At 49.3% G+C, this 142716-nt stretch overlaps 1 protein-coding gene and 1 pseudogene across 2 annotated transcripts; both read left to right on the top strand.

Annotated features, from left to right (window-relative positions):
- The first annotated feature begins 34306 nt into the window (after window positions 1–34306).
- LOC122898874 lies at window positions 34307–35155 on the top strand (annotated as a pseudogene).
- A 3544-nt stretch (window positions 35156–38699) lies between these two features.
- PGBD5 (piggyBac transposable element derived 5) lies at window positions 38700–135167 on the top strand. Of its 2 annotated transcripts, none has more exons than XM_044239302.1 (7): window positions 38700–39018; window positions 101013–101440; window positions 110613–110747; window positions 126038–126218; window positions 128579–128776; window positions 133557–133662; window positions 134917–135167. In XM_044239302.1, exons 1-7 carry the CDS (start codon window positions 38700–38702, stop codon window positions 135110–135112), a joined length of 1563 nt encoding a protein of 520 aa, XP_044095237.1. In that variant the 3' UTR covers window positions 135113–135167. The 2 variants fall into 2 exon arrangements, with proteins under 2 accessions (XP_044095237.1, XP_044095239.1); XM_044239304.1 differs by lacking the exon at window positions 38700–39018 and adding an exon at window positions 84073–84104.
- The last annotated feature ends 7549 nt before the right edge of the window (window positions 135168–142716 follow it).

The following is a 142716-nucleotide window of genomic DNA, read 5'->3' as shown; positions in this document are numbered from 1 at the left end:
CTGACCATCTTCTATGTTATAAAGCTTCCTGCATCAAATTTAGAAGGAGGCATCACATACATATCGAACCACAACACAATTATTCTGGAGCACATAAACAATAGCAACTATAAAAACCTGGAGAAAACCATACATCCAGACATTAAAAAGACTTTTAAGCTGCTCATGGGTACAGAAAGAACTAAAATAGAAATGGGAAAATAATTGGATATAAAAAATAACAAAAATATTAGATATCAAACTTATGGGAAAGTCAAAACAGTACTCTGTTAGGTTAGGTATTAACATTATCTCTGTAATAATGAGGTAAGCACCCAACTTCACTTCAACAAAACAACAGAATTAATGCAGAGGAAGTAGAAGGATGGGACGATGAAGCAGATGGTGATGATAGAAGAAACAAAGTTGCCGTAGAAAGAGAAGGATCAACAAATCCAAAAATAGGTTCTTTAAAAAAGTTAAATGGATAGAAAATCATCTGTTGAAATTTATTAACAAAAACAGAGGACAGGGGCACCTTGGTGGTGCAGTGGGTTGAGCATCAGACTCTTGATTTCAGCCCAGTTGTGATGTCTGGGTCACAAGATCATGGCGTGCATCAGGCTCTGTGCTCAGCGTGGATCCTGCTTAGAATTTTCTATCTCCCTCTCCCTCTTCCTCTGCCCCTCCCCTCCACCTGTCTTCTCATTCTCTCTCTCTCAAACAAATAAATCTTGGAAAGGAAGGAAGGAAGGAAGGAACGAATGAACGAAAGAACAGAGAGAGAGGAAAGAAGGAAAGAAAGATGAATGGAAGGAAGGAAGATAGAAAGAAAGAAGAAGAAAGGACAGAGACCCCAGTGAATTCTACTGGAAAAGTAAACAAGAATACACATCTACTGAGACAAAATGGGTAAGAACATATGATACACACCTTTATACCAACACATTTTTAAAATAATGGATTGGGGATGCCTGGGTGGCTCAGATGGTTAAGCATCTGCCTTTGGCTCGTGTCATGATCCCAGGTTCTGGAATCAAGCCCTACATCTGGCTCCCAGCTCAGCGGGGAGTCTGCTTCTGCCTCTGCCTCTCCCTTTGCTTGTGCTTGCTCTGTCTCTCTAATGAATAAATTTTTAAAAAAAAAACTTAAAAAAATAATGGATTGGACAAATTCCTTTAAAATGCAGTTTATCAAGAAGACATAGAAAAGAGGAATAGTCTTAAAATGATTTAGGAGATTGACTCCATAATTTCAAAATATTGGCTCAAAAAAATATTGAGTCCCAGCAATTTTACCAGCAGTTTTACCAAACATTCAGGAAGAAATAAGTGCTAATACTGCCAGATAATATAAAGAAAAAAAGGGGAAAAAATCCCTAATTCACTTTTTGAGGTTGGTATGACTATGGTACCAAAAACCTGATAAGAACAATAGGAAAAATTAAAATTATAGGTTGATCTCACTTGTGAGTGTCAATGCAAAAAACCTCAGCAGAACAATGAAAGCCAGCAATACATAAAAAGATTAATGCATTGTGACCAAGAAGGTCTAGCCCGGAGACTGAAAGACAAATGAGGATCACAATGAGCTTTACACCTATCAGAATGGTTACAATGAAAAACTACAAGAAACAAGTGTTGAGAAGAGTCAGGATTAGAAAGGACCCCTTATGCACTGTTAGGAATAGAGATTGGTACAGCCACTGTGGGAGACAGCATGGAGGTTCCTCAAACAATTAAAAATAGAATCATCATATAATACAGTGATTCCACTGAACCTGGACTGGATCCTGACAGAAGAACCAAGCGACACTCGGAGACCTTGGAGGTTCAGAGGCTTATTTAATGCTGGCGGGCCCAGAGAAGAGTAGTCTCCCAAGGTGCTCTGAGCCGTGAGCACAAAGAGGGTACTTGATAAACTTTTAATGACGCATCTGTGTCACTCTTGCTCCAGAGGCAGGTGGGGCAGGAGGGAAAACCTGGAATGGTCCTGGGGCTGGGACTGGGATTCCCCTACTGGGTGGGTTGGCCACCTTAGAACACAGATTTCCCTTATCACCACCATTGGGTATTCACTCAAAGAAAATGAAAATGCTAATTGGAAAAGATATATGCACCCTTATACATGTTTATTGCATTATTTACAATAGCCAAGATCTGGAAGCAACCCACATGTCCATTGATGGATGAACGGTGAAAGATGATGTGGTATGTATACCATACAGAATATTACTCTGCCATAAAAAAGAATGAGATCTTGCCATTTGCGATGACATGGATGGATCTAGAGGGCATAATGCTGTGAATTAAGTCAGATGGAGAGAGACAAATGCCATATACTTTCACTTAAATGTCTAATTTGAGAAACAAAACAAATGAACAAGGAAAAAAGAGATGAACAAAAAGCAGGCTCTGCAAATACAGAGAACAAACTGGTGTTTCCAGAGGAGAGGTGGGGATGTGTGAGATAGATAAACGAGATTAAGAGTACACTAAACTGGGACGCCTGGGTGGCTCAGTTGGTTGGACGACTGCCTTCGGCTCAGGGCGTGATCCTGGAGTCCCGGGATCGAGTCCCACATCAGGCTCCCAGCTCCATGGGGAGTCTGCTTCGCTCTCTGACCTTCCCCTCGCTCATGCTCTCTCTCACTGTCTCTCTCTCTCAAATAAATAAATAAAATCTTTAAAAAAAAAAAAAAAGAGTACACTAAACTATGATGCGCGTGAGTAGCATGTAGAATTGTTGAATCGCTATATTGTACACCTGAAACTAATACAGCACTGAATATTAATTATCCTTGAATTTTTAAAAAGGCTGGTTTAACATTAGGAATGTGATTTAGGAAATTCACCACAGTAATAAAGGATTAAAAACCATATGATTATTTCCGTAGATGCAGAAGGTACATTTGATAAAACTTCACTTTTGATCATGACCAGATCTCTTAGCAAACTGTAATGAGGAAGGGACTTCCACAACCTAATGAAGGGCATTAAAAAATGTAAAACAAACATTATACTTAATGGGGTTGACTCAGAAGCCACTTGAAGTGACTCCCAGGGGCCCAAGTTTGGGACCGTTTGGACATTACTAAAAATAACACTAGCTCTGGATGTAAACACATCACCTAAATGTAAGCCCAGAAGTTATTCGTGACAAAAACAAACAAATCAACATATTAAAGATCTCTTCACAGGGGCGCCTTCGTGGCTCAGTCGATTAAGCGGCTGACTCTTGATTTCAGCTCAGTTCATGATCTCAGGGTCCTGCGATTCAGCCCCGTGTGGGCCTCTGTGCTCAACAGGGAGTCTGCTTGAAATTCTCCCTTGTCCTCTGCTCAACCCAAATGTGTTTTCCCTCTCTCTCTCACTTTATAAAATAAATAAATCTTTAAAAAAAAAAAAAACTCTTGATTGGCTGCCTTTAAATATAGTAGGAAACCGACTCCTTAGTCTGAAAAGTAGCAAATAGGAGTGCCTGGGAGGCTCAGTCTGTTAAGAGTCTGCCTTTGGCTCAGGTCATGATCCCAGAGTCCTGGGATCTGGTCCCGCATCCGGCTTCCCACTCAGTGGGGAGGGAGTCTATTCCCTCCTCCTTCCCACTCCCCCTGCCCCTGCTCATGCTCTCTCCCTGAAATAAATAAAATCCTTTTTTTGATGAAAATCACGAATTTACATTATCTTTTTTATATGGTATATTCCTCAGACCAACCAAATAGTTGATGTGAAAAGCTTTCCTTTATCACTGCTTATAAATAGAAGAATAATAAAATTAGAATATCATATATTTGGAAGCTGTAGTGATCATCAGTGGCTGTGAACATCACATAGACTCAGATAAGTCAGTACTATGTGTCTCGTGGTGGGTACAGCTCTCTGTGGAGTCATTCCTCCCACCCTGCCCCAAAATCAGAGTTGAACCAGAGCATGCCATTAGAGCTATCAAGTTACAGGAAACAGGGAGAGAAGAACATCCTGTCAGCATGGAGATGCAATTAGCAAAATCCCAAATGTAGCAAATCCTAAAGGCCAAACGATCTTGTTTCTTCAAGAAATAAAACTGTGAGAGAAAGCAGGGAGGAGAAAAAGGGTTTGGGCAGCAGCAGCCCCACGAATCCATCGTGTCCCGGATTTCTTCTCTCTCTCTCTCTGCTCCACTCTCCTGCAAGGGAGAGCTGCTTAGTCATGGTCACAAGACAGCTGCCAAACCTCCAGATAGAGCGTCCACAACCAGGGAGGAAGAATTCTGGAGCCTTTCTTTGATTTGGGACCGGCAGTCCTTTCCAGGGTCTGTCAACCGGGATTCAAGCAGAATTTGGTCTCCTGGAACCCCCAGCTGCAAGGGTGTTAGGGGAGATGACTGGTTTTAACTAGGTGAATTGGATCAAATAAAAGTGGGGTTAAGGAAGAGGTGGGGAGTGGATTCTGAGCAGCAGGTGGCCCCTTGCCTCTGACACAGACAGATTGGTGTTGTCCTAGAGACACTGGTTCATCTGTTGAGATTAGAGACATGGCTAGGGCCCAGATCACAGCTCACTGCTCAGAACAGAGGGACATTTCTGACTTGGGAGGGGTGTTCTTATTAATGCTAACCAGCCAGCATACAGTCCAATAACGTATATACCCACAAACTGGGCTCCTCTCTTCCCCCAGTCCTGACTTCTTTGCCCAAATGCCATAAACAAAATAATTGTCTTACAAACTCTACAAGTTTTGGGGCACCTGGGTGGCTCAGTTGGTTAGGCATCTGCCTTCAGCTCAGGTTGTGATCCCGGGGTCCTGGAATGGGGCCTCCCTTAGCAGGGCACCTGCTTCTCCCTCCCCCTCTGGCCCTCCTCCTTTATGTTCTCTCTCTCTTTCTCTCAAATAAATAAATAAATTTTATTTTTTAACTACAAGTTTTATTTCCTGCACTCTAGACGCTAATACCCATGATAGCCTATATGGGGGGCATTTTTCGTTTTTTAGATATGTCATATAAAAGAAGAATTGGATCATTTTTCTTTTTGACTTAACTATTTTCCCTCTCCTTCAATTGAATGCAGAGAATGATATAAAATCATATGATTAATGGATTGAGCCACCCCTCACCATCAAGTCTTGGAACCTATGGATATTACTAGTCAAATATCTATGCCAGAGAATTAAGCCAAAGCCAAGAAAGTTACTTCTCCCTGTCTCTTTCTACTTTCCTTCTATGCAGAGAAGGAAAGGAGATTTTTAAAAATTAACAAACTTTATTTTTTAGGGCATGTTACAATTTGCATTGTGTTCCCCCAGAAAGACATGTGGGAGTCAACTGTTCCTGTGAATGTGACCTTATTGGAAATAGAATTAAGATGAGGGCTTTAGAGTGGGCCCAAATCCAATGTGACTGGCATCCTTCCAAAAAAGGGAACTTGGGACCCAAACATCACATGCACAGAGAGAAGAGGATAGCGACCAGGGATGTGATGGTGGAGGCCGAGGTTAAATGGGGGCAGGTACAAGCTAGGAACACTAAGAATGGCTAGATTTCCAACAGGACTTCCCAGAAGCTAGGACAGGGCAAGGAAGGAGCCTACCCAGAGTTTTAGAGGGAGCACGGCCCTACCGACACCTTCATTTTGGACTTCCAGCCTCTAGAATCATGACACAATAAATTTCTGTCGCTTCAAGCCACCCAGGTTGTGGTCCTAGATACAACTGCCCTAAGAAACTAGTATCTGTGACAATTTTAGATTTACAGAAAAATAGATCAAGAAACAGAAGTTCCCATATATTTCCTCATAACATGCCCTCTGCCAACACAGGTTTCCCCTATTACTAACCTCCCAAGTTGGTGTGGTACATTTGTTACAACTGATGAGCCAATACTGATATATTATTATGAACTGAAATCCATTAGGGTTCACTCCCATGTACTACCTACCTTGGTTTGTTGGTTTGTTTGTTTTAAGATATTATTTATTCCTTTGACACAGAGAGAGAGATCACAAGCAAGCAGGGCAGCAGGCAGAGAGAAAGGGGGAAGCAGGCTCCCCACAGAGCAGAGAGCCCGATGTGGGACTCGATCCCAGGACCCTGAGACCATGACCTGAGACAAAGGCAGAGACTTAACCCACTGAGCCACCCAGGCGCCCCTGCCGTGGTTTTTGTTTTTGTTCGGACATAAGTTTTCAGCTTCGCTGGGTAGATACCAAGGACCACAATTGCTGGATCATATGGCAAGAGTATATTTTGTTTTGTGAGAAACTGCCAAGCCTTCTTCCAAAGTGGATATACAGTTTTGAATTCCTACCGGCGTGAATGGGAAATTCTGTCGATCCTCATCCGTGCCAGATCTTGGTATGGAGGTATGGAGAGGTATGTCATTGTTGTTCTAATTCACAATTGCCTGATGATCTGTGATGTGGAGCATCTTTTCATATGTATATTTGCCATCACTGTGAAGCCCAGGTCTTTCAACTCCAGATCTCCTGCTTATTTTTAAGTTGGGTTGTTTGTTTTCTTGTGGAGTTTGCATGTTTTGGATACCATTCTGTTTCAGATCTGTGTTTTGCAAATATTGTCTCCTGCTCTGTAGTTTGTCTTTCATTTGTTAAACAGTGTCTTTTGCAGAGCAGAAGCATTTTAATTTTAATGAAGCATAACTTATCAATTTTTTTTCACTGTGCTTTTGGATCTAATAAGCCATTGCCAACTCCAAGGCCACTATTCTCCTGTTATCTTTTGTGAGTTGAATAGTTTGCAGAAAAATAGAGGGAACTGTTAGGTCTAAGGTCACTTTTGAGTTCATTTCTGTGAAAAGTCTGAGATTGTGTCTCTATTCATTTACCTGCGTCAATGTTCCAGCAATTTTCATTTTCATCAAAATTATCCTTTCCTACTGGATTGTCTTTGTTCCTTTGTCAGAGATCAGTTGCCTTCATGTGGCTCTATTTCTGGGCTTTTTATTCTCATCCATGGGTCTGTTTGTCTATTCTTTGTCCAGTAAAGATAAAAATAAAAATAAAGAGTAAAAAATACTGTCTTGGTTGTTGTGCTTTATATGAAGTCTTAAAATCCTCCAGCTTTGCTCAATATTGTCTTGGCTATTCCGGGTCTTTGCTTTCCCATATCAAGTTGAAACTTTAGAGTTAGTTTGTCTGTATCCACGAAATAACTTGCTGGGATTTTGATTGGGATTATGTTGAATTTATTGATTCACTTGGGAAGAACTGATACCTTGACAGTGTTGAGTCCTTCCAAACCATGTGCATGGAGACTTTCTCCACTGATTTAGATCTTCTTTGATTTTCTTCATCAGATCTTTCTAGTTTTCCTCATATAGATCCTGTATATATTCTGTTAGATTCACACCTAAGTTGTGTGTGTGTGTGTGTGTGTGCATGCGTATATGTTAAGGAAAGAGGATTTTTTTAAAAAGTGTTTATAAAAGAAATAAAATTAGAAAACTTGGCAATTACAGAGAAGTAAAGTAAAAGAAGAACAATTAAGTTGCAATTCAAGGCATAATTCCAAATGCAAAATACCAAAGGAACAGAATATAGTTCTCTAAAAGGCATAAAGAAAACCCTGAAGTCTTCTTTAGTGAAACAGACATGCAAAAAGCAAGCTGAATGCCCAAGAACACAGTTCAGGGATGAAACCAGCTTTCTGCAGGTCAGAGAAAATTCCCCCTCATCTGGCAAGGCTCTTAGCAGCCCCTGCCTGTACCATGTCCTGAAGTCCGTCCCTGCAAGACAAGGAGAAGAGAGACAAAGTTACAGCAGGGCCCCACAGACCCCCAAATCTCTCTTCCACCGCTCAGAAAACCAAGTCAAGCCTCTGCAATATCACGTCTTCTGAGAGAGCCAGGCTGTCAGAGAGACTGGGGAAATGCCAGTCCCCGTCCAGAATCAGACATCTCCTCTCTCACGCGAGGATAACGAGGACAAAAGAGATATCATTTGTCAAATGTTGTTTTATCAAGTACAACTGCTATAAAATTTTCTCCCTAAAAGGAAGGAGTCTTTGTTGATAAGAAGCTGGGCGGCTGAGATTGGGCTCTGAGAGCAGGGCTTTCAGAAAGCGAGGAGACAGAGAGGACAACTTAACGGCTCTCGGGAAAAATGAACAGGAATTTTAGGGTGTGGGGAATGCTGAGAACAGAGAGGAGAAGAGAGAGAGGGAGGAAAACTCCCGAGGAGGGGCGCCTGGGTGACTCAGTGGGTTAAGCCTCTGCCTTCAGCTTGGGTCATGATCTCAGGGTCCTGCAGGGAGCCTGCTTCCTCCTCTCTCTCTCTCCGCCTGCCTCTCTGCCTACTTGTGATCTCTGTCTGTCAAATTAATAAATAAAATATTTTTTAAAAAACCCAAAAAAACACCCAAGGAGGACTGAGTAGTATGGTTTGGTGTCAGAAGGACTAGACTCCGGTATAGAATATCTGATTTCATGGTGTTTGGGGCCATTTCAAGGACTTCTGGGGGCTCTCACATAGACTGACCCCTTCCTCTCATCTTCCTATCCATGGGTGATTTCTGCTCTGCTTTATTGTATTTTGTGAAATGAAGATCTGGGGGTGGGGGTGGGGGCTGGAAATCAAGGAAAGCAGGGTGAATTCCACACTGGGTCAGCACGGAGAAGAGTGTTATAGGAGGGAAAACAAAGTGATCTCACAGCAACCATTCAAAGTCAACATGACCGCAAGAATACAAATTTCAGGGAATATGCAGACATCTTGGAGAAAAATAGGACATGAAGATCAAATGCTCAACTAGGTCATGTAAGAAAGAAAAAGGTCTCCTCTTTAAAACTGATGACAACAAACGTTAATTGACTGTTTCTCCTGACTCAGTTTTTGCGTCCAATTTACAAACATTATCTCCTTTGACCTTATAGCCCTATGAAGTTAGAGTTCTTATCATTGTCTTTATTTGCAAATAAGAAAATTGAGACTTATGGAAAGTAATAACTTGCCCAAGGGCACTCGGCAAGTGACCAAGCAGGGGGCCGAGCCCAGACAGCCCGACTCCAGAGCCCAAAGCTCACCTAGATGGTTTAAAGCTGTTTCTCTGGTCCATGGACAAGAATGACTCACAGCTAACTAAGAGGTCTTATGATTCACCTAAACTCTTCTTGTCAAGGTCACCAAATCACCTACTGACTGCAAAATCCAATGCACTGACTTCTGGGTCATAAAAGAAACAGAATCTAGTTTTTGCTTCCCACCCCCCCATGACAACAGCTAATGTGAATCCTGTCCCAGCCAGATACTGCTTCCTCCCTCCTTGAATCTTTATTTTTCTCTACACCACTCATCCGTATTTGACATTTCCTATTTAACTTCTTTGTGCACTGTGTTCTCCTCAACTAGCTGTCCCAACAACGGAGGCTTTTGTTCCATTTTATTAGTACTCAGTCAGTATTGGTTCAATTCTCCTTAGTATTTAACCAGGAATACAAAATTTTGGAGATGTGTGGGCAGTTCTTGGAAAAGTTAAACAAGCATCTACCTGATGTTCTAGCAATTCTACTCCTAAGCAGTTACCTAAAAGGAATGAAAATACAGATGTTCCCGTCCTCACCCCGCCCGTACCCAGCAGTCCTGTTATGAATACTCTGTGTTCCTAACAAATAAGTCAGACAGAGAAAGACAAATCCCAGATGTATGTGGGCTCAACAAACAGACCCAGACTCTTACAAAGAACAAGCTGGCGATTGCCAGGGAGACACAGAAGAGGGTTTGGGAGAAATAAAGAGGATTGAGAGGTACAAACTTTCTCTTAGAAAATGAATAAGTCACAGAGATGAAAAGTACAGCCTAGAGAACGTAGCCTATAATCCTGTCATAATGTGTGATGACAGAGGGTGACCACACTTACCACCGTGAGCACTGACTAATGTAGATGGTGGTCAAATCGCTCTGCGGTACCCTTGAAACTAATATAAAGTTGTCTGTTAATTATACTTCAGTAAAAAATAAATAAATAAATTAGAAAAAAAAAGTGTTCATAACAACCTTATTCCTAACAGCCAGAAACTGGGAACAACTTAAATGTCCATCAACAGCAGAAGGGATAAACTAGGGTACATCCTTTATATGAACTAGCACTCGGCAACGAAGAGAAACAAACCACTGATATAAAAAGAAATACGCAGGGCACCTGCGTGGCTCAGTCAGTTAAGTATCTGCCTTCAGCTCAGGTCATGATCTCAGGGTCCTGGGATCAAGCCCCACATTGGGCTCCCTGCTCCGAGAGGAGCCTGCTTCTCCCTCTCCCACTCCCCCTACTAATGTTCCCTCTCTCTCTCTCTCTCTCTGTCAAATAAATAAATACAGTCTTTAAAAAATAAAATAAAATAAATTATTAGTCAAAAAAGGTTTTTCTCCTCCTCCTGGAAAGCAGTGGGATCTGGTGAAATGGAATCCCAGTTACTAGCTGGGAGAGTTCTTAGCTTCTGTTCACACACAGCCAATATGAGGAACACAATGCTTGCCTGGCAGCATGCTTGTCGGGATGAAGTAAGACAAGGTATATACAGTACACTCTTTGTTTTAGTAACTGGCACAGAGTAAAAGCTCCAAAACTGTTAATCCCCTGCCTTGCTATTAGAAACAAAAGATAAGGGCCACCTGGTGGCTCAGTGGGTTAAGCCTCTGCCTTCTGCTCAGGTCATGGTCTCAGGGTCCCAGGATCAGCCTTGCATCAGCAGGGAGCCTCTCTCCCCACCCCCGCCTGCTGCTCTGCCTACTTGTCTCTCTCTGTGTCTCTGTGTCAAATAAATAGATGAAATCGTCAAAAAAAAAAAAAAAGAAAAGAAAAGATAAATCTTTGCCCTGATTACTGCGCTCCACCCAGTTCCAGGTTTTGGCTATCTTTTCTGAGCACTGGCCATTTTCTGAGCATGCCTCTGACTTTTTGGAAATTGAAAAATTCAGTCCATAAGACCACAAGTGCTTTTACCCTTGACACAAAGCAAAGCTGGGTCAAATGCAATCAATTTAGATAATGGCAAGGTTAAACGTCATTTCTGCAACGTACTTCCTAACCCTCAGATCTTCTTTTTCTTAAGGCAGTGAACGACAGAAGGGGCTCGTTGACAAAAGGCTTCCACAACTGTCATTTTGATTCTCAAAGTAAATGTCTACCAAACGTTATGAATTTGGTTGGTGCTGTTATTATCGTGGAGAATAAAAGTAATTATCAGTCGATTTTGCATTATTGACCGGTGTAACGATTTCTGTCTCTGTGAAGTCCTGCTCTGGGGATCCTGTGTGATCGTTACATCTTTGATGTGGCTCCCTTCCTCCGTGACAGTCAGGCCAGCAGGATGTCAGTTCTCAGTTGGGTGCCGAGAAAGGTTCCCCAACCCCACTCCTACGACAGGACCTGCAATGAGCTGCCTACAGGGCTCTGGGAGACTGGGGGTGGCAGACAGATCTGAGGACTTCAAGTTCACCTCTGAGACCCTGCAGAATCTATGAAGTAGGAGGACTTGTAACATTTCAGATTCTGGGATTCCCCCCCACAGGGCCAACCGGAGATATCCTGACAACCTGACTTCTGAGGACATATAAAAGTGGCCAAAACAGCTTCACCCTCCAAGACTGTGACCTTCTCTGCTTGGGGAAATCCCTGTCCATCTCCCAGAGGGTTTCTTTCCACCTGGAACTGCAACACTGTCTGCTTTATTTGCTCTCCACCATTAGACTTGATCAGAGGCCTGGAGCGGGTGCACACATCTGGAACCAGCGAGAAAGAGCTAATATCAAACCCCGCCCCTTCCCAGTTTTGACTGCTGGCGTCCCCTTCCACCTAAATCATCAGTCCCAAGGTGCATGGCCAGCCAGAGCTCCAAGATCTGCCTTCTACCTTACGGTTTTCCTTGTAGACTGGCATCACGGCACTTCATTAAAATAAGGAATAGAGACGTGGGACCCTACCCTCTTCCTGTCCCATCAGTGCCACATGGGGTGTTTTGTGGAGTAAGAAGGATATTACAAAGCCTCTGCGTCCCTGGGCAAGTTCCTCTTTCTGAGCCTGATTTCCTTTTCTATAAAGTGGGGATGCCACCTCACAGGGTCGTCCTGGGGATTGAAGGAAGAAAGAATAAAGTTCTAGCCAGTCAAAAGATGGAGGCTACTGAGTGTAATTAATTTTACAGCAACCTCCTAAAACCTTGTCTCTCCTTCTCATAATCCCAAAATCGTTTTTTCTCCAGGCTTCATGACTGCCTTGGGTATCTCTTGTTGGTCATCTGGTCCCCCTCGGGTTGTTTCGCCTGGATACTTCTGCACTCACTAGAACAGAGAGTCTCACCTTTTCTCAGATCTCCTCTCCCTTCCAAAGAGATGGAAAAGAGGGGTCCAAGAAGATAGGGCGCCTAGAAAATTCTTCTGCCATCCTGAAGAGTCTTTGTGTTCTGCTATGATTCAGTTTCTACTTATAAACAGCAACTACAGAACCACTCAGGACCCACCAGGTGAGCAGAGATGGGGGAACCAACAAATGCAAATTCATAAAATCTTTTGGTTTCATTTAACACAAATGTTCCCAGATAGTACATGTGAGGTGTTTCACGGTTTTCCACTTTGGGTCGCTGTTTTCTTAATCCTTAAGCAGGAGGAGCACTGCAGAATCACAACCTCTTCTTGCTGGACGGGTCCTAAGAGACCTGGTCTGGGGCACCCTGACCGAGGGCCATGGAAGGCCTTCAAGAGTGGGGGTGTGACTCTCTGACACTGCACCTTATTTTTAGGCATATGTGTGTTTTGGGGGAGAGTTTTGCCCCTTTCATGGCTTCTCAAGGATGCAATGTCTCAACCTCCTGATTTTACATACAAAGAGGCCAAGGCCGGTAGAGAACAGGTGGGGTGCTTCCAAGCTAATTTAAACCTGGTTGTGCCTAAAGGAAGGCTACGCTTAAGAGCCATGGAGGCTGCTTTATTGTTTCCCTGTATCTCTTCACCCCATCTGCCAGGTTGCCTCTCTTGGAATCTAGCATGCTTGCCCAGAATTTCCAAAGCCTCCTGCTACCCATTCCCTGTGCTGCGCTCTGGAGAGAGGGTTGCCAGAGTTACCAACAAACCGGCAGTAACAACCACAAAGGATGCCTCGTTAAATTTGAATTTCACATAAAGCACAAATAATGTCCTAGCACAAGTAGGTCCTGTATCTGAAACACACTTTTAACCAGGCAACCCTCTATGGAGATAACACAGCCACATAAGCCAGAGCCGTGACCTGTAGCACATTTAAGGAATGTTCTTGGGGCCCCTGGGTGGCTCAGTTGGTTAATCATCTGCCTTCAGCTCAGATCTTGATCTCAGGGTCCTGGGATCCAGCCCCGCATCGGGCTCCCTGCTCAGTGGAGAGTCTGTTTTTCCCTCTCCCATTCCCCCTGCTTGTGTTCCCTCTCTCCCTGTGTCTCTCTCTGTCAAGTAAATAAATAAAATCTTTTTTCAAAAAAGTTCTTCTATGATTGCTAACTAAAAATAGGGCCATCTGGGGGCAGAGACCAGGACCCCCCAAATTGCCCAAAAAGTCTGGAAGGAGTCCAAGGGAAGCTCAGAAATCCATGACCCAGGGGTAAATAGTATTTTCATAGGCCAAGTGTGGTGTGGGAAGCCTCTCTAAACTTAGGAAAGCTGAAACTAGGGGGGTCATAACAGTCCCCTCTTAACCTGAAGTCTGTGAGAGGTTTGGCAGGGGCTCCCCCACTCCTGGGAAGGAAAGCTGGCAGGGCTCACCCAGGATAGAAGGCTCCTAGGGACTCCCTAGGCACCCTGCAGGAAGTGAGGAGAATGTCCCTTCCGGAGGTAAAAAGCCGGAATTACTGAGTTACTGTTTCTCAATAATAATAATAATAATAATGATTATCAAAATAACACCAATCTATAGTAATTTTGCAAATTTCATTATTAAATATAAAACTATAGGACACGGAAGACTGAATCACAAATAATTAGAAGGCCAAGCTCTCCAGACTATAAAATAATTGCATCTGAACACTTGGCTTTCATGGTGACATTGTGACGCTGGTTCCGTGGCTCAGCCGTCCCAACGTCTTGCTTTCTGTAAAAATCGTTGCTAGGTCTGAGTGCCTTACTTGGGTATTTTAGGCCTCACGTCTTTGAAAAGAAGTTTGAATCCTGAGAAACGACATTGGCAAAGTTAAATATATCCTAAGAGCTACAGAAGTATGCCGAAAGGCGTCTGATAAGCTATAGTTGCAGATACATTAAAAGACGCTAGCAGATGACACACTGTATTTCAGAAAGTAGCCTGAGCCTTGTAGCTCCTCACAGGCTGATGGGACACCAGTGATATCACATTGCTTATACAGGTCCTGTTTCTTTTATAGATTATACTGTAAAGAACTACATGTTCATTATAGTTCTCAGATACATGGCACCTAAACCACTGAGATCATGATGCTGGGTATCTAACCTATTTATTTTTTAGTTGGAGAGAGAGAGCATGCGTGTGCAGGAGCGGGGCAGTGTGGGTGTTGGGGGTGGGCCAGAGGGAAAGGGACAAGCAGACCCCATGCTGAGCAGGGAGCAGGAGCTGGGACTCTATCTCAGCACCTTGAGATCATGACCTGAGCCAAAATCAAGAGTCAGATACCTAACTGACTGAGCCACCCAGGCACCCCTAAACTTGTCTTTGAAAGATGATACTGTTATATGCAATATTTTATTTTAAAAAGAGATTTTTGGCTAAGAAGACATCCAAATGAACAACAGACATATGAAAATATGTTCCACATCACTTGGCATCAGGGAAATACAAATCAAAACCACAAAGTGATACCACATCCCACTACTCAGAATGGCTAAAATTAACAAGTCAGGAAATGACAGGTGTTGGTGAGGATGCAGAGAAAAGGGAACCCTCTTACACTCTTGGTGGGAATGCAAGCTGGTGCAGCCATTCTGGAAAACAGTATGGAGGCTCCTCAAAAAGTTGAAAATAGAACTCTCCTATGACCCAGCAATTGCACTACTGGGTATTTACACCAAAGATACAAGTAATGATCCAGGGGGTGCCCACACCCCAATATTTACAGCAGTAATGTCCACAACAGCCAAACTATGGAAAGAGTCCAGACGTCCAATGACAAATGAATGGATAAAGAAGATATGGTGTACATAAAGAAGATGTGGATAAAGAAGATGTGGTATAAAGAAGACAGTGGAATATTGTGCAGCCATCTAAAACAGTATGAAATCTTGCCACTTGCAACGACATGGATGGAACTAGAGGGTATTATGCTAAGCAAGTAAGTCAATCAGAGAAAGGTAATGATCTCACTGATATGTAGAATTTAAGAATCAAAACAGAGGATCATAGGGGAAGAGAGGAAAAAATAAAACAAGATGAAACCAGAGAGGGAAACAAACCATAAGAGACCCTTAATCATAGGAAACAAACTGAGGGTTGCTGGGGAAGGGTGGGGAGTGGACGAATGTGGTGACTGGGTGATGGACCTTAAGGAGGGCATGTGATGTAATGAACAGTGCACAAGGGTTCCTATTTCTCCACATCCCCTCACCAACCCTTGCTGTTTCTTGTGTTGTTTATTTTAGCCATTTGGGCAGGTGTGAGATGACTTTTTTTTTTAAAGATTTTATTTATTTATCAGAGAGAGAGAGGGAGAGCAAGCGAGCACAGGCAGACAGAATGGCAGGCAGAGGTAGAGGGAGAAGCTGGCTCCCTGCCAAGCAAGGAGCCTGATGTGGGACTTGATCCCAGGACGCTGGGATTATGACCTGAGCCGAAGGCAGCTGTTTAACCAACTGAGCCACCCAGGCATCCCCTGAGATGACATTTTAATGTGCTTTTAATTCACATTTCCCTGAGGATGAGTGATGTTGAACATTTTTTCATGTGTCTGTTGGCCATCTGGATGCCTTCTTTGGAGAAATACCTGTTCATGTCTTCTGCCCATTTTTTATAATTTTTATTATTTTATTTTAAAATATAAAAATATTTTAATATTTGCTTTTGTGTGTATGTTGAGTTGTGTACATTCTTTACGTATTTTGGATACCATCCCTTTATCAGATAAGTGATTTGCAAATACCTTCTCCCTAGTAAGTTTTCTTTCAGATTTGCTGATCATTTCCTTTGCTGTGCAGAGCTCTTTATTTTGGCATAGTCCCAACAGTTTATTTTTGCTTTTACTTTCCTTGCCGCAGGAGACATAGAAAAATGTTGTTACAGCCAATGTCAGAAACATTATTGCTTGTGCTCTCTTTTAAGATTTTTGCTATTTCAGGTCTCACATTTAGGTCTTCAATCCATTTTGAGTTAATTTTTGTTGATGGTACGTAGCTGTCCAGTTTTCCCAACACCCGTTGTTGAAGAGATTCTTTTCCCTATTGCATACTCTTACCTCTTTTGTTGAAGATTGATTGACCATATAATCATGGGTTTATTTCTGGGCTCTCTATTCTATTGATCAGTGTGTCTATTTTCTACCAGCACCATCCTGTTTTGATTAGTACAGCTTTGTAATATAACCTGAAATCTGGAATTGTGATGTTTTTCTTTTTCAAGATCTCTTTAGCTATTCAGAGGCTTTTGTACTTTCATACAAATTTTAGAATTGTTTGTTGTTTTTGTTTTTTTTTTAAATTTTTTTTAAGATTTTTTATTTATTTAGTTGACAGAGAGAGATCACAAGTAAGCAGAGAGGCAGGCAGAGAGAGAGAGAGAGAGAGGAGGAAGCAGGCCCCCTGCTGAGCAGAGAGCCCGATGCGGGACTCGATCCCAGGACCCCGAGATCATGACCTGAGCCGAAGGCAGCAGCTTAACCCACTGAGCCACCCAGGCGCCCTAGAATTGTTTGTTGTTGATCTGTGAAAAATGTTGTGGGTATTTTGATAGGGAATGCATTAAATCTGTATATTGTTTTGGGTAGTATGGAAAATTTAACCATATTTGTTCTTCCAACCCCTGAGCATGGAATGTTTTTCCATTTGTGTGTGTTGTCTAAAAGTGGAATTTTTTAAAAAGTATAGCTTTTGCTGAAATCTAGAATTTTACTCATTAAACATTAAGAATTTCTAAAATAAAATTATGTAATTGAGTCTTAATGGCATGAGGTTATCAATTCAGCCTTTCAACTATGTATCCAATAAAATTTCAAATTTATGTTTGGGAAATGTGTTTTCAATACACTCCAACATTTCACTGATGTTGAAAATTGTTAGACAGTTTTTGGATAGTATACAAAATGCCTGTAGTTCAAACACCTTTTTTTCTGCATTATTTCTCACCAAGTTTAAAGAATGTGCAGAACCTGACATGAAGAGTGGGAGCCCAAGTAGAGTGAAAAGGGTGTTTCTCTGTCACCTCAGCCTGGCGTGGAGCCTCTGACCGGAGTGAGGTGAGGAGGGTACCCACATGGGGTAGGGTTGGAGAAGCAGCCCAGTGCTGGGAGTCAGAGCCAGTATGGGATAAAGAGGGAATCCCCACAGAGGGGAAGCCCAGCTGATCACCAGAGTCTGAGCAGGAGACTGTCTACATGAGTGGGGGCAGCACAGCACAAAGAATCTGAGCCAGTGTGAAGTGAGGTGGGATCTGGAGAAGGAGGTGCAAGTTTGGGTACATACACGGGAATTGGTCAAATTGTGTAAGTATATGAAGGATAACGGGAGCCAGGTTTCTTATATTTGGAGTAGTTACAAATATGGAAGGGGGGAAAGAGCTTGAATTAGACCTGTTTATTGGATTGGGATTGAAAATAATTGTATGAACTCAAGCCCAAAATATATAGATACATAAAAGTAAAGAGAGATGAAAATGTGTGTAAGTATGATCCCAAACACATGTGTGTGCCTATACACATACATATATATTTAATAGTGTTCACTAACTTGCTTGGAAACAATGACATCTCAATGGCAATGAGGACACCTAAGCATTCAGATCCTGGCTTCTAAATTCCCTTTTTCACTTAAAAGAACCAGAAGTTAACTGATTCTAGGGCTGGGTAGTAAAAGTACAAGATAAATTTGGAACGTCTTGTTATATTGAAGTGTTCAGAGAACTATGAGTACTTGTCAAAAGGACACAGAAGTCAGTTTGAAGGAGCCCCTACTGGTCAGACTCGAGACAACATAACCATCACAATAAATAATAATGATAACAGAATATAATCCATTAAAATAGGAAAATATATGCTCATACAAATATTAAAATAAATAAATCAAAAGTTGAATGAGAGATGGTATATTTAAACAGTGTTAAAATACCACCCCACTAAATACTTCCGAATTTTGGAAAGGAAAACTATAACTTCACAGTGAAGACTAGAACAGTCTGCCATAACCAGGTGATTAAAATTAACATCATCAATGATGGGAAAAACCAAATCCTATGCCACATAAGATGCAATGAGAAGAACATAGAGTCACTTCTGTGCTATTTCTGTCAAGAGACATAACCTGGATCTAATCAGGAGGAAACATCAGGCCAAACAAAACTGAGGAACATTCCAGAACAAACTGGCCTGTTATCTTCAAAGATGTCAGGTTTACAAAAGTCAAGAAATGACTGAAACTTCGAAATGACTGAAAGACCCTAAGACAGGAATGCATGCATCCTTCATGGGTTATTGGGGCAATTGCCAGAATGTGAAGGGGGTCTTTGGTTAAAATGATAGTTATATATTCACATACATTTCCTGATTTTGATGCTTGCACTGTGGTTATGTGGGAGAATAGTCTCATTTGTAGGAAATCTACAGTAACGTATGCAGGAGTGATAGAGCACTGAGGTTATTAATGAACTCTCAAATGGTTTAGAAAAATAAAGCTCCTCATTAGTTAAGTTTTTGATTGTTTCAAAATAAGAAAATAATAGTGTACAGAAGAAGGAATATAAAATGTCCTAAATACATTTTAAGTAAATGTCTTTTAGTTGATTCTGTTTTCTATGCACATTTGCAGCAGAGTTGTATTCTTGGCCCAAATTATCTTTTACTATATTTAGTATTTGTGTGTTGCATACTTTGTAAGTGTTTTGACTTAGAATCTGTAAACATGCAAAGTGATATGTAATAAAATTTTATAGTAATAAGTAAATACCACGTAATGTAATATGTATGTAACAGGTAGGTAATTTATACACAAACTAAATCCCCGTATCACTGAAAGTAACAGCTACAGTACAACTAGTGGACCATTTTGCAGAAGTTCCTAACTTACTTCTGTGTGATATTTTGTGGCTTATTAACAATCAATGAAAATTAGCTCTTAAAAATGTTGACACTACGAAAGCACATATAAATTGGAAACTCAAAATGCCATTCTGTTTTCAGCAAACAGAACTCAGAAGATATGATCAATAAATCAACTCCAAAAGATCAAATTTAGCTAGTCTCTAATATCAATGGTGTCTCATTTTTCATTTTAAGATACAATTGGTATAAGAATCAGAAAAGCAACTCTATCTGGAATCAGTTTACTTTATTTTTATTTTTGTTTGGGCAAAAAGGCCTTTCCCTTTATCCAAAATATTTGTGTTTCATAATCAAAGCAGAATGATGCATAGACATCTCCCATTTAACATTTGTTAATCCATCCTTGAAACTCAGATGCTCTGAATAACAACAAAAATAGTCTTTGCCCCATTACTTTCAGTGGGAAAATTTATTATATCCCAACAATTTACTAAGACATAACTAGAACAGAGGAAATGACTACACATAAGTAACAAACACATGAGGGGTTATAAGATGCTTACAACATTGTTTCCTGATCACCTAACAGTTAATATGCTTGCTCCTTATTCAACAGCTTGTAGACTTTGCATGCAATAGTACATCGACAATACAGCACCGCAAATAACAGACATCAACAAATGGATCTAATGGGGAAAATGCAGACAGAAGTTGCAATAAATTAAGGCCATTTCCTGCAATGCACTCACCAAAGTGCTACTCTCTTCGGAGTGGACAAAACTTAGGAAGTGGCCAAGGGGAGCTCTGCTTACACTTTACACTCTCAGCATTTATTCGTATAAATTTCTTTATAGGGCAGTATAGAGACATGAGGCCACATTGAAAAAACAAAGCTTGTCATCCTATGGCCTTGGGTCAAGAACAGAGATAGTGCTGCTCATGTCAATTTAAACCTCCAGTGGCCAAGGGTTTGATCTGATGCTCTTTCAAGTCTTCACCATAGCCTTTCTCAAGCTCAATGGCCAATAATCACAGGAGGAGATTTTAGGGCCCTCTCAAACTTCTGTTTTGCTATCTCTCCCCAGTCTGCTTCCTCTGCAAAATCACCACTTTGCCTGTGCATCTACCACCAATTAGAGCCTTTGGAATCAGCCACGAAATGCAGTGCTGATTCCTTCCATGACCACATATCGTTTGCAGGAAAACTCTTCATTAGGCCTTGCCAGTCAGAGTGATGGTTTCATCTGCAACCTGGACCAGGTTCGGGAATGTTCTACACATAAATGTGAGCAAATGTCTTCTATATTGAGAGACATGTACATTCTGTAAATGGGCTCTATTGAAAAACCAATACATAGGGTACACTTGTGTCCTGACCCTGCGGGAAGGAGGCACTTCATTTCCATCTTTCAGAAAATTGGTGTAACACATTGATTTTCGTAACAAAGAAAGCAGTTTTGTGTCCTCTATCAAAACACTGTCATAGTAAGCAACAAATTGCCTCTTTGGAGTCAACACATTATTAAGATATTTTCTAAATTTCAAAATAACAAAGAGAGAACGATGTCTGTAATGCTAAGGGCATCCCCTTAGTTGCGGGACATTGTGTCATGGACCACCTGAGCAATGACACATGGCGGCCGGTAGTCTGATTTGTACATCAATTCACCTGGCAACCCGTTAAAAGAAAGTCTTGCACATGACAAGCTTTCAATAAGACACTCACAAGATGGCCAGGAAGCCCCCTTCCCTGGCTTTTTCAGGTGTCCAGACATCTAGTCAACCTACCTCACCAACTCATCACCATGCTTACTGGAGTAAACCCATCTCTTCCTTCCCCCCTGGAGATGGGAGAAGAGCCGCTCCCACGTGTGTATGGAATTCTCATTCCCCCTCACTCTGTCCCCACATGGCGCTGTCCTCTCCACCCGGAAGTTCCTGGGTCAAATTACACGACTTGGACAATTTTGGGTCACTACAGCCTTTTGTTTTTCTCTCCACCTTAAGCCTTCTGGGTGACCAACAGCTCTCTAAAACTCATGTTGCTGCCATATGCTATGGTTCTGCTTCATCCTCCCAGTAAAGTTCAGTATTTTCCCCTAAAGTTTGGTTTATCAGTATTCTTAACTTGGAAGGAAGCTGCAAACACGGACTTTGATTTTTGGAGTGCTAATGGCTAAAAGAATTTTGTGATGATATCGATTTTAAGTGAAATCTATTTTTAAAGCTTTGGATTGGCAAGTCTGGGATGAGAAGTGTCTGGTCTCAGAGCTGTGCTTTCAGACTCGGATGGATGAATCTCAGATCAGTAGAGCAGGAACTGACAGCTCCTGTATTTTCTAATACTTACCATTAGGTCTTTAAAAAACCATTTCTAGGGCACCTGGGTGGCTCAGTTGGTTAGGCGTCTACCTCCAGCTCGGGTCACGATCCCAGGTCCTGGGATCAAGTCCCACTCTGGGCTTCCTGCTCCGTGGGAAGCCTGCTTCTTCCTCTGCCTTTGCCTCCCATCTCTTATGAATAAATAAAGAAAATCTTTACAAAATTAAAAAAAAAAACATTTCTATCTTCCCACTTTTAAAGATTAATTCTAGGAATTAATGCTACAAATCCAAGTGTCCTATCTCTTTCTTAAAAAGCCTTCTCCAGGGCACCTGGGTGTCTCAGTTGATTGAATGTCTGACTCAAGATTTTGGCTCAAGTCATGATCTCAGGGTCTCAGGGATTGAGCCCCAGTAAGGCCTCTGCACTCAGTGGGGAGTCTGCTTCTCTCCTTTTCCCTTTGCCCCACCCCCCTACTCACATGTGCACACATGTGTTGTCTCTCTCTCTCTCTCTCTCAATAAATAAATAAATCTTTAAAATGTCTTCTCCAAAGGGAGTTTGAGAAATAGTCCAGTAAGGGGCTGGAAGAAAATATTACAAGTTTTATTCATATTTCATGTCATCCATTTAACTGTTTAGCTTTTGCATGTCATTTATAATGTGCATAATAATTTAGCAGTGTAGTAGAGTCTATAATTTATCAAAAATTTGCTTAAATTGGTGGTATGTCTGCAAATATTTTTGTATGTGTTGTATATATTTTGTATTTATGTATTTATTTATTTTTGTGAAAGAGAGGTGCACAGTAATAAAAGGAGATCACTGCTCCAGGGACCCAGATATTTCCCCAAGTCCTGTATCCTTCCATTCCCTCTGGGCATCATTAGACCTCCTTTACCACCACATCTTGTCCCTAAAACATGCCCTTTGCAGCATCTAGTTTGAATCCTTAACTTGGGCCATCACTGCAGGCTGTACCAGGATGACCTTAGGGAAAAGGGTGGTGGGTCTCACGGGTTTGCTGTGTCACCCCCATGAACAGTCCTTTGTTCTAAACAGCTAGTGCAGCCCACATTTGCAGTCACAGACTCTGGCACCAGAGTGGGCGTAGATCCCAGCTGGCCCCTCAGTAGCAATATGGCTTTGGGAAAGTTGTGTGATTTCTGGCCCAGACTTAAGGCTCATCCATAACGTGGAGGAGAAGACAGTGTGACCCTCAGTGGGCTTTTGAAAGGATCACAAGATGGTTCGACTCAGGCGCTCCGAGGTACGCAGCACACAGTAGGCCCATAGTAGAACAAAAAGTTGTTCTATTGATCTTATAGTTACCATTACTCATATTAACACAACTGATCATTTGAGATGATTTTCAAGTGAAGTGTCTTTACCTGGATTTCGAAGATTAACCTGCTTCAAAATGAATTCTGCTCTACTGTGAAAAACGAGCTAACCAGCAGGTTTCTTCTGCGTCTTTTCTGAACTTTTTAGGATCCTCACTAGAGAAAGGTTCTAAAGGAAGGCAAAGTGCAGAAATACTCTTGCTTCAAAGGATGTGTAGGAAATGATTAATTTTGCCAAAAAACAGTGCCTTGAACATAAAAGATGTTCGACGAAGCTCACTGTAGACAGTGTATCTCCAGGATTCATAAGTTGAAAACCCAATGTCCAAAGGGACATAACTAGGAAATGGGGTCCTTGGGAGATGTTTAGGTCATGAGGGTGGAGTCCTCATGGGCGAGATTAGTGTCTCCATAAAAGAGACCCCACAGAGATCCCTCACCTCCTCCACCTTGGAGGTTACAGGGAGAAGATGGTCATCTGTGACCCAGGAAGTGGGCACTTGAACAGACACGGAATCTTCCAGGGTCTTGATCATAGACTTCCCAGCCTCCAGAACTGAGAGAAATGAGTATGTCTTTAAAGCACCTAGTTTATGGTGCTCTTGTTACATCAACCCAAACTAAGATAAAGCTTGTCTCTTATACTGAAAAATAACACAAATGTTAACAACAATTAAAAAAAGGAACATTGTGGCCAATGACATGTAATGAACATCATCTCTCCTCTACAGAGCCAAGAGCTTAATTAGTTTTGGGCAACTCAGTAGAGTATGATTAAACCAAAGAGCAGCAAGATGTCTAAATGCTCAAGTCCTCTGCCTCCTACTTTTCTGCCAAAACAAAAGAAAGGCTGGTTTTGGTTGCCACCAAGCAAAAACAGCCAAATTCCAAATCAGAAAGCTCGGGGGTTTAATTGTGGATGTATGGAATTACATAGAAGCTCTCTTCGATCATTCCAAAGGATGTTTCCCTCAAAGGTTGCAAATACATCTCAGCCTACCAACCATCTCAGGCCTACCACATACACACACACACACACACTATATATATATATATACACATTTAGCATTTTAAAATGTGTCTAAATTTCAGTTTCGGATCCAGTTTTGACTATTGTTATGGGCTTAGTTGGATGCCCCCAGATTCCTATGTTGACGTCCTAACACCCAGCATCTCAGAATGTGGCAGTATTCAGAGACAGGATTTTTAAAGAGGTGATAAAGGGAAAACGAGCTCACTGGGGGTGGGCACCAAGCCAACAGGACTGGTGTGCTTACAGGAAGAGGAGATTAGGACACAGACAATACACACTGAAGGATAATCATTTGAAGACAGAGTGGAGAACACAGCTATCTACAAGCCAAGGAGAGACATTTGAAGAATCGAACCCTACTGCCACCTTGATCTTGGACTTCCAGCGTCCAGAACTGTGAGAAAATAAATTGTATGTTGCCTAAGCCACCTGGCTGTTGATATTTTGTTTACAGCAGCCCATGACTCAGAAATTTGAGGACCTCCCCCCAGACTTTATCCTGAAGTTCAGTTTCAGCTTGAGGGGCTTGTGTGATACTACTGTATCAAGGAGGGAGGCTCCTGCCATTCCCCCCACTGGGTCATTGAGACACTGCACAGCTGTCCCCAGGGCTGGCTACATAATTTGCAAGCCCCACGCAAAATGAAGATATAGGGCCCTTTGGGTAAGAGCAGGGAGGAAGGGTTTGTTAAAGGTACTAAAATAGAAAGCTCATTTCCTCCATGGCCTCTCTTCTGAAGGGGCATGGCTACTGTTTTCTATTTGCATTTAATGTCATTCCAAGCAAATAAAAATTTTAAAATGTGATTATGGGCATGGTTTTTGCCATTCATCTTCGCAGGGTGCAATGTCAGTGTTAAATAATTCACGCAGGGACTCCACAGCTGGGGCACTCCCACGTGCCCTCTTCTTATCAGAACCGTGGAAATCCTGCACAAGACCAGCTCTGCCATCTTTACCTCACCTGGGGACTCACACCTGTTCCACCGACCCTGCCGCCCTTGGCTTCCTGATGAATAAGGAACTTGACAGGACCAGGAGCCGGGGGCTGCCTTTCTCTCCCTTCCCTCCTAAGTCACCACTTCCAAGGCTTGGCTAACACAGGGAGGTGACATGAGTGAGAAAGGACAAGACAGGGTTCTGGGCTGCTCACAAGAGGCCACCGCCTCCTGCCGGTGCTCAGAGCAAGCTCTGGTCTGTACGGAAGGCGAACTCTGGTTTACTCGGTCATAGATGTCATGTGGTCAGCGAGTCTCATTGACCACCACTCACGAGGTGTCCACTTCCATGCTGCGCTCACTGGGCAGGGCGAGCAGTACATGCAAATGAGGAGGCAAGGAACAGTGGATACCTACAGTGGACTGTCCCCTCCGCTCATGCACGTGCTCCACTGTCTCACCTGTTATGCCCCAATAACGGGTCCATGATTAAAGGAGCGAGATTGATACAAAGCGAAGGTCAAGCAAAGCTTTATTTCGCGCCAAGCATCAAGAATCAAACTGATGGGCCAGGGCCGCTCCTGTTACAGAGAGGGTGACCCCACTCTCCTTTACGCACTAGCTTTTAAGGGCCATGTGGTTGGGCCTGGCCACGCACAGGTAGCGAATGAAATTGTAACACACAGAGAAAGCTGCACAGTGATGCTAGGTGACCAATTGAATTACAATTTACCTTCTAGGAGACATTTGACCTAGGCTATCACCTTGGTTAGGATTGGTGCCCAAAAGACTCTCAAAGGCGGGGCCCATACTCCTTGGTAGCTAGGGAGACAGTATGCAACCCTCCACTGATCAGATGTCTTCACCTGGCCTGACCCACCCTTGTATCTGGGCTTTGTTACCTGAGGTTGATTTCCGGGACTTGTTTTTGAGTAAGTCCCATGGGGGAAGGGGAGCAGGGACAGCTTAAGAGTTAAACAACAAGGTTATTGTGTAACCTCAATGGAAGCCTCTGGCTAAAATATAAAAATATAAAATAGGTCCTTACACCACCCACTTCGCTCATAAAACACAAAGTCAAAAATAAAACTGAGCAATTCCCAGACAGTGAGAGAGAAGGGCACTGACTTCACCTTAGAGCCCTTCTGAGGGCGGTGCTTGGTGGGGGTGGGGAGTGGAGAATGGGACCTCCGAGGGTGTGGCTTTGAGGACAGGGCCCTTTGGGAAGGGGCTTTCTGGGGGAGGGGCCCTTCTGGGAACAAAGCCCTGGGTGGGAGCGTTCCCTCTGGGGGCAGGGCTGGGAGCAACCCCAGAAACCTGGCCCACAGAGAAGCTGGTCCTGTCTCTCCCTCCGCCCCCTTTCCCCAGGGACCCCTAGGCTTTGGAGACTAAAGTCAAAATTAAAGCCATATGTCTAAATGGTTCATACTGTGGTTGGGTAGTATTTTTAACATATCAATTGACTGGTTTTTCTCAGTATTTGTCAAACCTTTCCCAACTCAAGGCTTTCTCTTTAGCAGCAGCGCAAGGCTGGCCCTTCAGCTGGGTCAAGCTGTTTGGTGATTCTCTGTAAAAACCCACCCTCGTGCACTGCTCAGGAGGGCAGTGCTGCGTCCTAAATAATATAATCATAAATATATATCAAATATAAACAAAACCCACCCTCTTGCACTGCTCAGGAGGGCAGTGCTGCGTCCTAAATAATATAATCATAAATATATATCAAATATAAACAAAATAATATAAACATAAATATATATCAAATGTGTTTACAAATTATATGTATACATTCAATTCTATGTTTACATATATATGTATAAAATAAAAATAAAAATATTGCTTAAAATGCTGTTTTGCGGGGAACCTGGGTGGCTTAGTCCTTAAGCGTCTTCCTTCCACTCAGGTCATGATCTTAGGGTCTTGGGATTGAGGCCCACATTGGGCTCCCTGCTCAGCAGGAAGCCTGCTTCTCCCTCTCCCACTCCCCCTGCTTGTGTTCCTGCTCTGTCTCTCTGTCAAATAAATATTTTTTAAAAAAGAAATACTTTATTTAAAAAAAAATAAGTAAAACGCTATTTTGCCCTCTATCCTGGTAAGATGGAACACATTCCTAACAAGAGATCTTCCTTGACTCCATGATAAAAATTTAACATTGTCTTAATGAATCCTCACAACATCCGCTCCCCCCCCCCAACCCTTCTCAGATGTTACAATTAAGGTTCAGTGAAGTCCAAACACTGGGCCTGAGGTAATATACCCAGTATGTGGCCTCTTGCCATAGTGTAGCAGCCCAATTTGGGGGCGAGGGTGTTTGAGTGTCGTTGGCCAGGATGAAAAAGCTGAAAGATGAAAAGAAAGGTAGTCTTGCTTAGTCTTGCTTTTTGGCCCAAAAAAGAGGATTTAGAAAGAAAGAGACCTGTTGCCCAAAGGAGGAGGCACCCCACTGATCCCGGTGGGGGGGGCAGGAGTCAGAGCAGAAGGGAAACTCCCATCACCAAGGAGAATGGGCTTCTCCTTCATACAAAAGCATAGGCTCCCTGTCACCTGATATGTTTCTGTCCCATAGTCATCCCCCTGCGCCTGCCCCATAATAGCATTCTTTGGAAATGGCTGAGAGATGCATTCAACTTGCAGAATTATAGCAAATAAAGTAATCTTTGACCCATCCTGGGAGCTTCTGATTACTGGGAGGGGCTAAGCCATCCTAGAGCAAGCGCACTCATTTCAAGAACCAGTAAAATGACTCCAAGACTACCATAAGGGCTAGTGATCATGACTGGTCCAGAAATATTTTTGGGAGTCCCTTTTAACATCCCTCCCATCATTTCTTCTCATCTCCAAGGGAATGGTACTTAGGTATTCTGAAAGAAATATGCATGGCTAGTAAACTGTGTGTGACCTCTGCTGCCTAATTCATCCCTCACCAGCAATTAACACTGATGGTTTGAAGGATGGCTACTCTCCTGGCAGGGCAAGAGCTGAAGCAGAATGTATGGTGCGAGGCGGCTCTTCCCCCTGGATATAAATAATTAAACCCAGTAGCCACCCTTCCTGCCTGGCCACTGTCATTTAGGTATTGCTGATTATCCCTAAATGGGAATGAGATGGGGGCGGGGGTGGGGGAGGGAAGCAGGTGACGGTCAAAAAAGCTACAGTAGCTGCCACTGAGGGTCCAACCTGGCATTAGACTGAGCTCAAGTCCTGATTCCATCATATACGAGCTGTATGAACTTGGAAAACTGATTTCAACTCTCGAAGCATCTGCTTTGCCCCCCTTGGAATGAGAATAGTCAGTAGTACTGACTTCACAGGGCTTGTCAGGAGGATAAAATTAGATACTGTTCATTTAGCACGGTTCCTGGCCTATAGAAGGCACACATAAAAGTTGATTATCGTTTTTATGGACCTCCAACTTTAAGCCTTCTATAAAGAACCAAATGATATCTCTGAAAAATACCAACTGCCTACAAGGTTGTAGGGAAAGTGGTATCTATGTTGACCTGATTAGAAAAAAGTGGAAAATCTCTCTTGTTTAAGCCTTGTTGAAAATTTTCTAAACTCTGTCCGCTCTCCTGCTTTAGTAATTAGAACAAACGTTGGACACTCGTGGTTTTCTGATAATTGAGTTGCTCGTTGTAATGCAGGGCAATTCGACATTAGTGTTTATTAAAAAAATTACCGCAAATGAAGATAAATGGTGAGATGTGCAGTAAATTTGATGAAAATCCTGACGTGAGTGTTTCTTCTTGGGATTCTCTCTCTCTCTCTTTTTTCTCCTATGATCTGAGAGCAGATTACATTCTACTTGGATGATGGCTCAGGTCAAATGTGTAGTTTTGCAGGTGCCTAGCCTTTCACAGACAATCTTGGAAGAACCATCATTGTCTCTGTAAGAAAACGGAGGGAAAGATGTGATTTTAACACTCAGCCCACAACAGTTCAAAAATCTACCAATGTGAATTTAGAAACGCTGAGCAGGTCTGCCTTCTAGTAAGAAATATCTCTCCCATTTCCTTATAATACCTGAGTTTCTACCACTGAGCAATCTACTCTTTTGTGTAAAACAGCTGCCCAGGATTGTTTCTCCTTTAAACGCAAGTGAACTTTGGGGATGGCACTCAGATCCCTTTCTTTTACTGGATGACTGTGGAGCAGGGGTTGGGTGTGTTTCAAGAGGGAAAATATCCACAAGGGGACAGAAAAAGGACATAAATGTACAAAATCCCGTTTTCCAAGAATGTAAAAAGCTAACTTCCAGGGGAGCCTGGGTAGCTCAATTGTTAAGCATCTGCCCTTCGGCTCAGGTCATGATCCCAGGGGCCTGAGAATCCAGCACCGCGTTGGGCTCCCTTCTCAGCGAAAAAACCTGAGTCTCCCTCTCCCACTCCCCCTGCTTGTATTCCCTATCTCATTGTGTTTCTGTCAAATAAATAAATAAAATATTTTTTAAAAAAAAAAAAGCGCGAACTTCCAATATGTAATTTTTTCCTTTGCTCTAAATATCTCACAATGTTCACTTGTTGAAAGCAATTGATTGAAACCCTGGGAAGAAACGGTAGATTGAAGCACTCATCAGAGTTGTTTGTGCTGCTTTGCAGGGGTCTGGCTGCACTAAATTATTTCAAGAAGTATTAATTATCTAAGTCACTCAGAAGAAGCCATTTACCTATTTCATTTTCTGTGGTTCTTGATCCTTCCCCCAAATTCTCACAGGCCTCCGCAGCTGGCACAGAGTCCGCTCCCATAACTATAATCCCTGTCCCATACTCTCACCTCCATCATACATCATACAGACCTGATAAAACCCCACCTTGGTAAAAACCCAACCCTCTGTCCACCCTACGTCTGCCCCTGGCAGCTGAACGTGGTTGGAGAGAAAAGCAACGATGCTGGTGGCTTTCGCATTAAATTCTCAGCCACAAATCCAAGTATGTTTCTCTGACCAACAGAATCTCCACTCTTCTCATGAAATATTTTGACTATTTCACATCTTCTTTCCTCCAACCTGAAGCCAGGGCTTCTCAACACTGGCCACACTTTTGAATCACCTGGAAGCCTTTAAAACACAGGAGTGCCCACCTCCAGAGGATCTGATCTAATTGGTGTAGAACCAATTAGATTAATATCCAATTAGGGTCTGGATATAAGTGTGCTTTTAAAATTCTCCCAGTGATTCTAATGTACAGCCATTTTGTTCAGAGTGAGAACTGAACACCTTCCATCAGATACAGCTGATGACCGACCCTTTTGATGACTTCACTGAGAAAAGTAAATTGGGGGCACCTGGGTGGCTCCATGGGGTAAGCCTCTGCCTTCAGCTCAGGTCATGGTTGCAGGGTCTTGGGCTCTCACATCTGGCTCTCTGCTCAGCAGGGAGCCTGCTTCCCCCTCTCCCTCTGCCTGCCTCTCTGCCTACTTGTGATCTCTCTCTCTCTCTCTCTCTCTTTCTCTCTGTGTCAAATAAATAAATGAATAAAATTTTTTTAAAAAAGAAAGAAAAAACAAATTGGGTGGGTGTCTAGGTGGCTAAGTGGTTAAGCATGTGAATCTTGGCTCAGGTCATGAGCTCAGGGTTATGGAATCGAGCCCCTCGTCAGGCTCCATGCTCAGCGGGGAATCTGCTTGAGATTCTCTCCCTCTCCTTCTGTCTCTTCCCCCTGCATGTGTGTGCTCCTGCTCTCTCTCTCAAATAAATCTTGAAAAGAAAATCAAATCGGTAAGGAAAGAAGACCCACAGAATCCCACTAAGTTTATCTGGGTGGAACCCTTACTCCAATCCCTTCTGAGTGAGGACAAGTCCCTGCACTTGGGGTTTCTTCTCATTTCCCTGATCTCTGAGTATGAATGTGCTCCAGGACCCAGCCTCAGACTTCTCCTCTGTCTACACTGAGTCCTTGGTGACTGTCCCTCTTCTACCATCTATCTCCTGATGACTCCACATCTCCACCTCCAGTCCAGACCTGGATTTTTAACTTTCTTCCACTGCCTGCTTTCCAGATCTACCTAGATGAGTTAAACCCAACATGTTCAAAACCAAGCTCTTATTCTTCTCCAGCTCTGCTGGTCTTGCAATAGCTCAAACAGGAAACTGTAGAGTCATTCTTGATTCATCTCTTTCTTTCACTGCCCACGTTTAATTCTTTGGTAGAAGCTGTGGATTCTATCTTCAAAATATATTCTAAATCTGACCAGTTCTCCACACTTCAGTTACTCCCACTGTGGTCCAGAACACCGTCTTCTATAGCCTGAGTTATTGTAATAGTCTCCTATCTGGTCTTCTGGATTCCATCTTTGCTCTGTTCTAGTTTATTTTCCACTGAGCAGTTAAAGCAATCCGTTTAAGACAGAAGTCAGACCTTGTTATTTCTCTGCTCTAAGATCTCCAATGGCTCCCCACTTCACTCAATACAAAATTCAGTCTTACAAAATTTAACACTCAACTTCCTTCTCAATTCATCTCCTACCTCTTCACTCAGCTGTCTCTGCCTCCGCTCACCAGCCTCCTTAGTGTTTGACAGAGTAGAGCAAGTGCGTGCCTCCCTTGGGGGGTTGTACTTGTTTCCTCTTCTTAAATGTACCCGTCTTGTTCTCTGAATCCACTCAAGGATCTGCCAATATCTTCTTATCAGAGTAATCTCCCCTAAACGCACACACAGCCAGCACCAGCACCATCACAATCAACATAATTTCTGTCCCTCTCTACTTTTGACCTCTTATCAACAGCTGACATATTATATATTTATTTATTTACTGTCTGTTCTCTCTCTTCTATTTGAGTCTGGTGCCTTAGACCACTCGGCCATCCTGACACCCTCTCTCTTCTCTTTGAATGCATGTGCTATAAAAATGTTATTTGTGGGGTTTTTTTTCCTGATTTATTCTGTGTTCAGAAGAGGATTTGATACATAATACTCAGTACATAATTGTTGAATGAATGAATGAATGAATGAATCAATGGAAATATCAGGTTATCTCAATCCTAAGAAAGATTTCTCTCAATCATTTTCTATAGTATTGCCCTATTTCATTCTCTGCATCTCTGGGTTGATTAGTAGATAAAATCATCATGTAAAATCAGTTTGAGCAAGGTTGGATCCTTAAGCTTCTATGTCACCTAGGACTCCAAATGTCACAGTGTACCATGCACATTTGCCTCCAGCCTTCTCCCCCATATGTTGGTCATGGTTCAGGAGCTGTGGCATCGTTCAGCTTTCTTTTCCCCTCCCCTGTCTCAGTTCCAGGAGGTCCTCCTTGGCTTTGGGCCCCCTCCTTGTGAGTGATAAAGGCAATGTAGGGAGAGGCAGCAGCTGCCCTGACTCACCCCTGCTTTCTCCATTCATACTGATCCAGTAACGCATAGCCTGTGCAGTACAGGGCTGGCCAGTCTCTGCCACCTTAGGACCTTATTTTTGTTCCCTGCGGCAGCTTGGCCATTTGCAAAATCAGAAATTGTAAAAGTACAAACAGGAAACAATATGCCATATTTTATGGATTTTAAGATGCCCCTCCCCTCCCATTTTCTTTCACATCTCCAATGTCAGGAATTGTCTTATAGTTGGAGCTGAGCAGGTGGAAGTCCCTATAAAGTTACCACAGCCTGACCCTGTGCCATGTGGTTACTGCTCCTAGGGCACAACTGATCATCTACATCCTTGGCATGCCAAGCCACAGGCCTTTTGAGGACCATTTAAAGAAAGAAAATAAACTGGTTATTATATGAAAATCTCAGATAAGGAAAAAAAAAAAGAAAAGAAAAAAAAAAGAGAAACCCCACCAGCATCAAACCAAGCAGAACGGAGGGGTGGCAATTTGGATGACCTCAGAATACTTTTATAAGAAGTGCAGCATGCAAAACAATCTTGAGAAAGGAGAACAAAGCTAGAGGTATCAGTTTCTTGGATTTCAAGATATACTACAAAGCTATAGTAATCAAAACAGTAGGGTGCTGGGAGAAAATATACGCATAAGTCAATGGAAACAGCATAGAGAGCCCAGAAATAAATCCACAACTATATGGTCAATTAATCTTTGACAAAGAAGGCAAGAATATGTAACAGAAAAAAGTCTCCTCCAAAACAGTGTTGGGAAAACCGGAGAGCCATATGCAAAAGAATGAAGCTAGACCACATTCTTTTACCATACACGTAAAGAAACTCAAAACGGATCAAAGATCTAAATGTGAGATCTGAGGTGTGCCTGCCTGGCTCAGCCTATACAGCACACAACTCTTATTCTTGAGGCTGTGAGTTTAGGTCCCACATTCAGTGTAAAGCTTACTTAAAAAAAAATTAAATGAATAAATGAGAGACCTGAAACCATAAAACTCTTAAAAGACAATAGGAGGTAATCACTTGGAGATTGGTTTCAGCAACATTATTTGTGGATATGTCTGCTTAGGCAAAGGAAACAAGAACAAAAATAAACTATTAAGACTACAACAAAATAAAAAGCTTTTGCACAGTAAGGGAAACCAGCAACAAAACCAAAAGGGAACCTACAGAATGGGAGAAGATAATGGCGAATGATAAATATAATAAAGGATTAATAACCAAAATATGTAAAGAACACACACACACACACACAAAACCCCAAAAAACCAAAACCCGAACATATAATCCAACTGAAAAATGGGCAGAGGACTTAATAGACATTTTTCAAAAAAATACATACAGACATCCAATAGACATGTGAAAAGATGCTCAATATCACTCATCATCAGGAAAATAAAATCAAAACCACAGGGAGATCTATCACCTTATACTTGTCAGAATGGCTAGTATTAAAAAGACAAGAAAGAACAAGTGTTGGCCAGGATGTGGAGAAAAAGGAACCTCTGTACATTTTTAGTGGGAATGTAAATTGGTGCAACAACTGTGGAAAACAGTATGGAGGTTCCTCAAAAAATTAAAAATAGATTTACCATATGCTTCAGTAATTCTAGTACTTGGTATTTACCCAAAGGAAATAAAAACACTTGATTCAAAAAGATATATGCCCTCCTAGGTTTACTGCAGCATTATTTATAATAGCCAGGATATGGAAGCAGTCCAGGTGTTCATCAGTAGATGAATGGGTAAAGATATGGTGTATATAGATATATAATGGAATATTATCCAGTTATAAAAAAGAATGAGATCTTGCCATTTGTGACAACATGGCTGGATCTAGAGGGTATTAGGTTAAGAGAAGTAAGTCAGACCGAGAAAGGCAAATACCATATGATTTCACTTCCTTTTTTTTTTCCTTTTTTAAGATTTTATTTATTTATTTGAAAGAGAGAGAGAGAGAGATCACAAGTAGGCAGAGAGACTGGCAGAGAGGTGGGGGAAGCAGGCTCCCCACCAAGCAGAGAGCCCCATGTGGGGCTAGATCCCAGGAACCTGGTATCATGACCTGAGCCGAAGGCAGAGGCTTTAACCCACTAAGTCACCCAGGCGCTCCTGTAATTTCGCTTCTATATGGAATCTAAAAAAAGAAACAAGTGAACAGACAAAACAAAACAAAACAGTCTTTTCGTTCCTAGCGCAGCCATGGTGCGTGGTCCCAAGAAACATCTGAAGCGTGTAGCAGGTCTAAAGCATTGGATGCTGGATAAACTGACTGGTGTGTTCACTCCTCGCCCATCTACTGGTCCCCATAAGCTGAGAGAGTGTCTCCCTCTCATCATTTTCTTAAGGAACAGACTTAAGTATACCCTAACAGGAGGTGAAGTAAAGAAGATCTGTATGCAGCGTTTTATTAAGATTGATGGCAAGGTCCGAACTGATATAACATACCCTGCTGGTTTTATGGATGTCATCAGCATTGACAAGACCAGAGAGAATTTCTGTCTGATCTATGATACCAAGGGTCGCTTTGCTATTCATCGGATTACACTCGAGGAGGCCAAGTACAAGTTGTGCAAAGTGAGAAAGATCTTTGTGGGGACAAAAGGAATCCCCCATCTGGTGACTCATGATGCTCGCACCATCTGCTATCCTGATCCCATCATCAAGGTCAATGACACCATTCAGATTGATCTGGAAACCAGAAAGATTACTGATTTCATCAAGTGTGACACTGGTAATCTGTGTATGGTGACTGGGGAGTCACTTGGGAAGAATTGGTGTGATCACCAACAGTGAGAGACACCCTGGTTCGTTTGATGTGGTTCACGTGAAAGATGCCAATGGCAACAGCTTTGCCACCCGACTCTCCAACATTTGTGTTATTGGCAAAGGCAACAAACCATGGATTTCTCTTCCCCGTGGAAAGGGTATCCGCCTCACCATTGCTGAAGAGAGAGACAAGAGACTGGCATCCAAACAGAGCAGCGGGTAGAATGGTCCCTAGGTGACGTGATTGGAAGTCTTTATACCTAATTAAAGGTGATACAGCACAATTAAAAACAAAACAAAACAAAACAAAAAAACAGAAATAGACTCTTAAATACAAAGAACAAACTGGTGGTTATGGGAGGGAAGGTGGATGGGGGATGGGTAAAATAGGTGAAGGGGATTAAGAGATACAAATTTCCTGCTATAAGATAAATAAAATAATTTCCTGTTCTCATCTGGAGATGAAAAGTACAGCATTGGGAATACAGTCAATGATATTATAATAAGTTTATATGGTGACTGGTGATGATACACTTACTGTGGTGATCACTGAGTAATGTATAGAATTGTCAAATTACTGTGTTGTGCACCTGAAACTAATTTAACATTGAATGTCAGCTATATGTCTAATAATAATTTTTTAAGTGCAGCATGACAGAAGCTCTGGGTGGCTCAGAGGAACATATTGTGAGAAAAATCTGGGCACTGAAATCTCTCAGTTAGAAAGTAAATAAGAGTAGTGAGATTCTTAATGTGAGGTTTGGAAAAACGTTAACCAACAATTTTAACTTTTATTTTTATGTATGCATTAAGGCCATACGTGATAAAAATCTGTCTAAATACTTACCAAAGAGCTTTTTGAATACATTTCAATTAAAATATTAATGAAAAGAAAATATTGTATCATAGTTTGAATTGTAGCATTTTTTGTTTCTTATTAAACTATACCAGGAAAGGAGGCCAAGACTCAATGAAATATGGCTATTATCCCCAGTTTCACAAGAGCATGAACCTCTCTGGCTTAACAAAGCCTAAGGAATCTACTACAGAAATGGGATTGTTCTTACTACCCTGGAGCCTTTTGTGCAGACTATGAACCAAAAGCTCAATATTAATCTTAAAATTATTTAATTATATTACAAAGTTGTATTATTTGGAAGATGTGTTTAAATGACTCAAAGTTAAAAGATCTCAGTATAATGCTGGTTCTATAATTATCCTCCCAGACAACATTACTTGTAAAACTTAATGATGAAGAACCATAACCGTAGCATCGAGTAGGAGGTTGCCAAGCAGATGGGAAAGTTTTTTGGTTTTTGTTTTCCAATTGTTTCCTTCCCTTTCCTCCCCTCCTTTCACAAGGAGAATCAGCCACCTGTTTTTAAAAGGCTGAAGTATTTTTACTGTTCTTGGTCGGAAACATTTGTTTAAACAAAGTAACACTTGGTTGCTAAACCCTTGATTCTAAATGGACATAGCCATGTCATTTTTGTTGGGCCAGGATTTGGGTAACAATTTGATTTCCCAGTCTGTTTCTTTTGTGACCATATAATCCTCTCCCAGTGTTGCATGCTCTGTGAGCTACAAGCACCTGTGAGCTCATAAACACAAAGACTGTAAAGTTTCTTTGGGATTAGCACCATACAAATGCAAATTTGGGACAATGGAAGACTGTGTCCATCCTTGTAACTGTTACTGCTCTACTTCCTGCTTCCTCTGGGTAGCAAAGCAAGCCACTGTTTTTAAAATACACACTCACTTTAGCTGCTGACTTTTTCATTGGCTGCCTGGAGAAGAGGAGTTCTTGCCTATGTATTTCAGTGTTTTGATCCCTTTCAATTATTTTTTAAAATATACATCATTAAATTTTACAGAAGTATTACAGAATTCCTAATTGCAGAATTTGAATTTGAGCTACGCAGTCTTACTTTTCGTCTTCAATCTATGTGTCATTGACCTTTTTAAGTCTGATTACCTGTATGAACTCTCTTCAGAATCTTTCCCTGGTTAACACAGTATAGAGAAGTGGTGGAAACCAGTTCTTTTCTGTGACACAATTCTTCCAACGGAGTTGAAATGCTTTGCAAACAATTTCACGTATATCAGCCAATTCATATACAAAGCAATGTCATGTGAATCCCTTCCTTTTTATATATCATCTTTCAGGGATGTCAGGAATTCATGCTGGTGCAGAGACTCTGGTTTGGGAGGAGGAAACAGGGGCTTGCTAGGAGAGGGTGAGAACAGAAGCTGCTCACCTGCTGCTAGAACTGGCTGTAGCTGGTGGTCCCAACATCTTCATCCTTTATGCATCTGCATCCTTTATGCATGAAATAGCAATATGCCTTTCCCTTTCGTGTAATCCTTATTTAGTTAATACCCAGTAGGATTTGCAAGCCCTTCACATCTCTGTGGATTTATTTTATTTCAGAGTGCAAGTGACTTTATGGCCCAATTACCATCATTGTGACTTATTGCATTATTGTGGGAGGGAGAGAGGAGCAAGAAACAGCCTGATCATGTGTATCGTCATCAACGGAATGAGTGCCATGCACTCCTGGCCAAGGCAGAGGGATAGATGAAACCTTTCTGATCTATTGTTTATCAGAACACTGAAGCCTGGGTGATTGTGCTATATTTTAACAGACAAGTGTGTCAAATGTATGGGTGAAGATGTTACAGTAGTGGTGTTAGAGTAATTACTATTTGGAAGGTAATGAATTTGTTTGAGTTTAAAAGATGTCAAAGGTCAAAGACGGGAGGAATGACTAAGACCGGATGTTGCCCCCCCTCAAATTACAGGGGTATTGAAGCGAGACTGAGTTACCACCTGACCCCAGGAATGGACCGGCGAGGCGGGCTCCGTATTAGAGCAAGGCTCCCGGAAGCCAGATAGCCCTTGTGCTTGCAAGAGCTCGCGGCACAACCGGCTGTGGAGTACGGAAGCAGCAGCAGCCACAGCAGCCGCGGGAAGCGTGACCCTCGGGCCCGGCGCCTACCTGGAGTTTCCGCAGCGCCTGGTTCAGAACCACCGGGGCGGACAGTTCCCCGCCGCCGCCGGGCGCCGACTGCGAAAGGGGAGGGAGAGCGCGGGCTTCGCGCTTCGTGAGCCGGCTCGGGCGGCGGGAAGACCGGCTGCGTCCGCCCAACCCCCGACACCCACTCGGTTCCTCCCTTCCCCCTGCGGGGCCGCGCGGGGCCTGCGTGTGGCCGTCCCGGGCCGCACGTCCCCGCAGGCTAGGAAGCCACCGGCCGCCCTCCCCCTTGCCGCCGCCGCCGCCGCAGCCGCCGCTCTCCTCGCCCCGCCTGACCGAGGGAAGTGGGGCGTGCCCCGCGCCGGCCCCGCCCCGGCCTGCTCCCCATTGGCCGGCGGGCCGGAGGTGCGAGGAGGCGGGGTCCGCCTCTGGCAGCTCGCGCCCGGGAAGGTCGGCCGGGGAGCGCGGGGTGCCGCGGGAGGGCGCGCGGGGACGCGGCGGGCGCGGAGGAGACGCAGCGGCGGCGGTAGCGGCGGCGGTAGCGGCGGTAGCGGCGACGGTAGCGGCGGCGGTAGCGGCGGCGCCTGGGCCCGGCCGCAGCCCCTGCCTCCCGCCCGCGCGCCCTGCGTCCCGCCGCGGCCCGCAGCCTGCGGCGCCCGAGCTCCGAGGGCGCTTCCCCGGGCGCTGGGCCCGAGGCGGCCAAGACGGCGGGCCGGCCGGGCGCGGGGCGGCGGGCGCTGTGCTGCGGGCTACGCTGGTGGGGGGCGGCGGGCCGCGGCGCGGGCCCGGGGCCCGGCGCGTGCGGCTGGGAGGTGCTGTGGGGGGCGGGCGCGCGGGCGGCGGCCGGGGCCATGGCCGAGGGCGGCGGTGGCGCGCGGAGGAGGGCGCCGGCGCTGCTCGAGGCGGCCCGCGCACGCTACGAGAGCCTGCACATCTCGGACGACGTGTTCGGCGAGTCCGGCCCGGACAGCGGCGGGAACCCCTTCTACAGCACGTCAGCCGCCTCGCGCTCCTCCTCGGCCGCCTCCTCGGACGACGAACAGGAGCGCCCCGGCCCCCCTCCGCCTCCCGGCGCACCCGAAGCGCAGGAGTCCGACGAGGACGAGGCCAGCGCGGGTTGGAGTGCCACGCTGCGGGACCGCCCGCCCCCGCGCTTCGAGGACACCGGCGGTAAGGCGCGGCCTGCGGTGGCGGGGGCGGCCCGGGGAGGTGTGAGCGCGGGGCCGGGAGAACTCCAGACGCTCCGGGGGCCGGCTGCTCGAGGGCGGCTGTTCGGGTCAGCACACAGATGGGGCCGCAGCAGCGGGGATTTGAAGTGCGAGAATCAATCTGGTTGCGTAGTGGTGGTTGGTGGGGGCCGCTCCGACTTCCTCGTGGATGGAGAGGATGAGACGGAGGCCGGGGCCGGCACCCTGCCGCTGGCAAGGACCCAGATGGGGGCCTTCCCTCACTTGCTGGGAGTGTCCAACGCAGTCACACCTGTGGGGTTGCTCGTTAGGGGTGCGTTTGAGTTAGGTTCTAAAGCCTGATGTAGCTTGTGTGTGAGTGTGTGAGTGTGTGTGTGTGTTGCGGGTCGGGGGTGCGTAAATCGGTTTGTGTGGCTGGCCCCAGAGCAGCCTTACCCAGGTGCCAGGGGTGGGGCAGCTAGCCTTTGGTGGGAGGCCCAGTGTGAGCCAGGACGTCTTCACTGGCTCCTGTTTTCTCCAGTGAATCTGATCAACTTTGTCCATGCCTTTCAGGATCACTTGCTCAGAGCAGAGAAGAGTGAAAGGACAAGTTAGCAGCGTTAAGCTGTCTGCTCTCGCTCCGGAAGGCACTTGTGTGTTCTGCTTACCGACACGGTCATGGTCAAGCCCCTGATATCTGGAGGTCGCAGGCCTGCTAGCAGTTGTGGCTGCTTGAAGTCCTCCTTTACTGCCTTCTTTTTGGGAAGGTAGTTCTGAAACGTCTCTGCTTAGCCTGCAGAAGCTCTGCGGCCTCTGCCCTCTGGGAGAGGTGGAGACCAGCCAGCAGTCCCATCTGTCACCTAATGCTTTCGGTTCCTTGCTCAGCAGCCCACTGTAGCAGGCCCTTGTTTCTGTTTTCATGTGTGGAAGAGTGTGCAACCAGTGTTGTCGAGGACCAGGGAGTGGCCATACTGGACCCGATGCCGCTCTCCCTGTGGTTCTCCCTGATTGTTGTTCAACCATAGGAGGGCAGGTCCAAGGGAACCCTGGCTGGTGCCTGGGCTTGGATCTGGACCTTGTGCCCCAGCCTGCTGGTAGGCTGATTGGGTTGGCTGGACTCTCTCAGCAGGGAGTGGTCTGCAGACCTCCCACGGACAGGCTGCAGTGTGGACACCCTGAGCTATAGCTGGGCTCGTAGGGTCCGAGTCAACTGTGCCATGTTTTGGAATGGGTGAATTTAACATATTCTCATTTAGGCTTCAGTTCAGAGTTTGGGAATTTTCAAAGTCACAGCACACTGCATAATCCTTTTAAACCCCGTACAGTTCCCAGAATGTCATAGGGTTTCCAGCCCCAGATGGCTGTTTTCCATTCAATTAGCTCTTTAAGAATTGTACGTACCCGGAGCTCTGGTTTGGCAGACGTGATGCTGTGAGTGCTGTGATCCAGTTTTTGATCTTGGAACATGAGATACATGTCCTTTTGTTTCCCTCCCTCTCCGGGGAAAATAGGGGAATCGTGGTAGCTTAAGCCTGGTTATGACTAAGAGCCATGAGTGTTGGTGTGAGAAGGATGAACGCACCTAAATACATTTTCAAGCAATATTATGTTTCTCAGTAACCTATACTTGGGAGAAATTCTGCATCAGAGCAATTTAATCTAGCCACTGCGGCACTTAAATGGTCATGAAGTTCAGGATCATTCGTCATTTAGCATCAGGTTCAAATTCTGCTTCCTTCAGATGTGCACTGAGCTTACACCTGGACCCGAGAATCACAGGCAGGCAGGTGCTTTAACCAAAGACATTAGTGGTTATTGGATGGTATATATACCCAATTTTGTTTTCCGGTTTTGTGTGGAAGCTTGCTTTTAAAATCCAGCCCTAATGAACAATTTCCTTTTCTCCTTGAAACAGTCTTTCCCTGCGGGAAATTCGGGGTGGTGGCGGAAGGGTGAGGTGGATGGTTTATTAAGCATGAGTTCAGATGGCCTGGAACAATGGGATATGACTTATGGGCCCTGTAAATAGATGCCGGGCAGAGAAAACCCTTGTGCCCAGCGGTGGGGGGAGAGAGATGGACGGGTCTCTTAAGAGTGAGAGCTGCACCCTGGCCACTCTGAGAGCAGAGAGGCTCAGGCTCTGAGGTTTATTAAAGTGTCAAATATCACCCCACTTTCAAGGAAGGCAGCTTGGGCCCGTCTTCCATCTTTGTACCCTGGTTCGTTGACAGACATCAGCGGGTCGGTGGGGTAGGAAAAGGTGGCAAACAGGACGGTGGCATTTGGATCTGTGATCAACCCTCGTATAGGAAAATCCGTAGCAGAAATGGCTATTGCTGCTAGAAGCAGATGAGGAAAGCAAAGGACTTAGGGAACAGGTTTCCTGCCTGCCTTCTGCTGTAAAAGCGTGTGTGTGTGTGTGCGTGTGTGTGTGTAGATAAGTGAATGTGTATGTGTGCATCAGTGTCTTACACATAAATATGTATTGCTTGTGCTGGCTTAGGCTGGTTGGGGTTTTTGGTTTTGGTTTTAAATGAGAGATTACAGGTGCTGTCTGGGAGCCCCGCTGATGCCCTAGAGTCCCTGCGCCGGAGAGAGGCATCAGCACTGGGCACCCCTGAGCTTGGATCTGCATCTGGAGTGCACACAGTAGGGAGGCACCTGGTGCCCAGCCAAGGGGAGGAGGGCAGGGTGTTTCTGTGGTTCAGGTTGAGACTCGTCCACGAGCGGCTTTTCTAGTCTTCCAGTCTTCCCAGACTCTTCCTTCTGTTGTGTCCACCACGCATTTAGCTTCCTGGATCAGGTGCTCCAGAAGTGCAGCCAGCAGATAGGAGTGGAGGTACCCTCACCCTCTCCCCCTTCCCTCTCCTCCCTGGGTTCTGGTTGTGCCTGGAGATATGGGCCCCGTTGAGGTGATTTAAATACAAAGACCATGCTTGCCTGACTGCCTCTTAAACCCTGTTTGAAGGGAGGGTCAGCCTGGAAGCTGGAGATGCGTGCGTGCTGGGACCCCAGGGTCCAGGACCTTCTCCTGATCAGACTTACAGTTCTCCCTCTAAAATAACCCCCTCAAGCTGTCAGCCTTGCCTGCCCACTATGTAAATAACAGACACAGCAGGCGGGCTCACTCCTTGGAAGCAGCACGAATTCAGGACCCGCTGCTTTCCAGGCTTCTGCCCTTTCCATTTCTCATTCAGAGCAGTCTTGTGACTCGTTCCCTCGGAGGAGGCAAAGGAACAGGCAGATTCCCAGATGCTCAGGGGCTCCTGTGTGTTTGGCTTTGTCGGTGGTTCCTTTGCTGTGGCTGGCTGGATCCTGAGCTGTTTGCTTTTTCTCTTAGAGGCTGGACATCCTAAGAGTGTTTTCTCCTTTCTCCGTGTACCGTGTCAGCAACCCTCGGTAATCATTCAGCAGGGAGGTGTGACCTTGAGACGCTGAAGACGACCGCAGGGCTTTGGAAATTAACAGGGTTAAATGTTTTATCTTAGGGTTTGTTGTTGGTTTACTTGGCTTAAAGTCTTTTTTGACTGACAAGTAAGAGGAGAAACATCTTAAAGCTAGAGTTAAATGTATACAACCGTAATGGGTTTGTGAGCTGAGGTACCTGGGCCCTCGTCATTGGTGTCCACGGTGAGCCGCTACTCCCAGCTTTAGCTCTGTATGGCATTCGGTGGCTCCGGGAGGAGCCGGGCGTCTGGGCGAGCGACAGGGTACGCCTTATGCAGTGCTCCCTAATAGTCAGCCACGTGCCCCTACCACACAGAATTCAGAGAAGGGAGCTTCCTGGAGGGAGGTGGTGTTCAGGCAGTGGGCATGACGGTGACCACAACCAGCGGGCCCCAGTCATAGCGTTCCATTTCATAACCACGCCAAACCTGTGCGAGTCCTCCGAGAGAGCCGCGATCACCTCCACTTCACAGAGAAACATGGTTTCGTCTGAGGCGATGAGATTACCTGGGGAAGTGGTAGCCTTCTCTCGAGGGAGACTTGATTAATGAGGGAAGGTCGTGCCTTTTTAGTATTTTTTTCTTTACAGCATCTGAAAACTTTTGCCGTCAGAAATACTTTCGTATTTTTACAGGGAATTGCTTGTCACTTTTTCTCAGGGCATATGCAGTTCAGTGAGGTCTAATGCATGTATGGATTTGTGTAACCAATCCGCACAGTCGGATAAGAGACAGAAAATCTGGAGAGTTATCTCTTTATTTAATCTGTCTCAGCCACTGTGTTGAGCATCAATAGAGCGCTTCTGCAGGCAGCAGGGCTCTGAATCCATGGGGAATCTGGGGGTTGTGTGGGGTCTGGTACTCAGTTTTATTTTATTTATTTTTTTTAAAGATTTTATTTATTTTATTTGACAGATAGAGATCACAAATAGGCAGAGAGTCAGGCAGAGAGAGAGGGAGGAGGAAGCAGGCTCCCTGCTGAGCAGAAAATGACCGAAGCAGAATTGAATCAAGGACCCACTGTAAGGTTTTTGGTGTCTGTGGTGTAATAGGTCTCCAGAAACATATATACAATGCTCTTGCCGGCCGTGCACCAAAATCCTTAGAAAGTCATGCTCGGACGACCTGCTCTAGTGCGTGATTCCTGCCCGTTGGGGCTCTTAGAACACCGTTGCCTTTGGTAAAGCTTGCTGAGGTGTAATACACACACACAGCGCGTGAGTCCTAGCACGCAGCACGCTGTGTGTAACTACTACCCAGATGAGGATCAGGAACGTTCTGAGCACCCCAGAGGTTCCCTCCTGCTCCTTCCCAGTCAGTCACTCCCTGCCCCCTGCTTCTGTTCCATCACCAGCCATAAAGTTTGCCTGTTACCTTGCTCTGGTGGTTCGGTTCCTCAGGACATCTGTGGATTCCTTCTTGTTGCGTATGTGGCATCTTAAATTTCGTATTGTGTGTTGTCTTCCATCACTAAAGTACTGTAGTCGGTTATCCATTCTCTTGTTAATGGTCTTTTACATGGCGTCCAGTTTGGGGCTTCTGAGGATAAGCTGCTTCAGACATTCCTGTGGTTTTGCCGGACAGATACATTTCCCTTGAGCTTGTAAACCTAGGAAAAGGTTTCCCAGGTCCTAGATTAGATGCGGGTCTCCCCCTCTGCCCTGTGACCTCGTGGGCTGGGTGATGTTTTGCTGAGGAGGCCTGTCTTGTGCATGGCCAGATGTTGGCCACCTCCATTCGGCCTCTCCCCACTGAATGCCCAGTGGCGCCCTTTCCTCCAATTACAACAACCAAACGTTTCTCCAGGCATTGCCATATGTCCCCTGGGGAGCCAAATCACCTGCAGCTGAGAACCACTGCTTAATTTTTTTTTTAATTTATTTTAAATTTATTTTTTGAAAAGATTTTATTTATTTATTTGAGAGGGAGGGGAGAGGAGAAGAAGAGGGAGAAGCCAACTCCCTGTTGGGTAGGGAGCCCGGCGCAGGGCTGGATCCCAGGACCCCAGGATCATGACCTGACCTGAAGGCAGACACTTCACCGACCGAGCCCCCAGGTGCTCTGAGAATCCCTGCTTCAGTACATGCTGCCACACTGCGTTCCAGTTCATCCAGCCACCAGCGACATGCGGGACATGCCATGTGTTAATTCAGCAACATATTGAACCCTGCTGGGATAAAACGATGAGTGAGACCTGTTTCCTGGGGTCCAGCTGGAGAGACAAAGTAAAGACAAGGAGAAGGAGCCTCTGGGAAGCAGTGGGATCAACATTAATAGGGATTTATATGGGATTCTCGGGGGGTCCACCTGGTCCAGCGGGGTTGGGGAGGAGGTGGCCCCTCTGATGGAGCTCCCCCTGAGCTGCTTCTGGAAGCACAGATAAAGCTTACTCAGGTGAAGAGGAAGGAACAGGGCATCTCCAACTGGGGCAAAGGCCAGGAGGAGAGAGAAAGTATGCCACTCGGCCCAGGGGCGGGCCCACCCTTTTCCTACCCTGAGCATCCCGACCTGAGGCCTTATTTACGAAAATGTCCTGAAACGTGACATGATGTCATCGTTACCACAGCACAAGTAACTGTAGCTGAGATCCGAGCTCCCATGTTCAGGTGTAGATACAGATGTTTCCGGCATTTCCTGGCGCCCACAGGGAGGGGAATGTGGTCGGCTCGGTGAGATATACGAACTTAGAGAGGATGGAATCTCTGGAGAAGCCCTGAGCCCTGCTCTCAAAAGAAGGAAGAGGGAAAGGGAACAACTCAACTCGCGTTGGTGGGAGGAGGCGTGGTATTGTCTCGGGGTGGGAGGGATGTCCTACTAAAAGGATAACAGGTTCTGAAAACACCCTGTAATGTGACGATGATGTTCCGCCCCAACTGGCACGTGGTGCAGAGAGCCCCTCTCCCCTTTGTGAGTTTCAGAAAAAACTTACTACAAAAGTAGGAACCCCGGGCCATAGTTAGCTGTGTGTTTAATAAGCCACTTTACTAAAAAGTTTAGAACTGCAAATCTTTACACTCTCACTGCGACAGACTCACTCCTTGGCCAGGATATTGGAAACTTCGTCTGCTTCCATTTCCAGCTTCTAGGCTCGTGGACACCCCCACCCCATCCCCATTTCTTCTGTGGAAGAGGAGCGATCTTTTACAAATATAAGCTAATCTGCTGATTCCCCGCTTAAACTTTCACGTGGCTTCCGGCTAAAACCAAAGGGAATTCCAGAGTCCTTCGCAAGGCCTCCAATGCCCACAGCTGCTCCGCAGCCTTCCTTTCCAGTGTCCCCTGTAGTCCCCTGTCCTGCCGTCTGCACAAAATCTATTCATCTCTGCCTTCATGCCTGTGGGGCCCATACCTGGAATGTTCTTCATGACAGGCTCTGCTTGTTAGTTTGGTCTTGGTTCAGATGTCACTGCCTTACCCCATCCCTCTTCACTGGCACATATGCTAATATGTTTCCCTTGTGGGATGAGATGCTGGATGTCTTGGTCACAGTTAGGACACGGTGAGTCCTCTGTGTTTGTTGAATAAAGGAACTAACAGAAGACCAGATGAACACACAGCTAGATTGTTAAAAATGAGGATGGACTCAGCACCAATAAGAAATGTCTACAAGGAGCTAAACGTTTTCTACATCCCAAATAGTGGAAGAGAGGTTGGACCACTCTTGAGGGAACGGATTCCCTACTAGGAAGGCAGCGAAGCAAGTCTGGGGTGTATTTTACAGGTTTTCTGTCCTGCATAGAAAACTGAACTTGGCCTCGGAGGAACTCTGCAACCTTGGGCTTCTGCGGCCTGCCCACTTCCTAAGAGTTAGAGACCCCCAGACAGGAGCGTATTAGAAATTTGAAGGGAAGCCAGCCTCTTGTACACTTTTATCTGTTTAACAAGTGATTGTGTGTCCTGTACTATGTGCAGATAGTGTTCTAAGAACTTCGTTTTTTGTGTTTTTTTTTTAAAGATTTTATTTATATATTTGAGAGAGAGAGAGAGAGAGAAGGAGCTGAAGAGGGAGGGAGAGGGACATGCAGAATCCCCACTGAGCAAGGAGCCTGGCCCTATCCCAGGACCCGGAGATCGTGACCTGAGCTGAAGTCAGATCCTTACCCACTGAGCCACCCTGGCGCCGCTAAACACTTTGTAACGTGTGTGCTCCTCAAAACAATCTTGTGAGGTATTATTATCCCCATTTTTAGTATAAGGAAACTGAGTCACCGATTGGTCAAGTGATCTCGGGTGAAAGAGTTCCTTTGATTAGGGGTCGAGGAAACCCCATCCTTACAGCGTGAATGTGGAACACAGTATATCTGGTCAGATCTGCTAATTAATTGTATTTCCCTTGCGAGGGGCCCTTGAAGGCCAGTGTCATTCTCCAGATCTGTCTGACCTGCTGCCTCTCTTCCTGGTGGTGGAACCTTGTCTCTCAGCACCCTTTGTAGTGAGACGGGGCCGCTGCCTGGATTCAGGGTGGTGGAAAATGAACCCAAGGGTGGGCTCCACTCTCAGACCTGGCAGCGGGGAGGCCCCTCGGAGCCACACGTCAGGGATGTTGGGGGCTGGCAGGCAAAAGGACGTCGTATCAAAATCCCCGTTTGGAGAAAAGCTGCTCCCGCATCAGCCACAGCTCTCGGGGACTAAATGCTTGTCGGCCAGAAATGAGCTCCTTCCCCGTTTGGTTCATGGTACGTTTGGTGGGGGGTGTTAGAGGAGCCGGGTTTGCAGACACAGACGCTGAAGAAAAGCGGATTCCTCGGGGGAAGTGGATTCAGAGCAGTAGGGCCCACGCGGCATTGCTGCGTGGGGACTCCTGAGGGGTGATGAGGGAAGACAACCCAGAGGATACAAATTGATTCCCTGTCTCCTCGCAGCGACGTTCCCATGGTGATTTTGGGAGCAGCCAGGGAAGGGTGCTGGGAAGCCACGTGCATCTGGCGCTCTGGAGATGGGTGCTGAACCACACATCGGTGGTTTGAGGCTGTAGACGGTTTGGAAGGGGCTAGGGGGTCAGTTTATGGCTGGAGAGGACCTGGGGCAGGAGGCCTGGGCTGTGCGTGGGCTCACCCTGTGACTTTGCACCAAGGGGCTCCTTCCCAGGGTTCTGAGGGTCAGGAAAGATGTGCGGGGAAGCCCAGAGCTGCTGGCTCAGTCCGGGGAGCTTTATCTTTCTTCCTTTAAATTCCCTCTGCCCCGTGTGGCCAAAATGCACATGACGGCTTTTGTGCTACTTAGGAGATTTTCAGACCTTTTCAGCAACCAGGAACCTTAAAGAGGGCAAACCCAGGGTATCTATAGGAGGCAGGGGAAAGCAGGCGCTGTCTTTGAAGTTGGGAGTGGGAGGGCCCCGGAGCCCCCCACCCCACCCCAGGGTTCTTCCACACCCCATCTCGCTTCCCAGCAGCCCCTCAGTTCCTCATACTCTAATGTGAAGGACCTACGGCTGGGACCTGAGTCAGGAGGGGAGAGAGGCCTCTGAGAGGCACCCAGTCCTTTTCTGAGACGGTGAAGAGGACACTGATAAGTCAATGAGATTCTGGTGTTTCAAAGCCACCCAAAAGTGTCTATGGCAAAAGTGATTAAAAATTGAATTATTTTGGGGCTTCCTGGGTGCCTCAGTTGGTTAAGCATCTGCCTTCGCTTCAGGTCATGGTCTCAGGGTCCTGGGATCGAGCCCCAAATCGGGCTTCCTGCTCAGTGGGAGAGTCTTCTTGTCTCTCTGCTTATGTGCTCTGTCTCAACAAATCACAATTTTTTTAATTTTAAAGATTTTTATTTTATTCTTTTGGATGGAACTGGAATGGGAGGACACCTGTTTCCTTCTTTAGGAAACTGTTACAAAAAGAAGATCATGGATTGGGAGAGAGGATAATTTTCTAGGAAGAAAAAATGTAAATAAGTGTAATTGTCTAAAAGTGGTGAGTCTTGCTTATAGATGTTCCTCCTGCATTTTGGAAAGTTGGAGAATCCATAATATCTTCAATTAAAGCTTTCCTGAGAATCGCCAGCTGACTTTGGGGGTGGGGGGCATTGTCCTATGTGAAGATTCTGAGCTTCTGTGAGTGAGCAGACCTCCACTCCAGAGTGACATAAAAAGCAATCTGCACCTCCTTCCTGATTTGTCTGTAATGAAACTTGCTTTCCTCAGGTCCCAGCATTCAAGGCAGATAAATATGTTCCCTTTCGTTGGCTCTTACTAATACTTCAGCAAGATTTCCTATGTGCTTTCCTTGGCTGGCTGGGAAACTGGACCACAATTTATGGCTTCTTAGGGGACAGTCGCGTAGAATTCCAGTGGGATCCCGGAACAGAACCTAATTGGAGATTAGAGACCATTGCGGTGTGAAGCTTTTCTTTGAGATCGAAAGAGGTGCATGTTATGCAAATATTAGCAAGTGTACGTTCACACTGTCTATTGAAAATTTATAGACTCATTATGGTCAAGAAGGCTGGAAGATAAGTAGATTTTGGGAAAGATGCAGGTAAATTCAGGGAGGTGGCAAATTACCCCAGGGAAAGTAGAATGGCTAAAGAGTATGGCCCAAACTTTTATTTTTATTTTTTTTTTTAAAGACTTTATTTATTTATCAGAGAGAGAGCGAGCACAGGCAGACAGAATGGCAGGCAGAGGCAGAGGGAGAAGCAGGCTCCCTGCCGAGCAAGGAGCCCGATGTGGGACTCGATCCCAGGACGCTGGGATCATGACCTGAGCCGAAGGCAGCTGCTTAACCAACTGAGCCACCCAGGCGTCCCTGGCCCAAACTTTTAAAAACGATTTTATTCATTTATTTGACACACAGAGAGCCAGAAAGCACAAGTGGGGGGAATGGCAGAGGGAGAAGGAGAAGCAGGCTCCCCGCTGAGCAGGGAGGCAGATGTGTGGGACTCGATCCCAGGACCCTGGGATCATGACCTGAGCTGAAGGCAGACACCTAACCGACTGAGCCACCCAGGTGACCCCTGGCACCAACTTCCAAAGATGGTGTATGAGATACCTTTGGTGGGAAGGAATGAAGATCAGCAACTGTCCTTGATTCTGCTTCTCAGGAAGGCATTGTGATGTGTGCCCAGGACTTTGGAGATAGACACACGCTCGGTGCCCTTCTGGCTCTGCCGCTAAAGCAACACCTTCCAGAGGGCAGCTGCAGGCACCGGGTGGCGTCACACAGGGTCAGACACGGAGGGCACTCAGCCATGTACCCCTTCCACCATCTTGCTGGGTTTGGAAGAGCGCTTTCAACATCGCTGCTGCCAAAGGACCATCCAGAGTGACATGTCCCATGGGACATGCCGGCATTCCTTCACCCCTTCAGGTTATTGGCAGCAAGGCTGGAAATTTTTTTAATTGCCTGGGAAAACGAAAGCAAATGGCTCCAAAAAGGAGTTTCAGAACGCAGACTTCATACTATGTTTTGAGTACATTTCATTCATTTGGCAGATACTGACAGGGTGCTTATGTGCCAGGTGCTGCTGCATTTGAAACGGACTTGAGAAGTTAACAGGAGGGGGCTCCGGCCCTCAACCAGCACAGAGTGGATCAATGGACGCAGGTGACCGACAGAGCACTGTGATGTGGAGTACTAGGTGCTCTCCTAAGAAGGGTATGCTAGGAGCTGAGGGAACACTCGGGGGGAGCCAGCACCAACACTCGGGGAGAGCTGTGGGAAACATGATGGATGCAGATGGCTCCAGGGGAAACCAGAGAACTGCTCAGATCCCTGCTTCTTAACAGCTCCAAGTGCTCGCCACTTCAGAGGGGGGGCTGGGCGAGCAGGCAGCTGGGGTGGGCGCAGCGATGCCTGAGTTCCGACCTGCAGCCCCTGCGCTGATTCACCTGTCCCTTTAGGAGTACAATGACATAGGATGTCACCAATGGAGGATCTTGCCCTGCATCCTGGTACTGGGAAAGCATGCGAGGGCTGCGGAGCTGAAAGCAAGGGTTGGTAGTTCCAGTACTGTGTGCAGGGTTTAAAAACTATACACGGGAAAATATCCGGTCTTATTTTCATGTGTTTGTATCATGCACAATTTCTAACTGCAATCCTCCTTTTACCTTCTTCCCTGTTGTTAAGACTCTCCTCTCCTCACCACTGCCTTTGTCCCTATAATCCCTGTTGACAGCCTGGTGGTCATCCATGAGCTCATTCGCCTGTATCCACGCACGCATGGGGCTCTGTCACTTTAACAAATATGGGCTCATTTTATCTACCTCTTGATCTAGTGCTTCCCGGTCAATAATCCCTCCTGCATAACGTCCTTCTCTTTTTATCTTTATTTTTATAAAGAATGGCTGCTCACCTTTTATCAGGTGCCTTTATTTTTTATCAAATGCATTTATTGCTATGGTCTTAGAGTTTTTTCACAGTTAATTTAGTGATGAGGTAAATCGTATTGATTTTCTGGTCTGGAGCTCCCTTTATTTTCCTGGAATAAATCCAAGTTGTTCTCAGGATAGAGCCCTTCGATAGATGCCTGACTTCTGTTATTTGCTAACATTAGTTCAGTTTCTGTTAACTAATCTGTCCTAAGCCAGATTGGTTAATAGCTTCCCCTCTCCTCCCTCTCAGGTTTGGGTATTAAAATTGTGCTCAGTTTCATAAAGTGAATTGGTTTATTATTGTTTAATTGCCTGTTGCCATTTAACAGTAGAATGACGGTTATCCAGCTGCAAACCTGTCTGGTCTTGGAACTCATCTTCTGAATTTTCCATTCTTGAATCATTTTGATGATTTTGTTTTCCTAGGAAATCATCATTTCTTCTAGGTTATCAAATTGATTAGTATAAAGTGCCTTGCAGTTTAATGATTCTTTATATTATGCATTTGCTTTTATATCTCTGTTCCCAATCCTTATCTGTTTTGCAACTCTCTTTCTCTCTCCCTCTCTCTGTCCCCTCCTCCCTGAAACCCCCCTCTCCCCATCCCCCTTCCCTCTCTTCCCACGTCCTCCCACACCCCATCTTCCCCCTCTCTTATCCTTAATAGGGCATGTGAAGTTTTTTTTATTATTTCATTAGTCTTTCATAGAAACAACTTTGAATTTATTTGCCCCTCATATTTTTTATTAGTTTAAAAATTTATCTTTATTATAATTACTTCCTTTCTTTTGATTTATTGAGCTGCCCTTTTCTGATGGGTTTAAATGAGTACAGTTTCTTTTATTCAAAAAAATGTTTGAAATTGAAGACATTTGACACTAAAGTCTCCTTAGAGTATAACTTCTGGTGTCTTCTGTAAGTTTTGGTATAAAATATTCTCCTTTCTATTGCTTTCAAGATTTTCTTCAGTCCTCTTATGATTTCTTCTTTGAAGACTATATTTCTTAACTTGTATTTAGTTTCAATTTTTTGTTACCAGGTTATCTTAATTCTGATTCTGCTGGATTGTGATCAAAGAACTGTTCTTTAAATCTTTAATTTGGAAGGCTTGTAAAGGTTTCCTTTGTTGCCTAGTATGCAATTAATCTTTACAAATATGGCTTTTCTTAGGTGTAAGAAAGAGATGTTTTCCGAGGGAAATAAGGATGTCTATTTTCTGTGTGTCCTTGTTTTTCCCTCCTTCTAGTAGATACTCCCATTTGAAAAGCTAAAATTTTACCTTGTTCTTGTATTTTTAGAGTCTTTAGGTATTATGTTGTTAGATGTATGCCTGCTTATACCTTTTACATCTTCTTTCCAAACTCTGCCTTTAAAAATGTCCCTCTTCATCTTAGTACCTATAACTTTAGACCCAACTTGTCTGTGATGAATTTTCCCATTCCAGCTTTCTCTTTTGCATGGTATCTCCTCGCCTGGTACATTCTCAATCCCCTTTGCCATTACAGAAACAGCGTGGATCTGTAACCCCCCTATAGGCGCTTTGATTTAGTAGAAGTCAGTCTGTACACATTTAAAGTAATGATAAACAGTCATGATTTTATTCCTCCCATCTTATTTTGTTTGTTTTTATTTTCCCCATTTTTGATGTTTTGAATCAAGTTCATTCTTTTTCTACTTGATAAATATAGAGTTCTTTGCATTTTTTGATATCAGATTAATTGAGATATAATTCACATGCCATACCACTCACCATCTAATGTGGACAATTTAATGGCTTTCAGTATAGTTAACTATACTATACTGAACTGCTTGCACATTTTCATCATCCGCAAAAGAAAACTTTAGCCATCACCACCAGTCTTAGTCAACCGCTAATCTACTTTTGGTCTCTATAGATTTAGCTATTCTGGAAATTCCAGATAAGTTAAATTATGCAATATGTGGTCTTCTGTGACTGACTTCTCTCAATCAGCAGAATTGTTTCAAGGCTCCTCTGTGTCGTCGCATGTATCAAAATTCTATTCCTTTTCAGGGCTGAATAATATTCCACTGGCTGGCTGGATGACATTTTATTTATCTGTTCATCAGTTGATGAACATCTGGGTTGTTCTCACCTTTTTGCTATTACGAATAAACCCTAAACCTTCATGCACAAGTTTTTGTGTGGGCATAGTTTTTATTTTTCTTGGCTCTATACACAGGAATGATATGGGTGTGTTATATGGCAACTCTGTGTTCAGCATTTTGAGGAGCTACTAAACTCTTTCTAAAGTGGCTGCGATATTTTCCAAGCCCAGCAGCAATTTACAGGTTCCAGCTCTTCACATCCTGCCAACACCTGCTTTTGGGTTTTTTGATAGTAGCCATCCACGTGGGTGGGAGATGGTATCTCACCATAGTTTTGATTTGCATTCCCAAATGATTAATGATGTTGAGCATATTTTCATGTGCTTATTGTCCCATATATTTTATATATACCTTATATATATATAAATATGTATGATATATTTCATATTTTATTTATATTTAAATACATATTTAAGAATGTAATTATATATTTACATAAATTTATGTTTATATAAATATAAAATAGTGTAAAATATATTTATATATTTATATATACATTTATATATTTATGTATATATTTGAATATTGGAGAAATGTGTATTCAAGTTCTTTGCTCATTTCTTAACTGGGTTGCCTTTTTATTTGAGTTGTAAGAATTCTTCACACAGTCTGGATGTATGTTCCTTATATATGATCTGCAAATATTTTCTCCCATTTAGTGGCTTTTTGACTTTGTCAGTGGGGTCCTTGGAAGCACAAAACTGGAACATTTTGGTAGAGTCCCATTTATTTGTTTATTATTTTTTATAAGTTGCTTGTACTTTGGTGTTATAGCTGAGGAGCCGTTGTTAGATTCAAGACCACTAACATTTACCTTTGTGTTTTCTTCTGAGAACTTTATCATTTATTATTTTTTTTAATTTTTATTTTTTTTTAAAGATTTTATTTATTTATTTGAGAAAGAGACAATGAGAGAGAGCATGAGCGAGGAGAAGGTCAGAAGGAGAAGCAGACTCCTTGTGGAGCTGGGAGCCCAATGCGGGACTCGATCTGGGAACTCTGGGATCATGACCTGAGCCGAAGGCAGCCGTCTAACCAACTGAGCCATCCAGGCGTCCCAAACTTTATCATTTTAATGCTTACATTTATGTCTTTGATGCATTTTGGGTTATTTTCTCTGTATGGTGTGAGGCAGGGATCCTGTTTCATTATTTGCATGTGGCTGTTTGGGAGTAAAATACTGTTCTTACCCCATTGAATTGTTTGGCACCCTTGTCAAACATCAGTTTATGTTTATCAATTTATTTTCCTTTTTTTAATTTTTTTTTCCATTGAGGCATTTCATGTGCACATGTATATTATATTTCTAGGAAAAAGGAATCCCAGGATTTTCCCTCCTGCCTGTCTTCTTCCTTCTTCATGGTGCATGATGCCAGAAGAATTTTTCCGTGCAGTGAAACCAAACTGAAGGGATGGTAACAGGCTATTCTGCCACTTTTCTAGATCTTTCAGTTATACAGCAAGTCTGGGGCTGGTCATGCCACACTTGTTTAATTTGCCGTGAGGTTCACAGCAGTTTTCCCAGTTCTGTGGTCATCAAATTTCAAATTTGCCAATGTACTCATGCTTCGTCATCACAGTGAGGAAACGGGACGATGACTTTGGTGCAGGGCCTCCTAAGAACCTGGCCTTCGCCTCTCCCTTTCAGCCTTGTTAATGTTCTTGAGGGCATCTGTGGGACATTTGTTCACACTGTTACTGCAGCACGGAAAGATGGCAGAAAAAGCTGTTTTCCCTTTTATTAATATTTGGTCTTTTTCTCCTTCCCTTTCTCATAACCGAATGCGTATTTCCCCTCCGTCATTTTGAAAACAGCATACTGTTCTCCAGCTCTTTTCCCCAGAACGAGACCTTGTGTATCAAGAATCCTTATTTCACAGTTATTATACACAATCTTAAAGATTTATGACTATCCTCTTATTTTACACATGCATACACACGAAGCACTAAATACGGATTTTATCTGAATGGCTAAATGTTGGCCAAGACAGAAGCCAGTTGTAGTGGGAACTTCTAGGATAAAGATATAGTCTGAAGTTTTTGTTCTTTAAAAAAAGCCTTCATATTTTATTAAAAATGTTAGGTGTCCGAATTCAAAAAGGTTGACAATACAGTACAATAATAATAATAATAATATAATATATCTTCTTATAATAATAATAATAATTTCTCCTGCTGCACAGTCACTGCTGCACACTAGTAAAATGAGATGTTTCTTTTCTTTTTTTCTTTTTTAAAGATTTTATTTATTTTCTCCTGCTGCACAGTCACTGCTGCACACTAGTAAAATGAGATGTTTCTTTTCTTTTTAAAAGATTTTATTTATTTTATTTATTTGACAGACGGAGATCACAAGTAGTCAGAGAGGCAGGCAGAGAGAGAGGAGGAAGCAGGTTCCCTGCTGAGCAGAGAGCCCAATGTGGGGCTTGATCCCAGGACCCCGGGATCATGACCTGAGCTGAAGGCATAGGCTTAACCCATTGAGCCACCCGGGAGCCCTGAGATGTTTATTTTCTTTTGGGATTATGGAGGGGCAAGGTGTTTTTGGCTCTCCTGCTGAAGTAGGGACTTCTGTCAGTATTGTCTCCACCTTTTTCCCTAATAGTAGCTCTGGAAGATGAAGACGTCCCTCCATCTCCCAGACATGAGGGTTTGACCAGGACATGGGATGGTATAAGCTCATTGATAGTCTCATGAACTAAGCCCTGGTTCATTGGTCACAGTCGTTCTCCAAGTATTTTCAGGAGTAAACTTCAGGTGTTGCCCTTACTCTAATTTTTCTTTCTGAGATTTCTGACTGCAATCGCTACTTCCTGTAGTCACTCGAGGAGAAACGAGGCATGTGGCAGCGCAACAGTGTGTTTTTCTTTCAAATGACAGAATCACTCTTGATTTCTGTACGCATCTCGGATTTTCACATACAAACATGGATTTTGGTATCTACCCTGAAGAGATGATACGTATGGTGTGAGGAACACTTGTATTCTCATGACACGTCACCTGGGTTACCCAGAATTGCTCTGGGCCCCGCAGAAAGGCAGAAACCCGGGTGAGTTCCTCTTGTTCCAGCAGGCTGTCAGCCCTCAAAGGCCTTCTGGATGTGTTTGTGGATCGCGGTGTCTCCTGTGTAAGATACAGAAAGAGCACAGTAGTTCAGGGGGGAAATATTTAGGAACACATTTTCCAGGAGGAACCAGGATTCAGTTTGGGTGGCTCTTGACCATTTTTCATCTTCTGACGACTGAAAGTGGTAGTTAGTCTACAGTCATGGTTTTAACAAGCATTTTGAATGTAACGTTAGTTTCTGTCGACATAAACCTATAAGAATTGTCTTCCTAAAGGGCATTTGTGTAAGGCCCGTTATTTTCCAGCTTGATTAATGAAAACAAAATTTTTCTGTAATGCTTTCTTCCTACTCTGTATTAGTTTTCAGGGCTGGATTGAAAGTGATTTATTGTGGATGGTGTTATATCTGCTCGAGGAATTTTTTTCTGTTCCTGGGTTTTTAAGGTGGCAGAGTTGACTTTCTGGTTTTAATTCATCTTCACTAGATGAAGAATTTGCAAATAGGACTTTTTCTTGAAATATTCATAGCCTGGGGTTGCCTGGGTGGGTCATTCAGTTAAGCGTCTGCCTTTGGCTCAGGTCATGACCGCAGGGTGCTGGCATGGAGCCCCGCATCGCACTGGGCTCTCTTCTCAGTGGGAAATGTACTTCTCCTGATCTCTTAGTGTTTCTCACCTCTCTCAAGCAAATAAATTTTAAAAATCTTTAAAAAAATACACATAGCCTCAATTAAGTGACTAAAACATTAAATTCTTTAGGGCTATTTGCTTTAGTATGATGAAGGTTAATACATGAAGTAATTATATAAAGATTATAATTATGATATCATCCAACCTCTATTATTCTGCCTTATATCATTACTTAAATTTTCTGTCAGTTCTAACTTCTGACGTTTTAATTATAATAAGTCTTGGCATGGATCTCTTTGGGGTTCATCTTTTTTGTATTCTTCAGTTTGTGACTTCTATTTAGTACTTTTTAGTACTTTGAGTACTTTTTTCTATTTGGTACTTTTTCCAGTCTCCTTATTGAAGTTCTCCCTATGTTCATCCTTTTCTTCCCTTTTTTTTTTTTTAAAGATTTATTTATTTAAGAGACAGAACGTGAGTTGAGTGCAAGTTGGGGGAGGGGCAGAGGGAGAGGGAGAGAAGCAGACCCCTTGCTGAGCACAAGCCCAGCTCAGGGCTCGATCTCATGACCCTGAGATAACAACTTGAGTTGAAATCAAGAGTCGGGCATTTAACCGACTGAGCCATCTAGGCTTGTGTTCATCCATTCTTCTGAGTTCAGTGAGTGTCTTTATGACCGTACTTTGAATCTTTATCAGGTATATTACTCATCTTAGTTTTATTAAGGTTTTCTCCTTTTTTTTTTTTTTTTTTTTTTTTTTTTGTTTGGAACGTATCCCTCTGTTTCCTCATTTGCTTGGCTGTTTTTATGTCTTACGCAGAGCAATTCCACTCCTAGTCTTGACGGAGCGTAGCATATGGGATGGATCTGGTGGGTCAGCTTTGCCCTGGCCCTTGCTTGTCTAGCGAACATTTGTGATGGCCAAAGCAGTCTGTTTCTTGTACTCGATGGGTCTCAGTTGTTGGGCGTATGCCAGGACCTGCCAGTGATCCAAAGCTAGGGGTGGGAGATCTCAGTCGGCTCCTGGTTTCAGACTGATTAGAAACCTCACGCCATCGCTCCTAAGGTAAGGAGATACAGACAGTCCCATGAGGCTGCAGTTGTGAACCCTGCTGGCTTCCAGACTAGGCATCCCAGAGGTTTACAGAAGCAGGAGCTTCTCCCCAGGGAGTGAGGGGTTTGATCCCTTTGGGACCTGCAAACAGACCCTGGGCAGCAGGTGCAAAAATCAGGGCTCCAGATGAATGTATCCGCTCCTCTCGGGGAGGTACTGGTGAGCTACAGCAGGACCTACGGAGCATGCAGATGGTGTGTCCCGGGCTCTGCTCCCTGAGAACACCTTCAGACCCTCAAGACATGTGGAAAATCTGAAGCCGGCCTCTCAGGCTGAAACTCTAGGACAACGAAGAGGCTTTTTCCCCCCACAGGAAATCTGGGTGTGCGTTCGGTCGGTTGTCTGTGCAGTGCCCTGGGGTTGGCAGCCGGCCAAGAGCTGTCTCTCTGATTGTTTCAGTTGGGTGGGAGTCAGGAAGAAAAGCCCCCGCTGGGGCATCAAGGAGAGTCCCCTGTGTGGTCCGCGCTCGCTCACTGGCTTTAGTGAAGCAGCTGGAGAGTACAGGGCTGGGCACACCCCCCACTTTGGCGGGCAGGGGAGATTGCAAGGACTGCATACACCTGCCTGCACTAGCAGCGCTAGCAAGGTAGAAGAAGAGGGCAGAAACGCTGCCCACCAGTGCCGCCATCCAGGAGAGAGTCTCAACGGGACCCTGCCCCTCTGGCCGACTCTTGAAGATTAGCAGACATCTTTTTCACAGGGCGCTGGGGTGGCTCAGCTGACTGGGCATCCGACTCTTGATTTCCGCTCAGGTTGTGATCTCAGGGCTGTGGGATCGAGGCCTGCATCAGGCTCCATGCTGCTCAGCATGGAGCTGCTTTTGCTCTGGTCCCCAGGATGAGCGAGTGTGTGCCCAAGCCCTTCAAGAGTGCAGCCTCCGTTCTTACAGCCTTCAGGGTCTCCTAGACTTAAGCCTTGCCGGTTTTCAAAGCCAGGCATTTTGGGGGCTTATCTCTCTGGTGCAGGTCCCAATGGTTGGGATGTTTGCTATGGGGCAGACCCCCCCGGCCCCCCAGGGAGAAGCTCCCACTTTATGAGAGCCCTCCTGATTGTGGGTTACTGCCCTGGTGGGGTTTTGGGCAAGACCATGCCTCCGCCTCTCCTGCCCACCTCCATGTGGCCTTTTCTCCTCTGTTGCGGGAGAGCTGTTCAGCTAGTTTTCAAGTATTTTCAAAGGGAGCTTTTTTATACCCAGCTGTAGATCCGAGGGGAGGATCTGTGGGAAGAGGGGACTTCACAGTCCTCCTATGCTTACGTCCTGGACTGCGAACAACCGTCAGTTCTATATAATTGGTTTTTTTTTTTTTTAAGATTGTATTTATTTATTTGACAGACATCACAAGTAGGTAGAGATAGAGAGGAAACAGGCTCCCTGCTGAGCAGAGAACCTGACACAGAGCTTGATCCCAGGACTCTGGGATGATGACCCAAGCCGAAGGCAGAGGCCTTAACCCACCGAGCCACCCTGGTACCCCCAACCATCAGTTCTAAAAGGAAAGATATTCTTTCTAAAGTTATCTGGACAACAAACTCTTAATATTTGTAATGTTTGGATTCACCTTCATTCTGTTTCTCTCTCTCTCTCTTTTTTAAGATTTTATTTATTTATCAGAGAGAGAGAGGGGGAGAGAGCGAGCACAGGCAGACAGAATGGCAGGCAGAGGCAGAGGGAGAAGCAGGCTCCCTGCCGAGCAAGGAGCCCGATGTGGGACTCGATCCCAGGACGCTGGGATCATGACCTGCGCCGAAGGCAGCTGCTTAACCAACTGAGCCACCCAGGCGTCCCTCTCTCTCTCTCTTTTTTAAAGATTTTATTTTATTTGTTTGACAGAGAGAGACACAACGAGAGAGGGAACACAAGCAAGGGTAATGGGAGAGGGAGAAGCACACTCCCTGCCAAGCAGGGAGCCTGATGCGGGACTCGATCCCAGGGCCCTGGGATCATGACATGAGCTGAAGGCAGATGCCAAGCGATTGAGCCCCCCAGGCACCCCAAGGTCCATTATTCAGACTTTTCAACAAGGACTTGGTCTGGTAGTTGCTTGGATGAATATGAGAAGCCATTGAGGGCAGAAGTAGCCCCAGAGAACCTCATTCTCAAATACCAGGTTCAGTGACTGTGTAAGCAGAGGCTTGAAGCTGCCATTGGCAGGGGTGGTATGCATTCTACGTTGACTGACTGAATATTACATAATTGAGACATATTAAAATGTTGCTGCTGCGATCACAAAAGGCTTTGGGTTTGGTCTTTTAGGTTAGCTTGACCTATTTTCCTCACTTTCTACCTGGAGATTAAAAGACCAGATTCTCAGAGCTAACAGGAGGCGGGCATGGTTTCCTGGTGCGGGCTTAGCTGGGCTCCAAGACCTTTGCCCAGGCCACGTCAGCATCCTCCAAAGAGCTCAGCCAGCGCCAGATCTGAGGGAACCTGGACTATTCCTGATGTAATGTTGGGCTAAGTTTGAGACTGTTAAAGAATAAGAGACTTCTGAGTCAAAATTCCCGAGTCTCCTTTGAGTCCAGCCAAATCCTGGAATTCTCCAACTTTCCCGTCTCTACTGATTTTGCTTGGCAAAGTAACCTAACCTGAGCCTCAGTTTTCTAATCTGGAAAATGGGGGAATAGTAGCTACCTTACTGCCTTTTTGGAAGGGATCACGTGTCTGTAAAGCATGTGTAGCGTCAAGCCCATAGAAAGTCCTCTGTGAACACGCGTCCCTTTCCTGTCACTTGTCTGCTGCTTGAACTCTTCCTGGCTTTTCTTAGGGGTAAACAGTTAGTGTGGGGCTTGCTTGGTCAGTGAGCGGCCCAGGCTCCCTCCCTTTGCGGTGATTACTGACGTGTGTACGTGGATGTCGGTGTCACTCAGAGTCAATCCTCAGGGAATCTGTTGCTCATGAGGTTTGGTTATAGAATATGATGAGTAATGGTTGATATTAGTCTTTTCTTTTTTTCCAGGAAAGACTGGGGATATCTGAGAAATGAGAGGTTTTAGCTGAACCCAAAGGCAGTTCCCCCCAATCAGCAATCAGCCATCGCTCCTGGCAGGGGCTTCTGGGTTGGGGGCCTGCTGTCTTAGAAGGTGAGACAGTTTGGGAGCCCCTGGGCCCCCCACCCCCACTCTCTCTACACTACATTCCTGTCCAGGTCACCTCCTGTCCTGTCGGGGCTGGCAGGTGTTAGCGCTGTGTGGCGGGGGTGTGGGGTGTGGGGTGGGGCAGGGGCAGTGGATGGGTGGGCCCCACACAGGCCCGCGCACGGCGGGGGGTGAAGGGGGATGCCAGGGACTAGCAGCAAGAGCGAATGTGGCTGGAGGCCCGAGGTCTCTAGTTTGGGAGATGCCAGACAGCAGAAATCCCGCTGGGGATAGTCAGGAGTTCCCCGTGAGGAGAGCTCCGGCTGTCAGCAGCAGTCACCAAGCCTGTCTGCGCGCTGAGCCCTGGGCCACCCCCTCAGGCCCCCCACGGGCTGTGAGCGTCGCCATGTCTGATGTGCGTTGTCTGTCTCCCACAGTGGGTGAGGGTTGGAGTTGACCCATGAGGATGCTCACTACCGGGGGGGGGGTCTGTGGCCCCCAGGGGCTCCTGCAACTCCTGCGTTGGCCAAGGCCAACGTCCTTTCCTCAGACCATACAACCTGTCCCTGTGTGACTATCTGCAGGGAGCTGTCCCTCCTGGGAGATGCCAGGAGTCTTCGGGTGGGAGGGACAGAGCGCTGAAGGGGACAGTGGTCTTCCAGTGTAGGCAGTCATGAGAAGTCGCCGGTGCCCCACTGGCTCTGTCAGAATCCTGACCCTGGGCCCTCCTAGCCCAGGGACCTTTCTGAGCCCATTTTCTCATAAAGAGGAGAATATCAAGCAGACTCAGAGGATGTTGGGAGGATGAACGTGTCTAACGCAGATAAAGTCCCTTGCATAGTGCCTGGCACAGACGAGGTCCTCAGTGAGGGCTGGTGCTTGCCCTGTTACTGGTATTCTGTAACCACACGGTGGACAGTGAACCAAACAAGTATTCATTGAGCGTGTCCTCGTGCAGGTACATCAGTGGACAAAGCCAATCCTAGTCTCTAGAGGGGGAAGCAGAGAAGCAACCACCAGGACAGACAGATGGCCCATCAGAATGGAGATGTTTCAGAGAGAAGGAACAGCAGACAGGACGGGGGGCTTGGGAATGATGGACCAGGGAAGGGGCTCAATCGTGGAATTAAATAGAGCAGACAAGATAGACCCCATTGGGAAGATAAGATCTGAGCAAAGCTTTCGGGATGCGAGGGAGTTGGCCAAGTGCATACCTGGGAAGTGTGTCTTCCTCCCATCCAGGTGGGCGAGTGGCTAGAGCATGAGGCCCGCGTGGAAGTGTGCCAGGAGGGCAGGTGCCGGGGGGCAGGTTGCTGGGGAGGGAGTGAGGAGGGCAGGAGGAGGAGGAGGACTCGAGAGTAAAGGGTGGAGGTGGCTCGTGGGGAGCCTTCTAGGGCATCTTAAGGACGTGGCTCTTTTCTTGGCATTGGAGCCTGTGGAGTGCTCCTAAGAAGGGATGGTGTGGCCCAGTGTAACTCTGGAAGAGCTACTCTTGAGCACAGGATTGAGATTGGAGCATGGGGTGGACGGGGGGGGGGGGGGGCGAGCACAGCATGTGGCCCTGCCACAGTCTGACAGGAGAGGGGGGAGGAGAGGACGCTGCGAGGTGTGCAGATCCAAGGTGTGTGTTGGACCTAGGCCCAGCCGGGTACATGCGTGGACTGGCCGATTTGACCTCGGGAACCGAGCGTTGGAGGAATCCCCGCCAGTGCTGAGAGGAAATAGGCATTGTTTTGCTAGAAGTTTACATTCAGTAGTGAATGAAAGTGCCCTCAGCAGCGTCTTCCTGACCCCGTGCAGTCACGTCCGCTGCCTCCTGAGATGATCATCACCAGCGACGGCAACAGCGGTACTGACGACAGCTGTCTGAGCACCAGTGCAGAAGCCCGTTGTGGTTGAGATCCTTGGTGTCAAAGAGGTGGGCCTAACCCCCCTCCCCTCTAAGGGGAGCACATGCTGAAGTCGCTGGACCCATGGGAGGGGTTAGCTCTGCAGAAGGACCCTCCTGAGAAGAAGGGCTCCCCTGGGCATCTTCTGCTCACTGAGTAGTTGGCTCCCTGAGGAGATACCAGGTGGGCATCAGCACGACAGGGAGGGATTTTTGGGGGGGGACGAGGTTCACCAGATAGGATATAGGATGCCAATTCAGTGTGAATTTCAGATAATAAATGTGTCAGTGGGCCTGTCCGTATGAAAACCTGTTGTTATTTATCGGAAATTCACATGGAGCTAGGCATCCGGTATTACATCTCACTAAATCTGGCCACCCTCTCTTGGTGTGTTCTTGTTAATTGATGGGCTGCCCCTGAGACTGAGTCTGCCACCTTAGTAACCTGCCAGGGTTGCCAAGTAACAGGACTTGACTTTGAGAGAACCATTTAATCTTGGGGGGAGAAGGTTCTGCTGGGTTCCTGGCTGGGTTCATCTCCGTTGTCTGGGCGGAGACTCAGGGCCTCCTGCTGAGCTCAGATCAGAGCACCCGGTGTGTCCTGCCCTTCCTCTTCTGTCTTTACCAGTTGAGTTGTTCCAGGGGATGAGGTGTGGACCCCCTGCTGGGTTTTAAGTTGTAGCAGATGTGAGGGTGCTGGCCTTGAGGGAGGTCCTTAGCCCCTGCAAACCCAGGACTGGGAACTCTAGGGGTGGAGTCAGGTGCCAGGAGCGCAGACACCTTGGGCTGGCGCTGCCCTCTAAGGGCTTATGGTCTGTTCTGGGAAGACCTCTGCCTCCAGCCCTACCCTGAGCATCTGCTGTGCTAGACACCACCTCCTGTCTGTATGAGCTGATCATGTCCCTCCCACCCCAGATTTGTATGTCGAAGTCCCAATTCCCAGAAGCTCAGAACATGACTGTATTTGAAGATAGGACATTAAAGAGATGATAGAGTCAAAATGAAGTTGGTGTGGGCCCTATCCAGTATAACTGTGTCCTTACGAGAAGAGATTAGGACACAGATACCCACGAAGGAAGACTAGGAGGACACCTAGGAAAAAGATAACCATCTGCAGGCCAAGGAGAGAGGCCTCAGGAGAAGCTATCCCTGCCCACACCTTGATCTTAGACTTCTAGCTTCCAGAACGAGAGATGACACATTCCTGTTGTTTAAGCCCCCGGGTCTGTGACACTTGTTAGAGCAGCTCTGGCAGACAACAGTCCACTCTCCAAGGAAGAGTGACAGACCCGGAGTCACCAAGGCAGGCAGGCGGGACTCCAGGGGCTGAGGGAGGTGGCCTCAGTTGTGTGTGCCTTTCAGCCCTTTGCCATCTGGGACCATCAGAAGCCTGTGGGATTTCCCGGGACCGGAAGCGCCATGTCAGAGGGGAAGGTGAACCGTGATTCATCTGGTCCCCAGCCCGGGCTTTGGTGGTTCCTGGCCAGAGGGCCCTGGAGCTCGTGCTGGGCACTCTGCCCCCAAGCCTGCTCTGTGTTTTCTTGGGCTCACAGCTTGGGAGCTGGGTTCCTGGCAGCGTCTTCGTGTGAGCTCTACAGAAGGCAAGTCACGTAAGGAAAATGTCGGCCAGCTCAGAAGCTCTGAGACTATTGATCTTCCTGGAGGAGACTGAACTCCTTTATGTGTTTTAGCTGTAGCATGCCTGCAGAAGAGTATATGATTATAGGTCACAGCTGGATGCATCTTTGCATATGTGTGTGTCCATGTGTTCCTGGAGGAGGTTTTGAAAATAATACTGTCCTGGAGCTGTTTTTATGGCAGAGATATCTTTGAGTAATTAGAATTCATAAATACATCCTGGCCAGTCAAAAACTAAGAATTCAGGGGTGCCTGGGTGGCTCAGTCCATTAAGCATCTGCCTTCGGCTCAGGTCATGATCCTGGGGTCTTGGGATCGAGTCTCACATTGGGTTCCCTGCTCAGCGGGGAGCCTCCTTCTCCCTCGCCTTCTGCCCCTCCCCTTGCTCGTGCTCTCCCTCTCTATCTCTCAAATAAATAAAGTCTTTAAAAAAAAAAACTAGGAATTTGAAGACTTGGGTTAATTGGAGGGAGGGACAGCAAAACTTGATTCTAGGTTGTTGGTCTTGTAGAATTTCTTCTTTTTCCATTTGGATGGTATTGGGGAGATTTTTGCTTTAGATTCTGTAGTTAAGGAAACAGTCTCCTGAACTTAAATTGGAGAAGTTAGCTGGTGAGGTATCAGCAAAGCCAAATGGTAGTTCCGCTCAGCACATCAGTGTGGCTTGAAGCCTGCCCTACCCTCCCCACTGGCCTTACAGGAGATGAGCCGACCAGACAGGAGGGGTTTCATCTGCAGAGGTGAGGTTGAAGGTGGCGAGGTTGACGGTTCCATGTGGGCATGTAGACATGTGTGTGCGTGTGTGTGCACGTGTGTGTGCACGTGTGTGGGTGGCCGTAGACTTCAGTGGAGTTTCGATTCCCTCTCTCAGCCACAGAGAGCTGAGGATTTAGCATAAACCAAAAGGGAACTGTGTGTCCAGGAGCGCCAACGTGCCTTCCAGCCATCAACTTAGAAAGGACCCTGGGGGGCACCTGGGTGGCATCTGGGTGGCTCAGGCCTCTGCCTTCAGCTCAGGTCATGATTCCAGGGGGATTGAGCCCCACATCGGGCTCTCTGCTCAGCGGGGAGCCCGCTTCCTCCTCTCTCTCTGCTTGCCTTTTTGCCTACTTGTGATCTCTGTTTGTCAAATCAATCAATCAATCTTTTTTTTTTTTTTTAAAAAAAAAAGGACCCTGGAGTGTAACTCCAGACTCCTAGGCATGGTCTGTAGGTACATGAAGTTTCAAGAAGCCCCATCTGATTTACTGATTTTAGAGAGCTGAGTGAGTGTTTTGCACAGTACCTTAGGAACAAGCTTGTTACACTCATCTGTCTGATCCTCACGGCCGTGTCATGGGGAGGCTCTACTCCGGGTTTAAGGGATAGAGGCTAACATGGGCCCCAAGAAGTCAGGTGCACCCTGGGTTTTGCAAGCCTGGAGCCCAGGGTCTTCTGTGACACCCCTTGTGCATGCTGTTCTCTGCCTCCACAGAGCATCATGGAGTCCATGTGGAAGGTCACCAGCTCTGTGAATGGGTGTGTACCGCTGGGGGTGTCCTGGGCACACCTTAGCTATGGAGGCTCGCCACCCTCTATTTTTATTAAAGATTTATTTATTTATTAGAGAGAGTGTGTGCGTGTGTGTGCATGAGCAGGGAGAGGGGCAGAGGGGGAGAAAGGGAAAGCACACTCCCCACCAAGTGGGGAGCTTAATGTGGGGCTCAGGCTCAGTGGTCCATAACCCTGAGATCCTGACCTGAGCAGAAACCAGGAGTTGGATGCTTAACTGGCTGGGCCACCCAGGCGCCCCTCCGCACACCCTATAGAGGAAGCAGTCCTGCAGTCCCAAGGTGGAGACCCTGAAGGGGGCAGGAGCTTGGGGTGTGGAGGAGGTGCTTGTGGAGAAAGGGGGGTAGTGAGGAGGAGACTAGAGGAGTTGGGTCAGGGGGAGGAGAAGTAGGAGCCATAGGAGCCGGAAGACAGAGCATCTGCCTTCCTGGCCCTCAGACACCGCTGCTGAGCACGGCAGAAGGACAGGGTCCCTTGGACGTTTCATGGGGAAGTCCGTGGGGACTGTGAGGGCAGCTGGCGTAGTTCACCCCGTGTGCTCTCTGGGCTCACAGGCGTGGGTAGGAGGGGGCACCTTACATGTTGTGCTCTGGAAAGAGTCCCGACCAAGGAGTAGGTGGTCTTCAGGGAGATAAAAAGAGAGTAGCGCATTTTGTTGAAAACCTGGGTAAAGCATATGGGACTGTTCTTTTGAGGAGCCCCAGGTAGGGTTTGAATGATAGAAGGCTGGGATTACGGAAGAGTTACGGTCCAGCCAGGGGGACTGAATGAGCAAGAGAGCAAGGGGGGAGGTGGGGAGCCAGGGCTGTGGGGCTGCGGCCAGGGGCAGGCTCTGGGGGCTGCAGCAGTGGACTCTGCAGCCAGGAGCCTGCAGGGGGCAGAGCAGACCCTTCAAAAGCCACCTGGGTTAAGCAGAGTGTGGACTGGCGGGGGGCCCCAGGAGATAGCCCCTCTTTTCTAAACTCCTTTCTTGGCCTGTCATGGATCCTGGGACTGGGCCAGAGCCTCTCGGAGCAGATGTGGTCCATGCTCTAGGATGGCCAGACCCACCTGGGTGGGATGTCACAGAGTCAGTCCCTCCTTTCCTTTTGTCCACCATGCGGTCTCCTGAGTTCTGATGTCCCCGGTCACAGCATTGACCTCGCATCTGCCCCGGAGCACACACACTCCTCCTGCCTTTTCCTCCGCAACCCATCTCTCATTCTGCAGCAACGCCCTCCTCCCCTCCGCACACCCCCTTCTCGCCACCCCTCTTCAAACTGAGGGTCTCCCTGTGTCTCACCACCCACCTGCTGCCCTAGGCTCTTCGGTTAAGCTCTGTGGGGTCTGGTGTATTATTCCCCAGGCCCCGTGGGGTGGATGGCAAGGCTTGGAGGGGGACTTCGGTGGATGAGATCCCGAGCTGGAATGGGAGTGTGGGTCAGAGGAGGAGCCCTTCAGGCCCTGGGGACACAGGTCACGGACAGGGGCCATGTGGACCCAGTAGGAGGTGGGGGCCCTCGGGGCCACAGAGCAATGGTGTGGGTGCTGGAAATCTCGATACTGCTCTGGTAGAGGATGGGTTTCCAAGGTGCTCCGGAAGGATGGACGAGAGGATGAAAGGGTGGGACAGAGTCCTGGTGCGGCTGTGCCGGGCCCGTGCCGTGGTGCTGCCCTCTGGGGCTCTTATGAGTGAATGAGACAGTGACAGAGCTCACTGAACTTTGGCTGGGGGAAGAGCTGCCTGGAAGTGAAAGACATTTGAAGCTTTAACTTAAAATAGGCTCAGATGTTGGCCTGTCATCAAAGCCTTTTGCCTCACCAGCTGGGCTTTGGCCGTCCCCAGCCACTGGTTCCCACCCAGTGGGACAGACTGCAAAGTCATCTCAGCCCGAGACTCTGGTGCCAAGTGGAGGTGGGCCTGGGCATCCTCATCCCCTGCGGCTTCCTCTTCAGGGCCACCCCCTCCCCCATTACACGGGGCTCTCCACACCTCGCAGCACAGCCCTATGTGGAATGGGGACCAGGAGGCCAACTGGACTGGGTGTCCAAGACCAAGCCCAACATGTGTCTTCTGTCCTTTTCTGAGTTTCTCTTCTCTCCGTCTCACTGCAGTCCGCACATGCTGTGGGTGTAGACTTTCCTCAGCGAGGGCTCAAGCCCTGCGATGGAAGGGCCTGGTAGAAACCGGAGAGGCAGTTCCCTTCTCTGCTCCAGCTTTCAGGACCCAGGGCAAGGGAAGGGAGCAGGAGGCAGATGGAGAAGCAGTGTTTGATGCCGATGCAGGTGTGGTCCTCTGCATCTGAACGTCCTCTGTTCATTGGCCCCGGGTAGGGTCCCACCCTGCACCCCCCAATGAGGGAGCCCCTGGGGGGATTGGGGCACCAAGAAGATACTCAGCCTGGAATCAGGTGTTCAGCGTTCATTGCATTAGAGATAGAAACCCCTTAATTCACAGACAGAAGGGAGCCGAGATCCCGAGAGGTTAAGCTCTACGTGGAGACCCGGCCTGACACCACAGCTCCCAGCTCGATCCATGTGTGGGTGTGTGCACACTGTCCGGAAGGCCCCTCGGGGGAGTGGGAAGGGGTATGTGTTGCCTTCTTGGGGATTCCCCAGCAAACTACAGCTGGTCTACGGTCAAGTTACTGTTGGTCCTCAGTTAAGAGGAATAATAAGGACCCTGGGGTACTGTGTAAGGCCAAACGTGGTTTTAATTGCAGTTCCATTCTTTTAAATTTTCTTATGTTAAAATGATTAAAATCACTATTGAGGATTGGTGGGGGAGGGGACTTCTGGCAAAATAGTCTTTGGAGCCCTTTGGGTTCCCTTTGGTGCCCTTTGGGTTCCCTTTGGTTTTTTAAATTGTCACCAATGTGTGAAATTGAAAAGCCCGTGAACAGGAATGCCTCCAGAGGCCTCCCCCCTCCCACTGATCAGGAAGGTCCTCTCTTGGCCAGAAGCAGGAACGTGCTCATTGGCCATCTCCAGGAGGCTCCGCGCCTCCCAGCCTCGTCCCATGTGGGGGCTTCTCTGAAGCCCGAGGAGGGCCTGCTCCGCAGCTGCGATCAGCACCTTACAAGTTTACCAAGGCACTTTAAAAGAAAAAAGTTCAAAGGAAGTGAGATTCTCATTTGGGTTTTGAGATCTGGGTATGAAGCTTCACAGTCCTGGTAAGCTTCAATCCCGCCTTTTCCTGTAAAAAGTTCATTTCATCTCTGCTCTTTTCTTACCACATCATTAAATGAGCGAATGCCCAGCAGGACGCCGGCAGCTGGCGCCCCGTGGCCCCCTTCTCTGGGGCAGGCTTGGGCTGCCGGCGAGCCTGGAAGAAAGTCACGCAGTTTGTGGCCTCAATTTTATCTTTTGCTATCTTGAAGATCAGTGCTAGGCGTTTGGTGCTGCTTAATAATCATAAGAGCTGTTCTATTTATCGGCTATTAGAAGTGGCGTGGGTGAGGTTTATTTGCCTGGAAAATAGCACACCCTCTTTGTTTTGCCAAAAGGACCCCAGGAGCCGTGTTCTGTGGATGACCGGGCACCACTCTTTGTCCTCACAGGAGCACACGGTTTGGTCCCAGAAGGTGTTCTAGTACAGAGAAGAAGGCGTGTTGTAACTTAGCACATAAGGCTTTGACCTTGGGGGTGGGGGTGGGGCTGGTGTTACATCTGTACAGGGTGTTACAATTTCCACGGACGCTGGTGTCCTCTGTGGGTCGCGCCACAATATATGCCACGTTATAAGGACGCCATTTGAGAAGTCGTCTCTCTGTAAACCCTCTGTTACCTCCCTGTAGGGAAGGACAGAGCAAACATGTTTTTTCCCCTAGGAGAGAAAATGAGGGGGAAGAATTGGAAAATTGCTAAATTGTAGTACCATATGCAGTTTCTGAATCTTTCCTGAATGTTGTGATGACTAAGAGCGTGAGTCAGGACCCTGTATGAGACCCTCACTTTGCCTGTTGTGAATTAACCCCCATCTGCTTTGTTCCAGATGTCAGCTGTCGGTGACGGACAGGCTGGCAGTAGCTCCCCACTCCACCCATTCAGCACACACATACTCGGGCAAACCCTGTCCTTGGCGATGAGGACCTGCTTTCCTGGTGACCTACTAAAACTGGTCACTCTGGCCAGTCGGTAGGAAGTGGAGGTAGAGAAGCTGGCCCTGAGCCCCTGCTAAAACCCACACCCGCTGAGTCGGCCTCATAGCCGCTGGGAACAGCAGGTGCAAGCTGAACTCCCTGGAGTGGGCAGGTGGGGGGGCGGGGAGTAGAGGCAGTTCTGAGCCCAGATCGCTGCTCTGGGCGACATACCCCCTAGCCTTAGACTTAGTTTGCCCTCACTCTTGTCGAAGCCCAGCAGCAAAGACAGACAGGAACGCAACTGTTGCCGAATAAATGAGGATTGATTGAGTTTGCTGCCGTGAGGACGTGCCCCAGACTGGCTGGCTTGGAGGGGAGGGATTGGAAGGAGCTCTGTGCAGGGATCAGGCTTCTGCTGGGTGATTTTCCAACAGGTTTGAGGAGGCTGAGGCCAGTTGTACATTGGGGGATGTCCGGACCCATCAGCAGGAGAGTGTCTTGTCCATTTTATCTGGAAGGTAGAGGATTGCCGTGGGACTGGGATGGCACAGGCAAAGCAGCAGTGGCCGCCGGTGGTAGACGGAGCAGAAGATGCTTAGTTATTCCGATGGTTGCAGAGTGCTCCTCCGCCTGGTGTTCCCCCACAGGACGGGATGGCCTCATCTGATGCTTCTTACATCCTAGGGCATCATAGGTTCGGCGGGGAGTATCCCAGCCCGGCTGTCAGCAGTTTCAGGGCTCTGTTTGATTTTCTCGCCTGCGCACCTCCTCTGGACACTAGTTCCCTTCTTTATAATGGGGGTGGCGGTGAATCCCTGGGGCTGGTCGGAAATGCAGTTTGAGAGCAGATCTGGGTCCACCCCAGGCCCCCTGGGTCAGCAGCAGCACAGTGAAGTCCCATAGAGGTTTCTAGGTGCGCATGAGTTTCAGGAACCCTGTTCATCGTGCATTTGTGTGTTCAGTGAAGGGAATGGATCTGAGGGATGGCAATCATCTTGGCAGAGAGGCCTGGTCGAATGTGTGTCCTGGATCTCTCCTGGTGCCACCTTGAGATAAGATGGCATGCATAAAATCAATGAGGACTGTCTCAGCCATTCCACTTAAAGCTGGTGGTAAAATTGCATTACCATGAGATAGGTGGGGTTTGTGTTGGAAGCCCAGGTCCCATGCTGACCTCACCCTCATGGGAGCCATTTCTCCTCCCTCCTCCCTACAAAAGCTTGTCTTGACACTTAAGAAAGCTCTAATAAAGCCTTTCTGGGAAGGTGTTCATGCTAATGCTGTATTTCCCTACCTGAGCACTCGGGGGTGTTTTAACTTTTAACCAGAGACAAGGGTCTTGACCCAGAGGAGTGAAATTCTAATGATGGAATTTCTAGAATTTCTACTGCTGAGAAACTTTCCATGGTAAAGAAAAGGGCTGTGGATGCCAGGCTCCTAGTTTACCAGCTGTGGGCACCCGAACAAGACTGTGCAGACCCAGCTGATGCCTCCAGGCGAAGATCTTGTCTTCATCATCCAGACACCCCCGATCTCACAGAGTTGGGTCATTCGTGTGTTGCTTTGAGGGTGCAAAGGTGACCAGCCATCCAGGTTTGCATGAGACTGAGGGTTTCCTGGGATGCAGGACTTGAAGCCCTAAAACTCTGTCGGTTGTAGACAGAGCGGGATGGCTGGTCACCAGAGAGTGGGAGAAGTCCCTGTTTGGAAACATGTGCCAAGGTTAAGAGCCCTTTAAATGTCAGAAGTCGGTCCCACCTCACTGCGAGGATAGACCGAGGATAGACTGGCCTGCTGTTGAAAGTCGAGCTGATGGCAGTGAGCTGGTGTGGCTAGTGCTTCCGAGCTCACTCACTGTCTCCTGGGAACCTCGTGGTGCCTGATCTTGGGAGTGACACAGAGGCAGCCTCTGCAGCCAGGGACCTTTGAAGAGCTCTCAGCTCTGTGGACATTTGAGAGCGAGTGCCATGGCTCAGAGCCCAGCCGAGCTGTAAGCACTTGACTGTCAGCTGGCTTTTCCTGGTTTTTACCTCCATTCCCGGCTTCTCAGACAAAACCTATTCTGGGGGAAGGTACTCTGCGCTTCTGCCTTGTGGACGAGAGGCCTCTGGGGCTGACAGGGTGAGCAGAGATGAGAAAGGAAACGGTGAGAGAAGGCGAGCTGGAGATGGGCAGCATAGGCTCAGCCCCCGGCGAGGTCAGGAATTACCAGCGCTGGCGGCAGAGCTCGGGGAAATGGCAGCATAGTTGTCCTTTCCAGGCAAAAGCACCTTTGTGTCTAGTCAAGCCACTGAAAACCTTCCTGACTTAAAAGGGGTCAGTGAGCTTTATGGCCAGGCAGATGCCTGCTTTCTTTGGGGGACATTATTTGGAAAGAGGGTGGGGGAGGTGACTTGACCCCTGGGGAAGTATTGGATCACGTATTTCCACCACTTAGGTCTGGTTTAAGATTATCATTGAATGTCGTGTTGATAAAACCAGGAGGCAGAGTAGCCAAGGAGTGAATGTGTGTTAAGACTTTTGATGTTCTGACTTCGACTAATTTGGGGAAAGGTAGGTTTCTGACTGCGTGGGTGGGACTTGGGAAAAGAAGAGCCGTTCTGAGGGCTGTGTGGTTTGGAGGCATGGCCCGGCTTGTGTGCAACATGCAGTGAGATCGTGTGTGGAGAGACGGGTTCAAATCCTGCCTCTGACACACAGATCTGGGGTCCTCGGGCAAAGCATCACCCCTCCTATTAGTGCTTTCCCTCTGCAGAGCGCACATGTGCTAGGCGTTCTGCCGGGAAATCACCAGATGTGCCCTCAATTCAGCCTCACGGGTATGGGAAGTAGTTCTCTTGGGTACATTTCACAAATGAAGAAGCAGAAACTTAGAGGATAATAGTGACTCATCCAGCATCTTACAGGGAGTAAGAGCAAAACAAGGGTCTCGGGGCCGTTGGTCATTTATCATTTTTTGCCTTCAGAATAGGAGTGATTCATGGGGAGGAAAAACCCAGAGGTTCCCTTCCCCATCTCCTTTGTTCTTTCTGTGTTTCATCAGTCCTCTGCAAAGCTGTTTTTTTGTTGTTTCCAGGAGGGCAGTTCAAAATGGAGGCATAGATAAGGCCCTGAACTCACCTCTCATGAGTACACCAAACCTACAGCTACGTGTGGAACATTCCCTCTGAAAAAGCCTCAAAAGCTATTTGAACAGCTCCCTCACAACCGAGGATAAAAGGCCACATCAGAATGGCTAGGAGACACAGTCTTGCCAAAACCCTCACCCCCAGCACAGCGGTCCATAAGCAGGAAAGATGTACCAGACCACAGATCACTGCCCCGAGGAGTGAAGGGTTCAAGTCCAACCTCAGGCACCCCAGCCCTTGGGACCTGCACTGGGTTTGAAAACCGAACTTCTGGCTTTGAAAACTGACAAGGCTTACACCCAGGAGACCCACAGGGCTGTGAAATCGAGACTGTGCTCTTATAGGGCCTATGCACAGACCCACTCTCCCTGGCATGGCGTGCAAAAGGAGCCCATTGCAAGTGCTTAGCCCATATGGGAAGGAAAGTCATGGACTACTTTTTAAAGCATCTGCTGGACGGGCGGGACTGTGGTGTAAGTCTCTCCAGGGAGTGGAGGTGCTTGGTGGTTACCATGTCCACGCTCTTCATCTATCTTGCTTGTGTGGCCTGTCCTGGCCTGGTGCTTCCTTGTGGCTCCACGCTGCTAACCACGTCAGGCAGGTATGCCTGAGTGCCGGGCTCCCTGCACCCCTGCCAGAGCCAGCGAGTACAGGCAGCCCACGCAGGGAACCCCCCTTGAACACGTGGCTCTGGTGCCCAAGGGGCTTATGTTTCTGGGCCCCATAGACCTGGGAGAACTGGAGAGGCAGTTCTCAGCAGGCCATCATCCCCAGGACACTGCAGAGACAGCCGGCTGACACTCACCCTAGGCCCTCTGTGACCCAGCCTCTCGAGCCTGGGAGAGACCCCAAGCCCTGTGTTGGGCTCCCTGTTCAGCACAGAGTCGACTTAAAATTCCTTTCCTCTCCCTCTGCCCCTCCCAGCCCTACCCTGCCCACTCCTGCGTGCTTGTTCCAAGGAAGGGAGGAAAGAAGGAAAGTAAGGGAGAAAGAAAGGGAGGGAACAGACATCTGGGCATCTGACAAAGTTCAGTATCCATCTATGATTAAAAACTGTCAGCAAGGCAGGTATAGAGGGAATGGACCTCACCGTAACAGCCATATGGACAAGCCCACAGCTAACGTTACATTCAGTGGTGAAAAGCTAAAAGCTTTTTTGCTAAGACCAAGAACAAGACAAGGATGCCCAGTCTTGCCACCTTGATTCAACAGAGTATGGGAAATTTTAGCCAGAACATTGAGGTAAGAAAAGGAATAAAAAGGATCCGTATTGGAGGAAGTGAAACTGTTGGCATTTGTAAGTGACATGATTTTGTAGCAAGAAAACCCTAAGGACTCCGCCAACAAACCATCAGAACTAATAAATTCAGTGAAGTTGGAGGATATAAAGTTAATATACAAAAAGCTGTTGCATTTTTGTACACAGGAAAAATGAACTATCAGGGAAATTAAGAAAACCATTCCATTTACAATTGCACCAAAAAGAATAAAATACCTGGGAATAAATTTAACCGGAAAAGACTTATACATTGCAAACCACAAGACGCTGATGAAAGAAATCGAAGATACAGATGCATGAAAAAATGCTGTATGCTCACGGCTTGGGAGAGTCGTGTTGTTAAAATGTCCATATTACCCACAGCAATCTATACATTTGATGCCATCACTATCAGAATTCCAATGACATTTTTCACAGAACTAGAACAACCCTAAAATCTGTATGGAGCGATAAAAGATCCTGAACATGGAAACCATCTTAAGAAACAACAGCAAAGCGGGAGGTATCACTTTCCGATTTCCAACTGTAATACAAAGCAATAGTAATCAAAACAGTATGGTTTTGACATAAAATCAGATGCGTACATCAAGGGAACAGAATAGGGAGCCCAGGAAGAAATCCAAGCATGTGTGGTCCATGAATTTACAACAGAGAACCTGAGAATATGCACTGGGGAGAGGACAGTCCCTTCAATAAATGATATTGGGAAGACTGAGCCACTCTTTTATTCCATGCACAAAAATTAACTCAAAATGTATTAAAGATTTGAATAGGATACCAGAAGCCATAAAACTCCTAGAAGAAAACATAGGCAGTAAACTCCCTTGTTGTTCCTGGCAATATATTTTTAAAAATTTTCTTTAAAAGATTTTATTTATTCATTAAAGAGAGAGAGAAAGGGAGGGAACATACAGAGAGAGGGAGAAGCAGACTCCCCGCTCAGCAGGGAGCCTGACGTGGGACTTGAGCCCAGCACCTGGAGATCAGGACCTGAGCTGAAGGCAGACGCACCCCGGAGGCAATGGCAATAAGCAAGAACACGTGGTCTGTATCAAACAATAAAGCTTCTGTCCAGCAAAGGAAACCATCCACAAAACTTACCGCATGAGAGAAGATCTTTGCAAATCATATACTCAATAAGGGCTTAATATTCAAAATATGTAAAGAACTCCTAGAAATCAATAACAAAAACCGACCTGATATGGGCAGAGCATCTGAACGGGCACACTCGAATGACCAGCAGGCTTAAGACAAGATGCTTAGTATCTCTCAGCATCAGGAAAATGCCAGTCAAAACCGCAGTGAGATATCCTCTCACACTTGTCAGCATGGCGGTCATCGAAGAGCGAGAAGTAACAGGTGTTTAGGAGGATATGAAGAAAAATGAACCTACGTGCAGTGTTGGTGGGAATGTAAGTTGGCGCAGTCACGGTGGGCAACTGTCTGGAGGTTCCTCAAAAAACTAAAAACAGAACTATATAATCCAGCCATTTCAGTTCTGGGTAGTTTTCTGAGGAAAATGGAAACACCAGTTTGAGATAACACCTGCACTCCTATGTTCGTTGCAGCATTACTTAAAATAGCCAAGACAGGGAAGCAGCCTCAGTGTTCATCGATGGATGAACGGATAAAGTTGCGGCACATAAATACCACAGAGTCCCACTTGGGGACTCGGGTAATATCGTATTGTAACTAAATGGTATATGGTAACAAGGAAGCTAGATTTATTGTGGTGACCATTTTGCCGTGTATACAAATACAGAATCATGTTACACACCTGAAACCAATGTTGTGTGTCAGTTAGACCTCAATAATATTTTTTTAAAAAAGTGTTTCCAGAAATACCTGTGTCGGTCCAGAGCCTTTCCAGGTGTCTCAGCTTAGTTACTCTTTCCTGAGCCGTAGTTGGGACCCTGGTTAAAGGACTTTTGTTAAATAAATATGTTTTCAGTCACTTAACTCAGCTTTGCTCTTTGCAAAGGTGACAGTTAAAATTTCTGCCTTTTATTTTGCCCATCAGCCTGGCATTGCAAGTGGAATGAGCTTTCTTTTTTCTCATGATATATTCATGCCCAGCTTTGGGCTTGAAATTTTAGTCTCCTGCACAGGGGACTTTAGGATTTGGATGCAGATTCCCCCATAGTTCACTGTGTCCTCCTGTTTGCTGAATCACAGTGTCTTCTGGCTGTGGGGCCTTGACTTTGAATAGAGAGACAGATGCTTGGTAATTACAAGGTTTCCTTCCTACAGTAGGGGATTGGCAAGTAATTGCTTTGTTTTTTAAGGGAGAAATTTAAGCAGCATTTTAAAGAACCAGACTCACAGCTTTTACATGACAGGAAAAATGAAGTGAACCCTTGAAATACTTTCACCTTCCTTCCTGAGGCAAAAGGGGTTTTGGAAGAGGAAGCCTGATTGAGATTCCACTGAAGGGAAGGGCAGGATAGGAAAGTCCCAAGCCACTGTCAGGGCCATCTTGGAAGGGCACCATGTGTTGCAAGTGTGGTGAGTCAGAGTCAGGTTATGCCCCACTGTTTTCAGGGTATATAAGGAAGACTTGTGTGTGTGTGTGTGTGTGTGTGTGTGTGTGTAAAGTTAGAAAATACAAATAAGCAAAAGGAAAAATACACAAGTTTCCCACCACACTGAGCTAAGCACTGTTTACATTTTGGTAAACATCTTTCTCGATGTTGTGCATGTGCGCACGTGTATGGGTGTTTAATTTAAAGATGAGCTTGTACTCTATTTTTTGTCAGCGAAATTTCCCCCTGTTTAAGATCATATAGTAACTATTATTTTCAGTAAATGTATAGCCTGGGATACATTTAGTCGAAGAGGCCTCCCCTCTTAAGATCGTTGATGAAAGTTGCCAAATTTCCATCCCATCAGAAGTAGGAGTGTGCATTTTCCCAAGGCAATTCTGGCAGTTACCTTTATAAAGAATCTTTGATAGTCTGATAAAAATAATTGTCACCTCATCACCAGTGGGCAATGTGCCTGATACTTGTGGGGTTATATGTGAATTCATTTACTTATTAGCCTTTTTTTTTAAAGATTTTATCTATTTATTTGACAGAGAGAGATCACAGCAGACAGAGAGGCAGGCAGAGAGAGGAAGGGAAGCAGGCTCCCTGCTGAGCAGAGAACCCGACGCGGGGCTCCATCCCAGAACCCCGGGACCATGACCCGAGCCGAAAGCAGAGGCTTTAACCCACTGAGCCACCCAGGTGCCCCTGACTGTGCAAATTGTTTAGGTCCTTTTTTTTCCCTTGAGGTGGTTTGTCATTTTTCTACTTGATATGGTAAGAACTCTTGCTCTTGGTATTGTTAGATATTAAGTCTTTGAAATGTGTTACAAATATACTTCACATTTCCAACATGGTGTTTTGTCCCAGCATTTGATTATGTTCCAAAAGCAGGAAGAGATTTTGAGGAAGGAAGCCTGAACTGGGAGGGTACATGCATGGTAACTATAGAGCCTTTCCTGCTCAACCAACATGGAAATCATTGCTTAGGGAAAAAGTGGGTTCACGGTTCTCACTGAACAAACCTAAGCCAAGACAGTGTTTCCCTGCTGCCTTAGGGTTCCAGAGAACCTCACTGAATTTGACCAAGGAGCATTTCCTAGTTTCTTTTATTTCTTGATGCTGGATTGTTTTTGTTTTTGTTTTTTTGTGGGTTTTGTTTTGTTTTGTTTTTAGAATTTGGAGCTGGAAGAACTTTTAATTTTTTTAAATAAACCTTATATCCTAGTGGACAGGTAGTAGTATATATGGAGTGTCATTTCTATAAAACCATAACATTTCTAACTGGAGAGCAGGGACATGAACCAGTAATGTGCTCTGAAGATATTCATGTTTCTAAACGACCTTACTTATAACCTCATTTCCAGGATTCATTATTTCTGAGCCAACAATAAATTAGCCTTACTGAAAGTACCTTTCTCTCTTGACCTTGATTTAGTTGCTTTTTAAGGAGCTGGTGTGGTTTAGATTCAGAATTAGAATAAAGGACGAAGCAGGCAGAGTCTGAGCTGGCCCCAGATGGCCCCCAGACTCGGGGAGGAACCCCTAGTTTCTCAGAGCCCAGCAGGCTGGCGGTGGGCATGCAGGGCCGCCAGAAGGCTGTGCCGGCATGCTTGGCTGGGCCCTTGGGTCAGGTGGCTGAAGCGGGGGCTGGTGGGGAGAAAGAGGCTCACCTTTTTTGGCAGGAAAGGAGCCCTCAGCAGTATTTTCCACCTGCTCTGGAGCTCACAGAGGCTGTGAACAGGATATGCTTCCAGTACCTTCTTGAACAACAAGAGGGTCATTCTGCACCAAAACAGGCAGGGCTGGCTGACTTGCTGAGGGCATCCAAGGAGGGAGCAGGCAGGACAGAGGCCCCTTATCTCCAAGTAAACACAAGCAGACTACAGTGAAAAAGCTAAAGTCTGTACAAGAAAGGTGTAAAGTGCTTGGTAATCCAGAGGAAGGAGTGCATTTTGTCTGAAGAGAAAGACAATAGGAGAAGTGTCCCGAGGAAGGTCCCCGCTGAGCTCGGTTTTGCAGTCGGGTAGAGAATGGATGCATGGGGCTGGAGGGGGCCGGACGGGCACGCTCTCCTGAGGGAACAGTGTTGGGCCCAGGCTTGGAGACCTGGGTCGTCCTTTACACTGGGGTCAGTGAGGGTGATGGTGAAGGAGAGGTAGAGAACGAGATGGGCAAGGTAGGAAGGGGCGGCTGGCACTCTGTACTGGGTGCCGGGCTATGTGGAGTGTGGAGGCCCTCGGAGGGCCTGGGCTTGAAGGGTGGTGGTTTTTGGACCAACGCAGAGGGGCTCCCGGGCTCCCACAGCCAGGGCTCCACCCGGTTTGGCAGTCAGGGAGCTGCTTATACCAAAGTGGGTGGCGGTCGAGGCACCTGCTGCACTCTGCCGAGTGCTGTAGGACGGGGTCCGTGCAGGCCAGTGGGTCAGTATGCTCGCGGGATGGGTGAGCCCGGACTGGGGGCCGGGGGGTGGGTAGCACATCCACCCCCCACCAAGGATGCAGAGCCTGGGTGCACCCGAGGGGTGTCGCTCCCTGCCGTGGCCATCACTGCAGTGAAGAAGGCAACAGTGACCTCAGCAGCCCCAGGACAGACACAGGGAGGAGAGCAGCTCCAGGTTCCAGGCTGGGGCAGTGTCAGCCGCTCTCCCCAGGGACATCCGGCAGAGAGGCTGGTGGCACCTGCTGGCCCTGAGGGGTATGAGGAGCACTTGGGGGCCGTAGGATTGTCCTGTGGCTGAGCCTGTGCGGGGGGTGAGTTGACAAGGCAAGCGCTCTTGGTGCTTGGAGACAGAAAATTTGGGATCTGTTGGGGTTCTGACTTTATAGTTCAACCTTCCTCAGTGTCACTCAGCCTTCAGGTTTATCTGTGACGTGGGCAGAGGAATAGCTGTTTCTAAGGTTTGATGTGAAAAATGGGAAGAGACAATGTGTGTGGCAGCGGTTTATGACCTGTAAAGCGCTGTGTGCACGGAGGGTGTTTTCCCTGTTCTTGCTCCTCTCTGCAAGAACCCTGCAGGGACTGTTCTGGCAGGAGCCCCCTCACCCCTTGCCCCTGCTCCTGAGCCGCCCACCTGCAGCTCTGTGCAGAGCAAGAGTGAGAGGAAGGGCTGGGGTTGGGGGGCTGGCCTGGAGGGCCGCAGCAGGCTACGGAAGGGGTCTGCATGTGCCCTGAGGGCCCCGCTCTGGGAGGTGCAGCTCCTGGCACCTGGCTGGGGCACTGGTTGGGTCTGAGTTAGGAACTTGCACGGGGGTTAATTTCTCTGTGTAATGAAGTAAAGGAAAATGGCTTGAACGTACTGTGCCCACGTGGGGCTTTTCCATGCCTTATTACCCGGGAGGGCCATTTGGTTTAATTATCTTGGGAGGCATCCAGCACACGTACCTGGCTGGCAGTGGGCTCCCGTCTGCCCTGGGACAGAGGCTCCTGGGTCTGCATCCAGTAGCACGTGCCCCTTGCCCAGCAGGACTAGCCAAGCATGGCCACTGATGAACAGGAAATGGGTCGCTGTGGTTAAGTGTACGGGGGCCAGACTTTCAAGGTTCAGATCCAGCCGCTTCGACAAGTCACCAGGTCTACTGCTTTAGTTCCTTGCATCTCTAAAACGGGGACAGTAACTTCTTAAAGTGTAGGATGGAGACTAAATGAGCTGACATGTATCAGGGCTTAGCACTGGCTCTTATTTGGAGATGCTAAGGAACTGCTGGCTTTTAAAATTCAGGTATCACTGGCATGTAAAATTAGTTTCAGGAATACAAGATAATGCTCTGATATTTGCATATACAGTGAAATGATCAGTGTAAGTAGTTGACATCCGCCATACGTAGTTACATTATTTTTTTTTTGGCCCAAGAACTGTTAATATCCACCGTCTTAGCAACTTTGCTGTATGTAATACAGTGTTAGTAACTACAGTCACCCTGCCCTGCAATACCTCCCCAGGACTTATTTCTTTTGTAACTGGAAGTTTGTACCTTTGACCTCCTCTGCTAGCTGTTTCGATGATCGCAGGAGAGGATCAGAGCGCAGACGGAGCAGTGAGGGGCTGGCTGGGCCGCAGGACAAGGGACAGTAGGATTACGTGGAACCGGGCACGCTGACCACACTGACTGAGGGCAGGAGGCCTGACTTGCCCGGCACGTCGGTGAACAGGAGCCGCTCATGTGGCCGCCCCCGCCGGAATGCTAGGTGCAGAGAGCGAAGGTAGAAACCCTGAGGGGAGGAGCAAACCAGACCTGCAGAGCCTTCCAGAGGGAGGCAGCCTTTCTGTCGTAGGCAGAGTGGGGCCAAGGGGCATTTCTAGGAGGGCTGTGGCATCGTGATGGTCATGCTGTCCCACGTGAAGCCTGGCACTAATGATGGTGGAGCTGGAGAGACTGACTGAGGGCACTTGGGAGCCTCTCCTGGGAAGGTGCCGGGGATCTTGGCGGGAGCAGTCATTCTGGGACTGGGGAGTGGGTTGGGGGGGCGGGAGGGTTGAGAAGAGGTTCCAGGGAGGGGGCGGTTGGGATGGGGTGCTGGCCACCGGCAGGGAGAGCAGGAGCAGCGAGGGTTGAGTGGGTCACCTGTGAGGCGATCCCCAGGGGTGGACATGTAGGTGGTCAGCCCAGAGGGCGGCTGGAGCTGGGGTGAGGGGCAGAGGTCACAGAGCGAGGACTGTGGCTGGCGGTGAGGCAGCACAGGAGGCCCTTCCAGGTCCTGCCCCTTCTGGGGTAGCTTTACGGGCCAGGAAAAGGACCCCCAGCTGGCTTGGCAGTTGGATCCTTCCCATCTTGTGTATGTCACCCGAGGAACCCGGACAACAGCTGTCTTGGGTTGATTCTTAGCGGTGTCTTTAACCATAAAGGAGGCTAAAGTCAGCCCGACCTGCAGAGCTACAGAAAAGGCCCAGGAAATGCGGGCCTGTGAGAGGTTCCTCATCTGCACGGAGCTCTGGGTCCGGCCGGCATCCAGCTGCAGGGGAAGCCTCTGTGCTCAGGCTGTGTGGCAGCTCAGGAAGAGCTTTTATGGGGACATTTGTCCCTGCGAGGTTTATATAGAGCAGAAAAGGAGCAGGTAGGAGGTTCAAATGGAGGTGAAGAGAGAAGCAGCCCCTTCATGTGAGGAATCACACGTAGACGGGATTTAACCCAGTGCCACCAGCTCCCAGCTGTACCCCAAGTGCTGTGCCTTCCAGGACACTAGAGAACGCATGCGTGCATGTGGGTGAGCACATGTGAGCTGGCCACTCCGCTGCAGGTGGCTGGGAGGTTTGTGTCTGCGGAGGGAGAAGGAATGGCAGGTATGGCCGTGGCGGGCGAGCTGTGAAGGGCTCCTTTGCACTCAGCATGAGCTTGACAGCAGATCCTACTAATGAAAGAACCACTTAATGACCCCTTTTATTATAATCCCCGTAAAGGAGTTGATGGGATTCCTTGGTGCTGTGTCAGATCCTGTCTCTGCAGAGAGGCCGTGGAAGGTGGGAGCAGAGGGAAGGCCGTGTCCCGTGTGGGGACTTAAATCGTCATCAGAAGTGGGAGGCGTGGAGCAGCTGGGTGGCTCCGTCGGTTAAGCGTCCGACTGGTGACTTCGGTTCAGGTCACGATCTGAGGGTTGTGAGACTGAGCCCCGCCAGGCTCCACACTCAGCAGAGTCAGCTTCAGATTCTCTCTGTCCTTCCGTGGTCGCGGCGTACCAGGCCCGCGGTCCGCCGCACTTGCAGCGTTTCATTTCGTCCTCAGGATCGCTCTTAGAGGCGGGTGCTGTCTGCTCCCCCACTTTACACATGAGGCAGAGTCGCCTGACTGCCGCCCCCGTGCCCCTCACGCAGAGCATTCTGGAGATTTTGCCGTGTCTCAGCTTCGTGCCCGGCCAGGCTCTGTGGTCGAGTGCTCGGTTCTCGGGCAGAGCTGTCTCAGAAAGGCCCTTCCATGGCCAGGAACCAGGTCCTGTTCACGGTGTTGCCGGCCCCATTATCATCCCAGCCGGGTGGTCGCCAGGGGCACCAGCCTGCCTTTGCAATGCCATTTCTTCTTTGTGCCCATGGCAGTCCCCGCTCCCCTCTCCGATTCTGCAGCCCCAGGGCCGCATGGCGTCGGGATCAAGACCAAGTCATCTGTGGGACTTCTGTCCCCTGCGTGCTTGGGGATAAGGCACCATTTCCTCAGGGAATTTGCTGCATCAAACCTGGCACCTTGCACCCATGCATGTAGGGTTCTGTCCCACGGTGGGGTGACCGCACTCAGAGGCAGGGCCACTCTTCACCTCACTTAGAAGGAATGAGATTTCCTCCAGTGAGGGCTCGCCTTCCTACCTGCTGCTCATCGTAGCTGCTATTAACTGAGCACTCAGTACACGCTATTAACTGAGCACTCAGTACACGCAAGCGCTCAGTACACGGCGTGCCCAAGAAGTGCGCAGATGCCACTGTTGTCCCCCTCCCATCGTTCTGTGAATGAGACAGCTTTAGGCCCTTATGGCAGTGGCCGCAGACATGAATTTAGGGTTGTTTTCTGACTGGGGATAACAGCTGTGTGTTTTAAAGAGCTAGAAAGACCGTTAGATGGCCTTAGTCCAACCCCTTCATTCTGCCCACCTGGGAAGTAGCCCTGTGCCCAGCATCAGGCTGCTTCTCCGTGGGGACACCAGGCTGGCACCTTCCTGTGTCTGTCTGTTACTCCCCGCCCCCCACTCCGCCTCCCACTGGGGTCCGCACACACCGCCGGCGCCTACCTGGGCAGCATGGGGCAGGCACTGTATCAGGTCCTGGCCCTGCGCTGTGCATTCACAGTGACCCTTGGGGTTGGCGACCTCTGAGTCATGGTCACGGGAACAGATTAAACGAGGACCGTGCCAGCCTTGGGGGCAGCTTCACACCAGACAGGGGCTTCCAGGGGGAAAACCGGGGCAGCCTCTGTTGGCCCTCTCATCAGTGGTGTGGACGGTCCCTCTGTGTTCTGCCGTCATTCTGGAGCGCTCTGGAGGAATCCCAGAGTGTGGAAGGAGGAGGTAAGGCGAGCAGAGGCCAGGAGGCTGGGGCTCTGCAGAGACACTTCGGATGAGCAGAGACACTTTGGATCCCTCCAGGTTGGTGGGAGACGGGGAGCAGCACCTCCTGGCCAGTTGGAATTCTCTCCTTAGTGAAGTGTGCTAGGAAAGCGACACAAAGCGGCTCTTCCCTGAAGCATCCCTTTGGACCGGTGACTGCGTAGAAAGGAAGGAACCTGCGCGCCCCGGGTTGGATGGCTCCCGGTGCTCTGCGCACGCTCTGCTCTGCCGGTTCGTGTCAAACCAGGGGGCTGTGCCTGACAACAGAATAATGAGGACAGCGGCAGGAGGAGTGCCCCTCGCGCCTGAGCGCACTCCAGTGTGTCCTCGCTCCCTTAGCCCTCCCTGCCGCTCTGCCAGGCAGGTAGCCCGAGTCTCCGGGCCACATGGCTCACCAGCGGCCAGATGCACAGCCAGGCTCTTGCTGCTAGCGTCGGCCACCAGCTGTCATGGGAGGATGGCAGGGTTCACACAACCGAAACCCGTGATACAGAAGTGCCTGCAGCACTTCCAAACGTGTACCAAACGGGTACACGTTTGGGGAGGGAAGGGAGACGCTCCTTCCTGCTCTCTGCCCACGTCCTCCTGGATATTTTTTTATCTTTGTGAGGTTCTTCCATCCTCTAAGAGAGAGAACGAGAGAAAGCTCAGATGAGCTTGTGTCTTTGAAAACTCCAAGTCTGTCTGGCCATCTATATATCTCACACATAAGGGATGAGGAAGGTGGGGGGTTATCTTCCTTGGTTCATCTCCAGCATCCAGGGAGGAAATTTCAGCCGGTCCACCTGCTCTCTGCCTTTAGGACCAACTGACAGTTTGCACAGAGTGTGGGAGGAGCTTCCCTGTCTCTATGGCACCGAGCTCGAGCTGCGCCCTCCTCCCTTCTGTGGGCCCCGCACCCCTCCAGGCAAGGCTCTCTTTGCATTTGGCCAGCAGCTGCTAACAGCTGCCTTTCCTTCCCAGAGTCTTGACAAACAATACCCCCGCCACAAAGAGGAATATTTATAACCGGCACAAAACAAGTGTTTGCTATGTTAACATTTTTGGGATTCTTTGATTTTTTTTTTTTTTTTTTTAGTCTCATTAAAAATTCATCCCCTGAGGTCTCTGCTGTTTTCAGTCTCCATAAGTTTGGGGTGTTTTTGTCTGTCTGCTCTCAGGCCTTCTTAGAAATGTAGGTAGGGGAAGGAGGAAATTCCAAAGTAGAAAGGGGGGGCTGGAAGCCTTTGGAATTGTCTGGAGAGAATCCACTGCAGCCCCCTCAGCATGGGGGCAGGAGGTGTCAGGCAGGGGACACTCCAGGCATGGAGCTGGGTCTGTAGGCTCTGGAAAGGTGACCTGGGACAGGAGGTCCCTCCTGCTTCTCATGGACTGTTGTGACCTCCTATGTAACGAATGCAGAGTGATGTCTGAGGCAGCGAGGCCACAGCTCACAGGATATCAGGGAGGGTTCTAGAAATCTCTGAGGCCCTCTTTCTAGTCTTGCAAATGAAACCACCCTTGATGTTGAAAGGGAAGTTAGAAGGACATCAGGATCTCCCCCGCTGTTCTTTTTCTGCTTCTAAAGGCCATACATTGAATGATATCATTTGTTACCAGAAATCATATTCAGAGAAGCATAAAGAAAAAAATGGAAATGACTTATAATCTTACCACTCTGAGGTGATATCATGGGAATGCTTGACTGAAATCTTTTCCATCATTTAGAGTTTACAGACCCTTTTTTGTTTAAGTTTGGACAATACCATTTGTATTGGTTTCTAGTCTTTTTAAAGATGGTCTCGTGACAGTTTTCTTATGCACTTAAGTAGTCCTCAAGAACATTCCTTTTTTATGTCTAGAGAATTGCATATCACGAATGTTCCCTATTTGGTGACATTTAGTTTATCTGGACTGTTTTTCTTTTGTAAAACACATTTACATCTCTGAATATTCTCTTAGAATAACATCCAAGCTTGTGAATGCTTTGGAAAGGCTCATTTCTCCTTAAAAAAATTATGTCTTTGAGGTGTCTGTGTGATTCTTTTTTTTTTTTTTTAAGATTTTATTTATTTGACACAGAGAGAGAGATCACAAGCAGGCAGAGAGGCAGGCAGAGAGAGAGAGAGGAGGAAGCAGGCTCCCTGCTGAGCAGAGACCCTGAGATCATGACCCGAGCTGAAGGCAGAGGCTTAACCCACTGAGCCACCCAGGTGCCCTGCCTGTATGACTCTTTGATTTTGGCTCAGGTCATGATCTCAGGGTCTGGGAACGGTGCACCATGTCAGGCTCCACACTCCGCGGGAAGTCTGTTGGCGGATTCTCTCCCTGTCCTCCTGCCCTTCCCTCATGCTCGAGCGCGTGTCCACGTGCTTTCTCTCTAAATGAATGAATGAATGAGTGAAGGAATGAAATGTTAGGAGTTCTTTTACTTGCATAAGTAGTATGTTTCTGTGAGCTCGAGATCATACTGGGGCTGGTCTTTGCCATATGTGTGAACATTTGGGGGAGAGTGTTGTCTCGTGTTGTCCTTCCCCACTATGCATGGCGGATACGTGGCCCCCGCTCCCTGGTCACCTCCAGCCTCAGTGGTCATGGCTCGTCTGTCCCAGAGCCACCCTGCCCCTGGCCATAGACCTGGCCATCCTCCTTAATGTGTATGCAGGTGGGTACTGCCTACTTATGTTGACGCAAGAGCCAGAACCCGTTTGCCGTCTCTGAATCAGGGGCTGACATCGCTTCTGAAGAGGTGTGCACAGCCCACGGTTTATTCATTCCCGGGGGGTGAGTGGGCGTGTGTTGGGGAAGCGCCATGGCTGATACTCAGGGAGACCGCGATCCCCCAGTCTTCACCCCAGTCCCTGTCATTCAGTAGTCACTCTGCCATCCACCATTGGAACGATCTGGGAAATTGAAGCCTTTATTAAAAGGAAAACTCCTCGGGAAGGGTTCTACGTGAAGGCATGACCCGCTGGCACTTCAGTTCTCAGTCAGGATCCTGGCAGTGCTGCAGAATTTGGGTCGGGGCGGGGGTGCGCGTGGGGGGTTCACCCTGGAGAAAGCCTGGGCCAGCTGGAGGTGGCAGTAGAAACAAAGCCACCTGCTCCGGGGCCCCAGATCCTCCTTGCTCACACCTCGTTTGGCCACAGTGAGGCTCCGGGGAAGGGACCCACGTTTTACGTGGGCTGATCGGCTTCTGTCCAGCAATTGCGGTGTGACGGGACCGAGTGGGGTAGTAGCTTCCGTCTTTATCACCACTTAGCTCATGGGCCATTGCAGAGAACACCCCTGTGTAAGGAAGATGTGAAGTTAGGGTTTATATGGAAGTGTGCCAGCCTTCCCACATGCACCCTGATTTGAAGGGTTTCGTTGGAAGGGCGCATTCTGTGTTGTTAGTGTTTCCGTGGGTTACTCTCCAGGAGGAACCTCTTTCTCAAGAAGAGAACATTTGTGGGCTGATGGTGGGGAAGACGTTGACGGCATTTGCTCGGTATAGCATCGTGTTCTGCATCTCCGTGCAGCTTCCCCTTCTGATGAGTCACTCCAGCTTTTGTGTCTTTATGCATGAAGATTAGGAAGAGGTATATAAGCTTTGCCTTGACCTTTTTAGCGTGGGGTCGCCTTGCCTGGGAAGGGGATGTGGAGATACCCAAAAGCTACGAAACTGCTGTCTAAACGGGGTTGCAGTGCAATCTGCCGGGAATCTGATCTGTCGGAAGGGGAGTGCTGAGCCACCGAGGACCCTGCTTTTTCCATCATAAGCGCCCCAGCTTGTTCTTTCCTGACTTACGACCTTGGAAATGCAGTTGCCTGGGCTTCATGGGCAGTTTCTCCCCCCTGCTGTCTGTCTGCCTGGGCCCTGGCTGGGTAGGGCTTCTCCCAGTGGGAAGCGTGCCCCTCTCCCCTCCACCCTACCCCGCCAACCTCCCCATCCTCTGTGCTTCGGCACCTGCCGTGAAGCGGCACATGGGGAGCTGCCTGGGGTGGTGTGTGTCCATGGCAAGGCAGCCACGTGGGGGACAGAAGCAGCCTGGGTTCGTACCCATGCTCGGACCTTGAACAGGTGGCCCAAGCTCTGTGTCTGTTTCCACGTCTGCAAAACTTCCCTTAGAAATGTGGTGTCAACGTCCATAAATCCCTATGGGCACATCATCACCTCTGAACTAAGGTTAGGGTCCCCTCCCCACACTGGACACCTCAAACTTCAGTACCTTGTGGAATTAAAGAATGTACCTCAGAGGCTTCCTTCCAGAAGGAATAATCTGCCTTTTGTCCAATTTGAACGAATCTGTTGGGCACGGCACAACACACTGTGGGTTTCTACTCTTAAGTTCCTTGATGCAGTGGCCTGGGGCTAGGTGGCCGTCACCTCTGTGTCATCCTCAAAAAGCAGGTGTTTCTTAAACATCCCGGAATTATTTAGGATTCATGTCCCAGCAGGTTCTTTCCAGTGCCCAGAAGCGGGTCCCCAGGACTGATTTAGGGACGGCCCCCACTGGCCCAAGTGAAAGCTGCTGCTCTTGGCCTAGAGTTCCATCTCATCCAGGGCTGTTTTTTTCTCTGTGGTGCTTGCATTGTTTTAAGAACCTCACCCTGAAGCAGCCTACTTTGAAGTTTAGGGGAAAAAAAAGAAAAATAACAATGCCATAAGAAAGGGTGATTGGAATGGCTTTTGTGTTAGCAAGTATCAGCTGCAGTTTAGAAGATGGCACGGGTGAGCCGAGCCTCAGAGCGTGTGCAGGTGAGACAGCCACCGGTCCTCCTGATCTGAGCTGGGCTGTGACCCTGGAATGTGTCTGTGAGTGCCTGGTCCCATGCAAGCCCAGACGGGGAAAGGAGGCCCACATTTATGGAGCATATTGTGGAAAAGAAGTAGAATGAGCTCCTGTGTCTGGGGGGTGCCATCCAGCTAGTACGCAGAGTCGGATCACAGATGGGCAATTTGCGGGGAGGCTCTTGGTTTCTCTGCCTCGTCTCTGTAGGGACCTCCACGGCTGTTAGCTGCATGTGTTGGGTGGTGTCATGGGGGCCATCAGAACTGGGAGAATCTTCCAGGAAGAGGTACCACGGTGTGGTGGTCAAAGGCATGGACTCAGGCTGAGCCATTGGGCGTGGATTCTGGTTCTGCCCCTTGCTGGTTGTGTGGCTTAGGCAAGTCCCTTACCCTGGGACTCGGTTTCCTCACCAGATAAGTACGGGGTCAGTGATGGTACAGATCTCTCAGAGCTGTCATCCAGGAATAAGTGAACAAAGTTACCATGTATAAAGCAGAACGCAAATAAAACAGAAGTGATGTGTATGTGTATGCTAAACAAAACACACATTCTTCCGTATTTACTGAAAAATAAATACCCACCCACCAACAACCCTTGTGGAGCTGGACTTGGGGCGTGTGACCCTGAGAAAGGAAAGGCTCTAGGAAGGAGGGGATGGTAGGAGCCTGGAGGTCAGAACTGCCTCCACTCAGTCACCGTGACATTAACCTTCTCCCGTCCTTATTTCCTCCTGGGAAGGTGAGGCTGTCGGTGCCACCTGTCCTGGAGGCTATGGGGTGGCAGATGGGACGGGGTCAGCCTCCCCCACTGGCTTATCTCTGTGAGTTGTATCGTGAACACAGACTCTTACGCTAACGGGCCAGCTCTGCCCTTGTACCTTGCCCTCTCTGGCATTGGCCCTACCTTCATTTTGGGACGAGGACACCAGCTGCTTCTTGCTCACTCGCCTGGGGACAGTCATTACCAGGATGCACTCCATTCTTTCTGTCACTCTGGTATCTCTTTCTCTGTCCCTGCTCCCCTTTGTCTTAAGTTTTCTCATTCCACATTCCCTCTCCCAGGGTGTGGGTGGCTGTGCCGCGAATTAGAGGGATATAATTAGCGTGCAGGGATAAAGCCCCTCCAGCTTGCCGTCGTTCTTCTTGGACCAGCTGTACTGAGACAGGGCCTGGTACCATCTGTCCCTGCAGAGTGCCATGGGTAGCCCAAGGTAGTAGAAAGGGGGATGGGCACTCTCCCTGGAAGCCATGCCCTCTGCCCTCCCTCCTGACCCTGGTGATCCTGCAGTGCCCTCCCTCTGGTGCCCCCAGCATACACGCGCGCGCGCGCGCGCACACACACACACACACACACACACACAGCAAATACAAATGGCCTGATGAAAGGAGGAGCCAGGTGTGGGGTCCACAGACCTGGGCTGGGCTGTGACAGGCCGCAGTGGGCTGTGCTGGTTAGGTTGAGCCAGGAGGGGAGATGCCACCACCCTAGTCCTAACAGGTTTTTCTGGGGGAGGGAGTTGGGTACCATCCCCCTGACGACATGCGCGGATCCGGCAGAACCAGTTGCCTGCATGAGGAGCCCAGGAGCCGGGCCACCCTGGACGGTAGGGGCCAGCGGCGGAGGAGCTGTCCCCACTCGCATCTGCCCGTAGGCCCAGTTCCATGCAGTCGTCTTTGATCTCCTGTGCATCGTTGACCCTGGTCATGGTCACACGGGAGCTGCTTCTCCAGCTCCGGAGCAGAAGTCCGGGCCGCCCTTCTGATGCCACCAGCTGGGTTCAGGTGGCGGTGTGACCAGTACCTTCTCTTCCGGGCTGGTAAGGGCCAGGCCCTTTCCCCCTGGGGCCTCGCAGAGCCTTCTGGCTTCTCCACAGACCCTGGCATTGTCTCTGGCTTTGGGGCCCAGACTTTGCTGAGGTCAGGATGGGCCGGTGCCAACGGCCTTTTGTCTGTCTGCTTCCTTGGGCTCCCAGTACTTTCTCAGTGCTGAGACTGGATGACAAAAATGACACATTTATATGAGGACTGTAACTCTGTGTTTAAGTCTCCTGCGTAGATAAGCAGAGTCTAAATCCAGAGTCTGGAGGACTGAGCGATGTACCCCCCACGCCCCCGCCCCTTCTGCAGGCCCACGCATGCGCATGCCCCCGTCTGCTTGCGCACGCGCACACCCGTGTGGTCCTCCCTCGGGCTCGGGCTGCCTGCAAGGGTCCCGGCACCCAAACCCCGGGCAGGCGTCATGGACCTGACCCTCTCAGTCTCCCCCTCCCTCTCCCTCAACGTTTTCTCGGGAGCCCCTCAGTGCTCTCGGCCTCTGTGAGCGGCAGGATGCTGCTGGTGACCCTGACATACAAACGATCACGCTCCCTCCCGAGCCTGCAGTCAGCCAGACTCGGCCCCCCGCGGCGAAGACACTGCGGGAACCCGACGGACCAAACTCCGCTTCCATGTGGACCTCACACACTCCCCTTCTGGTTACTTCTCCCTGGGGATTTGCCGTGAATGGTCAAGTGCTGCTGACTTCCTCCGGAGTCAGGCGGGATTGCCTGTTTCTACTCCAGCAGCCGGACCGTCGGCGCTGTGTGCTCTGGCGGCCCCCCTGGGCCTCATCCCACTCCTTTTTTGGGGGAGCGGGTGGCGATGTGCCTCAGTTCAGAGTTCTTTCTAAGAATTTCTTTCCGCCGAGAAAACAATTCCCAAGTCCATATATACTTAAATAGTCAGTTTTCAGCTTCTGTCTTCTCTCCCTAAGCCTTTCTCCTTCCGATGCTTCTGTGCCTTCCCTCACATCCGTTCTGACGGTCAGAACTTCATCACTCCTGCGGAAAATCGGAAGAACCACAAACCTAGAAAGACTCAGCCATCTGGGAGTCTTCATGCCCACACGCGTGGGATGCACGTGGTGGTGGGAAAGGGAATGTCAGCTCCTTCATTCACCAGCTCCTATGACCTTGAGCAGGTCCTTCCTGAGCTCGTGCTTCCACAGCTGCAAAGCGGGCGTCCCAGGGCCTCTTGGGTTGGCTCCTGTGATAATTAAATGTGGTCAGAGAATTGCTCATTGTAGTGCTTGATGCCAAGAAGACCTTCTGTCAGGCACACCAGAGTTTTCTGTTCGGTCAGGTACATATTTGGAACACACCTCTCAAAGCCCAGGCAAATGCCCATCCTTTTCATTGTTCACACTCTCCCTGTGTGCCTGCGACATGGTCCCTCTCTCTGTTGCCTTTCTTGCAGGAAGGACTAGGGTGGTCCTGGGGAACATGTGCCATGCCACGTGGAACTGGCCAGAGCTGGCGGCAAGGTGGGGTCGGGCTCAGTCTGTGGGCTCAGCTGAGGCCCAGTGCATGGGAAGAGGTAGGTTTGGGGAAGGAAGCTGAGGAAGCAGAAGCACCCCAGATAGAACCTAGACATGAACCTGGTTTAGTTTGGGATGAAGAGCCGCAGTGCGTGTACTTGGGGCACCAAGATGGGAGCAAGAAAAAGCTGTGAAGTCATGGAGGAAATGAGCAAATTATCTGTGCGGCCCCTCCCTGCTGGTCACTGTGCACGCAATAGGGCCTTTGAGGTGGGGTGGCCCAGGAGCCCTTCAGTGCCGTGTCCCTTCCCCATCATCTTCTTCCCAGGTAGGAAACACACTCCTGCTGCCCTTTCTATATCCAAGCAGAGGCTTTAAAAATACAGCTTCCTGTGAAAAAGAGACGCAGTGTCTGAATGAAGTATAAACTGTGGTTGCTATGGCTGCTGTTCTGTCATAGCCATCTGGTACGTCCGCTCCGAGAAGTGGGACTGAAACCGGGGGTATGGGACTGGCGGCCGCTGATGTGCGTGTGATTCACTCCCGTCACTGGGTGCGCACGGGAAAGCAGAGACTGAGCGAGGCGCCTCCCACTCCATCCGTGTCCGGGCTGTGAATGTCATGGTATGTTAGTGTCGCTTTACCAACATGGACACTGTGGCTCAACGGGTGCTATAGACTGAATGATTGGGCCCCCCACCCAAATTCCTGTGCTCAAACCTAATTCCCAAGGTGATGGTATTAGGAAGTGGGCCTTCAGGGGGCACTTAGGTCATGAGGGTAGGGGGTTTCATGACAGGATAAGTGTCTGAGAAAAGAGCCCCAAGATCTCCCCGGACCCTCCCCTGTATGGAGACACAGCGAGAAGACGGCCCTCTGTGAACCAGGGAGTGGCCTTTACCAGACGCCAAGTCTGTCAACACCCTGATCTTGGACTTCCTCTCCAGAACTGTGGGTAATCTATTTCTCTTGTTCAGGCCACCCAGCCTGTGCTGGTCTGTCATGGCGGTCCCCACGCACGACAATTGAGAGATTAAGTCTCTCAGCTCATGAGTTCCAGAGCTGGAGCCCAGTCTGGGTCCTTGACTTTCCTGGACAGCAACTGTTTCAATATCGTGTGACAGGAGACGTTTGTACAGGTCTCTTACATTCCTCAGGGTACTTCCATCATTGTCTTTACTGTTTCATTTGTCGTGAAAGGGAGATGAGGCAAGTTACCAACCCAAAACGGAAAACCAGAGAAACTTCAATTTCCCAGTGTTAGTGAGACAGTGGATGAACCAGGAACAGAATCAGCCCCCGCCAGTCCCTCTCAACCCCTGACCCCAGCTGCAGGTGACTCTACCTGTCATCCTTACAGACACCTCTCTCAACCGTGTTTCAGCTCAGCTCTAAGGAGAAGTGAGATTTGTAGTGGGATGAAAGGTGGGGGGGGTGGGGTAGTGTCCTAGTGCATAAGACGGGTCCTAGGTGGAGGGGCTGAGCCTGGACCAGCCATTCTCAGCGGCCACATGGACTGAAGAAGGCTACAGCACACTTAGCCATGGAGGACTCACAAACTCATGGATGGTCATGGAATAGCCTTGTCACCCGGCCTTTAGGGTCCTGCCACCAAGGGAGTCCGAGTTACAGTGAGGCTCTGTACCTGCTAGCCTTCGTTCACCCCTTTGACGTCAGAGCTGCTGCTCTGTAGGGGTGTGTGTGCTGGACACTCTGTTAACACCCTTCCTGCCTCGTTACTTTGCATTGAAACTGATCCGGTGAGGGGGGAGTGTAAACGTCCCTTGTTCTGTCTGTCCAGGCAGGTGGGAGCAGATCTGTGTTCATTAACAGAGTCCTGGCCTGGAACGTAGTGTACCAGCCACAGCTCTGGATAGAGAGAACACGGAAGGTCCTCGGGCCCAGGCGGGTGGCGCTGAGTTGACCCTTTCTGTTTCAGCTGCTGCCTGTGAGCTCACTGCATGTGGGGGTGGTCAGGGTCACCTCTGCCCAGCAGAGCACCCCTCCCCTCTGCAGATGCTTCACAGGGTCAGTGGCAAGAATCAAGTACTTGCCTTGGCTGTCGCACTTGAATAGAATTGTATGTTTCGTGTAAGTGAAGACTCTTTCTTGTATGTGTACAGGTGTCCTGGGCGGCGAGTGGTTTTGAAGGTGATCTGCCTTGGGCAGTTTTCACGTGGCCGCCTCAGGTGCATGTCACCCTCTCTCTGTCAAGCAGCTCTTTGTCACGTCACATTTGGTCATGCGGTAGATTTCATGTCTGCATCAGCCAACACACGAGCCCCCTTCTTGAAGAGCCGCACACCCCCTGTTCTGGGGCCCGAGTTTCCTACGATCAGTTCAGCTCAGGGGTCCGATTCAGGAACTGTTTCTTTGTGCTGCCAGTGTGCTTGGCAGCCACAGTGCTGTGTTCCTTGAGGAAGACCCACAGGCAGAGTGTCCTCTTCCATGTCCCGATAGGGACCCCACAAGCAGGAGCCCAGCTGGTGCTGCCCCTGGGCTTCTCCAGCCTAGTATTTGTGTGTTTTCTAAGGGTTCCAGAGAATAGTTTGGAGCTTGCCGTGTGCTCCGTGGAAAGGCACCATGGAGAGGAAGGACCGTGATCTGAGCCTGGGTCGGTAGCTGGGTAAGCATTGCGGGTTAGAGCACAACAGGACGGGGCACTGGATGCTGCTCACAGCTGCCCAGGGACACAGGTGTGGGCGACCCCATTGGGCCACACAGATGAGGTGCCGAGCCTCAGGGTGGCCGGGAGCAGGGCCAGGACCCATGCCTGAGGCTCCCGCCCATGTGTGCAGACTTCCTTGATCTGGCTGCAAATCAAACTTGTTACTGGTCTCTTAGCTGCGAGCCACGAGGCTAAACCAGGAAAGAAGGCTTGGGGTTCCAGAGGGGCGTGTGGCTGGCTTCTGCAGCCAAGACCGTGGAGGGCCCGCATAGACCGTCAGACAGACCGCTCCTCTGCATGTCCGTCAGCCGCTGGGAGGTCGGGGCAGGAAAGACATGGAGAGAAATGAGGATCCTTGTAGCAGAAGATAAAATCCAGCTGCGGCCAGCACTGAGGACAAAGGCTTGACCACGCTCTATGGTACCCTTTTATAGAATGTAACATCTCAATTTTTTTTTTTAACCTCTAAACTGAGAGGAATATTTTTGTGATAATGGGGGATGTTCTTTTATATTTTTATAACTGCTTGATTTTGCCTGGACATAATGATTTCATTTTTTTAATCCTTGAACTCTGAGTACTAAGTGATCCTTGTCTATGTCATGACACTGCAGACAGTTGATGCCCCAAAATGCCAGTCTATGCAAAACGCCATTCTCCTCTCAAAGTGAATGATTTTGTCTCCAGAGGGTTGGACTTCAGAAAGCCACACTTCATTTCCAGAGAGCATGAAGGTGGGGATCCGGGCCCCATGCGGCTGTGGTCATGCAGTGGGCACAGGGAAGGCTGCTCCCACAGGACCCTCGCTTACTCCCAATGGGACTCGTGGTGAACTGGCCAGGATGGGCCGTGGCCCGTGTCTGAGGTTTTATTCCCCCTGCGGTTCTTCTTACTCCCATTTGATGGGTCAGGAAACCAAGATGCAGAGAAGGTGTGTGGCCTGCCCAAGGTCACATAACCAGCAGCTGTAGACAGAGGGGGAGGACCAGAAAGAGTTCCAAAGTGGTTTCCACCAGTTCAGAGAGGCAGGAAGTTGAACAAAACAATACCCAGAGCCTGTCCACCTGAGCTGGGGACCCGGAAGTCGTCGGTGACACTCCCCCTCCCACGTCCTGCCCACTGATCAGCTGTTCCCACTTCCCAGGTGGTCTCCCTCCCCAGGAATTACCACACTGCCCCTTCCTGGCTCCCCAGACCTCTCGTGTGTCCGCAGGTGTGGGCAGGTGGGGCAGGGGCTGTCCGGGCTCCCTGCCCAGCCAGCCGAGGTAAGCTGAGCTGCAAAGTATTGTACTCCTTCCAGCCTCGCCCACCCCAGCCCTGCCAGCTTCCTCTTCCACACAGATGTTTCTAGCTACTCTTTTTACCAGGCATTAACATGGGCTGCTGTCCCAGAAACCAGATCCTTCCCACTGGGGTCAGCAAAGATGCCCTTCCTCCCCACTTACCCTCCTCACTCCCCCTCCCTGCTCACCCTCCCCACTTACCCGCTTCCTGTGCACCTTGTCAGTGGGTGCGTCCAGTGCACTGTGAGCTGGGCTGGGAGCAGTACCAAAGTCTTACCTTGGTCGTCACGCTTCAGCTGGGTCTTAGGACCGGAGAATGGAGGCAGACCCAAATAAGTGTGTAAGTCCCTAATCAAACAGCCCTAGACCATGACATATACAAGGAGGGAGGCCTACTTGGGATGGAGATTGATGGAACCAGCAGTGGTGTCTGCTTGTGGTTGGGTGAGCTTCACCACCTAAGGAAGCTGGAGCTCCAGGAGGGCTTGCGTCTGGCGGATGGGTCCGTGTGGACGTGGGCTCTGGGGTGGAAGGGGCTCGCCAGGGCCAGGCCTGCCCCTGGGCTGGCCTGTGCACCTGCTTGCCTGGCCTTTGAGAGCGGCCTGGGAGGCAGGGCCTCATGTGCTTTAAGTCACAGGAGAGTTTTAATGAAGCAGGGGAGTGTTGTGATCTGGTTTACATTCCTTAAAAATGTTTTCTCGTTGCTAGGAATCATTTGGGGGAGGCTGTTTTTGTCTTCTAGGCCAGAGATGGTGGCCCCTGGGCCAGAGCGCCGCCGTGGGCGGTTCATGATGCATTGTAGAGGTGGGGGTGGCCGGATGTGCCCACGGGCTGGATGTGGGGATGGGGGTGTCGGGGGAGGAATCCACGGTGGATCAGGTTTCTGCCTGAAGTAACCAGAGGGAGCTGGCCGGGAGGAGAAGAAAGGGAGAGGACGAGGGATCTGGAGTTTCAGGTCAGACTCGTGGGGTTTAAGATACCAGCCTCACTCATGTCCTGGTGCAAATGGAAAGGATACGCCGGTGAGGGCCGCTGGCTGGTGGAGGCCATGGCCCTAGGGCTCGGGTCACCTGCAGGACCCTGGGTCACTTATAGTCCGTTCCCCCCGCCCAGCACACGTACAGGGAAGTGGAGCACGTTGCGGGGTGCAGAGACCAGAAGAGGAAGCCGCTGTGGTCACCCCTCAGTGAGGTCCCTGCCCGAGCTCACTGGCTTCAGGAACAGGCCAGGCCCTCCCCACAATACCGCATGCAGCAGGGATTCATCCTAAAGCATGAGCACGGCCTGTGGCGCTCACAGCCCTGCATGCTCTGTGGGGGGGCGTCCCGGCCCTGTGCCCCTTCGTGTCCACAGCCATCTCTGCGGCCCTTCTGGGGAGCTTCTGAGACCTCACCTCCCCAGCATCTGGACTCAGGTCCCTCTTGTGGGCACCCCCATCCCCCTGTCTGACATTACTGCTGCCTGCTCCTGTCATTACACTGAGAACGCCCTGGGAAAAAACACCATGTCTTACTCATTTCTGTCCCCAGGATCAGTATGACCCTCAGGTGTTCACTGGGTAAGCAGTTCTGATGGCTGCCCTTGCCTTACAGTCCCCTCTGTGAACAAGACACTTGTTCTTGTAGTCACCCCTGGAAAGAGGGGTTGGCTTCTAGCTTGGGGTGGTGGAAGGAGTCTCTTAGGGGGATCTGAGCATTAGTGAACCATTCTTACTTCTTCCTTTTTTTTTTTTTTAAGATTTATTTATTTATTTTAGAAAGAGAGAGAGTAGGGGTGGTGGAGGGGAAGGTCAGAGGGAGAGAGAGAATCTCCAGCAGACTGCCCTCTGAGCATGGCGCCCGACACCGAGCTCGACCCCACCGCTTGGAGATCATGACTTCAGGGGAAACCAAGAGTTGGAAGCGCAACAGACTGCGCACCCGGGCAGCTCACCGCTGAGCCATTCTCGACGCTACCCTGGCTCAGTGGGCCTGCTGCAACATCCTGGGATTGAGGGAGCACGTGATCCCTGGTAGGCCGAGGGAACCAGATGGGCAATGGTGATGGGGCCTCGAGGGCTGACTTTATGGGGTGGGGAGGGGAGCGGAGAGGGAGAGAGGAGGGAGACGATGATACGAGCTTGTATGTGGCAGTGCAGCATTGGCACCATCGACCTGCAGAGCCCTGTACCCCAGCCCAGACCCCAAGGGCACACACACACACCTGCTCTTCCTCCTCTGGGCCCTCCCTTACCAGCCTGCCCCCATCCGTGTGCCCAGTCCCACGTTGCCTTTGCATTTTTGGCAATGCAGTTCTCCCTTTCCCTTCAGAGTTCCTTCTGGCTGTGCGCTGTAACCCTCCATCCCCCGCAGGGAAAGCTGTGCCCGGCAGAGGTGGAGGGAACTGGTGGGCTTTGCAGACCCCACACCTGGCTGAAGTCGTGTGTGTTTGTGTGAATGTGTGTGTGTGTGTGTACATGCTGTGCACAGATCAGCCACATGCCTCCCTTGTCCACTCGTGAGAGCAGAAGGGACACTTTGAAATAATTACCCCGGCAGCAGGTGCTCTTGGACTGGCTCTGGGCCAGGTGGGATGAAGGTCACATTCACTGGAAGGCGCTTAGAAGTGAGTGACCTGGGGGAGTGTCCCTATACTTCAGAGCTTCTAGATCGTCACCTGCAGAAGGGGATGGTGATCCACCAGGACGAGGACGTTGTGAGGCTCATCTGGGTAGAATCTGGAAAAGCTCCTATAAATGAATCAAACATAAGAGCGGCTTAGCTTGGCTGGGGATGTTGCCCACCCCCAGGGCCATATTCTTCAATGGTCATATTAACAAAGGTAGTGATATGGATCGAATCTGAATGGCATTTCCTCCCTCCCTCCCCTCCCTCCTGTCCTCCCTCCTTTCTTCCTGGTGACTGGCCTGTGCCAACACTTCTCAAACAGGAAGCATCACAAGAGCAGAGGGGGACAGTAGAGGACTCGGAAATCCAAACCAAACAGATAAGAGGGTGCCGGCTACTTCCCAGTTGCTTCCTGAAGCAGTTGGCCAGGGCAGAGTTTGCTGTGAGAACTCACTTGGAAATTGCCTGGGAGGCACAATTACTTTAAAGCTAACTTTTGGAAGGGAAGGTTTCATTCTGCTTACTCAGCATGATGGAGCAATTAAAATGCTGGTTTTCCTCCTCTTTGAGAGCTACCCCTGAATAATTTATGGCTTCACCCAGTGGAGGCTGTAAGTCTTCGCTGAAACACAATGATTTCCACTAAGAGTGGGTGTGGGGAAGCAGGCTGTTCCTGCTACCTGGGGCCCCACTGGCTACTGGCCTCAGTGTCACTGCAGCTTGTGGTCAAAGCAGTTAGATGGCCTGATGCCCTTCCCAAAAAATGGCTGGTGACCGGCCGTGAATATGGTGGCTACTTGGCTGTCTGGGCCTCCGTTTCTTCTTCTATAAAATGAGGGCAGTTAGAGCATTTGAAAGCCCTCAGCCCAAGTCACAGGATTTCTGTGGCTGATGCCTCAGGAAAGGTTTCCAGGTTTCCACAACAGCCTTGCAAAAAGCAGGCATTCCATTTTCCACGTGGGGCACTTGGAGGTATTTATCTAAGACTGTGCACTTAGCTACAAGTAAATTCAGGGTTTTGGCTCCCGAATCTATCTAACCTAAAACCTGGACTGCCTTGTCATTGTCTTATTTTGCTGGGAAAAACTTGTTTTTCAGAAACTGCCTACACCACTAGTGGAGAAAGGGGGGATGGTAAAAATTCTGAAGAGCGTGCATAACTTTTATTAGAAATTGCAAAGCCCATCTTCTGCAGGATTATCTGGCTGGCTTAGTCCGTAGAGTATGGATCCCTGGCTCCTACGTCATGAGTTCAAGGCCCAAGTTACCAAGTTATGAGTTCAAGGCCCAAGTTGGACATAGAGATTATGTAAAAAAGATTTAAAAAAAAAAAAAGAAAGAAAAAGCTTGTCTCTTAGAAATCCCTCTACGCTGTTAGCCTGGCTTAAGTCACTATATGGAATTGAAAGCCATCTCTCTCTCTTTTTTTAAATTAACATATAATGTATTATTTACCCCAGGGGTACAGGTCTGTGAATCAATCAGTCTTACACATTTCACAGCACTCACATAGCACATACCCTCCCCAGTGTCCATCCCCCAGCCACCCCATCCCCCCCACCCTCTAGCAACCCTCAGTTTGTTTCCTGAGATTAAGAGTCTCTTATGATTTGTCTTCCTCCCCAGTCCCCTGTTGTTTCATTTGTCCCTTCCTTCCCCCCAGGACAACCCCCCCCTTAAATTCCTCATATCAGATCATATGATCATTCTCTTTATCTGATTGACTTATTTCACTCATCATAATACCCTCTAGTTCCATCTGCCTTGTTGCAAATGGCAAGATTTCATTTCTTTTGATGGCTGCATAGTATTCCATTGTATATACCACATCTTCTTTATCCATTCATCTGTGGATGGACATCTAGGTTCTTTCCATAATCTGGCTATTGTGGACTTTGCTGCTGTAAACATTCGGGTGCACGTGCCCCTTCGGATCACTACATCTGTATCTTTAGGGTAAATACCCGGTAGTGTGATTGCTAGGGCATAGGGTGGCTCCATTTCCAACTTTTTGAGGAACCTCCATCCTGTTGTCCAGAGTGAAAGCCTATCTCTTCAGGGTGCATGTGTGTATTTCCAACGGCTCTCCCCGCATTAGCCAAGAGCTGTGAGGTTTTTGTATTTTGGCGAAGTTATCCAAAGGAGCCCCTTCAGATTGAGCAATATGTTTCAAGTTGCCAGGCGTGCAGTTGTAGGGCAGAAGGAGAGCAGTCTCGTCTGTGTGGGCATTTCAGGCCCGGAGCGGTGCCGGCATCCGGCATCGTAGCGAAGTCACCTCCAGGGAGTGAAGTTACCTCCCCCCACCGCGGTGGAGCGGGGTGTCCTTCCCTTGGTGTCCTTCCGCCCACCCGCGTGTCCCTTTCGGGGCGGAGCAGTGTCCCTGCGGGCCTGTTGAGAACGCTGGGGAGAGGGGGGGAGGGAGTGCGGTGCGGGGTGTGCAGGGTCCCCGGCGGAGGGGACCGTGTACCCCCGCCCCGCCGCTTGCCCTGCCGGCCACCGCGCGCCGCCCCCAACCCTGGCCGCCTCTGTTTCAGGTCCCACCCGAAAGATGCCGCCTAGCGCCAGCGCCATGGACTTCTTCCAGCTCTTCGTCCCGGACAACGTACTCAAGAACATGGTGGTGCAGACGAACATGTACGCCAAGAAGTTCCAGGAGCGCTTCGGCAGTGACGGCGCCTGGGCCGAGGTGACGCTGCCCGAGATGAAGGCGTTCCTGGGCTACATGATCTCCACCAGCATCTCCCACTGCGAGTCGGTCCTGAGCATCTGGAGCGGCGGCTTCTACAGCAACCGGAGCCTCGCCCTGGTCATGAGCCAGGCCCGCTTTGAGAAGATTCTCAAGTACTTCCACGTGGTGGCCTTTCGCTCCAGCCAGACCACGCATGGCCTCTACAAGGTCCAGCCATTCCTCGACTCCCTGCAGAACAGCTTCGACTCTGCCTTCAGGCCTTCCCAAACCCAGGTGAGCGCCCCCACCCCGGGCCTCCCCGGTGGCAGCCCACTGTCACACCCTTGCCCTTCTCTGTCCCCCCCCCCACCCCCACCCCCGCCCCAGACTCAGCGCTCCCAGCCCCCGCGAGGTCAGAAAACAGGGGTTCTGCTCGGACTCGGTTTCCCCCCTCCTTGCCCGCACCCTCCCTCCCCGGAGTGGTGCTGTCTTTCCAGGTCACATGTTTGCCAGGCCGATGTGGAGGTTCTTCCATGAAGAAGAACCTGTGATGGTAACCAGCCCGTGTTCTCTGAGCGCGTACCTGCTGTTGCTGGTGGTAGGGGTGAGGCGGGGTAGGCGGCACCGGGATGGAGGCCGGAATCTCAGCCACTCATCAGGTGTCAGGTGCCCCGGAGTCACTCGGGTGCGGGGGTCCACGTGCCACGGGTGCGGCTTTTGGACCAGGGTCCAGTAGAGCCCCACACCTAGCGGTTATGGCCCCCTTCCCAGCTTCCCTCCCTGGTTCTAGAAGGTGCTGTTTGTTCTCCGCTCCTGAGCCGCTGCCTGCTGGTGCTGATGTGTGGCGGGTACCCTGGGCTGCAGGGAGATTCGAGGTTCAGAACCAACCTCAAAACTGTGGAACCCGTCTAGCAGCTGAGGAGGTGGCTTGTTCCAGGGATGCCTCTAACCAAACGTTGAGGAAGGTTTTGGCCCATGGGAGTGTGATTCCCCTGACCCGTTTGATGCAGAAACAAAAACTGACATCATTTTTATTTGTACACTTAAGGGGCCCTCGGTCCACCCGCACTTTCTTGTGCTGTTCCTGTAAAAGCCTTCTTCCTAAAGCTCAAATTCTTTTTGACTCTGTATCTTGCCTTTTTTTCCTGCGCAGCTGAAAATCACAGGGTTTTTGTGGGGGAAGATATCGTCCTATTTCAGGTCTGTGGGAGCCTGTAACCAGTTTCTGAAAGCGTTCCCCCTGCTGTTCTGCAAATACGCTGGGCTCATTATGATTTCCAGGTGTTTGCCATGCTCTTTCTGACTCCCGGAAGCTTCTCCCTCTTCTCTCCGCCTCAGCAGATGTGCCCAGTCTCCGGGGTCCAGTGCGAGGCCTACACTCCCATGCTGGCTCCGCTTTCCTGAATTCCCTCACTCTTTATAGGGCAGCTGAGTCCCATTCTTCCTTGTCCCCCTTGTAGCTCTTTCCTTCCAAACAGGAGATGGGCTCTTTTCAGGACATAAGCCCTGCCTTACACAGACCCCGCAGAACCAAGCACAGGGCTCGGCACATTTTTTTGTTTGTTTCACTGAATATTTGCATGGTTGGAAATGAACCAGACCAGAGTCCTACTAGCTGGATGCAAATGGAAAAGAGCAGTATTCTGACCATCCTTGGGGCCAAACATTTGAACAGCTACTGGCAGAGGCTGTGGGCTCACTCTGGCTGAGTATCTCTTAAGAACCCCAACAGCCAGCTGCTGGGATGACTGATACTTAACAATGTAAAGACGAGAGTGCTGAGGATCCTTCTAGCTCCTCGACTAGGCCAGACTTATCCAGAGTTATGCTCCTGTCTGGGGTGTGCTGCTGTGAGCTGGCCCCGTGTTGTCTGCCTTTGGAAACTGCGGCTGTCAGATACCAAAGACCCATCCTCAGGACGATCCCCATGCATGTGTGTGTCTGGAGCCTGGGGTAGCTTGTGGGCACACGGCAGTGCCTGCTGGCAAAATCCAGGATTGCGAGCCCATCCCTTCCCAGCCCAGGCATGGGTGCCCTGAGGGGGTGCAGCCCATCCCCTAGCCAGCGGTGTCTGCAGCACCCCTGGGCAGCTCTGCCCTCCTCCCTTGCATGGCTTAGATGTGCAACAAGGACTGCCAAGACCCTTTTGCTTCATTCTTACCCCTCCCCCCTCTGACCCCGTCTTCTTCTTTTTTTATTATTATTATTTTAAAATTTATTTTCAGCGTAACAGTATTCATTGTTTTTGCATCACACCCAGTGCTCCATGCAATCCGTGCCCTCCCCAATACCCACCACCTGGTTCCCCCAACCCCCTACCTCCCGCCCCTTCAAAACCCTCAGGTTGTTTTTCAGAGTCCATAGTCTCTCATGGTTCACCTCCCCTTCCAGTTTCCCCCAACTCCCTTCTCCTCCCCATCTCCCCATGTCCTCCATGTTATTTGTTATGCTCCACAAAGAAGTGAAACCCTATGATAATTGACTCTCTCTGCTTGACTTATTTCACTCAGCATAAACTCCTCCAGTCCCGTCCATGTTGATACAAAAGTTGGGTATTCGTCCTTTCTGATGGAGGCATCCTACTCCATAGTGTATATGGACCACATCTTCCTTATCCGTTCATCTGTTGTAGGGCATCTTGGTTCTTTCCACAGTTTGGCGACCGTGGCCATTGCTCCTATAAACATTGGGGTACAGATGGCCTTGCTTTTCACTACATCTGTATCTTTGGGGTAAATACCCAGGAGTGCAATTGCAGGGTCATAGGGAAGTTCTATTTTTAATTTCTTGAGGAATCTCCACACTGTTCTCCAAAGTGGCTGCACCAACTTGCATTCCCACCAACAGTGTAAGAGGGTTCCCCTTTCTCCACATCCTCTCCAACACATCTTGTTTCCTGTCTTGCTAATTTTGGCCATTCTAACTGGTGTAAGCTGGTATCTCAATGTGGTTTTAATTTGAATCTCCCTGATGGCTAGTGATGATGAACATTTTTTCATGTGTCTGATAGCCATTTGTATGTCTTTATTGGAGAAGTGTCTGTTCATATCTTCTGCCCATTTTTTGATATGATTATCTGTTTTGTGTGTGTTGTTTGAGGAGTTCTTTATAGATCCTGGATATCAACCTTTCGTCTGTACTATCATTTGCAAATATCTTCTTGCATTCCGTAGGTTGCCTCTTTGTTTTCTTGACTGTTTCCTTTGCTGTGCAGAAGCTTTTGATCTTGATGAAGTCCCAAAAGTTCATTTTCGCTTTTGTTTCCTTGGGCTTTGGAGACATATCTTGAAAGAAGTTGCTGTGGCTGATATCGAAGAGATTACTGCCTATGTTTTCCTCTAGGATTCTGATGGATTCCTGTCTCACATTGATGTCTCTTTTATCCATTTTGAGTTGATCTTTGTGTACGGTGTAAGAGAATGGTCGAGTTTCATTCTTCTACATATAGCTGTCCAGTTTTCCCAGCACCATTTATTGAAGAGACTGTCTTTTTTCCACTGTATATTTTTTCCTGTTTTGTTGAAGATTATTTGGCCATAGAGTTGAGGGTCCATACCTGGGCTCTCTACTCTGTTCCACTGGTCTGTGTGTCTGTTTTTATGCCAGTACCATGCTGTCGTGGTGATCACAGCTTTGTAGTAAAGCTTGAAATCAGGTAATGTGATGCTGCCAGTTTTATTTTTGTTTTTCAACATTTCCGTAGTGATTCTGGGTCTCTTCTGACTCTATACAAATTTTAGGATTATTTGCTCCAGCTCTTTGAAAAGTACCGGTGGAATTTTGATCGGAATGGCATTAAAAGTATAGATTGCTCTAGGCAGTATAGACATTTTAACAATGTTTATTCTTCCGATCCAAGAGCATGAAATGGTCTTCCATCTTTTTGTGTCTTCTTCAGTTTCTTTCATGAGTGTTCTGTAGTTCCTCGAATACAGATCCTTTACTTCTTTGGTTAGGCTTATTCCGAGGTATCTTATGGTTCTTGGCGCTATAATAAATGGAATCGATTTTCTAATTTCCCTTTCTGTATTTTCATTGTTAATGTATAAGAAAACCACTGATTTCTGTACATTGACTTTGTATCCTGCCACATTACTGAATTGCTGTATAAGTTCTAGTAGTTTGGGGGTGGAGTCTTTCAGGTTTTCCATATAAAGAATCATGTATTTTGTAAAGAGAGAGAGTTTGACTTCTTCATTGCCAATTTGGATACCTTTTATTCCTCTCTGTTGTCTGATTGCTGTTGCTAGGATTTCTAGTACTATGTTGAACAAGAGTGGTGAGAGTGGGCATCCTTGTCGTGTTCCTGATCTCAATGGGAAGGCTGCAAGCTTTTTCCCATTGAGGATGCTATTTGCTGTGGGTCTTTTGTAGATAGATTTTATGAAGTTCGGGAAGTTCCCTCTCTCCCTATATTTTGAGGTGTTTTAATCAGGAATGGATGCTGGATTTTGTCAAATGCTTTTTCTGCATCAATTGAGAGGACCATGTGGTTCTTCTCTCTTCTTATTAATTTGTTTCATCACATTGATTGATTTGTAAATGTTGAACTTTGTAGCCCAGGGATGAATCCCACTTGGTCATGGTGGATAATCTTTTTACTGTGCTATTGATCCTGTTTGCTAGGATCTTGTTGAGAATCTTAGCATCCATATTCATCAGTGATATTAGTCTGAAATTCTCCTTTTTGGTAGGGTCTTTGCCTGGTTTGGGGATCAGGGTAATGCTGGCTTCATAAAAAGAGTCTGGAAGCTTTCCTTCTGCTTCAATTTTTTGAAACCGCTTCAGGAGAATAGGTGTTATTTCTTCTTTGAAAGTTTGGTAGAATTCCCCAGGGAATCCGTCAGGTCCTGGGCTCTTGTTTTTTGGGAGGTTTTTGATCACTGCTTCAATCTCATTACTAGATACCGGTCTATTTAGGTTGTCAGTTTCTTCCTGGTTCAATTTTGGGAGTTTATAGTTTTCCAGGAATGCCTCCATTTCATCTAGGTTGCTTAACTTATTGGCATATAACCGTTGATAATAACTTCTGATGATTGTTTCTACTTCCTTGGTGTTAGTTGTGATGTCTCCCTTTTCATTCATAATTTTATTAATTTGGGCTTTCTCTCTTTTCTTTTGGATTAGTGTGGCCAATGGTTTATCAATCTTATTGATTCTTTCAAAAAAACAGCTTCTAGTTTTATTGATATGTTCTACTGTATCTCTGGTTTCTACCTCATTGATCTCAGCTTTAATCTTGATGATTTCCCTTCTTATGTGGGGAGTTGGTTTGATTTGTTGTTGATTCTCCAGTTCTTTAAGGTGTAGAGACAACTGCTGTGTTCTGAGTTTTTCCGTTTTTTTGAGGGAGGCTTGGATGGCTATGTATTTCCTCCTTAGGACCGCCTTTGCTGTATCCCATAGGTTTTGGACTGAAGTGTCTTCATTCTCATTGGTTTCCATGAATTGTTTCAGTTCTTTGATCTCCTGGTTGATCCAAGCATTCTTAAGCAAGGTGCCGACCCTGTCGTCTTGTATCTGGCTGACGAGGCTGAGAGAAGGTCCTGAGATAAGTCTCAGTTTGGGGAGGGGCTCCCTGGTCATGATGGGGATTTTTTTTCCACTTTCCTTTCTTTTTGAAAGATAGACTTTGTATTTGATTTTTATTTTTACCTTTGTATCTGTGAAGTTTTTTTTTTTTTTGCTACCATTTTGTAGCCAGTGCCCTTTGTGGGTCAGGATCCCTGCAAGAAGCAGTCCTGTGTTCTAGATGAGGAGGATTGGATGTGGGGACTGTGGAGAGTCACATGGCCAGGGCCGGGGGACATGACTGGGGTGGTAGTGACAGTGGGAATCCGAGGTCAACTGTGGGCCTGGGAGCGAGGGCGCATGCGTAGGAACATAGGGATGACAGCACGGTCAGACAGGGGACCTCATCCATGCCTTGCTCCCACCTCCAAGTTGGCCAAACAAGTCGATCACTGGCCAGGGACCTGGATGGTGTGGGCTAGAAGAGGTTGGCCTCCGGGCCACAGTGCGGGGTGGGAAGGATGGAAGACACGTCCTGAGGGTAAGCAGAAGACCCAGGACTCTCCACCCCACAGACAGGAGCACAAGGCAGTGGGAAACTCAAAGATCCCTTAGACCAGTTTTTCTGTTGGTGGATCATCGGACAGAATTCTCTCCTTCTCCATCTCCTTCCTGGCTGTGGGCCCCGCTGAGCCAGCCTTGGATCCGCAGGCAGGAGCAGGGTCAAACCAGAGGACACATGCTCATGAATGGCAGTGTCTGACTGACTTTGAACATGATTAGGCCTTCCCGTTAGCTGGGGGTTTCTACAAGTCCTCGGACGCCTTCCTTTGCAGATAAGCAGCTTGGCCCTGTCTGTACCTGAAAGCACTAGCCTTCCTGTGTGGAACAGACCGTAGCCTCCTGTGAGTTCACCCAGGGGCAGGGGTGCTTTCCCTTGGCCTCCAGCATCAGCCCCCCTAGCATTAGCCACATTGTGCTTGGTTCTGGCACTTACTCTCTTCTCGAAGATGCTTCTGTGTCGTAGAAAAGGTCCCTGTTCTGATCTTGATGGGAGAAGCTGGAAGTTCCAAAGGTTTCCCGGTGTTGCACCTTTTCTCCTCTGCAGAAAGCCCCTGTTTAGACTCTGGAACATTCGTTCAGGTAGAAGGGGATCGAAGTGTGTGTTTGGTTGAGGGTGGCCTTGCACCACGCCAGAGCCTCAGGGCCCCTGGGAAGGGTCTTCCCTCCGCCTGCTGAGAGCCGTGGGCACGGATCTTTGTCACATGTGAGTGGATCTGCTCCAGGCTCCCGGGCATCCGTCCACATCCCGCTGCCTCACACACAATCCGTCCCCGAAACACACGGCACGCTTGCCTCGCGCAGCACACACGCTCGACCCCTGCCTTCTCCGGAGCCCATCTCCTCCGGCAAATGTGACCGTCCGAGATGCGCTTAGAACTTCCACAGGCCCTTCAGAAGCCTGATGGTTCTCGGAGTCTTAACGGTACCCCACGCGCCACGTGTCCTGTGTGTGCGCATGTGTGGGCCCACACACACGTTTATGCACAAATGAGGGGGAGACGTGGCATTTCCTCAAAAGTGGGGACAGAGTCATTAGAAGACTCTTTTCGGGAGGGGATTATGCAAGTAGGTAAGTGGCTGCTTTGTCTTTCCTGTACCGTAATCGCTCCACATGCAAAATGAGCTTGTCAGACAGATCAGGGGGACTCCGGGTGCATAGCTGGGGGACAGTGCTGCTGCCTGGCCAGCACCCGGGAGGAGAGGGAAGAGGCGTTCTGGGAGGCCCAGCTCTCGTGCAGTGCTTTGGTGGGGCGTGTGATGGGACATCGTGTGCGGCTGCTTCTGCATAAGTGCACACGGACTCGAGCTCCATTGGTTTCCTGAAGATGAGGGAGCGACACCAGTTCTTTGTGCTGTGGCTTTGAGGAGGGGGGCAAGTAGGACCTGCTTCTTGAGCTGAGGTCGTTGAGCCCGAGTAGCCGGGCGGCTGCAAGGCTTCTCTCTGCCCTTTCCCCACCATCCCCTGCCCGCTCCCTCTCCCGACAGCCTGTGGGACTTGTCCCTTTTGCTACAGTGTTTCCAAATGGGGCTTTGAATGTTTTTTGGTCTCACATAGTCGGCAAGGCATGGGGGGAGGCACTGTGGCCTAGCCTTGCTTCGCCAGGCCTCCCCTTTGTGAGCACACAATGGGGCGGCCAAGTTTATTGTCTGCGTGCTTTCAACAACAGAACAGCCTGGGGGCCAGACTGAACCCCACAGATCTGTTGTTGTTTATTGAGTGGAATTCAGGGGAGCATTAATGGAGGCGTGGGAGGTACTGTCCACGTTACAGCCGGTGAGTGTTGTCCTCCAGTCGGCCCTTGTCGGAGCGCGTTCTGACATTGCCCAGGAGCTCCCTGGACGTGCAGAAGCTCGGACCCTGCCCCAGAGTGACTAGATCAGAATCTGCCCTTTAGGGAGATCACAGGTGACTGGTTTGTTCCTTAAAATTCCAGGAGCCCCGGCAGAGAGCTGGGGCTGGTACACTTCGTCTGTCAGTGGCCAGCTGGTCTCTGCTGCATCTTGTGTGATTTGCTTTCCTAGTCCAGGAGAGCCGTTGACAACACGGCAGACCCCAGTAAAACTTTATTTGCAAGAGGCAGTGAACCAGACTGTACCACAGTTTGCCGGCCCCGATCTAGGGCATTGGCTCGAGGTCTGGGAATCCTTTCATTTCTCCTATGCTTCATTTCAGTGAAATTCAGACACACTTGCCGATCACAGTTAGGCTTGAAATAGGATCAGGGTGGGGAGAAGTGTAGTGGATTCCTAAATGCACCCAAAAGTCTCCCCAGAAACACTTCAGCTTGAAGAAGCCAAACTTGTACCACCCCACAGAGCCATTTCTTTTTACTTTATGGTCTTGTCATTGACAACGTCTTACAACCATGTTATTAAGAAATTGGAAAAGGCGGAGTAGGTTTAAAAATTGCCTTGGGAATCCCGCGTCTGGAAGAACACGACAGTGTGGAGGAGAGCCGGAGGCTGGGTCATGGCGACAAGGCCACAAGACACCGGCTTCATTTCAGGGCAGGCTTGAAGGAGAGATCGTTGAGCTCTGGAGGAGTAAGGGGGTTGTGGGCCAGCACGCAAGCGGTCTGGAATGCCTGAAGAAGTAGTGTATATTTTCCTTTGTTCCTCACAGGGACAGAGGTCAGATCAGTAGGCTTAGGTTAAATGCAGGTAAATCTGAATCTGTGAGGGGAAGGACTTTTTAGCAGTGCGAGGTGTCCGTCGGGAGGGTCTTTCCTGAAAACAGTTGGGCAGGCACAGCTTGGAGTCAGGTCCCCTGGCGATCCCGCTACCAAGAAAGAGCTTGCACGGGGGACTGTGGGCTGCTAATGATAATTATAATTGTCACATTAAATATATGAATATATAAGTATACACATTAAATATGTATCACTTTATAAATATGTAAAATAAAAATAAAATTACTTTTTTTCTTAAAAAAGATTTTATTTATTTATTTGACAGACAGAGATCACAAGTAGGCAGAGGGGCAGGCAGAGAGAGAGGAGGAAGCAGGCTCCCTGCTGAGCAGAGAGCCCAATTTGGGGCTCGATCCCAGGACTCTGAGATCATGAGCTGAGCCGAAAAGGCAGCAGCCCAACCCACTGAGCCAGCCAGGCGCCCCTAAAATTACTTTTTAAATTTCCATTCACTAAATACCTGCTGTACGTCGGGGCCCATGCAAGGTCCCATGCATGCGGTTTCTTACTCCATGCTCCCCAAAACACTGGCGTAGATGTTACCCTCTTACAGATGAGGAGACTCGGGATCGGAGAGGTATGGTGACGCAAGTCACACAGCCGGTCAGAAGCAGGGACGTGATTTGAGCACCGATTGGATGACCCCACCCCGAGCTCACGTTCCCTTTCCATGAGCATCTCTGCTGTTTTGTTCTTGGCAGGTGCTACATGAACCCCTGATTGACGAAGACCCTGTGTTCATTGCCACATGCACGGAGCGGGAACTCCGAAAGAGGAAAAAGCGGAAATTCAGCCTCTGGGTCCGGCAGTGCTCTTCCACTGGCTTCATTATCCAGGTGAGCCTGGAGACGGCCCCAAGAGGCCCAGGGATGAGCTCGCTCGCTCACCCCTTTCCAGGGCTTCCCCAGGACCTGCCGCAGAGACTGGGGCCAGGCTGGGGCTTCTCACCAGGACACTGGGATCGCCGACACTGCCCTGCATGTTCTTCCCCCTCCTGTCCGGCCCTTCTGGCTCAGTAACAACAATAAACCCTCATCAAGGCTCGGGCCCTGATCTCAAGGCCAGAGGCTTCACCCAAAGAGCTGGTCGCAGGAGGTGACTTAAGTGTCTCTTGAGGACACGATGTGTGTCGGTCCCAGAAGACCCCTCCCATCCTTGACCTACTGGGTCTCTGTCCCCCCCCCCACCCCCCACATCCATCCTGAGGAATCCTTCTTCACAGGCCCCCAGCAGCCAGCTGGTTAGATGGGGCTCAGTGAGGACCTGTCCTCTGAGCTGGCAGGGCTGCCCACGCCCGGGCTCTGCTCTGCTTCAGGCAGGCACGGATGTGGCTTTCAGGAGAGGAGAAAGTGTCCTGTCCAGTGTCTGGCTGCCGGGATCAGCCGGGGTGCGGTGTGCACAAAGGAGAAGATGGGAGATGGCCCGGGCTGGAATGTGGCACCTGAGTGACAGCTCCTGGCCCCATGCTGCTTTCTCCGGCCGCGCGGGGATACCCTCTCCTGTCTGTCAGTCCTGCCAGCCTGGCAGTCATAACCGACCCCACCTCACCTCCCTCGCCGGGCTGCTGGCCCGGACCCAAGGCCCAGGGATCTCACGCTCCTTCCCCCCTGAGCCAGAGGAGGAGTCATGGGAAGATTCAGGGGGCATCTCCTCGCCACAGGAAGGGAAGCACACATGCTCCAGCAAACGTGGCTGCTAAGAAGGACCTTCCCTGCTCTCCCTGCGGGCATGGGGGACCTTGAGCTTTTGCGGGGGCCAGGATCCCCAGTGGGACCCCAGACTTGCACCAGCTTGAGCACAGGCTTCTGGCGGTTGACACAGTGGACCTGTCCCTGAGTGGGATTTACGCTGTATATGCAGTCTGGGCCCCCCGTCCAGTGGTTCCTGTCACCTCCATGGTGTCCTTTGCAGTGACACTTACTGGAGACGGGAGTGGGGTTTGCTTTATATAACCCCTAAGGAACATTGGTCCTCCTTGGAGTAAGTACTTCCCGCGCACCTGTCCATTGCAGTGCTGAGCTGGACACCGGGACGTGGAGACACAGCCCTGCTTCCTTGGACACTTGCCCCTGTGGACTCTGTGTGCTTCTGCACCACTTTTCTTGGAAGCACTCAGTGGCTAGAGGTCAGGTCTGTTACCTGGACAGGCCACAGAACTCTCCCTCGGGACATGTTCTTCCCAATTTCTGTCAAATCTTTAAAATCCCATCGATAAAAAGGTTGGATGGGTACCTTGAAGTTTCCTTGTGTTTCTAGAACTTTCTGATCTTAGGAGTCTTTGCTGCCGTGCAAGGGGCTGTATTAGAAGCCAGAACTGAGCAGCAGTCGGGCTTTACACCATGGCTGGGCAACACGAGCCGTTACCGTCCAGCCACAGGCTGTCCCGTGACGGGGTGGGCCAAGGGCTGTCTTGGTCTCCCCAGGGCCTCTTTTCCCTTGTCCCAGGGAAGGGGCCCAAGATGGGCAGCAAGGCGGGGAAGGACGCCTTCCCTCTGAGGAGCCGGGGCGCATGTAGGAGTGCCGTGTGGCCTGGGGAGGGTTCTCTTTAGTTCCCCTTCCCTTGGTTCTCCACATCCTGAGTCTGGTCTGAGGAGTTTGGAAAGTCAGCAGCCTGGGCAGCTGGGTGGGGCGAGCAGTACTTTCCCCAGGAGAGCTTGCACACCTACATCCCCCCGCATCTCCCTTCAGCCTGTGCAGTGTGAGTGTTGGAGGGTCGATGGAAATCCTCACCTGGGTGCCCATGTGGGGTGCCCACCGAGGCTCACACTGGGCCGCTCAGAGCTGGCACTTCCTGCTGCTGCTGTCCCATGACCCCAGGCTGCTTCTGCCCTCCCTGTCCTGGGGGCCGGCAGCGGTCCCGCTCCTGCCGCTTCCCAGAGTGGCTCTGGATCTGAGCATCCTCCCCACGGAGGGAAGGGCTGGGGTTACTCATCGGCGAGGTCCCCGCTGCTGCAGGATCCTGCGGTCCCCCTCTTCGCAGATGTGTGGGGCTGGGTGCACAAGAACACTGTCTTCATTTTAGTTTGTCAAATACGTTCTCTTCCGTGGCTTTGCAGCCGAGAAGCCTGGTTGCTGAGCCTTCGGGAGGCCATGGCCAACCTCTGGCACGAAAGGTCCTTTGCCATTCTGCTGCCCCTCTGCCCTGCCATGCCTGTCTGAGGTTGGCTGCATGTTTTGCTGCGGCCAGTGGGATGCGAGCTAGAGTAGACACATGAGGAAATCCGAGCCGACCCTTGCGGGAGTCTCCTTGGGCTTCTCTACTCTGCCCACGAGGGTGTCCAGGCCACATCCCTCAGGTCTGAAAACCCGTGAGCTGTGGGGTTTTTCCACATGCCACTGAGCTTCTGTGGCGGTTGATTCTGTGTTGACATAAAAGACCCAGGGCCCACCAGTTCGGGCCCGCAGAGCTGGCCAGGCAGCTCCCTTCCAGCTACTGAGGTCATACTGAGCTGATGTCTTACAGGAACTGTGGGCGTGTAGGTGCATTTCTAGCAGAAACCAAGGCTTTGCTTCGACTTGGCTGTTTCATCCCCCCAAGGTTCAGCTTTCTTTGGCTGGACTGCGTCCTTCTGAACCACCATCAGGCTGAGGATGAGCTCTGTTTGGAACGTTCTAGGTGAAGGGATGGGGAGGGGGAGAAAGTTGCACGTTGGTCAGTGATTTCTCTGGCGGCTCAGGGAAGGTTAGCGGGAAAGAAGCAGGAGCTCAGCGTGGCTGACTCGTCCTGTCTGTGCCTCAGATGGGGGCTTCTCTCCCCACAAGGGCATCTGGGTGGCAAGGGCATGCCAACAGCTAGACAAAAATAATACTGGGGCGCCTGGGTGGTGCAGTCGGTTGCATGTCCGACCCTTGGTTTGGGCTCCGGTTGTGATTTCGGGGCTGTGGGATTGAGCCCCATGTTGGGCTCCACAATCAACAGGGCGTCTGCTTGGAATTCTCTCCCTCTGCCCCTCCCACTTGTGTGCTTGCTCTCCCTCTCTCAAATAAAGTCTTTAAAAAATCATAATAAGACTAATGGTGAGGGTTGTTTAGAAGAACTCTGGTATTTTTCAGTGTTTTCCCAGGAAAGGTCTATGGGGGAGGGATGTGGTAGGAGCGAGATAGAAGGAGAGATTATACGGACTCAGTCTGGAAGTTAAGGATTCGTAGTCTGCCATTTCTGAGAGCGCAGGAGGTGGGGGTAAAACGTTTTCAGGAGGAAGGAGCAGTGGATGGGGCTGCCGAGCTCTGGGAGCTGCAGAGGGTGCGAGGGACCCCTGTGTCACCAGCATCCCACTGGGTGCAGTGACACCGTCTGCCCCGTAGCTCTTTTCCGGACCTTACCCCAGCCAGCTCTTATGGAGGCGCTGGCTCAGACGGCTGGACCTGGGCTCCCACTTGGTGTCCGTGGAGCTGACCTGCAGGTCCACTCACCTTCAGAGTCCTTCCGCCCAAAATGTCTGTCTTGGTGGCCCACCATGCACCGGACACTTGACCCTGAATCCTGCGACGCTCAGGGCCGTTCACATCACTCTATGGAGTCCGATCCCGCTGCTCTGCCCTGGGCCTTTTGCCTTTGGCCATCTGGTGGACTCTAGTAGGAAGAATGGTGAGGAGTGGAATGTGTATTGTGAATGGGGCGGGATGGGAGGGGGATGTTAAGGAAAGGCGTGGGCCTGTCCTCAAGGAGCGTTTCTGTTTTATGGTGGCACAATGTGCACAGCATATGCAGTTTACTGTTTTAGCCATTTGTAAGTGTCAGTTCAGTGGCAGGAAGTTTATTCCCAGTGCTGTGCAGCCCGTATCACTATCCGTTTCCAGAACTTTCTCATCATCTGGGAGCATAGGTCTTAGCTGGGGGACCATACACTGTCAGGCAGAAAGAGTGAGCCGGTGCTACTGAAGCCAGAGCCAGGGTCCCTGGTGCCTGGGTTTGGCTGTGCCTTCAGCACCGTGTCTCCAAGCTCATCATGAACCCCTGGTCAGGCTTGCCTCCGGCTCTTGCTGTGGGCCAGTGGACTCCCAGCTACAGATAGTGGAGTAACCAGGACAGTGAATGTGCTTTGTGGTCGTGGGCCCCGTTGTCCACCTGCATCCCACGCAGGGACCTCGGCGTCAGTCACTCTGTCCTCGGACAGCTCTGTGGGATGCCAGGTGCCAGGGAATACCTGCTCCGCCTCACTCCCTTCCTGACTTGGCCTTTCTGGTGTCACTCCCTGACCTCTGTGGGACACAGAGGTTGTGATGAATAACCGTGTGTGGAGGTTTTGCTGGGCCACAGTACCCAGATGTGTGCTCAAGCACTATTCTTGATGTGTCTGTGAAGGTGTTTTCAGGATGAGATTAACAAATCCGTAGACTTTGAGTAAAGCAGATTATGCTCTACAATGGGTGGGCCTCGTCAAATCAGTTGATGACCTTAATGGGTGGCAGATTGGGGGGCACCAAACCTGATCTACCTGGAAGAAGAGGGAAATCTCCTGGAAAAATGCATTTGGATTTGGATTTGGATTTGGCTTGCAACTCTTCCCTGGGTCTCCAGCCCACCAGCCTGTCCTGTTGGACTTACCAAGCCTCCATAATCATGTGAGCCAATTACTTTTTAAATAAATCTCTCTCTTTCTCTTAGTAGAGGGAAGTGACTCTGTGTGTGTGTGTGTGTGTGTGTGTGTGTGTGTGTGTTGGTTCTACTGCAGAGGGTTCTCCTGCCCTCCACCTGGCTTAGAGGTGAGCGATCTCATAGGAGAGACAAGTGTATTAAAGCTATTCATAAGTACAGTGTGGCTGGTGCAGCGTTAGAAATGCCCATAGTGTTACGAGGCCATAGGAGGGCACCTGGGGGCTAAGAAGGGCTCTGCGGGGGTACAGAGCAGGACATGGGATGTACCCACACAGAAGGCGCCTGTGGCAGCAGGGGTGGAAGGGTGGGAACAGGAGCGTCCGTCCCTGCAGGCCAGGCACTGAGGTGCATCTGCTGAGCCTGCTTGTCCGTACCGTATGCCCGGGAAAACGGAAGCTCCCAGAGAGTGTGTCATTTACCCCAAGACTCAAGGCCGAGGGGCTGTGGAGCTGATATGGGAGCCAAAGGGCTGGCGAGCTCCCCGTTCTGTGGTCTCCATGCAGCCCGCGTCGCACTCCCCAGGGCCCTCAGGAAGGGAGGAAGGAGTAACCGCCCAGCGTGGGGCATCTGTCCTCTCAGACATGGGAGTCCACAGGGACAGTATTTCTGGGACTTACCGTTCAGATGTCCACTTAAGGGGAATCAGGGGGATCATGTTATGTTTATATCTGTGGTAGAAAATTACCAGGGCTAATGGAGGCCCCTTTCGTCCCTCCCATGACCACACCCTGGCATAGGCTCATGGAAGATCCTTAGGCTTTTGACCCCGGGCTTTCCCAGCGGTGGAGTGAGCCGGCAGGGGGTCATGTAAATAAGGCTCTGAAAATCCTGAGACATCATTGCTCCTTGGGTTCTAAATCCTCTGTACCATATGAGACCACAGCCGATGCCTTCTTTTTCAGTAGAACCACTGTTCTCTCCAGATTTGAGAATTACGGCGTGCTCAAGAGTATATACTCTGTGTGTCCTGTATCCCAGGTCTGCCAAGAGCTGTCCCCAGCCCTAGCACACCCTCTAGTTCGTGTCATTTGCAGAGGGTCTCTGAGAAAGGGAGCCTGCCAAGGAGACAGACCTGTCCACTCCTGTGCAGTCTCCCTTGTGAGCTGGGGGGGTACTGAAAGGAGAGATTTATACAGAAGATGAGATTTCCAATCTCATGGAAAGCCCTGTCATCGACAGGTTGGAATCCCTTCCTCTGAGACCTTACATGTGCTCATCTTGGAAGCTTGTGACCTTCCTGTGGGGTCAGAAGGAGATGCTGTCTCTACAGACTGCTGTTCTGTCTCCACTAGGTCAGAAAGATGGAGAATCCAGTGGGAAAAAACTGGCCAACAGTTTGGTTAACGTTACATAGACCCATGGTGACCACAGAGCCCTGAGATTCTTTGAGGGAAAAAAAGCAAAGCGTTGTAGTTAAAAAGAGCAGATTTCTCCTGTCTGCATGTGTTGCGCTAGGCCACCTGCCTCTGCAGGGTGAGACCCAGGGTTCCCGCGAGGGTTGTTGGCAGGCGGGAGAGCCCCAAGGAGGGGGTGGGAGGAGCGCATGCCCGTGAGTTCCCTGTGTGCGTGGCCTGAAGGGATGCTGGGTGGGGAGACTGGGCCGTCTCCGGGGCTTCGAATGGCTGCCGCGTGGGGCAGGGACAGAACAGGAAGCCCTGGTTTTCGGCTCAGGGAACTGGCGTTCACTGGAGGTGGTTGGACCTCAGAAGCCAGAGTTCAAGATGGAAACTCCCAGGCCAATGGACCCCCAGTTCCCACACCCTGCACATCCCCCAGCATGTCCAGGCCGAGCCCAGATGGGCGTCTGTGTGGGGGACTGCTGTGGAGGTCCCTGCCCCGTGTGGTGTTGGGGGACTCGCTCATCTAGAAGCATCTCTCTTCCTTTCAGCCTAATCTGTGGTGTCACGGCAGCCTTTTCTGGGGTTCGGGAAAGGATCATTGGCATCGGCAGAGCGCCAGCTCTGTGCCGGCTCCGTGCTTAGGGACTCTCTGCATTACTCATTTTTTCTTCCCCGGAACCTTAAGGTGCCCGTTCCACAGTGACGAGCTAAGGCACGGTGAAGTGAACTTCCTTGCCACTGGGTCAGCCATAAAGTGGAAGACCTGGGGTTAAAGGTGGCCTTTCTGATCCCAGGGCCCACCCTTTTACCAACCAGGCTGTTTGAGAGAATTTTCTGCATTGTAGACAAAAACCACGTACCTGTTTCTTTTCCTTTTTTTTTTTTTCTTAAGATTTTATTTATTTATTTGACAGAGAGAGATCACAAGTAGGCAGAGAGGCAGGCAGAGAAAGAGGGAGGAAAGCAGGCTCCCTGCTGAGCAGAGAGCCCGATATGGGGCTCGATCCCAGGACCCTGAGATCATGACCTGAGCCGAAGGCAGAGGCTTAACCCACTGAGCCACCCAGGCGCCCCACATGTACCTGTTTCTTACCCGCTGTCACTGCTCTCTCTTATTTTGAGACTTGCTTCTTAGATTGAAAGAACTTGAGGAGTCGGTGCTGGTTTTGTCCTTATTTGATTTTTAGTCTTTTTTATATTTGGTCCTGATTGATCACTAACTGGATTAGCTTGAATGTGAGGGTCTGAGTGGGATTAATACACTAGAGTGGATTTTCCTCATGGAGTCCAAACCCGGGCAGGACGGGGCATCCATCCATCTGTTTCACTGCACCTGGGGAGGACGTGAGCTTCCCTCCCAGCGAGCGTGGATATGGTTATGTCACAGGATGGAGTTGGCTGGAAAACGAGACATCTGTCACATCATCTCTGAGGACTCACTTCTTTCATCTTTTGGGTGGGGCTCCTTTGCCCAGCCCTCGTCACCGTGTCAGGATTCAGAGGAGACAATGCAGTACTAAGTACCCATCGTAGGGAGTCAGGCACTGGCTGGACCAGATCGAATCATAGCCTTCTCCCCCAAGGAACTTAGACTCTACAACTGTGCTGATGTGGGTGGGTGCAAAGAGTCCACGGAATGCTAGCACCCATCCCTCCACCACACCTCACCAAGAGTTGAGCCTGGTTCTTGCAAGGGTCTGTGTGCTGAAGGTCCAGCCAGCGAAGAGGACAGCGTTGGCACCACGGTCAAGGTAAGAGGCAACGGAAAAGACAGTTGGTGGCAGGAGTCAGCAGTCAGGTGGTGGTTTAGACTTTGCTGGAAGATAACTAGGTTGATCAACCAAAGGAAGCATAAAGCAGCTCTGTCCCTAGAAGTTTCCATTATAGCAATGACTGGCCCATATGACTGTTGAGTACTTGAAATGTAACTGGTATGACTGAGGAATTGAATGTCTCATTTGACTTAATTTTGGTTAACACAGAACAGCCACGTGTGCATCTAGAGGCTACACAGTGGGTGTAGAGCTTGGCTATTTTAAAAAGAAATCAGCTTTACACACAGCCTTCGCTTACAGACAGTGGCCTTATGAGGTACACAGAGCATAAACGATCCTTACGAATGAGGAAACCATAGGCTCAGAGCAATTAAGTAACGTGCCCCAAACCACAGAAGCCAGTGACGGGCAGAGCCCATGCCCACGGATCCCAGCAGTTCTGAAATTGCTTTCCTCCTCTCCGTGTGACAGACTCCATTCCTCTCGTGGCCAGTGACCGTTACTTACACTTTACAGTTCTCACAGGTGCCCGCCCCTGGATGCCCCAGTCACCAGCCTCCCACGTCCCCAGGAGCTCGCCCTGCCTCCTTTCAGGCAGCACAGACCGTGCCCATGCCCCCTGCTTCCCTGCTGTGACAGTGCCACCCTTCACCTGCGTCCGGCGTGGCTGGTGGATAAAGGGTTTGAGCAAGGATGACAGACCCTAATGATGAGTGACTTTGCCGTCCCCAGATATGCCGCGCTCAGACGGGGCATGGCAGCAACAGGGAGACCAGATTCTTTTCTGTTCTGATGGTTCAAGACCAACATTGCTGAACCAAATTTACCTCAAAACAGGGAAAGTGCAGAAACCCCAGTGACAGCTTTGTGGGTACATCTCAATGAGCTCTCAAGCCATCAGTTACTGCGGCTGTCACCAGGGTCCTTTTAAGAGGGTGGGAAGGGGCACATGAGCCAGGCCCCTCCTCTCCAGGTCTGGGGGCATCACAGAAATGGGCTGAGATAGAAGCGAGCTGCGTCCCCCCAGGTATTACTATAATCCGTATTGCCTATGCTCCTTTCTGTTACAATGTTTCTATAATACGCAACATTTGGAGTAACATTCTGGGGCAAAGTGTAACGCTGCATATTAATTTACTTTCATTTTTTAATAAATGTATATATTTAAAAGTTAATAAACCATAGGAGCAAGAAAAACCTTTTAATTAATTATTTATTTATTAAAAGATTTTATTTATTTATTTAACAGAGAGAGAGAGAGAGAGATCACAAGTAGGCAGAGAGACAGGCAGAGAGCTAGAGGGGGAAGCAGGCTCCCTGCTGAGCAGAGAGCCCGATGTGGGGCTTGATCACAGGACCCCAGGACCATGACCTGAGCCGAAGGCAGAGGCTTAACCCACTGAGCCACCCAGGCACCCAAGATAAACCTTTTTAAAGGAAAAGCTTGGCAATTGAAAGATCCATTTTTCTGCCCTAAAAACACTAGTCCAAAAAGCTTGTGGCTCTCTAGATAGTAAAGTTTTGGCAGCAAACTCCCAAGTTCAAAGGGCTAGATGATGCTCTCTGCCTGTGGGACTGTTTTAGCATAAGGATGCGTGCTCCAGAGGCCTGGAAGTTGAGACAGGACTTGTGGGAGGCATGCCAGCCAGGAGTTCCATGTTTCCGGGAAGGGTGTTTCCTACAGCGCCGTCTTTCCGAGGCTCTTGCAGAAAGCACCCCGCACGGAGTATGAGCATGTGTGTGGATGTCCAGTGATGCTGTCTTTCTCCCATTATGATCTTTAGGGAAGGCTTTCGACCCTGGACACGATTCATTTGTGTGTCTGCAGCAGTTGTAGTGACGGTGGAGTTGGGATGAGATTGCATGGAAAGCGATGGTTTGTTCATAGCCTTGTAATGTATTCATTCAGCTGAGGCGTCCACATTGACATCTTCGACCCACTGAAGTACTTCCATCAAAGCCCACCCCGACCAGTGGGGTAGTGGACCGGAGGGACCCTCGGACGAGCCGCACCTGTCGGGCCGAGCCCTTTCGTGGCTGGGTTTTGACCACCCAGCTAATGTTCTTCCAAGTTGTGCCCCTCGACGGGGACTCAGGGATTTACAGCTTTATGTGTTACTTATTGAAATGTAGATCCAATTTTATATTCACTTTAAAAATAAACTCACACCAGAGGTATGGGGGCTGGAGCAATAAATGAGTGGGGGTTAGGAGGTTCAGACTTCCAGATATAAAATAAGTAAGTCGTGGGGATTAAAAAAAAGTAGAGCATAGGGAATATAGTCAGAAATATTGTAATAACTTTGGTGACAGATCGTGACTACACATCTTGTGATTGTCATTACACCTGAAATCAATATATTATTATATATAGTACATTACATGTAATACTATAATAATGTAGTTAATAGTAATAGTAATGATACAGTGTTATGTGTCAACTAAATGTCAATGAAATATTTTAAGAAATCATGCCTAGCAAAAAACCAAAATAAACTCATTATTTTATAGTAGTGAGTGCCCCAAATTTGGGACCATCCTGGTCCCTCGGTCTTCCTCCAGATCTCCTAATAGGAACTCAAAGACCTTTGATTCCACACCTGTCCCCTGTTCCTGTGTTGGAGCAACCAAGCGCCTACTGCTTGGGAAGAGACTGGCTGGAACATTGGGAAATGCCAGTGTCCAGACGGGCCCGCATGCATAGACTAAGCTCCGCAAGTCCAGGATGGCCCTCTAATGGGACTGCATGCCACTAGCTTCTGGGGACTATGGGTCTCCCGGGGGAGCAAGAGGCTGGCCCCGACCAAGAGCGGTCACCCTCTGCACACGTGTGCTTAGCTCAGGGTCTGTTAACAGCCGCTAGCTTCCATCGGGATTGCCTTTGGGACCAAATATAGCAAGTTCCGAACGCACCCATGCTTGAGTAGCTCTGATAGGGGAGTCCTTTTGTAATTATGTTTAGTCATTTTGTGATGAAATTGTATTATATGTTTGGCATCTAAAAACAAATATTTCAAAATATCTGTAATTCTGGTGTAGAGAGACAGCCACTTGAGGATGGAGTCAGCATAGCTACATAAATACGCACGCACACACATCATTTTATAATCTCGTTACTTCACTTATGAAGATGTTGTGAACCTTTTACTATTCTCTACTATATTCTTTTACTATTTTATACTATACTATAATACTATACTACTACAGTAACTTTTCTAGATCGTGATTTTGAAAAATTACACTGTATTCCGTTATATCTACTGATTTTAATCAGCCTCCTTTTCATGGGAGGTAATTAGGTTGTTGCTTATTTTTTTAAAAAGATTTATTTATTTGAGAGAGAGCACACAGGGAGGGGCAGAGGGAGAGGGAGAGAGGCAGACTCCACGAAGTGCAGAGCCCAGCACAGGGCTTGATCTCACGACCCTGAGATCATGACCTGAGCCAGAACCAAGAGTCAGATGCTTCACTGACTGAGCCATCCAGGTGCCCCAGGTTGTTGCTAATTTTTTGCCATCATAAAAAAACTGGAGTTCATCAGATGCATAGAAATGCTGCCGTTGAAGCAGTGTGGGGCAGTAGGCAGGCCTTGAAGACACTCAGAAGATTCCTGTTCCTCGTACGCGCACACCTTCTCCCAGTTACTCCTGTAACACTTTCAGGGAAAACATGAAAGCCTTTCTGTTTTCCTTAAGTTAGAAGGAAAAAAAAAACCACCCACCTTTCAAGCTGAGGAAAGTGCTTTAACATATCCTATGAATGTACTGGTCTTTATACCAGCACAGATGTAAAATGTAAATTCCGTATGGAGGGAGAGAGGCGCAGGGCAGCGGAAGGGCCCGTGAAAGTCACAACCCAGCCTGAAACCACCTCGGTTAGAGACGCAGGCGTTTGTACGGGTGGTGGCATGTGTCCCCCTTACCCTTGGCCCTGGACATGGGGAAGCTGCTTTTGGAGATGATTCCAGCTTCCGTGACTGGGAAGGGTTGCTGATCGCTGGTGATTTGTAGCTGCTACCCTGCCTCGGCTGCCTCTGCCCCCGCTGAGCTGGGAGGTGCCCCTGCCCCACCCCTTCACCTTCAGCCACTTGGCTCCACGCTTCCCTTCTTGTCCTGTGGTTCCTGTGGTGAGAAGAAATGGCCCGTTCCTCTAGTGTGCGTGTGAGGGATTCTTGGCTCCCGGGTCAGGCTCTCCGGTTCCCTTTGATCTTCACCCCAGCAGGACTGGGACGGGTCCACGCAGCCCCTGCGTGCGCTCATGCCCCACCCCAAGGACGTGCATACTTCCAGCATGCGAAAGCAAGGGAGAGCACACCAGCCTGAGCCACCGACTCTAGTCTGGCAATCAGAGGGACGATGTTTTGAAGGTGCGCCGGGCTTTGAAGCCCGTTAGCCAGGCAGCCCGGCCCATCCGCCTTCCAAAGGGCTGACTTTAGAGCCGTGATGAGATGAGATGGCTCCCCGGCTCGCCCGGTGCCCCAGCCGGGACAGCTCCCGGCAACAGACTACTGGGAAGACGTGATCCCCTCTAGGTTATTCTAAGACCCAGGAGAAAGTCCCTGTATTCTTTGCTGTCAGGACTCGGGGCAGCGTTGCCCTATGGCCTGCTCACCTCCGTCTTCCATCCCACACGAACCACGAACGTTTACGTGGGGAAGGCCTTGTCTGCCGTGCAGCTTTGTCGGGACACCTCAGGTTGGTGTGTGTGCGGCCTGGTTATTCTCTCTGGTGCTTTGTTCCTTCTCCAAGTTTAGCACCTTCCCCTCTGTTGTGGACCAAACCGCGCCCCTCACATTCATGTGTTTGAGTCCTAAGCCCCAGTCCTACAGAATGTAACTATATTTGGAGACCGGGCCTTTATTTTTATTTTTATTTTTTTAAGGATTTTATTCATCCATTTGACAGAGAGATCACAAGTAGGCAGAGAGGCAGGCAGAGAGAGAAAGGGGGAAGCAGGCTCCGCACCGAGCAGAGAGCCTGATTTGCGGCTCAATCCCAGGACCCTGGGATCATGACCCGAGCTGAAAGCAGAGGCTTAACCCACGGAGCCACCCAGGCGCCCCAAGATAGCGTAACTTACAATTAATGTTAAAAAGATGTCATTGGGGTGGACCCTTATTTAACATGGCTGGTGTCCTTGCAAGAAGAGGAGGTTAAGACACAGACATAGGAGGATGCTCTATGAGGACACAGGGAGAAGACAGCTGTCTGCAAGCCAAGGAAGGAGGCCTCTCCCAGCCCCTCGATCTCAGATCTCGGACTTCCAGCCTCCAGAACCGGGCGAACGGGCATTTCTGTTGTTGAAGCTACCCAGTTTGTGGTACTTTGTGAATGCCGGCCAGTAGACTGACCCATCAGCCCGCCACTCCTCTCCTTACGCCTTGTGAAGAGTGGCAGCTAGAAGACCTGATTATGGTTCAGGCAGAGAAGAGTGAGATGGTCAGCAGCCATGGTAACAAGCCAAGATCCCGCTAATGTGGCTGCTCAGGGTACCCAGTGACCATGTCCAAAGGCTTTCGAGTTTGTTTTCTAACACTATTCTTGCTCCGTCTCATGTCTCGCATCTTGTACACAGTGCATTTGTTTTTTAGCTTGGCCGAGGGAATTTCCATGGGGTCCTGTTAAACTTTTCCTGCTCTGGGCCAAGTGAGCCACTGACTGCCCCATACCCCAGGGAGGCCCTCAGAAGCCACGTGCGATGTCATTGTGGTTGGGCCTGAGGGGAGCCCACGACACACCTCCCATTCCCTGGTAGGAACCCGGGTTTGGATGGAGGATTTCCTTTTGAATGACACATGGGACAAAACGGTCCCTACAGTGGATTTCAGGAGACATAGTGCCCAGCGTGGGTTTGAGGGGATTTCAGGTAGGCTCTCTGGGAGAGGTAGGTATGAATCTGAGCCTTAGGTGCAGAAACCCATGGTAGTGGCCACAAGATTGGACGTTGCTTAAGGAGGGAAGACACGTTCTGAGAAATGGCCTGGCTCGGCCAGAATCACATGTGACGTGTGACAGAAGCAGAGCTTGGCTGCTCTATCTCTGTGTTTTCTTCTCTATCAAAGAGATTTCTTCTGGGAATTGAGGTGGAAGAGGCATAGAGATTCCAAAATGAAATGTTGGGAGTGCTGCCGAGTTGTCTAAAAAGATGTTCTGTTGTCATCAAGCCATTGCCTGCCAGGGCACAGGAAAGTAGGTCCTCCATGAGGACATCTCAGGTGAGTGTCTGGGAAAAGATTAGCCCTCAGAAGATGAGTTTCTTTTGGAATTGGAGTCACATTCGCCTACCTTCATCGGCCTCAGGAACATCAGAGCATGTGATCGAAGTCATCTGAGCAAGGAAGGGTGTTGTGGAAGGAACTGGATCCTCCCTGGGGCCATGTTGGTTTTTCACAGCCGAGCATCATCGACTGTCTGCGTGGACAGACGTGCACTGGGCAGTTCTGTATGTCAGAGGACAGGCGGGGCTAACCTCCTTGCCGATTGAGTGTCTGTTGTCCCTGGGCCCGTGCCTGGCACTGGTGAGCACCATTAGCTGGTAAAGTGCTGCCAGTGAAGGCACCTAGAACATTCCACAAGAAGAACTCTTCTCCCTTAAGGAGAACGGTAGTTAGTTGGTACCCTGACTCGGTCCGTCACTGGGAGGCCTGCAACCTTCTTGAATCTGTTTCCATTTCCTGTGATTTTCCCCTTTGGCTGTGTTCCTAGAAGATGTTCATGGGACAAAGAGTGTAAGCATAGCTTGCTAATCCCAGCATAGTCCTCTTTGCTGGTGAGTTTTTAATCCTTGATCCTGACTTCTTTTTCTGACGCACTTTGGGAATTAAAAAGCTGTACTCGGGGACCCCTGCGTGGCTCAGTTGGTTAAGTGTCTCTTGGTTTCAGCTCAGGTCGTGATCTCAGGGTCATGGGACTGAGCCGTGTCAGGCTCTGTGCTGAGCGTGGAGCCTGGTTCAGATTCTTCCTCTGCTCCTCTCACTCCCCGCCCCGCAAAAAAACCCACAACTATATTCAAATGGAAAGTACACAGACAAGTTTATCCTTACAGGTGAGGTCGTCTTGAAGTGTCGTTTCTCATAAACTGAAGTCCCTCCGTGCTTCTGGACTGGGGATGTGTTTGCATGGACCTCGTTGCCAGATTCGTTGCCTGTCATAGTTTGACCCTTTTCTTCTTTATTTTGACATTTCCAAACCGGAAAGTCATGGGCGGAGCCACTGGCCACCTTGACTGTGGGGTGGCCCTGGGGACGACTGGGAGCCTCCGTGGCCTGAGGAGGTAATGGTGTGTTAGGGGCTGCGGAACCAGTGGCTCAAGGGAGCGGTGGCTTTCCCACCCGTTTGGGGCCCAGCGAGGGCAGTCTGGGCTCCAGCCCGGCACCGCGCAAGCTCCCTGACCGCTGTGTGTTTCTGTTCCAGATCTACGTGCACCTGAAGGACGGCGGGGGCCCCGACGGGCTGGATGCACTGAAGAACAAGCCACAGCTGCACGGCGCGGTGGCCCGGAGCCTGTGCCGGAACGCCGCAGGCAAGAATTACATCATCTTCACGGGGCCCAGCATCACCAGCCTGACCTTGTTCGAGGAGCTGGAAAAGCAAGGTTGGTTGTGCGGTGCGCCGGTGCCAGCAGGGCCCCTGCCCCCCAGAGAAGTGGTGGGGAGGCCTGGGGGTACAGGTGCGAGGTCGTGACCGGCAAGGACTGTAGGCCGCCACGGCCAGGATGGAACACGGTTTCAGCTGGCTGCGTGCCCGCCACGTACCTGGACCCCGCCGGGCACCGGAGATCGGAAGGGACACCTACCACAGGCTCGTGCTCTGCCCACAGCATCTTTGTGTCCTTTCTTGTGAGACTGTGGCCGTTCAGGGCTTGTCCTGGTGTCCTGGTCCATTCGGGCTGCTCTCACCAAATACTTGAGACGGTGCAGCTTATAAACTGCAGGCAGTTAACCTATTTCTCGTGGTTCTAGAGCCCAGAAGTCCAAGTTCAGGGCACCGGCATGGTCGCCTGAGGACCTCTTCTGGGTTGCAGACCTCAGGTGACAGAAGCGGCCAGGGGGCTCTCTGGGGTTCCCTTTTCTCAAGGGCACGCCTCCCATTCACGAGGGCTCCACCCTTGTGACCCCGGTTCCTCCCAGAGGCCCCGCCTGAAACACTCTCCTCTGGGGCCTGTGGCTTTCAGCTGAGGAATTTGGGGGGGACACATGCACTTGCTCTGTGCACCTAGACACTGGTCCTACGGAGGCTCCCGAGGCTGGACTCAGTCCCATCTGCAGTGAGGGCTCTGCGGTTGACAGGGATGACGCAGGGATTTATGCAGATTAGCACAGGCTGCTATGCGGTGGGTCTCGGGAAATTCTTCGTGGCCCTTGGTGATGGGATGCTTTGTTCATCGGTTCGTGGCTCTGGCAGAAGTGGCCGCTGGAGAAAAAGATCTGGACCAAGACCAGGAGACCAAAGGCGAGCTGCTTACCCTTTGCTTCGTCCCACATTTGGGGATTTATATCAAGTCAGGAGAGACAGAAAAAGCCTCTCTCCTGCCATGGCAGCCACTAGAACTGCAGACCTATTGCTTAGCAACGGTTGCACATCTGGCCTTAAAATCCTCTCGAGTCATGGGGAGCCAGCAGCTTCTGACCTTGACCTTGGCCACGGCGAGGAAGCAGCAGCCCCGGGACTCTGAGCTCTGCTGGGTCTCAGTCCTCTGTGAACCCCGACAGGGCTTGGGGTTTACCTGTGGGGAGAACTCAGGGTGCAGAGGTCAGACTATGCAAAGAGAGGCTGTGGAAGTCAAGTTGCAGAAAATTGGCCCTCCTGTGTTACTAGCCACCTGAGAAGAAGGATGGGCTCCCACGGTAGGCGGTATGGTGAGAGCCCCTGCTGCCCTCTCCGCCCGCCTGGCCGCCCGCTCCAGTCCTGGGGTGGGCGCGTGGCCAGAAAGACCCCGGGTCCCTGGAACTGCCTTGGGGTGGACAGGCAGAGCCAAGGGAAACATGCACATGGGGTACAGAATGTTTCAGATCACTGACGATACAGTGTCAGTCTTCAGTGACCTTCAGTCTTTGACTGAAGACCCAGAGGACGAGACCGTCCCCAGTGACTTCACTCAGAAGTGACTGCAGGCATCCAGACCGGGGCTGGCCGTGGGGAGAAGCAGGCTTCCCAGGACCTGCTCAGTGGGGCAGGCTTGCATGTGCGTGGGGAGGGCCAGGCAAGGCCTCAAGCCCAGGGTGGAGTTCAGCGAGGCCTCCTTGTGCACACTGGCCTGTGCTCACCATCCCTCCTGCCCCTTGGAAGCTTCTGTGTGTGGAAGGCCACACTGCCACTGCTCCCTTTAGTGGCTCTGTGCTCAGAGGCAGGACGCTGGCTTGGTACTTGTCGCTCGATGATTCTTCCGTCTGGGGTTAACTTGTCTCCAAGGGGACGGCGGCTCCGTTTTGCACGCTGCCTCCGGGAGCCGTGCAGACAAGCACCAGGCTGGGCCTGGGGCTCATCGGGTCTTGGCCAGAGTGTTAGGGGGTCCTGAGTTTGGTCAGGCTTGGACAGCAGACAGACCTGGGCTTAGTCCTTGCCTTTGCCCTCCTGGCTGGGAGCCTGGGGACTTCCTGGAGCTGCAGTCCGTCTTCAGTGTGGGTGGGATAACCCGAGGGCAGAAGTTTCTAGAGGCAGGTGGACGATCGGTGCTCGCGCTCTGCACCGTGCCTGGCACGTCGTGAGCACTCGCGACGAGGCTCCTGTGGGTGCTGCCGATTCACGGTGCCTGCGATGGTCTCGCGCGTCATCTTCAAGGTCCTTAGAGAAGTCCTCTGGGGTAGAAGTCGTGAACTGTAGCGGGCTCCCCCGCGGGACGTCCGGGCGGCCCGTCCTCCCAGTGTGTTGGCCTCAGAGCCGGCCTCTTCGGGGCCGGCGTGCGCGGGGTGTCTGTGACCCTGTGGACCCAGTTCTGTGTCCCTGTCCCCGCAGAGATCTACTGCTGCGGCCTGCTCAGCTCCAGGAAGAGCGACTGCACCGGCCTGCCGCTGTCCATGCTGACCAACCCGGCCACGCCCCCGGCCCGGGGCCAGCACCGCATCAAGATGAAGGGCAACATGTCTCTGATCTGCTGGTACAACAAAGGGCACTTCCGCTTCCTGACCAATGCCTACTCGCCCCTGCAGCAAGGTGGGGGCCGGCGGGGGCTCTGGGCCACCCTGGAGTCGGGAAGCCCCCAGTCCTCGGCCACGTCAGTGCTCCGGTGGGGGAGGGGCAGGGCGGCAGGAGCCACCGGGGCCTGCGGGCTGCCGTCCCCGGGCTTGTCCGCTTGGGAGGGAAGCCACGACAGCGGCAGGATTTGCGTGTCCCCTGGCTGGTGTGTGGCCGCTGTGAGTGGCCGTGTCCGAGTGGCATGTCCTGCATCACCAGGCCACTCGGATTCTCTGAAGAGTCTTCTCTAATGGGAGGGGAGATACCGACTGTTTTATCCCTTCGGTGTCTTCATTAGAGGTTAACAACGGGCGCTGTGGGGTGTTCAGGTGATTCCATCGGTAATGTCACGTGGGGTGTAGAATCTGTTTGTAACAGAGGGATTTAGTGAGCAAGGGCTGTAGAGTTCAAGTCGCTACAGCTGAAAGACTTTTAAACTGCTGACAAGGAACCAGAAAGGACAGCGAGGTGCTTGACAGAAATACCTGTGCTTACAGGTGTGTTTGAAAATCCCCTATATTCCTTTGAATCCCCTATATTTTTTTCTCTTTACTTTGGAAGGACCTCCACAAGGGGCTCTGTTGTGTGTGGGTGGGGAGGGGCGTGTTTGTGTGTGTGTGTGTGTGTGTGTGTGAGAGAGAGAGAGAGAGATACATACGTGGTCTGTACACGTGTGGTGTGTACGTTTGTGGGGGGGGTGCTTAATTAACTGCTGTTCGTTTATTCCTGCCCCCACCCTTGGCACACACACCTACATCCCATTTCAGCAGAGACTGGAATCCAGGGACACAAGCCCATGGGACTTAGGTGTAGAGAGCTATAGAAAGCTGCCAGCTTCTCCAGGGCTGTGTGAAGGGCACTTAGAGGAAATGTTTGGAATTGACCTTGCAAGCCAAAAGTGAGACTTTGAGCCGGACGTCTATACTCTCCTGATGGGGCAAGAGCATTCACATGGAGAGCGTTCAGGAAGACACTGTAGGAGCTGCCTGCCGTCAGATTATGCATAACAGATTATAAATTACACAATATGATTTAAGAGGACAGAACCTTACAACCCCAGTCTCAAGGGCTGGGAGCCTTAAATCCATCACCAAGGGAACCAGCAAAGAGGATGTTGATCGGGAAGAAGAGAAAATTGGTAGGGTTGGTCTTTAAATATGCCAGAATGTAGTGTTTGTGTTTCCTTCAGTTATAGTTTCCATTTCTAAAGTACTCTAAATCACAAAGTCCTGGGGCACTTGGGGGGCCCAGTCGGTAAAGCTTCTGCCTTGGGCTCAGGTCCTGATCCTGGGTCCTGGCATGGAGCCCTGCATCTGGCTCCCTTCTCGGTGGGAAGCCTGCTTCTCCCTCTCCCTCTGCCCCTTCTGCCTTGTGTTCTCGCTCTCTCATGCTCTCTCAAATAAATAAAATCTTAAAAAAAAAAAAAATCACAAATTCCCAAATCTTAGACTCCCTTAAAAATCGCAGGGAGCCTGCCTCAGCCCTCTGACAGCACCCCCAGGAGCACTTGGAGGCAGGGTTGGGGTGTGGAGAGCCCAGGCTGGGTGACCCACCTCTCCTCCCCGCGGGACATCCTTTAACTAGTCTACATCTTCAGGTGATTTTTTTTTTTTTTTTTTTTGGTAACAAAGGGAGATATTTTCCTTTCAGTATATTTAAAAAACATGATTTTTAAAAATGACTTAGTATTTCATTTTCTTTCTTTCTTTCTTTTTTTTAAGATTTTATTTATTCATTTGACAGAGAGAGAGGGATCACAAGCAGGCAGAGAGGCAGGCAGAGAGAGAGGAGGAAGCAGGCTCCCTGCTGAGCAGAGAGCCTATGCGGGGCTCGAACCCAGGACCCTGAGATCATGATCTGAGCCGAAGGCAGAGTCTTAACCTACTGAGCCATCCAGGTGCCTCAGTATTTCATTTTCTTAAATGTCATCATTTTTCTGCCTCCCCCCAGTTCATAATCCATTTTCTTCACAATCTGAATAATGGTAATAGTGAATATCTCCATACATTAGGGAACATCTTTGACCATTTCCTCAAAATAAAGCTGGGAGTGCAGTGGGTGCCCAGAGGTCTGAACATCTGGAGGACCTTTGATGACGTATCACCCAAAGACCGCACTTAACCCATGCGACGGGCTCTGGGGGTACCAACACTCCTCTTGAGTTTGCCAACACATTTTTCCCCCTAAATTTGTCAGTCTGGGGGATGAAAATGCTACAGAATTTTCAATCTAAATTGCAGGACCACTGGTGGGGTTGAGCATTTCTGTGTATTTGCTGGCCAGTTTACAGTGATTTCTTCGTATTCTCAGTTTGTCCTTTAAAGCGCTTGTTGAAAGCTTATTTTATGATATAGCAAGTATTTTTCTGCATTTGTTTTATTTTTGCTTTTATTTATGACTGGTAATTTTTAAAGATTTTTTTTTTTTAAGATTTTATTTTTTTGACAGAGATTACAAGTAGGCAGAGAGGCAGATAGAGAGGAAGGGAAGCACGCCCCCTGCTGAGCAGAGAACGATGCGGGACTCGATCCCAGGACCCGGAGATCATGACCTGAGCCGAAGGCAGAGGCTTAACCCACGAGCCACCCAGGCGCCCCTGACTGGTATTTTTTAATCTAAAATTGCATTTCCTTCTGCATGGGCAGATCTGTTGATCACGCTCTTTGTTCTAAAACTTCTTGCTCGGGGCCAAGGCTGGATCAGGGCTAAGATCACCTGCTTACCATACAGCGTGACTCTGCTCTTTCCAGTAACCCACTATCAGCTGGATTTTTGCTGTTTTGTTTTGTTTTTTTAATTAAGTGTCGAGTGGCCTAACCAAGCGGCCTTGCCTCTGTGCCTGAACCACTTACAGAAAAACTCTTCTTCTACTTTTTAAAAATATAACTCAGAAGATGAAGCCTCAAATATCGGAAAGACTGCCTCTCAGCTTCATACTCTTTCCTGCTGTGATCATAGATGTACGCGCTCTTCTAAAAGTTGAGAATTTCCAATTTTAGAAAATAGACAACCAGTTAGGAACATTCTAGGAATCGGTTTCTTATTCCTTCTGGATTCTAAGGAGAAACGTCCTTTCCTTCAGAGACCGTGAGCACGGTCACTGGCTTCTTAGAAGTCCCATATCTAGGGACATCCATCCAGAGGACCCAGCCCTCCTGCTCTCTTTCTGAAGTCCGTTTGGGAGCTGTCCTCTCCCTACCAGAGCCTTTGCCCATGTTGGGTTCAGACTCCATGGAACCCACGCACATTCAGAATGTGCATATAGGACTAACTCAGGGCCTGACTCATTCAGCCTCGCGGGGTGGTGGAAGGAACGTCCGCCAACGCAGGTAGCCTAGGGAGGTGAAGGACAGGACTGCCACTGCGTGTGAGCACACGTGTTTCTCCCAGTGGGTCAGACAGATCAGGGGGTGCCTTGGAGGTACGTGCATAGAGCACAGCTAGGCACGGAGACTGGCACACAGCCGTGACTGTGTGGGGCCCACCCAGGGCGATGTCAGCAGAGCCAGTAAATGTCACACAACCTCTTGTCAACGTGTCCCATGGCCGGGCTTGTTGGTGCTCGGAGAAGGATATTACGGGACAGCAGCCCCACCCTTTGTAGCTGGAACAGTGTTTGAGAATCCACAATACGGCCAGGGACAGGGTGATTTATAAAGTGGGGGAAGTGCTCAAGCAGATAGGTGCAGACCCAGGCCTTGAAGCCACCGCTCTGCTGAAGTTTCCAGCAGAGCCTCGCCCAGTGGATGGGGAGGGAACGAAGGGCTGGAGCAGGTCCCGCCCCGGGGCTGGGGAGGCTGGGACAGGGCAGTCCAGGAATTACAGCCCCAGCGGTCACCCAGTCTCAAGTTCTCCAAGGACTTCTTGGTGTGAAAAACCAGTATCGGGGGCATGGCTGTGGGACGGGGACCAAAAGAAACAGAAAGACCCCCGTTCAGGGCTCAGTCTGTGCAAACGGGTCCCTGCACGCTGGTGTCCCGCGGTCCCTCGGTGAGAGGTGGGGAGACACGCTAGGTGGAGCCCCTCGGCCCCGCAGGGGACCCCCCTCTTGTACTTCAACTCTGTCCACTCAAGTAGTCCCCAAACTTCCCAATCCTTTAGACTGATCCCTTTAAAATATACATATACACGCACCAAAAAAATGGCTTTTGTCATAATCCCGTGATGCTGTGTGGGGAGGCTGGCCGGAGCCTCACCTGAGCATTCTCCCACGTCTCCTGCGTCACCTCTGGACGGCACATGTGGGCCTGTGGGCGGGTCTGGGAAACGAGGTCGTCCCGAAGCAGTTCGGGCAGCGGGGTGAGGAGAGCTCGCTGATCTCCTGCCCCTCACACCCAGTCAGTGGGACGTGTCCTTGGACACATTCCCGTTTGCATTCAATAGAGGGAAGGTGTTTGAGGGCTTGGGGAGGCGGTAGGGTCAGCCTTCATGTGGGGAGTGGGAGGAGGGGAGAGTCAGTCCTGCACCTCCCCTTGGCTCTCTGCAGGCCCGGCCAGGTGCTTCGTCCTCCCTGGTGCCACGTAAAGCCACCTTTGGTCCCGTCATCGCCCCACGTGCCCGCAGCACCCCTGCACACCCACCTCACTTTATGTTGTCCTCAAGTCCTCGTGAGCTTTTAGGGACTGGCATCCAGCTTCTCTGTCTCCCCCTCCCCCTTGGCTCCCTGGAGGGCCAGGCAGGGTGGAGATAGGCACCTGTGTCTGTGGGTATGGGCAGGAGACCGTGTGGACAGGGGTGTGACCTTCTGTCTTCTCCGCAGGGGTGATCATCAGGAGGAAGAGTGGGGGGATCCCCTGTCCCTTGGCCGTGGAGGCGTTTGCTGCTCACCTCAGCTACATCTGCAGATATGATGACAAGTACAGCAAGTGAGTGCGAGGCGGCTCGCAGCCATGGGGGAGCATGGACTAGAGGTGGCCGGGTGCTCAGGAGTCCCCCATTCCAGAATGAACATAGCAGGCCCCTGGGAGACAGAATCTCAAGCCCTCGTCTTGGCCATCTCGGCGCCCTGTCTCCTTTCCCACCACCCTTGCCCGAGGTGGCCATCCTTCCGCTCACTTGGGCGTGGCCATCTATTAGTTCTGGGCCCCAAGCCTGCCCCCTGCCCCCACCCCAGCCAGACTGTCCTTCCCCTGTCCCTCACAGCTGCAGCCCGTTTCCCAGCCCAGGTTCATAATTCTTTCCCCTCTGGATGTCCGCAGCAGGTGCACACCCATGGCACTGTAACAGGAATCTGAGGAGCGATTGCTAGTGAGCCTGAGTATGACTGTTAATTGCCAGGATTCAGCCTCACAACCTAGAACAGAGTTGGAGTAACCCCCAGGACAGGCGGGTGTTGACTCAGCCCACTTGAAGGGGAACCTGCTGGGCTTCTTCACGCAGAGAGAAAACCGAGGACCCGGTTCTCCCCGGGCTCCCTCGCAGGGGAGCCCCACCCCATGGGGAGTCCATGAGCCAGTGTTCACGGCTTGCAGCCTGCTGATTCCACGCGGTTCCAACAGAGAAACCCGCGTTGACTTAACCGACACGTTAGGGACCACTCTGGGCTGCTGGCGGTGAGGACACTGACCTTCAGACACCCTTCAGGTGCTGAGTGACGGGGACACAGTGCAGGGAGCAGTCCTAAGTTGGGTTGGCCCTGGAGGTGACATCCGTCCTGGATCTGAAGGGAAGCCAGGGGTGACAAAGAGACGTGCACTCGGGAGGAAGGGGACACGTGATAGATGCCTGCATCTGAGGGTGAACTTGCCCTTGGGACATGCAGGCGGTCCGTGTGTCCGGGACACGGCAGCCACAGCATCCGAGGAGGGCAAAGAGGGCCGCCCCTCGGGCCCTGTTCCCTTGGAGCTTCCGAGCCTTGCCGTGGAAGGCCGGCTCCCCGTTCCAGCATCTCCAGCGACCCCCCACCCCAGTCCTCTGATAGGAGCAGTTTTCATCTTCTTAGTCTTAGGTCAATTCACTGTGACAGCCTCGACGGGAGCCAGCCCCCGGCCAGCTTCCCACCCCGGGGCTCTGTGGCAGCACTGACCGTGATGAGGCCCTTTGGGACCATGCCCCCCCCGCCCCGCCCCGGGTGCCCGTGAGCCCCAGGGTCAGCCTCTCCGACTCCTCTGTCCTCGTAGGTATTTCATCTCTCATAAACCGAACAAGACCTGGCAGCAGGTGTTCTGGTTCGCCGTCAGCATCGCCGTCAACAACGCCTACATCCTCTACAAGATGTCTGATGCCTACCACGTGAAGAGGTACAGCCGGGCTCAGTTTGGCGAGAGACTGGTGAGGGAGCTGCTGGGCCTGGAGGAGGCCTCCCCCGCCCACTGATGCCGCCGCGGCCAGGCTTAGGGGAGGACCAGGGCCGGGAGCCTGGAGGAGGGAGAGAGCCTGCCGTTGTGACCTGCCCAGCCAGAGCCCTGGCGCGCCCCCGGGGGGTTGGGCCCGGCCCATGGGGGAGCCCCGGGCCTCCGCAGGGCCCAAGGTGGGCCTGGTCAGACAATGGCTGCTGTCCCGGTTCCCCTTCAAAGAAGAGCACGTCCTCCCTCCAGAAGCCGCCACCCACCCAGGGCCGGGGCCGCACTCAGACTCTACACGTGGGCCGCGTGCCGTCGGTGGCCTTTGCTCCGCGGGGCGCCGCACCCCTGTGACCCCCGTGGAGCTCACCTCAGAATGGGGGACCCGGGAAGTCTGTCGCCACCGGAGGCGCCAGGGGTGGGAGGAGCCGTAGTGTGTCCCGCTGGAAAGGCCTGCGTCGGGAGGATGTCAAGACACAGGTGTCCTGGTTCCACCTCATGCCGCGTCCGCAGGGGACCAGAAACAAGCCGGTGGCGCTCAGGTGGCCGGGCAGGAGACCAGAGCGTTCTCCAGCACTCGCCTTGGGCAAGTCTCCTGGAACAAGAAACGCAGGGGGCCATGAGACACGGGGGTGGAATGGGGGAGCAGCTGCCCGTTCTGGCTGATCAGTGAGGCGTCCCTGCTCATTTCATTTCTCTGGCTGGTGGCCTGGGAGGGGGGGTGGGGGTGGGAGGGGAAAGGGAAAATGCCAACAGAAGCGCAGTGATGTGTGATGCTATTTTTTATTTTTAAATATATCTTCAGGTTATTTTCTTACTGTTGCTTAAGATCTTCTGTAAAAGGAAAACGTCCCCCTCCTTTTCCGCCCCCTCCCCGCCCCCACCCCAGCCGTGACTCCTTGCATGAGCACAGTTCGGCGTTCTGGGTCCTGGGACTGTACCGGGGCGAGAGGGGGCGGCCGGCTTCCAGAACAGACGCGGTTCCACTCCGCCGAGGATCACGGGGGGCCTGTGGGCCTTACACTTTGTCACAGACGTCACCATCGGTGAAAAACCTGTTAGCGTCACTGAAGCAAACAACAGAAGGTCTGGGGAGGACACTTGCTGCTTCTCCCCACCCCCACCACATGCGGTGACCTGGCGGTGTCTGCCCGGGGCTGGCACACCTGAGCCACAGCATCTGGGCCCCATGGGAACGCAGGTCCATGGGTCTCCTCGGGAGGCCTCGCCCGGCTGGCGCACTGGTCTGCCCATCCGCCCCCCAGACGAGAAACAGCGATTTCCAGAATTACACAACCCCCCTTGCACCCCAATTTATGTAGCCCCCTCGTTTTTTTACAAATGTGAAATCTCTTCTACTCAGGCTTTGGGACTTTGTTGTTTGTTCACACTCAGTTAATTCCCAGCGTGGCTGGCAGCATGCTCCCAACTCCGCGCCATCCCTGTGTCCTGGGTTCCTGAGGACCCCCGCGTCCTGTGGTTGGAATTCGATGCCACGGATTGTAGGCCCCATTCTCAGTTGTGTTTCAGAACACCTTCACCGTGTCCTTTGATTGGATTGAAAGCACTTTTACCACATGGAGAAATATATTTTTAATTTGTGACGCTTTTCTACGAGGTCCACTCTTTCTGAGTCTAATGTGTTTCCAACACTTGGGGAGACTCTGATGAAAGCTGATGAATTTTCTTTTCTGTCCAAATAAGTAAAAGAAAAAAATAAAAGTCTATTTAGATGCTGATTCTTTGTTGACATGCGGATTGCTTTCCAACATCAGGGAGAAGAGTACCGGCTACTCTTTTATTTATTTATTTTTTTAAATATTTTATTTACTTATTTGACAGACAGAGATCACAAGTAGGCAGAGAGGCAGGCAGAGAGAGAGGAGGAAGCAGGCTTCCCGCTGAGCAGAGAGCCCGATGCGGGGCTCGATCCCAGGACCCTGGGATCATGACCTGAGCTGAAGGCAGAGGCTTTAACCCTCTGAGCCACCCAGGCGCCCCCGGCTCCTCTTTTAAAGACTCGACTTCTTACCAGGTCATCTAGAACATAACAATCTTGAACTGTTTTTAGTATCCTTTGCCTCTGAGCAGTTTAAAAAAGAAATGCAGTTAAGTCTTTTTCTTTTTTTTTTTTAAGATTTTATTTATTTAGGGGAGTCTGGGGGCTCAGTCATTAAGCCTCTGCCTTTGGCTCAGGTCACGATCCCGGGGTCCTGGGAGCGAGCCCTGGGTCAGGTTCTCTGCTCAGTGAGGGAGCCTGCTTCTCCCTCTCCCTCTACCTCTCCAACCTGCTCATGCTCTGTCTCTCTCTCCCTCTCAAATAAATAAAATCCTCCCCCAAATTTTATTTATTTGACAGAGGAAGAGTGCACAAGCTGGCCCTATGAGAACAGTTGTATTCTAGGTACCCAGGGGAAAATCCGCACCTGCCTGCCAAACGGGCTTCCTCCTTGTTACTTCTAGTCACCGTCATCATCCACGCCCACCCAGAGAGGCGCCCTTGGGACGCTGGGTGGGTGACTCTGCCTTACCAAGTAATTCGAGGGAACTTAACACCATTCCAGGGCTCTGGGTTTTACGTGGTAGCCCCTGTTTTCAGACAAAGGCTTGAAGCAGACAACAACTTCTAGTGGAGCCCCTGCAGGGTTGGGAAGTTTCTGTCCTTCTGGAAGGAGGACAGAGTGACATGGAGTACTGATTAGGAAAACCCGCAGCCAGGGACACCTCGCCCCACCGATGATGTGAGGCCGAGAGCCATGGGGAATCGCTCCAGTGTTCAAATCCACCTGGCTCCAGTGTCCCCCTGGGTTTGAAGCCCTCAGCTTGACCTTGGACGAGCTCCTTTAGCAGCTGGCCACTGCTGGTGCCAGGGGAAGGGCCCAGAAAGGGGCTGTCAGCAGAGGGGGAGCTGGCACAGGTCCAGCAAAGGCGGGGAGGCAGCAGTCACCTGTGCGTCCCTGCCCGGTGAGACCTTTCTACCCGGGCCCTGCTGTGGCGGCATCCGCTCCCCTGGGGGACAAGCTTTGCTGCGGGTCTCAAAAAGAAAACCAGAGCAAGGAGCTTCCTGACCCTTGTGGAGAACAAAACAAAAGCCTTGAAGCTTCTCCAAAGAAAAGCTCTCTTAGACCAAGTGCACCGAGCTTTCGTGTGGTCCAGGTCCCAGACCCAGGACGGCGGCCGTACTCAGAGTTGGGTAAGGTGAGCCTTCGGAGAAGGGAACGTGGGTGGACGTCTGTTCTGTTCTGTTCTGTTCGCCTTCCTGATCAGTTTCTTTATTTCATTCACCTTGTCTCTTTTCCCGCCACTCTGCGGCCCCCAAAACCTCAGTTTTGAACAAGTTCTGACTGTGGTCAGCAGAACATTATAATACGAAGGCCCTATTTCCAAACTCTGGTGAGCCACGTCGGAAAACCTTGGCGTCTGGATCATTCTCGGCAAAGACTTTTGGTTTCTTGGCTCCGTCAAGCAAGGCCCAGCTGCCAGAATCGAATAACCTCTACAGCTGTTGTAGAGAAGAAGACCGCAGGTGCCAGGACAGGGACAGGAAGGCTCTGGTCATTGTGTGTGGCCGGGCAGTGCCGTAGTCCCTGGGAGCCCAGCCTCAGCAATGGGCAGTGAGGGAAGTGGGCAGACCCCATGGGCACAGCAGCCCACACCTCCCGTGGATTGTGGGGCATTTACCCTGGCATAGTGCTTGGTTTGTTCCAGAAAGGACTCCAGATATGGCTTGGCTTATTCTGGAAAGAACAGAACCAGCCTCCTCAGAAGACTGGACCCAGACTGTTTCTGACCCAAAATTGCCAATTTGCCATGCAGCCAATTACACGGAAGTGTCTTTGGAAAATGCTTGCCCCGAGAGCCGAGGATCCATGAGTATTTCTGGAAAGCACGGCACCACGTGTGAGCAAGGAGTTAGAAGTGGTCCCAGCCCTTCCAGAAGTCAGAACCCAGCAGGAGGAAAGTTTCTTAGCTCGTAAGCACCAACTCTCAGCGATGCCATGTTTCTTCCTTCCTTGCCCTTGTGGCTTACACTTAGTTCTATTTTCTCCAGGGGAATGGGGTCCTGCCCTCTTTTTCCAGCCTGACAGCTGGTGTGAGGGTTCTCTTGTCTCTCCTTAACTCCTAATGTCCCACCTCATTTAAATAAGAAAGGCTCACAACTTCAACAAAAGTAATGGTATATAAAAATCATTCACTGGGAAGATGAGATTTTAGCTGCTGGCTCTTTCCCTTGTCTGGGCCGTCCTTCTATAAAATGCACTAGTCCTCAAAAAATTTAAAATAGTACTACCAGGGGTGCCCTGGCTGGGTCTGTTAGCTGAGCACGTGACTCTTGATCTTAGGGTCGTGAGTTCAAGTCCTATGTTGGGCATAGACATTACTTTAAAAAAAAAAAAGTACTCTCATATGATCTAACAATTCCTGTCTGGGTATTTATCCAAAGAAAATGAAAACATTAATTTGAAAGTGTGTGTGCAGACCCATGTTCATTGCAGTGTAATTTACAACAGCCAAGACATAGAAGCAACCTAAGTGTCCATCAGTGAATGAATAGATTTAAAAAATGTGGCGCATATGTGTGTGTGTGTGTGTGTGTGTGTGTGTAATGGAGTATTACATAGCCTTTAAGAAGGAAAGAAATCCTGCCATTTGTGGCAACGGTTGGACCTCGAGGGAATTATGCTAGATGAAACAAGACAGAGAAAAAGTAAACATGTATGATCTCTCTCATATGTGGAATCTAGAAAAATTGTTTATATATATAATTAAGCTCATAGACCTAGAGGTCTAGATCATAGAACTAGAGATCTAGGTAGTTGCCAGAAGTAGGGGACGGAAAGTGGGAGTGAATTGCCTTTTTTTTTTTTTTTTTAGTTAGATTGATACCAAAAAACCAAAAATGCATTGGAGTTCTATAATTGAGAACTTCCTCCCGGTGAATAGAATGTAGGAGGAATGAACGAAAGAAGGAAGCAGGGGCTGTGGTTTCTTGTATTGCAATAGACTAGAAAGAACAGAACAGTTGCACACATTTTTTAGGTGTAAATTTAAGATCCGGAGTTGTGGGATTGTGGGAATTTTTTATGGAGGCATTTTTGGAGTCACTTTCATGCATTTCAACCCAATGCCATTACAGTTCATCGTGGCTTTTTATAGTGTGTCCCCTTATCAGTACTTATCAGTAGAAGGACGGTGCCCAAAGTGGGACAAATGCTCTACTCGATCCTGTGCCAGTTCAGTCATGAGTCCAGTCCCGGCCATCATCATCCAGGAAGAGACCACCGGTTAGGAGGTCCTGGAATCTGGGACGGTGGGTCCACATAGAAACAAAATGGTGAGGGCCGTTGGGAAAACAGGGTGATTAGCTTGGGTGGTGAAGCCCTGACTCAGGAGGGAGCATGGCACTTCTCTCCAGACTTCCCAATCTCCTTTTCCGTGTGGTGCCCGTCACCGGGAGTCAGGTCTCAGCTCAGTGGGGGGAGCGAGTTCCAGTGTCCAGACCTGCCCAATGCCAGGATGGGATTCAGAAAGCAGGGACCTCTCTGCTCGCTCCTGTGTGGTCAGGACACAAAATTGGAAGGTTCCAGAAGGTGTTCTGTGGGCAGGAGGTGGTCTTAACCCCAGGCTGTGGGCTTCAGCAGGCCCCCCCTGCTAGCTGCCCTCCTGACCTTCCCTGAAGGGAAGCCAAGCCCTGACCCCGTGCTGCTGGGCGGAGGCCATTGGCGATGCAGGAACCCAAGTGTGGAGACGATTGCCTCTCTCCAGAGCATGCCCCGGCTCCCAGCTGCCCCCTTCCTTCCCCTTCCTCAGAAGGAGGTTCCCACTTCCTCTCAGTTCAGGGGGAGTGGCCATCAGCAACGGAAGTCCGTGTCCAGGAATCCAGAAAGATTGCGATTTTATTTGGACATCTTTTTACTGTCATGTTGTCTTGCTTTTCCTTACAGTTTTCGGTCAAGAATCTCCAGGAGCAAAATTTTAGTCTCATCATGAACTGTGCCTACATAGCCCTCAGGGGATCTCCCCCAAGTTCACCCCATCCCTTCTGGGAAGATAAAGCTGACCCTTCCATCAAGATTTTGACTTCACACTAAGACATGCTTGCAGTAAAGTTTTACTTTATTTTTGTATATTGTGAGCTAAATTCTGAATTCTAAAACGTGAAGTATGGCACATATATAGGTACACACACACACACACACACAACCCTACATAGGCGATTTAATTCCTAGATTTTTATTTCTTCAGCAACGTTTGTCTCCAGTCAACAACTGTGTAATACAATCAGATATATTGCATTTACTTCTCTCTGGTGGGTTCCTCTGGGGGAGGGAGGAGATGATGAAGGAAATTCATGAAAAGCCTGGCGAACCCACCTTACAGATTCTCTCACATGTAAAGAGGGGGGTCAGGGGGGCCCCAGGTGCCGCTTGCATGTCCAGACACCTGAGCCTTCTCAACTCTGCTGCCAATCCTAGGGAACGTCGGGGGGAGGGGGTTCCTGTGGGAGCCCTTTTCTACCCCCGCCTCCCATCTTGTTCATTTTGGGGGTGGGGGGGCCAGGTGGGAACAAAGGGTCTCCACCATCGAGGGCCGATTATGCAGCCTGATGCTCCTTCAGCTGCCGCTATCCTCACTGCCTGTCATCCTCCCCCTTTTCAGAAGCTTCTGGAACTGGAAGCATGAAACTGGGGTGAGCCTCTGCTATCAGAAGGTAGGTCCTTGTGAGTAAAGTGAGAGATGCAAGCAAAAATGCTTGTGACTGAGAACGAGGTGGGGGGGCATCAACGAAACAAAGGGGCTGCCTGTGACTTTGGCTTTGGTGGCAGTATCCTAAAAGACCAGAAGGTGGAAGTTGTTGTCATTAACGTGGAAAATCTTTATGTAGAGTGAAATGTCAGATCCTGCTTTCCAGGGTTCTTTCTACACTTCGTTACAGAAGAATAAAAAGATTTAGAGAAGCATATGCTTTTCAACTTAAAATCAGATTTAAAACAGAACAGCACAGGGACACCTGGGTGGTTCAGTGGGTTAAGCCACTGCCTTCGGCTCAGGTCAGGATTCCAGGGTCCTGGAATCGAGTCCCGCATCAGGCTCCTTGCTCAGCGGGGAGCCTGCCTCTCTTTCTGCCTCTGCCTGCCTCTCTGCCTGCTTGTGTGCTTTCTCTCTCTCTTTCTGACAAATAAATAAATAAAATCTTTTAAAAAAACAAAACAAAACACTACAGCACATACTGGCAAAGCTTTAAGTTCTTCTGCACGCCGAAAATAATTTTTATTGTTACTAATTTCAGAGGTAGAGGTCAGTGATTCATCAGCTGCATGTAGCAACCAGGGCTCCTATGTCAAGTGGCCTCCTTCATGCCCATCTCCCAGTAACCCCCTCCCCCACCCACCTCCCCTCCAGCAACCCTCAGTTGGTTTCCTAGAGTCAAGAGTCTCTTATGGTTCGTCTCCCTCTCTGATTTTGCCTCAAACTAATTTTCAAACACTCTTAAAAATTTAAAGATTTCCAATCTCTGCTTGCCCAGCTTTTTAGTGAGTGATGAACTGATCTTTACTTCGTTGTGTGTTGTTGGCCCCTGAGGTGATCGTTTTCTATAGTTGGTGACTTCCCTCAACCACCATCTTTGTCTCCTCT

This window comes from Neovison vison, chromosome 2 (genome assembly GCF_020171115.1).
Source record: "Neovison vison isolate M4711 chromosome 2, ASM_NN_V1, whole genome shotgun sequence".
Taxonomy (NCBI): Eukaryota; Metazoa; Chordata; class Mammalia; order Carnivora; family Mustelidae; genus Neogale; species Neogale vison.
Note: the sequence above shows the minus strand (reverse complement) of the source record. Positions and strands in the feature narration are given on the sequence as shown.

Excerpts from the sequence above, each read along its gene's own strand:
- PGBD5 (XM_044239302.1), top strand. The coding sequence starts at position 38,700 with ATGGCCGAGGGCGGCGGTGGCGCGCGGAGGAGGGCGCCGGCGCTGCTC. Across the intron at positions 126,219-128,578 it reads CGAGGAGCTGGAAAAGCAAG|AGATCTACTGCTGCGGCCTG; the intron begins GTTGGTTGTGCG and ends CTGTCCCCGCAG. Across the intron at positions 128,777-133,556 it reads CTACTCGCCCCTGCAGCAAG|GGGTGATCATCAGGAGGAAG; the intron begins GTGGGGGCCGGC and ends TCTTCTCCGCAG.